The 121,896-nt window shown below is 39.7% G+C and overlaps 1 protein-coding gene and 1 pseudogene across 1 annotated transcript; one reads left to right on the forward strand and one right to left on the reverse strand.

Annotated features, from left to right (window-relative positions):
- Positions 1–12,428: 12,428 nt before the first annotated feature.
- Positions 12,429–13,074, reverse strand: LOC133092032 (peroxiredoxin-1-like; annotated as a pseudogene).
- A 16,529-nt stretch (positions 13,075–29,603) lies between these two features.
- C1QTNF7 (C1q and TNF related 7) lies at positions 29,604–119,771 on the forward strand. The gene is made up of 3 exons (XM_061191252.1): positions 29,604–29,629; positions 113,044–113,289; positions 118,929–119,771. The coding sequence occupies exons 2-3, from the start codon at positions 113,052–113,054 to the stop codon at positions 119,558–119,560; spliced, it is 870 nt and encodes a 289-aa protein (XP_061047235.1). The 5' UTR covers positions 29,604–29,629; positions 113,044–113,051; the 3' UTR covers positions 119,561–119,771.
- Positions 119,772–121,896: the final 2,125 nt, after the last annotated feature.

The following is a 121,896-nucleotide window of genomic DNA, read 5'->3' on the forward strand; positions in this document are numbered from 1 at the left end:
TTGTAGTATAATCTGAATTCAGGGACTCTGATTCCTCCTGCTCCATTTTTCTTTCTCAAGATTGCTTTGGCTATTCGGGGTCTTTTGTGTTTCCATACAAATTGTAAAATTTTTTGTTCTAGTGCTGTGAAAGATGCCACTGGTGGCTTGATAGAGATTAAAGTGAATCTGTAGATTGCTTTGGGTAGTATAGTCATTTTCGCAATGTTGATTCTTCCAATCCAAGAACATGATATATCCCTCCATCTGTTTGTATCATCTATAATTTCTTTCATCAGTGTCTTATAGTTTTCTGCATACAGGTCTTTTGTCTCTTTAGGTAGGTTTATTCCTAGGTATTTTATTCTTTTTGTTGCAATGGTAAAAGGGAGTGTTTCCTTAATTTCTCTTTCATATATTTCATCGTTTGTGTATAGGAATGCAAGAGATTTCTGAGCATTAATTTTGTATCCTGCTACTTTACCAAATTCATTGATTAGCTCTAGTAGTTTTCTGGTAGCATCTTTAGGATTCTTTATGTGTATATCATGTCATCTGCAAACAGTGACAGTTTTACTTCTTTTCCAATTTGGATTCTTTTTATTTCTTTTTCTTCTCTGAATGTTGTGGCTAAAACTGACAAAACTATGTTGAATAATAGTGGTGAGAGTGGGCACCCTTGTCTTGTTCCTGATCTTAGTGGAAATGGTTTCAGTTTTTCACCATTGAGAATGATGTAGGCTGTGGGTTTGTCATATATGGCCTTTATTACATTGAGGTAACTTCCCTCTATGCGTACATTCTGGAGGGTTTTTATCATAAATTGGTGTTGAATTTTGTCAAAAGCTTTTTCTGCATCTATTGAGATGATCATATGTTTTTTCTCCTTCAGTTTGTTAATATGGTGTATCGCATTGATTGCTTTGTGTATATTGACGAATCCTTGTATTCCTGGGATAAACTCCACTTGATCATGGTGTATGATCCTTTCAGTGTGCTGTTGGATTCTCTTTGCTAGTATTTTGTTGAGGATTTTTGCATCTATGTGCATCAGTGATATTGGCCTGTAGTTTTCTTTCTTTGTGACATCTTTGTCTGGTTTTGGTATCAGGGTGATGGTGGTCTCATAGAATGAGTTTGGGAGTGTTCCTCTCTCTGCTATATTTTTGAAGATTTTGAGAAGGATAGGTGTTAGCTCTTCTTTAAATGTTTGATAGACTTCACCTGTGAAGCCATCTGGTCCTGGACTTTTGTTTGTTGGAAGATTTTTAATCACTGTCTCAATTTCAGTGTTTGTGAATGGACTGTTTATATTTTCTATTTCTTCCTGGTTCAGTCCCAGAAGGTTGTGTTTTCTAAGAATTTGTCCATTTCTTCCAGGTTGTCCATTTTATTGGCATACAGTTGCTTGTAGTAATCTCTCATGATCCTTTGTAGTTCTGCAGTGTCGGTTGTTACTTCTCCTTTTTCATTTCTCATTCTATTGATTTGAGTCTTCTCCCTTTTTTCTTGATGAGTCTGGCTAATGGTTTATCAAGTTTGTTTATCTTCTCAAAGAACCAGCTTTTAGTTTTATTGATCTTTGCTATTGTTTCCTTCATTTCTTTTTCATTTATTTCTGATCTGATCTTTATGATTTCTTTTCTTCTGCTAATTTTGGGGTTTTTTTGTTCTTCTTTCTCTAATTGCTTAAGGTGTAAGGTTAGGTTGTTTATTTGAGATGTTTCTTGTTTCCTGAGGTAGCATTGTATTGCTATAAAGTTCCCTCTTACAACTGCTTTTGCCGCATCCCATAGGTTTTGGATCATCGTGTTTTCATTGTCATATGTTTCTAGGTATTTTTTGATTTCCTCTTTGATTTCTTCAGTGATCTCTTGGTTATTAAGTAGTGTATTCTTTAGCCTCCATGTGTTTGTATTTTTTACAGTTTTTTTTTCCTGTAATTGATATCTAGTCTCAGAGCTTTGTGGTCAGAAAAAATACTTGATACGATTTCAATTTTCTTAAATTTACCAAGGCTTCATTTGTATCCCAAAATATGATCTATCCTGGAGATGTTCCATGAGCACTTGTGAAGAAGGTGTATTCTGTTGTGTTTGGATGGAATGTCCTATAAATATCAATTAAGTTCATCTTGTTTAATGTATCATTTAAAGCTTCTGTTTCCTTATTTATTTTCATTTTGGATGATCTGTCCATTGGTGTAAGTGAGGTGTTAAAGTCCCCTACTATGATTGTGTTACTGTCGATTTCCCCTTTTATGGCTGTTAGCATTTGTCTTATGTATTGAGGTGCTCCTATGTTGGGTGCATAAATATTTACAATTGTTATATCTTCCTCTTGGTTTGATCCCTTGATCATTAGGTAATGTCCTTCTTTGTCTCTTGTAATAGTCTTTATTTTAAGGTCTATTTTGTCTGATATGAGAATTGCTACTCCAGCTTTCTTTTGATTTCCATTTGCATGGAATATCTTTTTCCATCCCCTCACTTTCAGTCTGTATGTGTCCCTAGGTCTGAAGAGGGTCTCTCGTAGACAGCATATGTACAGGTCTTGTTTTTGTGTCCATTAAGTCAGTCTATGTCTTTTGGTTGGATCATTTAATCCATTTACTTTTAAGGTAATTATCGATATGTATGTTCCTATTACCATTTTCTTAATTGTTATGGGTTTGTTTTTGTAGGTCCTTTTCTTCTCTTGTGTTTCCCACTTAGAGAAGTTCCTTTAGCATTCGTTGTAGAGCTGGTTTGGTAGTGCTGACTTCTCTTAGTTTTTGCTTGTCTGTAAAGGTTTTAATTTCTCTGTTGAATCTGAATGGATCTTTCCTGGGTAGAGTAATCTTGGTTGTAGGTTTTCCCTTTCATAACTTTAAATATGTCCTACCACTCCCTTCTGGCTTGCAGAGTTTCTGCTGAAAGATCAGCTCTTAACCTTATGGGGATTCCCTTTTATGTTATTTGTTTTTTTTCCCTTGCTGCTTTTAATATTTTTTCTTTGTATTTAATTTTGATAGTTTGATTAATATGTGTCTTGCCATTTTTCTCCTTGGATTTATCCTGTATGGGACTCTCTGTGCTTCCTGGACTTGATTAACTATTTCCTTTCTCATATTAGGGAAGTTTTCAACTATAATCTCTTCAAATATTTTCTCAATCCCTTTCTTTTTCTCTTCTTCTGGGACCCCTATAATTCGAATGTTGGTGCATTTAATGTTGTCCCAGAAGTCTCTGAGACTGTTCTCCATTCTTTTCATTCTTTTTTCTTTATTCTCCTCTGCAGTAGTTATTTCCACTATTTTGTTTTCCAGGTCACTTATCCGTTCTTCTCCCTCAGTTATTCTGCTATTGGTTCCCTCTAGAGAATTTTTAATTTCATTTATTGTATTGTTCGTTGTTGTTTGTTTGCTCTTTAGTTCTTCTAGGTCCTTGTTAAACATTTCTTGTATTTTCTCCTTTTTATTTCCAAGATTTTGAATCATCTTTACTATCATTACTCTGAATTCTTTTTCAGGTAGACTGCCTATTTCCTCTTCATTTGTTTAGTCTGGTGGGTTTTCACCTTGCTCCTTCATCTGCTGTGTGTTTCTCTGTCTTCTCATTTTGCTTAACTTACTGTGTTTGGGGTCTCCTTTTTGCAGGCTGCAGGTTCATAATTCCCATTGTTTTTTGTGTCTGCCCCCAGTGGTATGGTTGGTTCAGTGGGTTGTTTAGGCTTCCTGGTGGAGGGGACTGGTGCCTGTGTTCTGGTGGATGAGGCTGGATCTTGTCTTTCTGGTGGGCAGGACAGCATCCAGTGGTGTGTTTTGTGGTGTCTGTGACCTTATTATGATTTTAGACAGCCTCTCTGCTAATGGGTGGGTTTGTGTTTCTTTCTAGCAGGACAGGAGTACAATCTCTTCCTCTTCTTATAAGGACACACGTCCTGTTGGATCAGGGCCCCACCCTCATGACCTCATTTAACCTTAATTACCTCCTGAAAGGTCCTACCTCCAAATATAGTCACATTGAGGATTGGGGCTTTGACCTCTGCATTTGGGGGGTGGGGATACAATTAAGTCCTTCTCACCCAACCTCTTCTACAGATAATCAGCCTCTCCTGCTCTTTTCTCTTTTCCACCCTTACCCTTAGACTTCTTCCCACCCAGCCCACGCCATTCAGCCATTTCCCTCTTTCTACCCTATTCTTTGTGTCCTTCAGTTCATTATTCTACACAGCTTCTCTTTTCTCACTTTCTGTAACCTCCTCTTCATGCATTCTCATCCTATTTCTCTCTTCCTCTACTTTCTCAGCCTTTCTCTTTCATCCCAATCATCACCTTCTCCAAAGTCCTCTCCCCTCTCTTCATTTTCCTCTTGTCCTCTTCTCCACAACAACCCCTGAAGTCTAAATTCTATATTTTGTTTGTTCGTCTTTACACTTCATACCCTGTAGGATGTACACCCCCATAACTGGAGTGCCCCAAGCAGTGCCTGATACATGGTAGAAACCTCATAAGTGTCAGAATGCCCCTTTTACACAGGATTTGAGGCAAGTTAAAAGAAATGTGCAAAATGAAGCAATTTACGTGGAAATTAAAAAGTCAAAGCCCTGAGGCAAAAGGGAAACAAAATATGTGAACCACAAGACCCAATTTGGTTACTGTGATTGAGCGTGAAATTTCACTTCCTGGCAGCCAAATGCAGAGTCCTTTCAGACTTAAAGTGACCCATGTATTCTCTGGTGTGCTGGGGTAAAGTACTGGAGGAGAAGAAATGAATTCCTTTCCTCTTGCCCTGACCCGGGCAACTGTTTTCTCCATATCTCAGCTTTCTTTTCAACAGTTCATTAATCTCTCACTGGCTATCCAGTGTTGTATTGTGTTTAAAGCTCACTCAAATCCTGTTTAGAATATTGTTTTGTGTAGTAAAGAATGCAAATCTTATAATGAAGGCAATTTGTAGTTGAAGGTATTTCTAGGAAATCCGCAGTATTGTCAGTGTCATGTCAAATCCAGAACTCACAAAGCAGAGCCTGCAATATTTTATTTGTAGACAATCAACTAGAATGTATAAATTATTACTGGCAGATGATTATAATTCCGAATCCCTAACACTAATAAAAGGAAACCCAGAGCATCTTGATAAGAATTTTTTGTTTTTTTTTGTTCCTGGAAGTCAGTAGAACAGCAGTTGTATGTGGTTATATTAGTCTCAAGATACTTAATTTGCTGACCTTAGTATTTCAGAAAAAAATTTGTATGTATTATATTTGTGGGAAGCAAAAATAATGGTTTGAGATTTTTATCAAATATGGAGAGTAGTTATGTATGAAAAAAAAAGTTTACTGAATGTGGGTTCAAGCAACAGCTGTGAAGTTCATGGGAGAAAAATATCAGATAAAGGAAAGAAGGAATGGAGGAAGGGAGGGGAGAAGGAAGGAGGAAGGAAATGTTTCTCTGAATCTTTTTCTACTTTCCCCTACAGATACTCAGTTTCCTCATCTTCCCTTACATTGTACTCTTTCCTCTTTTCTGTCACTGTCACCTTCCCTCTGAAGCCTGCAGAGAAACCTGTGTCTCCATCTCAGACTACTCCCTCTCCATGAAAACCTAGTCCTTTATTTTCAATACTTTCTCCTGAACATAGAAATGTAACCATCATCACAGATTTTCTGTATTGTTACTGACTCAGCCATTATCCCAAAATATGCCTAAGGCTATCACTGTTATACTAGACTCTGGACACCACATGCCAATAGGGCCATTATCAAGCTGAAGTAGAGGTAGCTTGTGCGACCAGAGGATGAGAAATATTAAAACCAAAGTACACAAACAAGGATTGCAAGGTCCTACCCTGGAGATGGGAATACTAATGGGAGATGTGAGTATGATTTCAGGTATTTGAATGTCTCCCTCAAGTAGGACTGTGGAAGCAATTCTCCAAGATTTGGCATCAATTACTTAGGATTCTAATCCAGAGAGGATTTGACCCGAGTTAAAGATCACAGTTTTGTCATTTTTCTAGGCTTGTGTCCTTGGGGAACTAACTCTGCCCATCTCCATTTCTTTGATGTAAAAAATGAGGATAATAGTATCCATCTCATTGAGGTTGCTATGAGGATATACCATGGTGCTCAATCAGTCATAGCTAAGATTAATATTCCTGGTACTTCTGTTGAAATGCAATAGAAGAGAAAGCATTAGATACACAGGGTTATTGTTTGGATCATAAAGCATAAGATTTTCTTTCCTTCCTTCCTTCCTTCCTTTCCTCATTCTTTCCCCATCGTATCCAGCCATATCTTGAACCTGCATTCAGTAAGCTTTCTGATTAACCACAAGTGGCAGATTTCCATTAGCAACACCATAACAAAAACTCTAACTATAAATTGCCTTAACTCCAACACTTGCATCCTTTATTACAGAAAAACACACTGTAAGAACAGGATTTGAGGAAGACCCCAAAAGAAATTCAGAAGATGTGAAACAGAGCTTTGCAATAGTATATAAATAAAAGAGAAAGAGAGTCTTAGCTGTGGTTCTCAACCCTAGCTGCACCTTAATCATCAACAAGGGAGCTTTGAAAAAACCTAAAGCCCAGTTTGCACCCCAGACCATTACATCAGAATCCCTGATGCTGGGATCCAGGCGTAAATAATTTTTAAAGCCCCCCAGGTGATTCTAATGTACAGCCAAGGTTGAGAACTGCTGTTTTAGAGAAAGTTACTAGCCAATGGTGTGGAAAGCTGCAGAGTTGACGAGGCTGGATGTGTACACACTGGTGTGAGCATATCGATAATTTTCTAAACTCTAGAGAGACTTTTCAGGAGAGCTGTGGGAACAGAAATCAGACTTGAAAGGAAGGAGTGAGTGGCTAGGAAGAGTCTACAGCAGGCGTAGCTTAATCCTTCAACAAATATTGTGGCACCCAGAAGGGAAGAGTGAGGAAGACAGCATGAGGAGTTAGTAAAAGCAAAACAAGTTATTTCTAGAATATGGGAGACCTAAACATATTTGAACCAAAGCTGAGTCTACCACATCTTATACACTTCCAAATTAAATTTGGGGAAATAGTGAAAAAATGTTTGCACTGATCAAATAGATTTCATCTTGACGATTTCAGATACATCACAGGCTCTTGACCAATTATGCCCTCTGCTTTATGTCTCACCACTCCTTTCATTTTAACTGCCATTTGTTCCATTTTCTTCTGTGTGTCAAATACGTCACTTGATGGCCGCTCTTAATCCTCACAAAATCCTGTAAAGTGGCTGCCTCCTATTTTACAGATGAGGAAACTTTTCAGATGAGGAAATGAGATTCAGAGAGGCCCCGTGGTTTGTCCAGAGTCAATAAATGACAAAACCAAGATTCGAACTTGAGTCTCTATGACCCCAAAGCCCACAGTCTTTTTACCCTGCCCCCATGCCTCCAGACAAAGTACAAATTCAATCCTTGGAGAGTTGCGTGCTTCCTTCGAAATCTGCCAAATGACAAAAACTATGCCGTGAAAGGTGGTGTCCTGGCTCCAGGACCTCTAGATGAAATGAATGAAAAAGTGAAAATGTATCAGAGGCTGCAGAAGGGCTTGAGCAAGGTACAAAGCATTTCAGAGAGAGGTGGGCATGAGGTCTGTCATCATTGACAAAGATGCCCAGGAAGATAGTGGAGGGGCAGCCAGAATTGAGGCTGCCCACAGCAGACACTAACCTGAAAACGCTCTATGCGCAAGTGCAGCGGGATTTGGACAGCAATGGTCATTCTCAACATCGTTCCTCTCCGCCATCTGCCCATGCCTTCCTCCTTCCCTGGATTTATCATCCTTGCTGACTTCTACCTGCCAAATTAACCAACTTATGCCAGCTCATTTGGCCATCTTCTCTTGCTCAAACTGAATCTCCACATCCCTTGATTACCCCTGAAAACTGATTAGTATCCATTTGCAAGCAATATTTTCCTCCTACTATGTCCAGGTATATAGGGTCCAGAGGGCTGTTTGATTTCTGGGATATTAGCTTAGAGGAGAATGAAATTTAATAAAAAAGTATGAGTTCCAAATAGCTGCATCATCTGTGTCAAAGAGATGATTTCCATTTGGGCTGCCACCTGTAGATATTATTATCAGTTATCCCTTATACTCAGATGGGGGAGTGAGCAAAACATTATTTTTCCTTCCAATCAAAAGGCCTGGAAATTGCTGATGCAATGTCCACATGAAAGAGCCAGAGACATTTTGTGTTGCCTTTTTAAAACACATTTTAATATAATATTTTAAAAGAAACTGGCCAGCAAGTTCATTCCAGGACAAGTTTTAGACTCTTTGAGAATCAAGTTGGGTAAGAACATAACAGAGACTGTTTAGTTTGAACAGAAAAATTGCCAAAATACCCATAAAAGGAAGGATTGGCTGAACATTTTCTTTTGGCTCTTATTTTCAGATTTTCTTCAAAAATTAGTCTAATAAAAATTCAAGAGAAGCCATGCAATACACCTATGAAATACAAATACTTCAGGTAGAGCTTGTATCTCAGACCAAAATCAGTCCAGGGAATTTGTGGTAATTTGGACAAGCTTCCTGTCTGTGATGTCCCGGATTGATTACAAAATTCATCAAAAGGAAAGCTGGGGCATTTGCTAAGTGCCAATTTTGTGTCTGGCATGTGCCTTACACATGCCAGACACAATAATGGATGAACATTATCTCATTCAGTCCCCCCAGTTACCCCTTCAGAATGGTATTAGTCCCATTTACCAAGAAAGAAAAAGAAATAGAAAATGTGGCAAGTGTATGGATAAGATATGAGTTGAAGTATAGATTGAGACTACTATTTATCCAAATTGTGTTTGGATCAGTGAATGAATGAACCTTAGAAGGTAACAAAAAAGAAATATATTATATAGTGAGTTGATAAGCCTTGTATTCATTTCAACACTTGGAAACTGGAAGCTGATGTTTTGTGTGAGTCTAAAGCTTCAGTCAAGGGACATCCCAATATTCGTGGATCTCCATGAAGAAGCACCACCATCTCCTCCTCCTCCACAGCAGTTTCTGTGGTCAGCTAGTTAAGTGAACTTAATCCTCATCACAACGCACTTTCCAACTAGGGAAAATGAGAATCAGAAGTCTTAAACATCAAAAGAGAGAAGGTTGGACTGGGTCTTGAAAGGATACAGACCCACACACCCACTGGAGAACAAAAAAAAAAAAAAAAAAAGAGAGATTTGCAGATGGAGTCCTTGGTGAAGGCCAAGTATCCCTGTTTGATCAGAGAAGAATGTTCCGGAAGGAAAGTAGTGAGATGAAAGTTAGATAAGGGTTGGAAAAGGTTCAAGCCGTGAAGGACACAGAATACAGGAGAGGTTAATTTTGACTTTATTTTCAAGGAACTGGGAACACATCAAAGGCTTTTGAGTGAGGGAGACAAGAAGGAAACAGAATTTTAGAAGGATTAAGCTGGCCATGGTTTGGAAGAGAGACTGGAAGTGGGGAGACCAGCTGGGGGACTTTCCTCAGAAGAATTCCATGACACTCAAGGCCATGGCTGTCGGGAGGCTCTGCATGCCATTTTGGCTGCGCTGTGGGCTGTTTGGATGAGGCAGGCATCTTTAGGCTGTTTGTGGTCTGTCCAATGGGCTCCCATGGAATGGCTTAATTCCTGTGGCCTTTGATGTGGAAATGTCATCCTGACAGTGAGCGAATTCCAGGAACACTTCCAGCAGAGAACACCTACTAAAGAAGAGGGCCCCCACTACCAGCATGTTGACCTTAGGAAGCAAGGAGATGGTGATGAGAAGCAAGCTGCTTGGGGGAAAAAATGTGCTTGCCTCTTAGAGAATTGTTCCCAATGCCCTAGAACACAAATTTAAACTACAGCCCCAAAGCAGGAATGGCAGAACGTGAAGGGCTCACTTGAACTTCACACTTAAAGAACAATTTTCCATAGAGACATTGTTGCCTCACCCCACCCCTGCTCTGCGCCGCTGGATCCTCGCTTTTATCAGAGCAATCTCCAGAGTCAATTGCATTAGGAACATCCTAACCAGACCTTGCTTTTCGCGGGCAGTGGGTCTGTGCATCATTCAAGAAGACGGTGTGGGAGAAGAGGCTGGAAAAATAAGATTGCATCTCAGCTCACTTAGACATCTGATCTTGGGCAAATTCCTTCGGCTGCAGAATAATCATAAAAGCATGAGGATGAGATGGAGAAATAAGATTGCATCTCAGCTCACTTAGACATCTAATCTTGGGCAAATTCCTTCAGCTGCAGAATAGTCACAAAAGCATGAGGATGAGATGAAATAATAGAGATGACAGCATTATACTCAAAGTAAGTGGCTGACTACAGAGGTCAGCATGATCATAAATCAATGCCTCCAGAGCCAGGCAGGAAATGCAAATGAATGCAGTGGGCTGAGTGAAGACCTGAAAACCAGAGCTTCCATTCTCTGGTACCAGTTTCTCGGCCACCCTCAATTTACTTCCCAATGTTTAAATAATAGCAACTAATTCAGATCACCTGTAAAACCCCAAACAAAGTAGTGGATCAAATTCGGCTGCCAGTTTGCAGACATGGACTGGCTGCTTGCAAACTGTTAGGCTCAAACCCCAGTGCTGCCACTTTCTAGTTGTGTGTGTTAGACACGTCTCACACCTTCTCTAAAGCTTACTTTTCTCATCAAAGAAATGTGGATAAGAAGGGCAATGTAGAGGGCGGTGCTGGAGATTAACTGAGATCATGTGCCCAGGGCTCAGCAATCTGGAGGTTGGAGCTGGGGGATGGAAGCCCCCCTCCCCACACCCCGCCCCCACCCCCGGCTCTGCCAGACATTAACCCTTTAGTTACTGGTCTGCAGAGAAATCTTCTGGGTGGGAGATTGGCACAACATCTTTCACCAAAGTCCTTCATACATTTTTCAGTCTTCTTAATGCTCAGTAAGTGTCAACAGTTATTTTTATTAACTGAAGTATAGCTGATTTACAATGTTGTGTTAGTTTCTGGTGTATAGCAGTTATACATATATATATATATTTTTCAGATTCTTTTCCATCATAGGTTATCACAAGATATTGAATAGAGTCCCCTGTACTATACAGTAGGTTCTTCTTGTTTATCTATTTTATATATAGTAGTGTGTATATGTTAATCCCAAACTCCTAATTATCCATCCCCCACTTTCCTCTTTATTTTGGCTAGACAAGACTTTTATTGGGTACAAGATGATCATTTTTGATAAAGAATTATAGTAGAGATCTTAAATGAAGATAACAAGGCTCAAAGAAGTTTGGTCAAAAGACCAAAGCAGATCCAGACTTGCCACCTGCCTTGGAATATGGGATTATTACCTGTTACCATTTCTCTGCAGTGCTTCAAGATGCTACTTGTTACAGGGCTTAAGAAGCAACTATCCCCTAAATAACGGTACCTGCCTCAGAGGGTTATTATGGAGACTGAATAAATACGAATAGTGCCTGGCATATAATAAGCTATTATTGAAGGCCCCGGGAATCCTACATTGCTGTTCATAGCTCTTGCTTGTCTGAATATTGGAGGGGTAGGTAGGCTGGGGTAGCCGTGTCTGGAAGGTGTCTAGAAGGGGACCACATGATACACAGAAGGATTCTCAGTCCTGCATCTGCCTTAGCTTCAAGAGCCCAGGAGGAATCCACCTTTGCCCCACTGACAACCCTCCCTCAGGACAATGATGTGAGGACAAGAAAGAACTACCCGTAAATCAAGGATAGAAACCCTGGGAAGCCACGAGGTGCTCATCACTATGCTTTTGACACAGAAAGCCCTACCCTATGAACACCAGTGCTTGTGTTTGTGTCCCCCTCTCCCTTTTAGTTCCAAAGGTACTGAAGCCTCTAACTCTGATCTTTTACAGAACCAGTACCAGGCATTTATCAGAAGAGGCCAAGCTTCAGGTTTTCATACAGCCCTCCCAGTAGAATAAAAGTAAATGTCCGTAATCTCATTGGGCTCTTAAGCTGCAACCCAGCCTATAGCATAAATTGCAGTGCCTTGGCCAATACTGTAGTAGGTCTTGCTCTTCTCCAGATATGGTGAAATGAAACACCTTGCTTCAGGTCCATTCCCTGTTATCTACTTGCATTTCCCCTCAATATAATTTCCTGATTCTGAGGCAGCTCTCACACCTCATTTTCCCCTAAAGAGGGAAAGCAAAAAGTAAATTCCTCTTACACTCAAAGGCTAATGCCCCCCGAAAATGAAGAATCAACAAGGTCTCAGCTCAAGTTTAATAAAACTACAAAAGACCAAAAGTGATACCCTACTACTATACACATCAGTTTGCCTGCCCCATAATACAGCTCAGGCCATTCCCTCCAGAGGAAGAAAGGCTGGCCTCCCCAAACCCTGCAGGAAAGGCCTATCCTGTACCACACCACATCTGGGCTGACTGTAAGGTCTGTGTTTTAAGCATGACAATAGTACAAAAGACAATAGTTTTGTTCTCATGGCCACCTACTGCAGCCTGGCCCTAAAATGGCCCAGCGCTCACTTCTGCTTAGAGAAATATTCTTTGCTCTTCTGGACATCAGGCTTGATGGTATCACTGCCAGGCTTCCAGCCAGCTGGGCATATTTCCCCATGTTTGTCAGTAAACTAGAAGGCCTGAACTAGTCTCAGTGTCTCATCCACAGAACGGCCAACAGGAAGGTCATTTATGGTAATCTGTCAAAGGATACCTTTTATCATCAATAATAAAAAGGCCCCTGAATGAGATGCCTTCATTGGCCTTTAAGACCCCATAGTCCTGAGCAATGGTGCGCTTGGGGTCTGATATCAAGGGAATGTTCACAGGTCTCAGTCCTCCTTGTTTCTTGGGTGTGTTGATCCATGCCAGGTGACAGAAGTGAGAATCCACAGAAGCACCAATCACTTGGCAGTTGAGTTTCTTAAATTCTTCTGCCCTATCACTGAAAGCAATGATCTCCATGGGGCACACAAAGGTGGAGTCAAGAGGATAAAAGAAGAACACAACATATTTTCCTTTGTAGTCAGATAGGCTGATATCTTTGAACTGACCATCTGGCATTACAGCAGTTGCTTTAAACGGGGGGCACGGTGCCTAATTTTGGCATTTCCTGAAGACATATTGCTATCAGCAGTTCTCACAGACAAACCACAGAGGACAGTCAGGAAGGAGACATGTCCCCTTTCCTCTTTGGTAACCATAAATTTGTTTTCTGTGTCTGTGAGTCTGTTTCTGTTTTGTAAATAAGTTCATTTGTATCCGTTTTTTAGATTCCACATATAAGTGATATCACATGATATTTGTCTTTCTCTGCCAGACTTACCTCACTTAGTATGATAATCTCTAGTTCCATCCATGTTGCTGCAAATGGTATTATTTCATTCTTTTTTACGGCTGAGGAATATTCCGTTGTATATATATATATATATATATATATTATATATATATATATTATATATATTAATATATATATTATATATATTATATATATTATATATATATATATATTATATATATATAATATATATAATATATATATAATATATATATATATATATATATATATATACAACATATATATATATGCCACATCTTCCTTATCCATACATCTGTTGATGGACACTTAGGTTGCTTTCATGTCTTGGCTATTGTAAATAGTGCTGCAATGAACATTGGGGTACATGTATCTTTTCAAATTAGAGTTTTGGTCTTTTCACAGCAGTTATTTTTAAGGCTCGTTAAGGTTCACTGCTACTCCCCATCCAGAAAGATTTTCATGTCACTTGAAACTGTGCTCTATGTTAAGGGAGATTAAATAGGAGGAAAACACAGGCCCTAACTATTAGAAGACAGACTATATTTAAATAACTCATCCCAGAAAAAGGCAATGTCACTAGACTTGGGCTGTCCCTGATCCCTGACTTGGTTGGGTTTGGCCTCCTCCATCAAGGCCTGGCAGGTGTAATAGCATGGTCTGGCTCACTGAAAAGCCTCAAGTACTCCACTTGGACAGCCAGCTATCCTCTGAGTAATCAGGGCTTTGGGATTGGGGTGGGTGACTAGGCATTTGAGAGTTGGGTTCTGTAAGCAAAAGGACTCCATCAGTCTTTTAAGAACACATTTAGTCAATTCTTGCTGTTCACAGTAGCTATGTTCTATTTAAGGTCACTCCAAAGGCTGAATTAGCAAATTCATTTCTCCTAGGGGAAATACAAAGTTAGGTTCCTGGAAGTCTCTGGTCACAGCATTTTCAGCAATTGACCTACACATACCCTTGTGTTACATGTGTTTCTGTTTAAAGACACTTTAATACATATTGTTGATTCATTAGCATTGAATGCAGGCAACAGAAATGTAACTCATGCCTGAATGATGCTTATCTAACACGCATATTTTCTCCATAAGGGACATCACAGCCTTCTTGTGCACTTAGGAACACTAGACAGCACTTCTCTGCTTGGGGACCAATTTAAACAGCAAAATCACCAACAAAAACCAAAAAGTGCAAAAAACATGACAGTACATAGACTATGAAACGGATACTTGTTTATAGTACGAAAGCTGAAAGAAGAAAGTAAACCATAGCCTTGGTTGACCTCAGCTGGGAACATGCACGTCAGGTGACTCAAATTTTTGCAGTTCTGTGCATATCCGCAAACGACCAGGAAAGCACTATGAGTATTGATTTGGGGGTTGCAAATAAATTTCAGCAAGTAGGCAAATTTGCAAATACAGAATTCACAAATAATGAGTATTGACTGTATCTAAAATTTATTCACACACTTAACATTTGCATTTAAACTCAGCCTGGCAGGACTCCGGTCAATTTCTATCAACTCAATTTATTTTTAAGATGTGTAAATATTAACTAGCCCAGAGGACATCATGGATGTTGAAAAAGATAAAATGTTGCATTGTAGAATTGGTTTTTTTCCCTTGAAAGGACACAGAAAACAACTGGAATTATCCCTGAGACATCTTACCAAGATACTACCTCAGCCATTTGCATATTTCAGCATGAAATTGATTAAAAAAAAAAAATCTTCCTCCTATTAAGGCAGACTCTCTTCCTGGGACTCCTACTAATTGATCCTAGCTCTGTCCTTGAGAATTACCCAGAACAGAGTCAAGCCTCCTTCCACACTGTGGTCTCTCAAATATCTGAAGATGCTACCAGTTCCCTCTTTCAAGTTGGCAATTTCCCACATTGGAAATCCCCATTCCTCGTAATTACTCTTATTTCACCATCTTTGTTGCTTTCTTGGAACATTGTTTCTAATCTATCAGAAATTAACTGCCATGTCCTGCTTAGGCTCTAGAATGAAATGAGTAGCCTCAAATTCTGCTGGTTAAGGTATCAATACACAATTTTACTGAGGAGTACCTTGGCAATATATGTGAAACTCTTTAAAATAAGCACATCCTTCCATGTCTTAAAGTTTATACTAAGGAAATTATTATGGACATGTGCTATAATTTAGTTACAGGGAATTCCCTGGCAGTCCAGTGGTTAGGACTCCATGCTTTCATTGCCAAGGGCTCAGGTTCAATCCCTAGTTGGGGAAGTAAGATCCCTCAAGCCCCGTGGCACGGCCAAAATTAAAAACCCACAAAAAAATAAAATAAAATAAAATTTAGTTTAGATGTTCATTACAGGGATCTTTATTATCCCAACATGTGGAAACACCCAAGGATAGAACAATATTAAAGAAATTATGGCACATCAATACAGCTATTAAAATGACAATGTGAACAAATCTACATTGATTTACATAGGTATTTATAAAATTGTAATAGAAAAGAAGATTATAAAACAGTGGTTACAATCTGATTACATTTTATTAAAACATCCATCTGTAAGAAAGGAAAACATTCCCAAGAGGTTAACAAAACTCTCGAAGTTTAGTTCAAAGTGTTTCCCTTCTTCTTTATCTATTTTTTTCTACAATAAGCTATTACATTCATTATTTTAAAAACACAGTTCTGTTCAGTGTTTTAAAAGATTACAATTAAAACAACCCTTTGTTAGTTCCCTATTGCTTTCAGGAAAGAGTCCAAACACCTGGCTTGGGACAAGGCTTCTTATGATCTTACCTCTTAGGTTCCATCACCTAACTGGCCTCACAAGTAATTTCCACTTTGGTCATAATGAGCCATCTGAAATATCCCCAGTTTTTATCCCTGCTTTCCACCTCACACCTTCTGCGTGAGATATCCTCTAGGTTTAGAAACTGGTTTGGGGAGATTATCCAGAAATTACACAACTGGAAAAACCAGTCTTGGCTGCCTGTCTCCGAAACCCATGCTGCTTCCCCAGGATCAGAATGAAAAACGGACACAGTCAACCTGATACTTTTCTAATTATCTTGGTGCCATATTTAATCTTAGCATGGGCAAGTGAATCACTTGAGCATTTACAAAGTTATCTGGAAGAGAAAGAAAACCCTGAAATACAGCCTATTCCATTGACATATATACAGAAGGTCAAAATGATTTCAAAAATGTGTTTTTTCTTTTGGAGAGGAATGGTCCAGGGTATTTGGAGCAATATTTTAGCCAGAGAGTAAAGCCAAGTTCGCCAATCTATGTCCTGTGTGTCAGATTTCGCTAATCTGACCCACTCTGACTTCTTCTCTTTCAGTATAAGAAGTTAATATTGAATTTCAAAACCCAAATGGCATAAATAAATTCCAGATGTCTTCCCAAATTCCTAAATCTCACATTAGAATAAGGAGAATCTTTGCTGTATATGAGTAGAGGGTTACATTTTAATTCACTGAAACGCCAAAAGGATCTCTCGGCAATTCTTCAGCCTTTATCTCACCAAGAAAACACACGAACTCTTTGGACTTTCTTAAGGAAATGAGTCCTCAAGATTCACGGCCCAGCTGTCTGACATATGTTCTGCTTTATTTCCCCCTTAAGAGGTAAAATAACATCATCATGAAATGCAGGGCCCTGGAGCCAGGCTACCTCAATCCCAATCCAACTGGGTGATTTGGGGCAAGTCACTTAAACTCTCTATTTCTCAGTTTTCTCATCTGGAAAATAGAGGAATAGAGAGGGATAATCATAATACCTACCTCACAGGGTTGTTGTGGAGATAAGTGACTTAATAATTTAAAGTATTCAGCACAGTACCAGCCACACAGCAAAATGTTTGCACTCATTATTACCTAAGAGGTGTAAGTATGGAGAGCTGATGGAGCCCATCTTAATGGTTAGAAATTATTTTCCCTTCTTCTCCTCCAGATAAAAGGGCTTAATCCAAGGTTAAGGAGGCTCTCATCCTTCTGTGAGTGATTAATAATCTAACTTCAGATCCCAGACCTTTCCCCTCAGCCTGGTCCAGACCCAGACTTACCTACCTGAGTCATCGTTCTTCAACCTTCTGCCTTAGCCATGCCATCCAACCAACTTTGCATCCAGGATAGCTCCACTTATGTAAATGTAAAAGCTCTGTCCTTGGAGGATTTGTGGATGCAGCTTCACACCTCCAATTAATTATAGGAGATCATATATGTAAAACACCAAAGTGCCATAAGTGCTCAAAAAAATTACCGTTTTCTTCCTTTTTTCCCCACCGCCATTAATGACTGATGCCTACGTTTGCAGAAACATTTAATTATAACCATGCAAGGCCTTCATTGCTCATCTTCAACAGAGAACTTACAGTCCATATATCCTTTAGCAACTCAGTTTCACACCTCTAGACCATGCATCCGTGCTAGAAAGCAACTAGACAAACAAGTGCTATTTCATACTTGACGTGTATTTTCACCTCTCAGTAACAATGAAAGCTTGTGTAATATTTTAGTACGTACAGATCCCTTTCACATACATCACCTTACTTTTATATCAACTCTTTAGGTAGGTACTGATGTTGTTGTTGTTGTTATCATTATCATCATAATTTTGCAGTATGGAAAACTAAAGCTTAGACCAATGAAAAGGCTTGCCCCAAATCCTGCAGCTGGTAAGTGATTCAGTGGGGATTTGAACCTGGATTTTCTGCCCTGAAATTCTTTGCTTTTCTTCTAGCAAATTTCACTGCTGAAGTTATAGGATTAAAGAGTTCAAGCCTTAAAAGAAGCCTTGTGAATTCCTTGCTTGCATCACTTTCCATTGGATGTCCTTTTTTATTTTAAGCTCTGATTTTTGTTTTCTCTTATGTTGCCATGGTTGGCAAAATCAAGCTCAGCACAGTCATTCAGCCAGCTTGGAGCTGTTTCTGTAGGCTATCATGAGTGTGTATTGGATGACTGGTTTAAAAAAAAAAGACATGTTTAATTGGTGTTTTCTTTCAAGCAGAATTTTGTTATATTGCAGCCAAATAATGCCTCATTTAGAAAGAAAAATGAACTATTCCAGAATGTTTGTTCAAAGAGAGGCCAAATCTTTTGCAACCATGAAGTATTATACACAAATCTGAAAATAGTCCATATTGAGAACAGGGTGGGAAGGTGAAGTAGAGCTGTGCCAATCAAGAATGTGTGACTTCATGTATTATAACAGAAACTCAACTTCAGTGCCCTGGTTAAATAGGGGCTTGTGGTTCTCACCTAAAAAGAAGTGAGTTTGGAGGTTTGCAGTTAAGGGTTGGTACAATGGCTCCACAAGTTCATCAGAGACCCAGGTCCCTTCTACCTTTCTGCTTTTCCATCTTGGTATATGGCTCTCTTTATCAGGATCACAAGATGTCGAGTCTACATCAGTGTCATAACTGCCTTCTGCGTGAAGGCAAAATACAAAGAACAGAATCTGAACAGGTGACACCAGCTGTCTTTCCTCTTTTGGAAGTTTCCCAGCAACATCTTCCATCAACCTCTGCTTACATATTATTGTCCCTACTGGGTGGGTCACATGACCTTCACTGACCACAGGGAGTCTGGGAAGATGGGTGTTTACCAGGTGCCATTGCTGCCCCCAAACAGATGAGACCTCTGTTAGTGAGAAAGAATATCAAAATCGGCATTGAGAAGCAACTAACAGAGTCTGCCAAGAAGACTACCATTCACTGGGGTCTTGCAATGTGCTAGACACAAACTAAAACAATGCTAAAAAAGAAAGAACACTATCCTTGCATTAGAAAATCATTTCCTAAAGAAAATGATATCCAGAGAGATGTGAAATGTGAAATGCATTTTTCTCAGAAGATCTCCATGTGGATTTTTCTCATGTGACAACGCCTGGCACAGAATAGACACTCAAAAATGGTTTTAAATATTTCCCTTTTCTTTGTCCTCTCTCGCAAAGGAAATTAGAAATGCAGTACCAGCTTCCCCTTGGAGTGCCTTTATATCTGCATTGTCTAATTGACTATAGCTACTGGTCTGGCCAGTGTGTCCATATCCCCAACCTCTGGCAAACACAGCACTGCTGACTTTGTTAGATCATGTCAAATTTTTCCTGCTTGATATATTCTCTATTTTTGATTTCCTCTCCAGAGCTGTAATGATATTGTTTTTACTTGCAATGTCATCAGCTAAGAAATAAATAGCCTTTCGTTTGGTTTTTATCAGCATCTTCTTTTGCTTGGCACTTAATAGGAGCTCAATGATATCCATTGAACAAATGAATCTCAGCTTCATCATTTACCAAGTGTGTGATCTTAGACAAGTTTCAGACCTACCATGATGAGAGAAAGGAAATGCTTGTTTTAGAGATTTTTTTATCATGCTGCAGCATTATAGCTGCAATAGCTGATGACTATAGCCTGCCACCAGTTAGTGAGGGAGGGAAATTCATGCAAAAGAGATGCTCAGCAGATAGTGCCAAAGATATTTACTATAGAATAACATCCATGCTGTAACAAGACTCTTTTCTCTACCATTTGTTAAAATTAATAGACAATCCTGAATTATAATAGCCTCACATATAAAAAATGCTTAAAAAATGACACAGGAACTTCACCAAATCCTACTCTGAGGTTTTTAGAGCATGTAAAGCACCACCATGGAAGGAAATGTTTTCTGAGCAAGCATCATTCTGTTACATCAGTGGGCAAGTGCACGGGATGCCGATGATAAAAGAAAATACCCAGAATGCTTATCTCACTGACACAACTGCATTATAAATGCATTAGGTTTGAGTTATGGGAAACAATTAAACAATCCCTGTACAGAGAGTAGAATGGGTAAAGAACCTCTCCTTTGTCAAAAATTGAATCTCTTGATTGTCAGTGAAAACCAAAGCTGGAGTAAATTTGGAAATCTGATATGTGGTCGCCTGGAGGTTTATCCCTACCAAAATGTAAATTCACAACAGTGTTGAATGAGGTTTCCATCTTGCTTGACACACTTATGTATCAGACCTCTCTTCATAAAACATCCAGTGAAACTGGAATTTTGGAAGCAATAAGTAGGTGTTTGGCACCATATACAACTTCATACATAGGGTATGAGTCATAACCTAGTGTCTTTTCAAGGCATTTGTTAGATAGCAAAAGGTAGCTCTCAAGAGATTTCTTTTTGTCAGGCAGCATAAACAACTGGAAATGTATTTGTGTACTTAAAAATCAAACAGACCTGGATTTGATTCCAGGTGTGCTATCTAATAAATGTGCAACACTAGGCATACTACTTATCACCACTGAGTTTTTTCCTCACCTGTAAAATGGAAATAATACTTAAGTTGAGCCAAGTGAAATTGCCATATTTGAAGTCAAGAGAAGTCAAATATTGGTGATTTCATATGGTTCGGCCTGTACCTGTTTCACAGGACTGAGTCCAAATTAGAAGACTAAGTCCATGTATGCCTATGAGTCACAACTCTACTGTTGCACGTGACAGGCACCCGACTCAAAGTAGCTTTAGAAAAAGGGAATATATATCAAATCACCACAATGTACACTTCAAATATCTTTCCATTTTATTTGTCAGTTATACATCGATAAAGCTAGAATGTTTTTAAAAGGGGAGAGAATGCATTAACTCATGTAATTGGGCAATCTAGGAATGGTGCCACCTTCATGCATGGCAGGATCCAGGGGCTCAAATAATGCACTGTATCCTCACTCTCTCTCTCTCTGCTGCCCTACCTCCTTCTGTGTCTGTTGACTTTGTCAGGTATGGTGGACAGGATGACCAATGATAGTCTTCACCGGAAGCAAAAGGGACTGCTCTCTCCCAAAGGCTGTTTTTCTTGTGTTACATGTTCAGCTAATCACTGTTTCCATTGTGTCAGGTGCCAACTACTAGGCTTGGTCCAGCCTGGTTGATTTTCTCACCTCCAAGGAGATGGCGGGAGCGAAGGGCACTATACATGAGAGCCTGATTAGAGCCACAAAAGATAGTGAAGCAGTACCCAAAGAATACTGGGGTATTAGACAGGAAGGGGAAAAGAAGTCCACTACAGTATGTACAACACTTATTACAGATCCTGGCACACAGGAGATGTGCTAAAATTAGCTGAACAGTTTCCTACACTATAGTCAAAGGACATAAGACAAAGTGACCAACTTTTCTCAGTTTGCCCAGGATTTTCTTGGTGTTAGCAATGTATAAGTCTCACACCCTGGAAAATTCCTCAGTCCCATGCAAACCTTCCTGGTTTATCTAACCTATCCCTGTTTTAAAACTGGAAGTCCCATGTTGGGGAATCCCCTCATTCCCAGGCAAACCAGGACAGCTGGTCACCCTGCTCAAAGACAGCACTTGTAAGTGTAAATCTTAACTGCAGTTGAGGTCTTGTTAGGTCAGTTTATTAGTTTGTTGCATCAATAGAAGATTGACATGCTATGGTACACCCAAAACCATCGAAATAGTAGGGAAATACTATTTCTATAGATAGTCCCATGGAAAAATGCATAGACCATGTGTTTTATTTAGAGTTACATGATCTGCTCCTTTGCTTTGCCTTCCCCCTCTGTTTTCTTTGTTTTTATTTCAGTGTTTTTCTTTCTCCCTTTTCCTCTTTCCTTTCATTCTTTCCTTCCTTCCCATCTTCCTTCTCTCTCTTATTTTCTTCTTTTTCTTTTCCTTTTTTGTTTGGTAACATATTCACCTTTCAAATAACATGTGATTTAGATTTGTTTGTGGTCTTCAAAGGAGCTGTTATGTGTTGTTTGACTAAAACACACCAGCCTCACTAAATACATTTATAGTGGTTAATCCACCAAGTAAGTGGAAACTTCACTGTTGATTAGGACAAGAAGTGTATGTGCAACTACTGTGGGCTTGCTGAGCCAGCATGGTCATGATGCTGAGCATGAAGAATGAAAAAATTGGGGGGAAAAAAAGCAAAGCAAAGAAGATGGTGATGATTGTGAAATGAATAGACTGGAGACTGGAAGAACTTTAGATTGAATTCTTTCAAGGGACATTTTGGTTTAACTGTTTACATAGGGGTTGCACCTACTACTAATGGAAATTGCTGAGATTTGGGAACTCCTTCTTCTTTTAAATCAATATTATCATTAATTAAGCAATGTAAACCAGGAACTCCTTCTTGGTTACAAACTATGCTTTGAAGCCAGGCCTGCATTTGAATGTTTTCAATCAAAATCTTAAAATAAAATTAGAAAGAAAGCAATGTCTAGTCTTTGAAGGAGAGTTATCTTGAGGAAAACAGAGCCTTCTGAATTAAACTTTGGTGAGGGATGAGAATTTTGCTGCCCTTATTAAAGTGCTGAATTTCTAAGGAAGTAACTCCACTTTGGAGGCAAATTCAAATACTCCCTCATGATAGGGGTTCCATCCACAAGTCAGGGTCACATACTTGGGACTTCCACTACCTTTGGGTTTTCCAAATAACAGCATTCACATCAATTTCACAATTTTTGTCAATACATAGTACCACTTGTACCATTTATGCACAAATTTACTTTTTTAGACTAAGATGATGTAGCCAATGCAGTTCATTAGGGCTCATGCATAGCAGTGTCCTGAGAGCCCAGGCTGACTCTCAGACTCTAATGATTTTTAAACTTTTGTGGGAAGAAAAGTATTGTCACCCACAAGAAAAGCAGTATACTCTGGTGGCATTGAAAAGGATTGGAGCCTCACTACCTGATTCTTATCTTGGTTTTACATTTCGGTAGCCTCGAGATTTTGGATAAGTGACTTTAATTTTCTATCCATATGAGTGTGAGGATTAATTAAGACAACTCCTAGAAATAATCAATGAACAGTGCCAGCACTTAACAAATGTTAGTAAGGATTTCTTCTTAGTTCATTAGTAGAGAGAATGAAGGCTTGCATAGTCCTGTAGGGCAGACAGTTCATTTATTCTGGGAAAGCCAATTAAATGTGGAATGTAATGCAAAGATTAAGTTCTGAAATAAGTGGTTTCAAGTCATTATGGGAAACAATTTTTTTAAAAATTTAATTTGAAACCAGAGGGCATCTCTGCAGAGGAGGGCACTTTGGGAGGAAATGTATCTAGCTCCTTAGGGACAAACAGTGTTATAGTGTTTGTTGCTAAACTGGCTTCCCCAAGACCAGATTTGTATCACTTGTAGATATTGAGTCAGAGGTAAGAATCCTAAGGGAAAAAAATATATTTTACCAAGATTTTGTGAGTCTCTTTGCACAAGTTAAGCTGATTAAGTGCCCAAGTGAGAAAACACAGCCCAGAGTTAGGGAGAGTCTGATCTCCCCTTCCTCTGCAGAGAAGCCAGCCTCATTTTGCTATCACAAGGATTTTTGATAATTTTTTAAACATTTTATTCTATATATGATTATTTTGGGAATATAGGAAAGCTATTTTTAGTGTATTCTTTTTTTAATCTGGCAGCCATATTGAAGATATATAATTTCTAATAGCCTTTTAAAATGTGCTTGCATTGTTTAGGTGCACAATTGTGTTATCTTTCAATAATAATAACTTTGCTTCCTCCAATCCAATTCCTATACCTCTAATTTTTTGTTTCCTGTGTCATCACATGTAAATTATTTTACCATTATTTAGGAATGATTAAAATAGTATTGTATTTTTGATCCATTATGATAAGGATGACTTTGAGAATATAGCAATTAAAAGCCCAAGAAATAGCTAAAAATCTGTTGCAGTAAATGATGTAATGTGACAATGCCCTGGGCAAAGACAATGGGTAAAAAAAAACAGATGGAAAAAAGTACCAATGAGCAATAATTTTTTTCATTTTTTTATTGAAGTATAGTTGATTTACAATGTTGTGTTAATTTCTGCTGTACAGCAAAGTGATTCAGTTATACATATATATACATATATTCTTTTTTTATATTCTTTTCCATTATGGTTTATCATAGGATATTGAATATAGTTCTCTGTGCTATATAGTAGGACCTTGTTGTTTATCCATTCTATATATAAAAGTTTACATCTGCTAACCCCAACCTTCCATTCCATTCCTCCCCCAACCCCCTCCCCCTTGACAACACCAGTCTGTTCTCTATGTCCATGATTCTGTTTCTCTTTCATAGGTAGATTCATTTGTATCATGTTTTAGATTCCACATATAAGTGATATCATATGGCATTTGTCTTTCTCTTTCTGACTTACTTCATTTAGTATGGTAATCTCTAGTTGGCATCTGTGTGGCTGCAAATGGCATTATTTCATTCTTTTTTATAGCTGAGTAGTATTCCATTGTATATATGTACCACATCTTCTTTATCCATTCATCTATTGATAGACATTTAGGTTGTTTCCATGTCTTGGCTATTGTGAATAGTGCTTCTATGAACATAGAGGTGCATGTATCATTTTGAATTATAGCTCTGTCTGGATATATGCCCAGGAGTGGTATTGCTGGATCATATGGTAATTCTATTTTTAGTTTTCTGAGGAATCTCCATACTGTTTTCCACAGTGGCTGCACCAACTTACTTTCCCACCAACAGTGTAGGAGAGTTCCCTTTTCTCCACACCCTCTCCAGCATTTGTTATTTGTAGACATTTTAATGATGGCCATTCTGACCTGTATGAGGTGGTACCCCAATGAGCAATATGTTAATTGAGTAAGTAAATGTAAGAAACAAAACTTAACTACAGGCTTTAAATATGAGATAACACCAGGAAATTTTCCATCATACCAGTCAGGATTCAGTTAGGTAAAATCACTCTAGGTATGGATTCAAGATGAGAATCAAAGCCTTAAACAATCATTGAAAGAACTATAGAGAATCTATACGTAGGATCAAATTTCATTGACCTATACAACATGCAAAGGAATCCATGCAAAAACTGCTAAAATCTGAATAAGTCCTGTAGTCTAGTTAATACTATTGCACTGATGCCAATTTCCAGTTTTGATCTCCTATTACAGTGATGTAAGATGTCACCCTTGAGGGAGGCTAGTTTTTTTTTTCATTTGGTTTTTATACAATTTTTCAACTTCCTCTGAATTAAAATTATAATTATAAATTATTATTACATATTAATTAAGTATAATAATATTATTATATATTAGTATATTATATACACTAGTTGATTCATGTATAATTATTTCTAAATAAAAAGTTTTTTTTAAAAGGGGGCTGTAGAACCAACAACTGAAGAAAGAACATACTGTTCTGCTGGAAACCCAGAAGTGCAGGATTGCTAGGAAGCCACACTAATGTGTGATTACAGGATCTCACATAGAAACCCCTGTAAACCTTGCATCAGTTGACTGTCTTCTCGCTGCCTGCAACTGCCACCAAAGAATGTCCTCTTAGTCCTTTCTGCCTTTCACATCTCTGTGAGTGCCCTTCTTGGCTGGCTCTGATCAGGGACCCTGACTGCAAGGGATTCTGGGAAATGTCATTCCAGGCTCCCACTCCCTGGTCTGTAAGAGAGAGAGTAGAAAGGTCCAGGGATGGATGATGCCAAGCTGAAAACATATACCCCAGCTCACTGATATTTAACATATACTATAAATTTATAATCTAGTCTTTGAAAAGGGGATTAGAGGAAGGAAATTAGAAAAAATTTTCAGTTTATATATAAAAGACATTCTTAAATAATTCGGTTTCCCAGCATAATTCCTTGGTATCTCTTCCAAGCTATCTTCATCTAAAATAATTTATAATAAGCAAGTTTTCATAGGATTTTTCCAGTTTTTAAAACAATTCCACATGAACTCTCTCACTGACCCACCAAACAATGCTGAGAAATAGATAATAATGAAAACACAAAATATTTATCTAACTCTTTTACTTATAGTATCACATTTCCTTGCAACCCACCAACAAAAGTGTGCTCCTTGTAGTTCTCTGAAGAAAAAACACCATCTTTTCATGTCTTCGTGCATGTGGTTTCTTTAGCTGAGAATGTCTATCCCTGGTAACAAATTCCTCCTGGCAGGCCCTATACCTCTTCATACCCTGTCCCACCAAGGTCTGGCTTCCTCTCTTTCCTGAAGGAGACTGAGTCTGACGGGATATGAACAGGCATCCCCATCGTGCAGAGAACCAGGCTGTGCTGCCCTTGCAGGAGTCCAGAGGTGGACAAGCAGGCCAGCAGGTGTGACACGAGATCTGTTCCTCAGCTACCCCTCCTTAGTCTAAGAACTCCATCCTTGATCAGCCAAATCTAGAACCCCCATGCAAAATAACAAGGAGAAGAATAAAGTTGGTGGTATGCAGAGGACTTAATAAAGGTTCCAATTAGATGGAGCTCTCTCTCAGGCATATATGTGCCAGTCACATGACTGTAAAGGAATCTGTTAGCCTCTTTCTACTATTTATTTTCCTTGGTTCACCTTTTCCTACCCCGCCCTTCCTTCCCTGTAGGTCTTCTTGTTAGTGGTCTAATTGCTGCAGATACTTCAGTGGGAAAAACATCCCTGCCCTCAGGGAGTCTACAAACCAGTAGAAAGACAAACATTATGCAAATTATCTTAGAAGTATTATAGCTATTGTAACAACTACTACAACTGTGAAGAAACATTTATGAAGTTTTACAAAAGGAAAAAAATTATGAAGGGGGAGTATAGGATAATATATAAGAGAGAGCAAGGGAGAGCTAAGGTAGGTGAGGAGCAGGTCAAAGAAAGCTTCCCTGAGGAAGGAACACAAGCTGAGTTTGAAATGATGAGAAAAATTTATCAACATAAAGGAGGCTGAGAAGAAAGCAGGGAGAGAACATTCTGGGCAGGCTCTCCACAGCTGTCAGCCTAAATTCAGTGGGGACCCCAAGGGAAACCACAGAGCTCCCTCTACCCCCTTTGCCTTCTCAAAGTGCTGTGGGTAACAATGTCCTGCCTCAAGGCAACTGAACTGGGAATTAGCAGAAAAGATAAATGGAGGTTCCTGGCTCAGAATCACGGAGAGAAAAAGAGGTGGAGGCAGAATGTGTCATGGAAAGAGCAGAGCTTTGGTTACCACAGTTTACATTTGGACACAGCCCCTTATTGGCTTTGTGACCTTGGAAAAGGAAATACCGACTATCATAGTTGTTGCGAAGATTGACTGAGAAAAGAAACAAGTAGGACCTTATGCCCAGTAAGGGCTCAATAAATGTTAGTTCTCTTCTCTCACTTTCTCCAGGTTCGATATGGACCGAATTTGTGTCCCCCGCAAAATTCATATGTTGAGACCCTGACCCCCAATGTGAATGTACCTAGAGATAGGATTTTTAGGAGGTAATTAAGGTTAAATGAGGTCATAAGGGTGGGGCCCTGATCCAAAAGGACTGTGGCCTTATAAAAAGAGGAAGAGAGAAAGAGATCTCTCCTTCTCTTGTGAGCAGACACAACAAGAGGCAGTCTACAAACCAGGGAAAAGGCTCTCCTCAGAACCCGATCATGTTGGTTCCTTGATCTCAGGTTTCCAGCCTCCAGAACTGTGAGAAGATAAATTTCTGTTGTTGAAGCCGCCAGTCTATGATATTTTGTTATGGCAGCCTAATCAGACTAAAATGAGGCTCACTTAGAAAATTGCTCTTATAGATGATCAAGTGCAAATCTTAATTGCAATGACACTTAAAGAATAGATTTATGAAAGGGCAAAGGAAGTGAGTGGAATAACTAAACATGAGCTGGTTTGGGGCTTGAGCATTTTCAAAAATGAGGCTGACCTCGATTCATTTGGTGTTTGGTTGTGATGACTTCCAAAACAAAGATCCAGTCTGTGTCAAGACTTCAGATGTTTTCCATGTGATTGAGCAAATGTTTTCTCCTTGTTTTTATTCTTACTGTTGCATGAGAAGTGGAAGGACACTTAAACTCTAAGAAAACCAGTAGTGGCCAGCATGGGGAGACAAGTGCCAAGAGATGGGATGACAGGGAAGAAAGGTGAAATATACTCCTTAAAAGGAGAAGAACAAAAGGCCAAGGACCCAGGATCTCAGGCACTAAGGGTTGTGAGCCAATGCCACAGATGAAATGGGAAGTGATAGTTGCACCACCCCATCAACAATGTGTTCTGTGTGAAGTGCTGTGCTGAGTGCTGGCAAACACTGCTTTCCAATTTCAAAGCCTGCACAAGCTGATAAGCACCATCTCAATGAAGACCTCATTTGAATTTCACCACAGCAAAAGGAGGTGAGCACAGCAGGACAGGGATCATGTCTCCAGGGATGACACTGTGGTTTGGAATATTTAAATGGTGCTCCCTTGGCTGGTAAGTGTTAGAGGCAGAGTGGCCAAGCCTTGATTTTCTGATTCCAGACCCGGTGTCCTTTCCATAGCAAATGTCAAGCCTTGCTCTACCTAGTCATCTGATCTTGACCTGGTTTTCCAAGGTCGAAAGTTTTCTCCATGCCCCATACCATCTTCCAACCAATATTTTCCTTTTCCCCCAAGGTCACTTGATGGCTTCTTCTAGCACAGAAAATAATGTTGGTGGAACATGAGAATGGAAAGGAGAAGAGAAGCGTGTAATTTGGGCCAGGTTGATAAAAGTCCATCATATAGTGTAATTGCTTTCATCCTTGATGACGCTTATTCATAGAGATCACCATATTGTATGACCAAGCAAGGAGAGCTATTATTAGAATTCCCATTTTGTAGCTGGGTAAACTGAGACACAGAAGAATTAAGGACAGAAGTATCCAGTGACATGTGTCCTAAAGATCAAGAGCCAGACCTCAAAATTTTGTGTCTGTCTCCACCTACCTGTAGGGGACAGAGTTCTGGTTTGACTGCCAGGAGGTCTTTTGGTTCCAATCCTTCCCCTCATGGCCTGTGTGATCCTGGTCAAGGCCTGTCACCCCTCATCTTGATCTTCTTCCTCTGTAAACTGAAGGGGCTGGATGGCCTGGTCTCTAAGAACATTCTCTGAAGTGGCTCATGAGAAAACAATCACGACCTGCCGTGAAGACCCATCAAAGGTGCCCCCGATTTCCCCCAGCAAGAAATATAAGATACCGTTCAACTTGAATTTTACACTTTTAGATCAAATATTGTCTAGACTCTTTGTGCTATTTCTCAAGTGTGATTCGGGGAGTGAGTCAACAGATAGAGGAGGAGATTTATTTTTGTTTGTGAGGTTCACAAACCTTTCTTTCAGGCTCGATCAAACCATTGGGAGGTCTGTGTAGGCCGTGGCATCTCCGCACAGCGTGGGCCTGGCTGGTTCCTCTCCCCCTGCCTCTGCTTGGAGCCTGGGAGGATGCTTTTGAAATGAATCAGGAAATTACTTATCAATCTGAAGCCCCAAAGAGCTATGAGTCCTCCTCACTGCCAAAGGGAGGGAGATTTCAAGTGAAAGCTCCACATCTGTGTGCAGTAGAGTTCAAAGACTCAAGCTGTTGGAAGGTCTTGCAAGCGATGTAAGTAAAGATCCCTCTCTCCCGATTGAAATGAAACCTCTTCAGTCTATTTTTCCTCCCAGAGATGAGTCGTTTGGCTCACGCTCGTGTTACTCTTTCTCTGTTCTTCTCTGAGGTTTGGGGGTGTTTACTGACCTGGACTTTCTCAATGAAACATCTCCTCTGGGGGCAGCTCATGTGGAACAGAAGAGAGAAAGCAAAAGTGAAAATCTGCTTTGCTTGGGTTAGTTTTGAAAACAGCCCTTGACTTGGCAGATACGCTCTCTCATGGCTATAGATCCATAAACAAGAGGAGTGAGAGGCTGATGTGCACACTTGTGGGAGCAAACAAAAGGGGGTCCGTCGCCTCCCCTGAAAAAAAGAATGATCATTGAGTCAGTGGCTACATAATTCAAGTTGAAGGTTTTTCCTTTGTTTTGTAGGCTTTAAATAGAGGAAAAAGAAAACATTAAAGCTCTTACTGTCTTGTGGAGATTTCCTTGTAGCAGTATAAACCGTGCGCTCAATTTACTTTTGGTTAAGGGTGCTGATTTATTTACTGTTTATTTTATTAAATAAATGTGCCATAACTGCACATAGCTTTGGAAAACACAATGCATTCATTGCAATATATGTATGTAAATATCTAGACTGCATTGGTAAAACTACGAGTTTGTATTAATAGTAATTCTATGAATGGATTGCATAGTTTCATAAATAATGCATTGTTCTAGAACATGTGTCTTTTATGAGTATTGTTTTTTAACATCTTTATTAGAGTATAATTGCTGTACAATGGTGTGTTAGTTTTTGCTTTATAACAAAGTGAATCAGCTATATAAATACATATATCCCCATATCTCCTCTCTCTTGAGTCTCCCTCCCACCCTCCTTATCCCACCCCTCTAGGTGGTCACAAGGCACCGAGCTGATCTCCCTGTGCTATGCGGCTGCTTCCCATTAGCTATCTGTTTTACATTTGGTAGTGTATATATGTCCATGCCACTCTCTCACTTCGTCCCAGCTTACCCTTCCCCTCCCCGTGTCCTCAAGTCCATTCTCTACGTCTGCATCTTTGTTCCTGTCCTGCCCCTAGGTTCTTCAGAACCATTTTTTCTTTTTTTTTTTTGGATTCCATATATATGTGTTAGCATATGGTATTTGTTTTTCTCTTTCTGACTTACTTCACTCTGTATGACAGACTCTAGGTCCATCTACCTCACCAAAAATAACTCAATTTCGTTTCTTTTTATGGCTGAGTAATAGTCCATTGTGTATATGTGCCACATCTTCTCTATCCATTCATCTATTGATGGACACCTAGGTTGCTTCCAGGTCCTGGCTATTGTAAATAGAGCTGCAATGAACATTGCAGTCATGCGGTACATGACTCTTTTTTTTTTTTTTTTTATAAATTTATTTATTTATTTAGTTTTGGCTGTGTTGGGTCTTCGTTTCTGTGCGAGGGCTTCCTCCAGTTGTGGCAAGCGAGGGCCACTCCTCATCACGGTGCGCAGGCCTCTCACCATCACGGCCTCTCCCATTGCGGAGCACAGGCTCCAGACGCGCAGGCTCAGCAATTGTGGCTCACGGGCTCAGCCGCTCCACGGCATGTGGGATCCTCCCAGACCAGGGCTCGAACCCGTGTCCCCTGCATTGGCAGGCAGACTCTCAACCACTGTGTCACCAGGGAAGCCCCTGACTCTTTTTGAATTATGGTTTTCTCAGGGTATATGCCCAGTAGTAGGATTGCTGGGTTGTATGGTAGTTCTATTTTTAGTTTTTTAAGGAACCTCCATACTGTTCTCCAAAGTGGCTGTATCAATTTACATTCCCACCAACAGTGCAAGAGGGTTCCCTTTTCTCCACACCCTCTCCAGCAATTATTGTTTGTAGATTTTTTGATGATGGCCATTCTGACTGATGTGTGGTGATACTTCATTGTGCTTTTCATTTGCATTTCTCTAATGATTAGTGATGTTGAGCATTCTTTCATGTGTTTGTTGGCAATCCGTATATATTCTTTGGAGAAATGTTTATTTAGGCCTTCAGCTCATTTTTGGATTGGGTTGTTTGTTTTTTTGATACTGAGTTGCATGAGCTGCTTGTAAATTTTTGAGATTAATCCTTTGTCAGTTGCTTCATTTGCAAATATTTTCTTCCATTGTGGGGGTTTTCTTTTCATCTTGTTTATGTTTTCCTTTGCTGTGCAAAAGATTTTAAGTTTCATTAGGTCCCATTTCTTTATTTTTTTTCTTATTTCCATTTCTCTAGGAAGTGGGTTAAAAAGGATCTTGCTGTAATTTATGTCATAGAGTGTTCTGTCTATGTTTTCCTCCAAGAGTTTTAGAGTGTCTGGCCTTACATTTATGTCTTTAATCCATTTTGAGTTTATTATTGTGTATAGTGTTAGGGAGTGTTGTAATTTCATTCTTTTACATGTAGCTGTCCAGTTTTCCCAGCACCACTTATTGAAGAGGATGTCTTTTCTCCATTGTATATTCTTACCTCCTTTATCAAAAATAAGGTGACCATATGTGCGTGGGTTTATCTTTGGGCTTTCTATCCTGTTCCACTGATCTATATTTCTGCTTTTGTGCCAGTACCATACTGTCTTGATTACTGTAGCTTTGTAATATAGTCTGAAGTCAGGGAGCCTGAAACCTCCAGCTCCATTTTTCTTTCTCAAGATTGTTTTGGCTATTCGGCGTCTTTTGTGTTTCTATACAAATTGTGAGATTTTTTGTTCTAGTTCTGTGAAAAATGACTGGTAGTTTGATGGAGATTGCACTGATTCTGTAGATTGCTTTGGGTAGTATAGTAATTTTCACAGTGTTGATTCTTCCAATCCAAGAACATCGTATATTCCTTCATCTGTTTGTATCCTCTTTCATTTCTTTCATCAGTGTCTTACAGTTTCCTCCATACAGTTCTTTTCTCTCCTTAGGTAGGTTTATTCCTAGGTATTTTATTCTTTTTTTGCAATGGTAAATGGGAGTGTTTCCTTAATTTCTCTTTTAGATTTTTCATCATTAGTGTATAGGAATGCAAGAGATTTCTGTGCATTAATTTTGTATCCTGCTACTTTACCAAATTCATTGATTGGCTCTAGTAGTTTTCTAGTAGCATCTTTAGGATTCTCTATGTATACTACCATGTCATCTGCAAATAGTGACAGTTTTACTTCTTCTTTTCTGATTTGGATTCTTTTATTTCTTTTTCTTCTCTGATTGCTGTGGCTAAAACTTCCAAAATTATGTAAAATAATGGTGGTGAGAGTGGACAACCCTGTCTTATTCCTGATCTTACAGGAAATGTTTTCAATTTTTCACCATTGAGAATGATGTTGGCTGTGGGTTTGATATGTACGGCCTTTATTATGTTGAGGTAAATTCTCTCTATGCTTACTTTCTGGAAGGTTTTTATCGTAAATGGGTATTGAATTTTTTCAAAAGCTTTTTCTGCATCTATTGAGATTATCATATGGTTTTTCTCCTTCAATTTGTTAATATGGTTTATCACATTTATTGATTTGCGTGTATTGAAGAATCCTTGCAATTTCTGGGATAAACCCCACTTGATCATGCTGTATGATCCTTTCAATGTGCTGCTGGACTCTGTTTGCTAGTATTTTGTTGAGGATTTTTGCATCTATGTTCATCAGTGATATTGGCCTGTAGTTTTCTTTCTTTGTGACATCTTTGTCTGGTTTTGGTATCAGGGTGATGGTGGCCTCGTAGAATGAGTTTGGGAGTGCTCCTCCCTCTGCTATATTCTGGAAGAGTTTGAGAAAGATAGGTGTTATCTCTTCTCTAAATGTTCGATAAAATTCACCTGTGAAGCCATCTGGTCCTGGGTTCTTGTTTGTTGGAAGATTTTTAATCACAGTTTCAATTTCAGTGCTTGTGATTGGTCTGTTTATATTTTCTATTTCTTCCTGGTTCAGTCTCGGAAGGTTGTGCTTTTCTAAGAAACTATCCGTTTCTTCCAGGTTGTCCATTTTATTGGAATACAGTTGCTGGTAGTAATCTCTCATGATCCTTTTTAATTCTGCAGGTTCAGTTGTTACTTCTCCTTTTTCGTTTCTAATTCTGTTGATTTGAGTCTTCTCCCTTTTTTTCTTGATGAGTCTGGCTACAGGTTTATCAGTTTTGCTTATCTTCTCAAAGAACCAGCTTTTAGTTTTATTGATCTTTACTGTTGTTTCCTTCATTTCTTTTTCATTTATTTCTGATCTGATCTTTATGATTTCTTTCCTTCTGCTAACTTTGGGGGTTTTTTGTTCTTCTTTCTCTAATTGCTTCAGCTGTAAGTTTAGGTTTTTTATTTGAGGTGCTACTTGTTTCTTGAGGTAGGATTGTATTGTTATAAAGTTCCCACTTAGGACTGCTTTTGCCACATCCCATAGGTTTTGGGTCGTCGTGTTTTCATTGTCATTTGTCTCTAGGTATTTTTTAATTTCCTCTTTGATTTCTTTAGTGATCTCTTGGTTATTAAGTATTGTATTGTTTAGCCTCCATGTGTTTGTATTTTTTACAGATTTTTTTCCTGTAATTGATATCTAGTCTCATAGCATTGTGGTCAGAAAAAATACTTGATACGATTTCAATTTTCTTAAATTTCCCGAGGCTTGATTTGTGACCCAAGGTATGATCTATCCTGGAGAATGTTCCATAAGCACTTGAGAAGAAAGTGTAATCTGCTGTTTTTGGATGGAATGTCCTATAAATATCAATTAAGTTCATCTTGTTTAATGTATCATTCAAAGCTTGTGTTTCCTTATTTATTTTCATTTTGGATGACCTGTCCATTGGTGAAAGTGGGGTGTTAAATTCCCCTACTATGATTGTGTTACTGTCAATGTCCACATTTATGGCTGTTAGCATTTGCCTTATGTATTGAGGTGCTCCCATGTTGGGAGCATACATATTTGCAATTGTTATATCTTCTTCTTGGATTGATCCCTGGATCATTATGTAGTGTCCTTCTTTGTCTCTTGTAATAGTCTTTATTTTAAAGTCTATTTTGTCTGATATGAGAATTACTACTTCAGCTCTCTTTTGTTTTCCATTTGCATGGGATATCTTCTTCCATCCCCTCACTTTCAGTCTGGATGTGTCCCTAGGTCTGAAGTGGGTCTCTTGTAGACAGCATATGTACAGGTCTTGTTTCTGTATCCACTCAGCCAGTCTATGTCTTTTCGTTGGAGCATTTAATCCATTTACATTTAAGGTAATTATCGATATGTATGTTCCTATTACCATTTTCTTAATTATTTTGGTTTTCTTATTGTAGGTCTTTTCCTTCTCTTGTGTTTTCTACCAGAGAAGTTCCTTTACCATTTGTTGTAAAGCTGGTTTGGTGGTGCTGAATTCTCTTGGTTTTCATTTGCCTGTAAAGGTTTTAATCTCTCCATCGAATCTGAATGAGATCCTTGCTGGGTAGAGTAATCTTGGTTGTAGGTTTTTCCCTTTCATCACTTTAAATATGTCTTGCCATTCCCTTCTGGCTTGCAGAGTTTCTGTGAAAGATCAGCTGTTAACCTTATCGGGATTCCCTTGTATGGTATTTGTTGTTTTTCCCTTGCTGCTTTTAATATATTTTTTTTTTGTATTTAGTTTTTGATAGTTTGATTAATATGTGTCTTGGCATGTTTCTCCTCGTTCTTATCCTGTATGGGACTCTCTTTGCTTCCTGGGCTTGATTGACTATTTCCTTTCCCATATTAGGAAATTTTCAACTATAATCTCTTCAAATATTTTCTCAGTCCCTTTCTTTTTCTCTTCTTCTTCTGGGACCCCTATAATTCAAATGTTCATGTGTTTAATGTTGTCCCAGAGGTCTCTGAGACTGTCTTCAATTCTTTTCATTCTTTTTTCTTTATTCTGCTCTGTGGTAGTTACTTCCAATATTTTTGCTTCCAGGTCACTTATCCGTTCTTCTCCCTCAGTTATTCTGCTATTGATTCCTTCTAGAGAATTTTTAATTTCATTTATTTTATTGTTCATCATTGTTTGTTTGCTCTTTAGTTCTTCTAGGTCCTTGTTAAGTGTTTGTTGTATTTTCTCCATTCTATTTCCAAGATTTTGGATCATCTTTTCTATCATCACTCTGAATTCTTTTTCAGGTAGACTGCCTATTTCCTCTTGGTGTAGTGGGTTTTCACCTTGCCCTTTCATCTGCTGTGTGTTTCTCTGTCATCTCATTTTGCTTAACTTACTGTGTTTTGGGGTCTCCTTTTTGCAGGCGACAGGTTTGTAGTTCCTGGTTTTTTTGGTGTCTGCTCCTAGTGGGTACGTTTGGTTCTGTGGGTTGTGTAGGCTTCCTGGTAGAGGGGACTGGTGCCTGTGTTCTGGTGGATGAGGCTGGATCTTTTCTTTCTGGTGGTCAGGACCACGTCCGGTGGTGTGTTTTGGTGTGTCTGTGTCGTTATTATGATTTTAAGCAGTCTCTCTGCTAATGTGTGGGGTTGTGTTCCTGTCTTGCTACTTGTTTGGCATAGGGTGTCCAGCACTGTAGCTTGTTGGTCGTTGAGTGGAGCTGGGTCTTAGCGTTGAGGTAGAGATCTCTGAGAGAGCTTTCGCTGTTTGATATTACATGGAGCCAGGAGGTCTCTGGTTGACCGATATCCTGAACTCGGCTCTCCCACCTCAGAGGCACAGGGCTGACATCCAGCCGGAGCACCAAGACCCTGTCAGCCACACAGCTCAGAAGAAAAGGGAGAAAAAAAGAAAGAAAGAAAGAAAAAAATAACATAAAATAAAGTTATTAAAAAATAAAAAATTTTAAAAGTTATTAAAAATAAAAAAAATTAAAGGTAATTAAAAAAAAAAGAAAGAAAGAAGAGAGCAACCAAACCAAAAAACAGATCCACCAATGATAACAAGTGCTAAAAACTAAACTAAGATAAACATAAATCAGAAACTAGTCAGTTGCATACATTAAACCCCAAGTCAATAGTTGCTCCCAAAGTCCACCACCTCAATTTTGAGTTGATTCTTTGTCTATTCAGGTATTCCACAGATGCAGGTACATCAAGTTGATTTTGGGGGTTTAATCCACTGCTCCTGAGGCTGCATGGAGAGATTTCCCTTTCTCTTCTTTGTTCACACAGCTCCTGGTGTTCATCTTTGTATTTGTCCCCACCTCTGTGTGTAGGTCACCGGAGGGCTTCTGTTCCCCACCCAGACAGGACTGGATTAAAGGAGCAGCTGATTTGGGGTCTCTGGCTCACTCAGGCTGGGGGGAAGGAGGGGTACGGAATGCGAGGCGAGCCTGAGGCGGCAAAGGCCAGAGTAACATTACAACAGCCTGAGGCACGCCGTGTGTTCTCTGGGGAAGTTGTCCCTGGATCACAGGACCCTGGCAGTGGTGAGCTGCACAAGCTCCCAGGAGGGGAGGTGTGCATAGTGACCTGTGCTTGCACACAGGCTTCTTGGTGGCTGTAGCAGCAGCCTTAGTGTTTCATACCCGTCTCTGAGATCCACACTGATACCTGCAACTCGCGCCCATCTCTGGAGCTCGTTTAGGCGGTGCTCTGAATCCTGTCTCCTTGTGCACCCTGAAACAATGGTCTCTTGCCTCCTAGGCAGGTCCATAGTTTTTCCTGGACTCACTCCTGGCTAGCTGTGGCACACTAGCCCCCTTCAGGCTGTGTTCACGCAGTCAACTCCAGTCCTCTCCCTGGGATCCAACCTCCAAAGCCCAAGTCTCAGCTCCCAGCCCCCACCCGTCCCGCAGGTGAGCAGATAAGCCTCTCAGGCTGGTGAGTGCTGGTCGGCACAGATCCTCTGTGCGGAAACCTCTCTGCTTTGCCCTCTGCACCCCTGTTTCTGTGCTCTCCTCTGTGGCTCCAAAGCTTCCACCCTGCCATCCCCTGTCTCCATCAGTGAAGGGGCTTCCTAGTGTGTGGAAGCTTCTCCTCCTTCACAGCTCCCTCCCAGAGGTACAGGTCCTGTCCCTATTCTTTTGTCTCTGTTTTTTCTTTTTTCTTTTGCCCTACCCAGGTACGTGGGGAGTTTCTTGCCTTTTGGGAAGTCTGATGTCTTCTGCCAGCATTCAGTAGGTGTTCTGTAGGAGTTGTTCCACGTGTAGATGTATTTCTGATGTATTTGTGGAGAGGAAGGTGATCTCCACGTCTTACTCCTCCGCCATCTTGAAAGTCTCCCTTTTACGTGTATTTTAAATTAGATTGTGGTTAAGGGCTTAGAAGTAATTGCAGGAATGTAGCTCACTTAAAAGAAATAGTTCTGTTTCGATCGACCTCTGTTCCGTGAGTCCCTACAGCTTCCCCAGGACCTCATGTCCTTTTCCAGGGTCCCTCATCAAGAACCCTATGGCTGCAGGGAACATGTGTGATGCAGTGAATCATAAGGTGGAGGGATGTATGTCTGGAATGTGAACGGAAATTCTTCAAATATTGGGAAACATTTACTGAGCATTTGCCATATGTTTGGCTGTCTACTGGCCGTGTGTCATGTGGTCTTTGGAGCAGGTGGCTCACTGGTAAAGAGTAGTGTCTTGCAACCAGAGCACCTGGAGACACATACTGATTAGCCTCTGTGTGACCCAGGGTTGGTTATTTAACTCCTCTGTGCCTCAGTTTCCTTTCCATAAAATAAAGGTAATAATAGTGGGGTTTGCATGAAGCTTGAGAGTTAATGTAAGTAAAGTATTGTTTTCGTCTCACATACATGAGAAACTGAGGCTAGCAGTAACTAAGTAACTTGCCATGGCCACACAGGTGATGGCTGGCAGGGCTGCATTTGGGAGTAAATGATCCAGCTTTATCATAATGGAGGAAGTCCACGTTTCTAACCACTGCCTCCTTCCCTTGTGTTGTCGGGTTCTTTCACTTGCATCCTTTATCCATCCCTCTTTGTCTCTTGAAATAGTCTTTGTTTTAAATCTATTTTGTCTGAAATGAGAATTGCTACTCCAGCTTTCTTTTGATTTCCATTTGCATGGAATACCTTTTTCCATCCCCTCACTTTCAGTCTGTATGTGTCCCTAGGTCTGAAGTGGGTCTCTTGTAGACAGCATATATACGGGTCTTGTTTTTGTATCCATTCAGCCAGTCTATGTCTTTTGGTTGGAGCATTTAATCCATCTACATTTAAGGTAATTATCAATATGTATGATCCTATTACCATTTTCTTAATTGTTTTGGGCTTGTTATTGTAGGTCTTTTCCTTCTCTTGTGTTTCCTGTCTAGAGAAGTTCCTTTACCATTTGTTGGAAAGCTGGTTTGGTGGTGCTGAATTCTCTAAGCTTTTGCTTGTCTGTAAAGGTTTTAATTTCTCCCTCAAATCTGAATGAGATCCTTGCTGGATAGAGTAATCTTGGTTGTAGGTTTTTCCCCTTCATCACTTTAAATGTGTCCTGCCACCTGTCCTGCTTGCAGAGTTTCTGCTGAAAGATCAGCTGTTAACCTTATGGGGATTCCCTTGTATATTATTTGTTGTTTTTCCCTTGCTTCTTTTAATATTTTTTCTTTGTATTTAATTTTTGATAGTTTGACTAATATGTGTCTTGGTGTGTTTCTCCTTGGATTTATCCTGTAATGGACTCTCTGCGCTTCCTGGACTTGGGTGACTCTTTCCTTACCCATATTAGGGAAGTTTTCAACTATAATCTCTTCAAATATTTTCTCAGTCCCTTTCTTTTTCTCTTCTTCTTCTGGGACCCCTATAATTCGAATGTTGGTGCGTTTAATGTTGTCCCAGAGGTCTCTGAGACTGTCCTCAATTCTTTTCAGTCTTTTTTCTTTATTCTGCTGTGCAGTAGTTATTTCCACTATTTTATCTTCCAGGTCACTTATCTGTTCATGGCCTTCTAGGTAAATGTTGCTGACCATGGACCGTGAGGATTTCAGACAAGGAAACTGAAGCTCAAAGATGTGAAGACATAATCCAAAGTCATACACTTAGAAATTAGCAGGGCTGGGGGTGAAGCACAGATTTTTGAAGTCTTGTGCTCTTTTCACAACCCCATCCTCTGGACTGGGTCAGGCCCATACTGCCCCCTGCAAGGAAGAGTGAGCTAGTGAAAGATGATTATGTTTGTCATTCAGGAGGCCTTTACTCTGCCTCATTAACTAAATAAAGCAGGTCCCTGGGTCCCTGTGTTAATCATTCACCAGAGGATTCAGATCTGCATCAAAGTTTGACAGTCACTCTGCTCAGTATGTTTTGTAATCTGGGGAAAAATGGATTGCGGCATCCCATACGACCTTCACCTGAAGGAGGTGAAAAGTTCTGTTAAGGACAAGAGATGGAGCACTTTCCCCCATTCAAATTTTTGGATTTCCCTGTGGTCAGAATCAACATTATTTCAGAGTGATTTACTGTCTTGTTTCTATCCCAGTGTTTTCCTCATCTTTCAGCACACATGACCTTCTAAGCCCTGTGACCATCTGAACTTCTTGTCATCAACCCCTTTGATTGCATCAGGCTTCAGTGTCAGCCAATGGGTAGATTTCTTTCCCTTTGTAGGCCTTTTATTATAAGTCAGTACAACTCAGTGGAATTCACCACCGTATTAGAAGAGCATGAGCTGTATCTATAATCTGAGAAAATTACTCAATGAACTTTACACAGAGAAACCAGCAACATAGAATATTCACAGTGCTGAATAAAACATAATCAGATTGATTTCTCTGGAGATTTGGGTGGCAGAGACACACAAGCCAACAGGGAGATGTCAAAACACATACTGGGAAGTCCAGATACCTCAAAGAGAGGTCACAGAAGGCGTGGTAGAGCAGGAACCATTGAACACTGGAAATAATTTCCAGTGTTGGCCAGGTTCAGGATTTGAAGTGAAATATCCCTGGATTTGAATCCTGGCTTCACCACTTTCTAACTCCAAGACTCCAAGTATGTCATTTACCTCTCAAGCGTGTGTAACAGACATAAACAATCAGCAAAGCACCCAGAATAGTAGATGCCCAATGAACAGAAGTTCCTTTCCTCCCAGTTCTGGTCCATTCAGGCCACAAATATTTATTGGGCACCTACTATGTACTAAATATTATTCTAGATATAGCAGTGAACAAGAGCCCAGGTCTCTGCCTTCATACCTGTAGAGGAGGAGTCAACAAAATTATAAATCACAATGTAATTTGGAAGACTGATAAGTGCTATGAAGAAAATAAAATGTGGTCATGAGACAGAGTGACTACAAGGGTGGGGAAGGGGATACTTCTTTAGCTAAGGTGGTCCGGGATTGCCTCACTGAGGAAGTGGTAGTTAGCACAGTCACGGATCATAAGAAAAACACCAAAGCCATGGTTAAGCCACTAACTCACCACATGACACTAACCAAATCATTGAAACTCGTTAGGTCTTGGTTTCATCACCTCCAAACTGCAGAGGTGGAGGAAATCTATGGGGCTTCTGTTAGTACTGAAAGTGGGTTTTGTCGGTTCCTTTCCCTGTGTTAGGATCTTATGCCATGAGTGATTGTATAAGAACAAGAAAAACAAAATCCCTGAACCAAACTATACTACAGTTATTTCATTCTTTCATTCCATTTTCTGGGTTTTTTCAAAAGGTTTTTCTTAACAAAGATAAATGAATAAGTCCTAAATGAATGACGATTAATTGGTGATTTCTTTTAAAATGCTCAAATCATCACAATTCCTAGGGATTACATTGCTGGAAAAGACAAGAACCACTGTATGGCAGATTTTTAGAGATGAATTGTGTGAGCTTCCCAATGACTTCATGTGTGGCTTCAAGTCTGAAATTGCACATATGTCAGTGGAGCCAAGACGCAAAGCTGCCAGAAGTTGGCTGATCCAGCACTCTATTAGCCAAGAGTCATGTGCATGGCTTTAAGAAACAATCCATGGTCTGAAATGTTTCCTTTCTTAAAATTGTGCAGCAGACCTCACTTGGGGCTGAGACAGCATCCATCCAAAGTGAAGATCACAGTGCAGATAATTGTACCAGAGGAGTCTTTGTCTCCCAATCCACCAAGTATTTGTGGTCAGAGTATTGTTGGCTGGAACAATCCAGATGATTGTCTAATTACTCCATTTTGCTGTTAGCACCATGGCGTAAACCCCAATTATGGATCGACAACTTAGATCGAGAATTTTGTATGCACGGCAACCTAAAATGTACAGGTCAATGTTTTTGATTCTCAAATACTGATATTTGGTGCTTAACTTATAAAAATGTGATCTCTCCAAATTGCAAACACATTTTTAAAAATTGTTTTGAAAACAAGGTCCAATGTTAGAATCCAAGGACTGAAAAATAAGAGCAAAGAGGATGAGATTAGGACTTTGAATTTAGTTAACTGGCAGTAGAGAGTTGTGGGCAATTCAGGGATGCTCCTTGAAGCTCTAAAGCTATTGTAAGCAGTGAGCTGCTGTCCAGTAGGGAGAGCAAGGTGGGAGAGAACTACTATTGTATACTCACTATTTTTTTTTTTTTTTTTTTTTTTTTTTTTTGGCTGCATTGGGTTTTCGTTGCTGTGTACGGGCTTTTTCTAGTTGCGGCGAGCTGGGGCTACCCTTCGTTGCGGTGCACAGGCTTCTCATTGCGGCGGCTTCTCTTGTTGCAGAGCACGGGCTCTAGGTGCGCAGGCTTCAGTAGTCGTGGCTCATGAGATTGTTGCTCCGCGGCATGTGGAATCTTCCCGGACCAGGGCTCGAACCCATGTCCCCTGCATTGGCAGGCAGATTCTTAACCACTGCGCCACCAGGGAAGTCCTGTGTACTCACTTTCAATGCAAATGATGTTCTAGCATTTTACGTACATTAGCTTCTTGCCACAATGCAAGTATAGTGTGGCTATGTCTCTGCTTATTTTACGGATGAGAAGCTGAGGCTCAGTGTAGTTAAGTAACAATCAAGTTCACCGGCTAGGAAGTGGAAGAACTACAACTTGAATCTAGGGCTGCCTTACTCCACAACCAACCAACTTGCCGCTCCACTACTCTGCTTTAGAAAGAAAAGACAGGGCTAGGCTAGGCCCGTGAGCCACAACTACTGAGCCTGCGCGTCTGGAGCCTGTGCTCCGCAACGGGAGAGGCCGCGACAGTGAGAGGCCCGCGCACCGCGATGAAGAGTGGCCCCCGCTCGCCGCCAACTGGAGAAAGCCCTTGCACAGAAACTAAGACCCAACACATCCAAAAATAAATAAATAAATAAATTTATTAAAAAAAAAAAAAGAAAGAAAGAAAGAAAAGACAAAGGGCTTTTTATTCCCACATGCAATGCACATTCTATTTAAATAAAAAAGGAATTTACTGCAAGTTTTTAAGTGTTGAAATGGCCTCCTGAGGGAAAAGGCAGAGGATTTGTCTTCTTTGGAGAAGAAGAACTACTTTGTATGCTATTTTAATGACATTTTTCTTTATTAATACTAGAACCAGATATATCAACCAATAAGCAGTACAGATTTAAATGATGTTCCTGGTAGTTATGGTGTTGCTGGCAGTTTCTTGGGCTTTATCAGATTCTATTAAAACAAGATTGGTTATCATATATGTCTGGTATAACTCCAGAGGGGTCCTTACCCAAGGTGAAAAGATGGACAAAATGATTCCCCAAGTTCCCTTCTAGTTTTTCCAACCAAAGACTAAGTCTGCATCCATGCAAAGCAAAATGGTGGTGATGGGTTAAGTCCAACCATCTTACTCTCCCTCTCCTGCTCCACGCCGATTGCTTTGGGTGAAGTGATGTCCAGACTTTTTGGAAGAAACATAGTCTCTATGATCACAGGCTTTGCTGGCCATTTTCCCACAATTAGGGTGGGGACTTAACTCTGTTCCAGTTTGTGCCCAACTAAATGAACACCATTCCAATGAATCTAGTATCTAATTTGAATCTGTACTTCCAATGTTTCAGAACTATAAATCAGGACCAAAGTCACATAAAAAATGGAACACTGTTGGAAAGCAGGAATGTCTTTTAAAATTCTGGCTATTGTGTATATCAGTTAGGATTGCACTTGTCTGTGAATATCTGAAAGCCCAGTTCCTTTCACATGGAAGGGGTTTATTTTTCTCACATAAAAAGAAGCTGAGAGGTAGGTGATCAAAAGATGGCATAGCTGTTCAGATGTCACCAAGAAACCAGGCTCCTTCTATATTCCTGCTTCACCAACATTAGCATGTGGTTTACATCCTCATGATGGCAAGACGGTTGCTGCATCTCTAGTCATTGAGTGCATATTCCAGGCAGGAAGGCAAAAAACTTCCTGTCAAACCTTGGCTTTTTATTTGGGAAGGAAAGCCCTCTTCTGGGACCCTCTGTGTGCATCTTATTGACCAAACTGTGTCAAATGGCCACCCCTAGCTGCAAGGGACTCTGGAAGCTTGTGTGTTCTGTTTCCAGTCTTCCATATAGAGAAAGGCAGGGAAGAAGTGAATTGGGATGGGTTGTGAGCCGGTCTACAGTATTTGTCAAAATATGCTATAAATTCCTATTTTTGAAAGCAATAAATTTGGAATTTGATACATAAATAGAACTACATTACATAAACATTTCTTAGCTGCATTTATTTTAATACTTAATTGTGAGCATGAAAATATTTTAAAACAAGTAATAAGAAGTAGGTGGGCACAACCTGCCGAGACTGAACCAGGAAGAAATAGAAAATATGAACAGACCAATCACAAGCACTGAAATTGAAACTGTGATTAAAAATCTTCCAACACACAAAAGCCCAGGACCAGATGGCTTCACAGGCGAATTCTATCAAACATTTAAAGAAGAGCTAACACCTATCCTTCTCAAACTCTTCCAAAATATTGCAGAGGGAGGAACACTCCTAAACTCATTCTACGAGGCCACCATCACCCTGATACCAAAACCAGACAAAGATGTCACAAAGAAAGAAAACTACAGGCCAATATCACTGATGAACATAGATGCAGAAATCCTCAACAAAATACTAGCAAACAGAATCCAACAACACATTAAAAGGATCATACACCATGATCAAGTGGGGTTTATCCCAGGAATGCAAGGATTCTTCAGTATACGCAAATCAATCAACGTGATACACCATATTAACAAATTGAAAGAGAAAAACCATATGATCATCTCAATAGATGCAGAGAAAGCTTTTGACAAAATTCAACACCCATTTATGATAAAAGCCCTGCAGAAAGTAGGCATAGAGAGAACTTTCCTCAACATAATAAAGGCCATATATGACAAACCCACAGCCAATATTGTCCTCAATGGTGAAAAACTGAAACCATTTCCACTAAGATCAGGAACAAGACAAGGTTGCCCACTCTCACCACTACTATTCAACATAGTTTTGGAAGTGTTAGCCACAGCAATCAGAGACGAAAAAGAAATAAAAGGAATCCAAATCGGAAAAGAAGAAGTAAAACTGTCACTGTTTGCAGATGACAGGATACTATACATAGAGAATCCTAAAGATGCTACCAGAAAACTACTAGAGCTAATCAATGAATTTGGTAAAGTAGCAGGATACAAAATTAATGCACAGAAATCTCTTGCATTTCTATACACTAATGACGAAAAATCTGAAAGTGAAATTAAGAAAACACTCCCGTTTACCATTGCAACAAAAAGAATAAAATATCTAGGAATAAACCTACCTAAGGAGACAAAAGACCTGTATGCAGAAAATTATAAGACACTGATGAAAGAAATTAAAGATGGTACAAACTGATGGAGAGATATACCATGTTCTTGGATTGAAAGAATCAACATTGTGAAAATGACTCTACTACACAAAGCAATCTACAGATTCAATGCAATCCCTATCAAACTACCACTGGCATTTTTCGCAGAACTAGAACAAAAAATTTCACAATTTGTATGGAAACACAAAAGACCCCGAATAGCCAAAGCAATCTTGAGAACGAAAAATGGAGCTGGAGGAATCAGGCTCCCTGACTTCAGACTATATTACAAAGCTACAGTAATCAAGACAGTTTGGTACTGGCACAAAAACAGAAATATAGATCAATGGAACAGGATAGAAAGCCCAGAGATAAGCCCACGCACATATGGTCACCTTATCTTTGATAAAGGAGGCAAGCATATACAGTGGAGAAAAGACAGCCTCTTCAATAAGTGGTGCTGGGAAAACTGGACAGATACATGTAAAAGTATGAAATTAGAACACTCCCTGACACCATACACAAAAATAAACTCAAAATGGATTAAAGACCTAAGTGTAAGGCCAGACACTATCAAACTCTTAGAGGAAAACATAGGCAGAACACTGTATGACATAAATCACAGCAAGATTCTTTTTGACCCAGCTCCTAGAGAAATGGAAATAAAAACACAAATAAACAAATGGGACCTAATGAAACTTAAAAGCTTTTGCACAGCAAAGGAAACCATAAACAAGACCAAAAGACAACCCTCAGAATGGGAGAAAATATTTGCAGATGAAGCAACTGACAATGGATTAATCTCCAAGATTTACAAGCAGCTCATGCAGCTCAATAACAAAAAAACAAACAACCCAATCCAAAAATGGGCAGAAGACCTAAATAGACATTTCTCCAAAGAAGATATACAGATGGCCAACAGACACATGAAAGAATGCTCAACATCATTAATCATTAGAGAAATGCAAATCAAAACTACAATGAGATATCATCTCACACCGGTCAGATTGGCCATCATCAAAAAATCTAGAAACAATAAATGCTGGAGAGGCTGTGGAGAAAAGGGAACACTCTTGCACTGTTGGTGGGAATGTAAATTGATACAGCCACTATGGAGAACAGTATGGAGGTTCCTTAAAAAACTACAAATAGAACTACCATATGACCCAGCAATCCCACTACTGGGCATATACCCTGAGAAAACCATAGTTCAAAAAGAGTCATGTACCAAAATGTTCATTGCAGCTCTATTTACAATAGCCAGGACCTGGAAGCAACCTAAGTGTCCATCATCGGATGAATGGATAAAGAAGATGTGGCACATATATACAATAGAATATTACTCAGCCGTAAAAAGAAATGAAATGGAGGTATTTGTAATGAGGTGGATGGAGTTAGAGTCTGTCATACAGAGTGAAGTAAGTCAGAAAGAGAAAAACAAATACAGTATGCTAACACATATATATGGAATCTAAGGGGGAAAAAAAAAAAAAGGCCATGAAGAACCTAGTGGCAAGACGGGAATAAAGACACAGACCTACTAGAGAATGGACTTGAGGATATGGGGAGGAGGAAGGGTGAGATGTGACAGGGTGAGAGAGTGTCATGGACATATATACACTACCAGATGTACAATAGATAGCTAGTGGGAAGCAGCCGCATAGCACAGGGAGATCAGCTCGGTGCTTTGTGACCACCTAGAGGGGTGGGATGGGGAGGGTGGGAGGGAGGGAGATGCAAGAGGGAAGAGATATGGGAACATATGTATATGTATAACTGATTCACTTTGTTATAAAGCAGAAACTAACACACCATTGTAAAGCAATTATACTTCAATAAAGATGTTTAAAAAAAAAAAAAAGAAGTAGGTGGGGACAGGATTCTACCTAAAGTACTACAGAGTAATGGAAAGAAGTGGATTGGACATCAGATCAAGGTGTGGATTCCAGCTCTATACACAACTAGGTGTGGAATGTCTCTGGACCTCAATTTCTTTATATCCAAAATAAGAGTAATAATAGTTACCCATAGAATTGCTTTAGAATTAAATTAAATACCATATAAAGAGTCTGACAGATAATAGACATTCAAGAAATAGTAGTCCTCTTCTCTTTTTGCTTTGCACCTTTTATTTGGCCAGTGCAAAAACCTTCATAAAACCAAATTCAGTCAAGAGCTGACAGTTGAAGAATCAACTCTTTGACTTCAAGAAATTAGAACAAAGCCCCTGAATGGTGTGTAGCCTTTCTTGATCAGCACACACCAAGATTCTTTCATTTTGGGCTTCACCACATTATCTTAGCAAACCAGACAAAAATGTCTAAGTAATTATGTTTTTCAAGCTGCAGCGTATACTTCAAAGTGCCATCTGCTTATGACATGTTACAAAACAGAGTCAATAAAGCCATTTGGTGACATTTTAAAAAGTGACTTCAGTGTTTGTTACCAAGGGATATAATTCTTAGAATTTGTGCAACTTGTTCTGTGCTGTTGAGATGTGAACTGAAACCTTCACGGAGACGTTCAACTGTTTCAATACATTATCTTCATCTTAACCCAGGAAGCCAAGTTTTAAATTGAGTTTCTTTCTATTTTAATTATCTCCTCATGTCACTCTGACCTTTCCAGTCAAAGATGGATGACTAAAGCTTATTACCTCATAATCACCATTGCAAAATTAAAAAGAGGAAACGAAACAAACCAAAAAGAGTTCACAGAATCGAAATCTGGTCATCAGCCAAAACCTCATTTCTGCACTATGGTAAGGTGGGGAAAAAATGATAGAATGTAATTCAAAGCCATGGATTCTTGTTCACGTATGAATTCTGTGACCTTTAGCAAGATATTTAAACTTATTCTCTGGATCCTTACCTGGAAAAAGGAATGAACACAAATGCCCCTCCCCTCTCACCTGGTTGATAGGAAGGTCATTGAGATAATGCAAGACCTGCTAGTCAAAATAATGTATGATCTGCTCAAGCCTATTTTGTATTTCCTACCTATTATGGTACAGTTTGTACCACATTGTAGCACGTAATGAATCCCATAACCTTCTTAGACTTCCATCTGAATTGTCACCTTATTTTTACAGCCAAACTTTCTTAACAAGAGGCCATTATCTTTCTCCACTCTCTTTTTCATACCCTTAGTCTGAACTTAGCCACTTCTTCCTGGGGTGTAGCTCGTCACACTAAATATCCAGCTCTCTGCAGGCTCACCACTTTTTTCTGTCCCCAATGCAACCAAATTCATCTCATGCTCATTGAATATATGTATATTTTTTCATTTTTATTGGAGTATAGTTGATTTATAATGTGTTAGTTTCAGGTGTACAGCAAAGTGAATCAGTTATACATATAACCGCTCTTTTTTCGATTATTTTCCCATATAGGCCATTACAGAGTATTGAGTAGAGTTCCCTGTGCTATACAGTAGGTTCTTATTAGTTATCTATTTTATATATAGTACTATGTATATGTCAATACCAATCTCCCAGTTTATCCCTTCCCCCCCTCCCCTTACCCCCTGGTAACCTTAAGTTTCTTTTCTACATCTGTCTGAATATATATTTATTTATTGAATCAGGAGTGATCCAAACAGACAAAACTCTCTACCCTTTTGGAGATCACATGTCAGTCCTCTGGCCTCCCCAGGCCAGGCATACTGATAAAGACACTGATAATATCAACAATCCAGTGTCATGCCCTCTCCTCTCTCTGAGCAACTTCCCCCAAGTGTCTCTATGCTGTGCCCACATGTGCTCCTGAATTCCTCTACGACAGTCCTTAGGCAAATCATGGACCAAATCACTGTCCTCTATGCAAATCATATACCTTAATGGTGTCATCTTGAGAATGGTAACTTTCATATGAAGAATGCAATCTCTTGTCTTCCCAAAACTGATCATCTCCATGCAGCCAGAGTGTTACTAAGTTCTAGGCAGAGATGGAGAGAAAGCCACCTCTCCATGTTGAGTCACCTGGCTCCAAAGTAGTTGTGCTTGTACCCAAAGACTCAAGTCTTTACTGGAAATGTCTTCCTGAAAAGTTTTCCTAGAAACACTGCTTTCAGCCCCTGACATTAACAACTCTCTCTATAAAGCCTCAAAACCAGAACAGAAACAATCTCTACTCCTCACTGTCTTTATATATCCCCCTCCCTATTCAGATACTTGTGCAGACACATCCCCCAAGACTCTCACCCTTAATGGTCAATCTCTAATGTCTCGTTGGTCTTGGCTAGACCACTCTAGAAACCAAGGAAATCTGGGAAATTTATGGCAAGTTTTGAGCCTTCAAATTGGTATAGTTTTGAAATAGTCATCACCACCTACTCCTAAGCACAGAATGGCCAGGCACATATGGCTGCTTTCAGAAAGTGGCTTCTGAAGAGTTGATATGCTTTCTTCACCCCTTTTTGGTCCTATGAGATGCCATTAACCTACAGGTTTTATTTTCCTTGGAAGAACAGAGACACATGGTGGTTACAGGTGGGTCAAGGGAGCCAAGTCAAGGTTATTTCAAGGATGGAAAGAGACTTGAACATTTGTACAGGCTGAGAGCAAGCAGTCAGTGGTGGAAGTTGAAGATACCCGAGAATGAGAGAAGGTCATCTAGGTGAGGCAAGAGGTGGGTCAAAACAACCACCTGAGGGGAAGGCTTGGTCTTAAAAAATCATGAGTCTTGACTCACACCTGTGTCCGCTGAGACAGGCAGGAAGCGAGTGAGGATGGTTGGGAATGTGAATAAATTAAGGATAGGAGGGAAATTGAGGGAATCATGATGATCCTTCTTTGTTTTTCTCTAGGAGGTTGGAACTGGGGTCATTGCTTAAGGCAAGGACAGTGAGCTGGTTAAGTGTGTGCTGCAAGCACCCAGACTAGTTCTTGTCATAGAGTAAGCAAGCACTAGAAAAAAACATTATATTCCCTTCTTTTCCCTTGACAGATTGAAATTTATAGCAAATGTTTATCTCCAAAAGGCCTCATATAAAAATAGCCAGCATGACATCACCCATATATTTTGCATTTTAAGTGAAACACATGAGCCTTCCTGAAACTTTTATTTTAAATCCTGAACTATAATGACCTCTCTAAACTCATCTCAGTTTTGAAAATAACTTGGCCCAAGTGCAGACTCTCAGAGAGGCCCCCTGACCACACACAGGCTCTCTTTGTGACCCACAAGTCTGGAGAATGTTCTGGAACTTCTCCAGCAAAGAGGTGTGTGTAGGAGGAAAAGTGAACTCTTGGAGCTTTTGATTTTAGTGTTGTGACAATTGTTGCAGACATGACAAATGAGGGAGATAATCTAGAACATGGGCCGTTTGCATGTTTGGCCTTTGAAGATTTTAATAAGCATCAGCTTTCCTGGGCCAAATCAGGTTCTTAGCTCCCAAATGTTTCAGATTTAGACTGTCTTCCTTTGATTATTTAAAATCATAAGGGTCAGTTCAGGGAAGTTTCGTGCTCAGACTTGAGGGCAGCTGGCAGGTGAACCAGAGCAGGTAGTGACCTCTGGGGGGAGCTCCGACTTCTCCTTCCCTGGTCCTACCTTCTCTCGCCCACATCACAGTGGGAGGAGCACAGATATGGGTGGACTGGGTCTAGATTCAGCCAGTGTTTCAGGAATCCCCATACAAGGATTCTCCTGTGAGAACAAGAGTAAAACTTGGGGGTTTCCTGAACAGTGGTTTTCTCAATCTCTGTCTCTGTCTCTCTGTCTCTGTCTCTCTGTGCCCCTCTCTCTCTCTCTCTCTCTCTCCCCTCTCTCTTTTCCCCTTTCTCTCTTTCCCTCTCTCTCATCTCTTCTCTTGCAAATAAGTAAGTACTGGTCTCTTTGGCTTGCCTTTTACTACTTCTGGTCATTCACAAAACCAGTACAGTCACAGGGAGGCAGGATTAAGTATCCACAAAGTGCCTGGCACTATTCTAGGCACTTGAAACAGAGCTGTGATCAAAACAAATTCCCTCCTGCCAGAGTCCATTTGAGGGATAGACAGACAAAGAAAACACAAAGATGTGTGTGTGTGTGTGTGTGTGTGTGTGTGTGTGTGTGTCAGAGGTGATGAGGACCACAAAGAAGGAAGTGGGGTAAGAGAGGGCAGGTGTGCTGCTTTAGACAGGTGGGTCAGAGAAGGCTGGGGGCAAGGAAAGCCAACATTTGAGCAGAGACTTGAAGGCGGAGAGGAATGAGCCACACCAGCATCTGGGAGGAGAGTGCTTTGGGCTGGGGCGTTAACAAGCAGCAGAGAAAGCAGGATTGATGACTCTTGGCTTGTTGCAGGAACAGGAGGATGCCAGGTGGCTGGAAGGAAGCACATGAGGTGGACACGTGAGGTCAGAAGGGAGTGGGGATCCAGAGCCTCTAAGGCCTTTGCAAGGGCCTTTGAGCTTTATCCTGAGGGATGCGCGAATCTCTTCCTGGGTTTTGAGCAGGAGAGTGACTGACAGGTTCAGACTTAAATTCTGTAAGACCACTCCGACTGCTGTTCGGAAAATGGACTGTAGGGGCGGCAAGGCTGTGTAAATCACAACATCCCCGCTCTAGCACTCAGTAGACTTTCCAGGACTATTGTGGTTTCAACACCAATAGCAGGCTCCCTTGATAAAGAATTCACAACAAAATGGACATACGTTAAAAGTTTGACAATCTTCACCTTATGGATTACATTTTACATTATGCTGCTCTGCCTAAGGACAGACAAAGCCCATCATAGCACAGTAATAAAATGTAATTAAGTTGACTAAGGACATTCTATTTGTGGCATTTTATTTTGCCAGCCAAAAGCTTAAATACCAAACTGTTATTTCAAAACCAGACCTAGAAGCCAAAGGAAAAAGCTGTCTGTTTGTCTTTGTTTTCCCTGGACTTGCCTTTCCTGGCAATCAGAGTGATATCCACAGAGAACACGCACGATATCTGTGTCCCAGCTCAGCCCACCAGGGTTCTGGGATCCTTCTCAGGCATTTGTGACCAAAGCACCAGCTGTAACAAGATGTTCCTTTGCCTGGTCTGTGTGTGCATGAGACCCATCAGGTGGCCATGTGGAGGGAGGCTTACTACAGAAACTAGCTAAATGAAGACTTAGATGTGAGCGGTCATGGGTCCCAATTAAATATTGTTTATCAACATTGCTAGCTTTGATTTAATTATTTCATCAACACATACATGTCCCTGATACTCACCAGACACTATTCTAGATGCTCAACACTCGGCAACCAGAAGCACAAATGAAAATACCTGACCTCATGCATCTCACCTCATGCATCATGGGGAAAAAACGTGGTAGAAAAATAAATAAGTAAAACACACAATGTTGACAAAAAAACAAAAAACAAACAAACAAACAAAAACACACAACCTAAGAGTTATAAAATATGTTTTATTCAGGGAACTTACTGAGGACTATAGCCCAGGATACAGCCTCTCAGATTGCTCTGAGGAACTGTTCCAAAGAGGTGAGGGAGGAGCCAGGATAGAGAGGAGTTTCTGCTGAAAAAAAAAAAAAATGTAATCAAACATTAAAAGAGTACTGCTAATCACAGAAAAAACAGACATCTCAAGTTCATGATTTACATGTTTTTTTATGTATGGGAAGGTGCGAGAGTCTGGCCTCTTTGAAGTCATTCCTTAGATACGCATCTTAACTATCTAGAGCCAGTGTTCTGTTTTTCTTCATCCTGAATCCCTTCAAGGTGCACTGCCTGGGGGGCTGCAGTGGCTGAGGGCTTGATGGCAGCAATGTCCTTTGTTTACTGGAATGGCAGGCAACCTTCTTTCTCTACTGAAGTGACAGGAAACATTTTTTTGTTCACAATAGTATGTTAGATAATGATACATGTAATGGAGAAAATGAAGTTTAAAAGGGTGCAGAATGGTTAGGTTTGCAATTTTAAGAAGAGTGGTCAGGGGAGGCCTCATTGGCCAAGTGAAATTTGAATGCAAACCTAAAAAAAAGTGATAGAGCAAAATGATGATCCAGGTACAGATATAGATGTAGATGTCAGTGTAGGTGTAGGTATTGGTGTGAGTGTAGATAGAGGTAGGTATGGATGATAGAGATGAACAAATGTAAAAAATTAATAAACAGAAACCTCAATTAAATAAAATTAGGAGGTCAGAAGGGGGAGTTCTCATGCCCTGTGATCAAAGACTCCTGTTCCTTCCTGGCAAGGACTCGCCAATAAGAAGCCACGAACTCTTTGTTTACCAGAGCCCTCTCAACTTCCTTTTCCCCTTTATAAAAGCGTTCTCCTTCCCCTGCCATGTGGGGACTTGCACGCAGCTCGTCATGGTTTTGTAGATGACAAATTGCAATTCTCTGATGATTCCGAATAAACCTTTTTTTTTTCTGGAGAAATAACTGGAAGACTATTTGATTTAGGTCAAAAGGAGATGATAAAGGTAGAGAGAGATAGAGGTTTAGATGTAGATTACGTAGATGTACATGTAGGTGTAGGTATAGGCAGGTGATATAGATATAGGTATAGATGATTACAATTCTAACTCCAATTGCCATGTGTGAAGATTTTTCCCCGCAATAAGAAATTCTCTGTGACACCAACTATGATTCTGCTCCTGTGCCAGCTGGGCGTCCTACAATTCAACTCAACTCTGACTCTACCCAAAGATAACATCAGATCCTACATGTTAAGTGTTGTCTTACAAGGCTGCCCCACTTTAGATGCCAATCGCAAGTCCAGGTTGGGGCCTATGCTCCTCACAAACAAGCTGTAGATTAGAGGTTCCAACAACCACCTCCTTGGGTTTGATTAGTTTGCTAGAGAGGCTTACAGAACTCAGAGAAATATTTTACTTACTAGATTATGGTTTACTATGAAAGGATATAACTCAGGAAAGGCCAGATGGAAGAACTGCACAGGGCAAGATACGTGGGAAGGGCACCAAGCTTCCATACTCTCTGAGGGCACTACTCTCCCCAAATCGCCACGTGTTCCCCAACTCGAAAGATCTCTGAACCTTGTCCTTTTAGGTTTCTATGGAGGCTTCATTACAAAGGTATGATTGACTAAATTATTAGCCATTGGACTGAACTCAATCTCTAGCCCCTGTCCCCTCCCCTGAGGTGGGGATGAGGGCTGGAGGCAGAGGGTGGGGCATGGGAACAGAAATTCCAACCCTCTAATGCTAGTGGTTGGTTCCACTGGCAACCAGCCCCCATCTTAGGAGCTTTCCAAAAAATCACCTTCTTAACATGACAAAAGATACCTTTAACGCTCTCATCACTTAGGAAATTCCAAGAGTTTTAGAAGCGCTGTGCCAGAACCTAGTGGAAGACCAAGTATATACTTCTTGTTATATATATCACAATATCACAATAATATAGACAGAGACAGAGATTGAGATAGAGACACACATCTGAGAGAAAAGCTTTCCAGGCTGGAAGAAAAGTGTATGCAAATATCCTGTGGCAGGAATATGCTTCAGGATCAGCACAGAGACAGTATGATTGGAGCCAAATGAGTGAAGAAGAGAGAAGGAGACTATGAGGTAACATGGTGGGGAAAGGCAGGACTGTGGCTCCTTCTAAGCCTTTAATTTTCACTCTAAGAAGGGTCACATGGGCCTCTTATGAAGGATCAATCAGAGAGTCATAGCATAACATTTCTCTGTTGAGTGCCTTCTCCAAGGGCAGGAGCAAGAAGACCAGATGGATGTCGTCACAATAATTCAGGCAGGAGATACTGTTGAAAGGGAAAAGCGTGGCAGCAGTAGAGATGCTGAGCAATGGTGAGATTCTTGAGATAACATTTAAGATGACTGAGATAACATTTAAGGAGTCAGAAGGATTCGTGGGAAAGAAGAGCATCAAGGGGTTTCCAAGTTATTTGGTCTGAGCATCTGAAAGAATTTTTTACCAATTAGCAAGCTGGGACAGAGCAGGGGCAGCAGTTGGGGAGGGAGACAGGAGTTCCTATGTTGGACACATTAGGGTCATGGTGTCTAGTAGACACACACATGAAGATGTCTAGTGGTGGTTGGATGCGAGTCCAGAGTTCAGGAGGAAGCTCTGAGCTGGAAATAGACATCTCAAGCCATGTGACTGGATGGGATCATCAAGGGAGAAGGTGTTGATAGAGAAGAGAAGGGGTCTGAGGACGAATCCTTCTGACTCCTTAAATGTTATCTCAGTCATCTTAAATGTTATCTCAAGAATCTCACCATTGCTCAGCATCTCTACCGCTGCCACGTTTGTCCCTTCCAACACTTACAGGTTAGGAAGAGAAGCAGGGCCCAGGAAAGGAGGCAATGAAGAAACAAAGGGGCAAGCGGAAAACCAAGAGACAGTGGCTTCTCAGGGATGAATGAAGAAAAAAAGGAAGATCCATAGGTCAAGTACCAGGAGTTTGAGAAGTGACCACTGATTTAGACATGTGGGGTTGCTCATGACCTTGACAAAGGTGATTTCAGTGGAGTGGTGGGACAGAAGCCTGACGGGGTAGGTTTGAGAGAGAATGGGAGGAATGAAATTGTAGATAGTGAGTAGAGATCATTTATTCAAGGAGTTCCCTAAAAAGGGGACCAGCGAAATGGGGCAGCAACTGGAGGGGAAGTGTCTGGAGAAGGTAACATATTAGTAATGTATCTAGTAAAAATAGTAATATGTTTTCCTACAAATATAATTTACTTTATATATTTCTATATATTATTGTATGATTATATATGTATATATTTTACCACATACATAATTTCTATTTCTATATAATGTATATATTGTGTCTATTACACTACCACAGGAACTCTGAAGCCAGGGTATGTGATGGGTTTTCTAAGCAGATACTGAAATCACTGAGAATTATGACAATGATGTTGAAGAGAATGACAAGAGCCAGGAGCAGACACCTCCAAAAATGAGGGGCGTGGTATAGATTAGTAGATGACTGGTGGGTGGTATGGACTAATGACATGAGATTCAGTGCTGGAGGGATATAAGGAGGCAGGAGAATGAATGATCTGGTAACGTCAGGGAGGAGCTAAGAGGTGACCAACTTCACATCCAGGGCCAGTGGAATGAGGAGTGAGGGTAGGAAAGAGCTACCACTTGAGTGGGCTGCAGGGACAGAGATGTCCCCAGGGGAGACCCAGGTTTCAGTCAGAACAAGAAAGTGAAAGAATATCCAGAAAGGAAGATGAGGATACAGAGGACTTTGCTGATATGAGTGGAACTTCAGTTCCAAGAGACACCAGGGAGGGACTTCTGGTCCACCCCTGGAAAGGGTGGGAGCTGGGCTGGGAAAGGGGCCAGCAGAGTGAGAGTCCACAGGATGAGTGATGACCTGGGAGCTTGAAGGACATGCATTGGCATTAAGGGTGTGATGAAGGTCTCAAGGCAGAATGGTGGTAAGTGAGGCTGTAAGTGGGAAGGAGAAGTAAGCTGGGGTCTCCGAGAACCATGACAGGTCCACAGAGGCTTGGAGCTGGGAGAGTGAGAAGCCTTACCTGGAGCACCCAGAAAGCTCTGGGGTGCCTTCCTTGCTCCCAATATAGATTTTAATTAACTATCTAGAGAGGCCCAGGAGCATTGGTAATCCTGTATTATAAAGCATGAGAAGGTTGAGGAGGCAGGAAAGGAGGCTGATGGGGTCAGCAGGGGCAAGTTATGGAGAACTGTGCATCGTGCTGAAAACTTCAGCCTTTATCCCACAGACTTAGTCTTTGTGATGTGACAGGGCCCTTATGAAGATTATGGTCTTACTTCCACTCCACATAACCCTACGCATCCATTCCACCTACAACTTCAGGGAGTTAGGGGTTTACCAGTTGTATATGTCAATGTTCAACCAGAGAAACAGAACCAGGAGGAGATAATATATATTGAGATGTATTGTGAGACATTGGATTATGGAGTTGTGGAGATTGTCTAGAGAGTCTGAAATCTGTCGGGGAGACCTCCAGGAAGGGCAGAGTAGAATTGTCAGGGACGAGCTGATACTGAGGTCCTTATGTGGACTCTCTCCTTTATCTGGGAAGCCTCCGCTCTGCGTTTAAGACCTTTTAACTGATTGAATCATGCCCACCCAGATTATCTAGGAAATCCTCCCTTTCTTAAAGTCAACCAGTTACAGATTTTAATCACATCTATAAAACACCTTCTCTGCAAAATCTAGACGAATGTTTGGTGAAAAACCAGGGACTGAAGTCTAACCAAGTTGATACATCAAACTGAGGATGATGACATCAATGTACTCCCTAAAATCTATAGATCCATGGTAGGAGTTCCTTCTGTGAGCAATGAGGAGTCCACAGAGCATTATAGGGAGAGGAGTAAGATGGTCCACCTTGCACTTCAGAAAACTCAAATCTTTGGGCTTAAGTGGTAAAAATTCTTAGGAAGGAATTTGAGCTAACAGTACTATAAATAATATATGACTTTCTCCAGTGCAAATCCATGTGAATTATAGTTTATCTCAGTGGGAAATAAAGCAAGTTGGAAAGAACCCCAAAGAAAAGTTATTCCAAATTTCCCTGGATATTTCAAGAAAGGAAGTATTTGTCCAGTGTGCAAGAATTTTTAAGTAATAGTTCAAAATTCCCAACAATTACCCCATCTTCCACTAAACTTATGATTAATGAACTGACAAATATTTATGGGCACCTAATCAGTACCCAGCATCCTAATGAAAATAGGAAAAAAATAATTAGCCACTGTTCCTGCCTCTTCCCCAAGAGGCAGTTTCTCTGGGGAGGCTATCAGCTAGCACTCTCTCAATTGAAAGTGAGAGAACATCCAAATCAAGATGCTTCAAAGCAAAAAAAAGGAGAGGAGGAATTCATTCATGCCTATAACTAAAGTCTGGGATAGATCTCCAGCTTCAGGTTCAGTTGGATCCAGGTACTCTAAGAACATAGTCTGAACTCTGTCTTTCCGCATCTCTTTGTTCTGCTTTTCTCTGAGGCGGCTTCATGGTTGGTCAGGTCTCTTCTGGCAGTAGCAGAAAGGGTCACCAAGAGCTCCAGGCCTACATCCTAGAGCAGTTTAATTCCAGCAGAAAAGTCCTGGGGTTGAGTTTCACTGGACTCCTGTAAGTCACTAGCCCTCCCATGAATGAATCATTGTGACCAGAGCAATGGAATAACCTGGAGAGGCTGAGCATGGGTGGAGAGAGAAAAAGCTTCCCAACAGAAAATCAAGAGGTTGTTCCAGAAGTAGGAACAGATATTGGGTAGACAATAAAAGGCAGGGCCCTCTATAGGAACATCACAATTCAAGATCCAGAAACCAGTGCAAGTCAGAACAGAGCTGAGAATCCCATTGGACATCCTGCTCTAACCTCGAGGCTCAATTTCCTCATCTCTAAAGCGGGGCTAATAACAAAACTTACTACGTCTCATAGCTACAAGTATTATTAAAAGTCAAATGCAATATGTGCAAATATTCCTTATAAATAATAAACCATATGCAAATAAGATAATGTGAGAGCTTTAGCCATGGGGTGAGGTTTGAGTTTGTGCTGCAAAGGGGAAGCAGGGAAAAAGAAAACTAGCAGGAAAAAGTATCACTATCTGGACAAAGTTACCCCCAGGAGAAGAGAGATTAGTTCTGTTCTATTAATATAGTTAATACAGGTGATCCTTTGTATCCAGAATTTTCATCTGAGAGAATGAATGGGAATAATAGTAGTGAGAACTATAAATTTGTTCCTTAATAGCTATGTGACTTTGGGCAAGTTTTTTAATCTCTCACTCTTTCAGTCTCCTCATCTGCAAAGTGGGATAATAGCAGTACCTATCTCATAAGATAACTGAGGATTAAAAGTGTTAACATAGGTAAAGCGCTGGGCATATACTAAGTGTTCTATAAATATTAACTATTGCTATTGGTCCTCAAAATCATCTGAGTTAGTAGGTATTCTTATTCCCATTTGTTTTTGGATTTAAAAATTGATGCATAAAGGAATTAAGTAGATAAGGTAAGATTTGAACCCAGATCTGACACACTTCAACTCTCAACTTCAATAAGACCTCATAAACACAGGTAGGCAGGGAGGGAGACATGGGACCAGGGAGGGAAGGAGGGAGGGAAAAAGCATTTATGATATCCAGGTTATTGCCTGGACTTACTTTAAGCAGGAGTAAACCAGGTATTCTAGAATATTCCTTTAGCCTTGGATTGAGTGATAGTAATCTGAATGGCTTTGTTAGAGAAAGTTTTAGCCAGCACCAAAAAAGAAAACTGAAAATTCTGGGAATGTGCCGTAGATACCACATTGCACTTAAGTGTTCTTTTATCAAAATCCCTAAACTCTCCACTCCAGACATGGAGAAACCTAACTCCATTTTCTGCCAGGAGACTGAGATTGCACGTTCATCCCATCGTGGTCCATGCCCATGTGTATCTAGAGGCACGTACCTTGCATCACCTTGTTTTCTCCTCACCGCAATGGCCCCAGCGTGGATACAAACTTCATGTCAGCTCTACCGTACAGATAAGGACAGAGGGGCAGAGGCCATACGTGAACCAAACCTTCTCTCCCAAACCCAGTGCTTCTTCCGCTTATTCACAGGCATCTGTCCAGGAGAGCAGCCCAGCCCAAGGGTGCTAGCCCTACCTTCTACAATCCACAAGCCCTGAGGGACATCCCTGTTCATCTGGCCCCTGCTCAGCCTCTCCAGGGATGCTTAGAGGCAGCCTTCTTTCTAGGAGCATGGAGTTGAGGCCATGAGGCTCCCAGGGAGAGCAAATTAGAGGGTATAATGGGAGAGATGTCTAAGCCAGAAATTCCTTGTGAGTCTGCTTTGTCTCCCTATGAACATATTTCCTTTCTCCATCTCTTAGCAAGAAACTGCAATAATTCTCATTTTCTAAAAAAAGCATCAAGGGTGTTTTCAAGAGGGATTTCAGTGAAAGTGTCAGGGTGAGAGGAACCAGGAAAACAGGTGAATGCCAAAGCCTGGGAGTTTGCTAACCTCCAACAAGGAAGTAATCATAACAATTGCAATAAAAGCCCGGAAATAGACTGTGAGTTTGCCTGGAGACGCTGTCTCCCTAACTGGACACTCCTCCCACAGGGCCACTCTGCAGGACTCTCCCACAGTGCCTGCAAGAGGGCGGGAGGGGTCAGAGCCTCTGGGAAAGCTGACACACGTTCTAGGCCAGTGGGTTCCCAACCCGCACCTTCCCCAGAATCACCTGGGAGCTTGTTAAAAGGCAGACTCCCAGGCCCTACCCCTAAAGATCCTGATTCTGAACATGTAGGGTGGGGCCTGGGCATCTGTGGTTTTAAAAGGGTCCCTTGGATATTCTGAGGACTGGATGAGTTAGAGAACCATCACTCCAGGTAACTCCCATGCTGTGTGACCTGGGGCAACGGAGGTACCTCTCTGAGCTTGTAGCATAGAGAACTTGCAAGAAATCGTTGAGTTGACAAAACTAGACAGCCTGATGCAGAGCAGTAGGGGAATGCCCAGATGACTCAGAGTCCCCTCAGACCACAGAAACTCAGACGCAGGGGCAGAGACAGACACTCACTGAACACTGTGGGGTGAAATAGCATGTTGTAGAAAACAGATATGTATGGATCCCACTTTTTAAAGAAAATTATCTCAATATGTGTACATGTACATGTGTACATGTGTACATGTGTAGAGTTTTAAAAAAGTGTGGAAGGATGTGCACACAGGTCTGTTAATGGGACACTTTGAGGACTAGGATTCAAAGGAGGATATCTGTGGAAAGGGATTCACATTTTTCTTTACATACTTCTATATTGCTTTAATTTTTCTCAACAAAGGTATTTATTTTATAATTTTCAAAAAAATACCCAAAACAGGTGTCTGATCCAAATTGAATTGGAATCCACTCTTCACATTTCAGGGATCACAGGTGAGATGGTGAAGAGTCTCACTGGTCATAAACCATGAGACCTGGCTCTAGCACTTTCTTTCCTAGAGCACCCTAAAGGGCCTTGGTTAAGAAATTTGTACCCAATTAATAATTAGAATCATTAATAACAATTTAAACACTCCATCTGTTTCCCAAAAGTAGGACTATCTCAAAATGGACCCATGGGATTTTAATTTATAGAGGTGCCTGATGATGACATGGAGAGACCACGACACCCAGGGCCACCTGGGGAAGCACCTGGTTGGTCAGGAGGCAGAGGGAGAGAGAGAAAACGCTAGACCAGGACCTTTATTACATTTTCCACTGGGAAGAGGAGGCAGGAACGGGTAGAGGGGATTGGCTAGTTTCAAAAATTTCAGCCAATTTGGGGGCATAGGGACTGTCCCCGGGTGCCTGGCACCTGTCACTGGGATGATTTAGGTCAGGGAGAATGTTGGCTTGGTGTGTGAGACCTGGGTAAAAGAGCTCTTTGGGGGTCTGGGCTCTGGATTGGCTTTGCATAGGAGAGGAACACTCCCAGTCCAGCCCTTTGCTGTCTCCACAAACTGGTGAGCCCTGGGAGGGGCAGTCTCTCCCAGGGCAGTGAGGCCATATATGCTAGAGCATCAAGAATATAGAAAATAAGAAAATATGATGAATACAATTGGCTCTGTGATGAATGAATGTCAAAGAGACAGATTCAGAATTGAAGAAAACAGTTAGAACAATGACCCAATTAAGAGGCCAGTCTCCTGGGTCATAATTCAGACCTTCTCTGCAATAGGCATGATGGGCTGGGAGTTGAGATGGAGAAAGAAGAGGGAGGCAGGGTCAAGACCAAGGGACCACAAGCAGGGCCAACAATCCAAATGAGACTGAAGAGATAGCAGAAAATCATTGGGCCTACTATGTGCTGAGCAAATATACAGCACCCTAAATTTATTATCTCTAGCCCCTTGAAACAGGTATTACTATCACCATTTTACAGATGAGCAAACCAAGGCTCAGGGAGGATTACTATCTTACCCAAATTCATCCTGCCAGTAAATGGTGGCGGTAGGATTTAAACCTCAGTCGGTATGACTCCAAATTTAAAGCCTGATTCCTCATAAATCTGGGCTTGAACCTGGGCAGATGCTACCCTTAGGAGATTGATTCTGGTGAGTCAGGGGGAAGGATGAGCGCTTTCAACAACAGTGGTTCCTGATCAGGGCACAGCCACATGACAATTCCAAGCAGAGCTGCCAAGCAAGTAATTTAGCGCAGCTGAGATTTTCACAAGGATCTCATCAAGGCAGATGTCACTCCAGTCCTGGTGGGCAGCAGGCATGCAGGAGGGCTGCAGCCTGAGGGCAGCCAGGTGTGAACACTTGGCCACTAGAATTGCATCCTGGGCCCCCTAAGTCCAGATCTGCACCGAGGTGGGCCTGAGCCAGCCTCGGGCAAGTTTGAAGATGAGAATGGACCATCTGTGGATGGGAGGGGAGCAGTGTCTCCAAACGGGAGGTGCAGGGGCAGACAGGGACTGATCCAGAGAGGCCCCATCCAGGGGTCAGTGAATTGTGCACTAACTCTTCTGCCAGTGTTAATCGTGGTTTGGGGGTGGGGTGAGGGGATTAAGCAAATCTCATACATTCCAGCAATATTTATTGAGCATCAACTGTATACATAACACAGGGTATCATAGTACTTGCCTGGCAGCTTGGTTTTCCCTAAAGCAAACCCTAAGACAAAGATTTGGCGACATAAAGTAGGAAGTGAGGAAAGTGAGGCAGAAGAGGGATAATAAAACCAAAAACATGGTATATTACTGAGTAGATTAACGCTGTGAGCAGCTGGGTCCCCATCCCCCTGGGGACCCTGAGGACCTGGGTAGAACACACCTCAGAGTGGTCTCATCAAAGATGGGAGGCTGGGGTATTTATCCACCATCCGTGTCCCGCATGGGTTGTGGTTTGCCCCTGGGGCTTCCCATTTCCAGCCCTTCTGGCAGTCCACAGTCTGGCTGAACTGGCTCCAAAGCAGGCCCCTCGGGCAGGGAAGCAGAGGGCCATGGGTAACTCTGGGGGCAGTTGTCAGTGTGGAGGGGGGTTTCCCACCACAGCAAGTGGGTCCGAGGTCGGTCGAGGGCCATGGAGCAGGGCAACCCTAGTGTCTGATCCTCAGAGAGCCCTCGTAGACTCTGTGTTTCCACGCCGAACTGTCTGCAGGTACCTGGCATACCTGCTGTATAACCAGGCCCGCGCTCAGGATTTCTCCATCTGATTGATTGGGGATCTGCTCATCACACTTCAGGGCTGATCTTGGGCATCCATTTCTCCAAAAGGCCTTTGGTGACCATCCACCCTTAGGTGGTAGTCTGCTCCTAGTTCCTATGGGTATCACTAGAGGCTCCATAGATAGTGGTTAAACACACGTGCTCTGAGCCACACTGGGCTTGAGGGCACTAAGTCATGGCCCTTGCCTGCAAGGGGCTCACAGGCATAAGAGCCAGACGATCTCAACCCCCTCCAGGCTGTGAACACTCCCAAGAGTCCTTAAGGCTTCACTCAGAAACATGCTTTCTGAGAAACAAAAACAAGCAACATTCTTTGGAATCAGCTTCCCTCTAGATCCTAAGTTATCATAGGACACCTAACAGCCCACCTCAAAAAGCCCCACCCACAGCCAGGGAGTTGCTTTAACAAACCACATGAAAATCTCCCACCTGAGGCGCGTAACTACGTAGTCCTGCTTCCAAAGATCCCCAGATCATCCAAACCGCTTTTGAAGTTGCCAGAGCACACAGTGGGATAGAGTCCCACCACTCACCTCCCATCCCCCAGCAGAGTCCATCCTCTACCAGACCAGCACTCGAGCATTCCAACAATCTGGTCTGGCTGTTTTCCTCCATCTTGGCTACTATCCTTAATCTACTTAGTCATTCATTTATTCCCTCACTCAGCCAACAATTTCTCGAGTGCTAGTCATGGGTCAGATGCTATATTTGGTTCCAGAAATGCAAACACGATGAGATATGACCCTAGGTAAAAAGGAGCCTATAGACCCTAGAAACAATAGCAATTTTATTCTTCCACACCCAGCTGGGAATTTTAAAACACTTGGAGTTACCAAGAGTTCTAATAACCCTGGCAAGAATCCATTTACCAAACACTAATGGCAAACCAGTCATATTAGACTCATGTTTAACTATCACTGGTCTCATCAGTGTCTGAGCACCTTTGTTTGATGTCTTGATCAGATTCCTGCCTACTACTCAAGCCTTCTCCTCCAACATTGACCTTCAAAAACTCCATGCTTTCAACATTTCTGTTCTGTGACCATCTTTGCCCATGCTCAGGTCTCCTCTGAATGGGCACCGCCTACTCAAACTTCAGGGCTGAGCTCACGCAGCCATTTCTCCAGACGACCTTTCGTGACCATCCATCCTGAGGCAGCAGTTGGCTTCCAGCATCTATGGTATCTCTGCAAGCGCTCTAGATAAGCATATACACTCTGAGTCACACTGCCTGCACCGCCCATCCCAACTCTGTTGCTTTGTGAGCTGCACCAATTCCTTCACACTTCACATTTCTAAGCCTCAGTTACCTTCTGTCTAGAATGGGGATAATGATAGTAATACATGGAGAGTTGTATGGATTGAATGAGACGGCCTATGTAAAGCCTTAGCCTGGTGCTTGAGCACAGAGTAAGCACACAAATTTAGCTGTTGGAATCTCAGGATATGTACAACACTTGACTTTAATTGGTACCTTAATTTGACTATCACGTCTTTATGTTACTATAAATAACTCTATAGGTGTTGAGTACATGAATGAATGAACGGATATGCCATTTGCAAAATTTATAAGATGCTTTCAAGAAATCTGTCCTGAGTGCCCACTTGGGACGAGGCACTGCTCCAGGGGCTTTCCCAGATATCAGCGCATTTGCTGTTCTCAATATTCCTAAGGGATGAAAAAGTCCATTTTTATTATCACATTTTTACAGATGAGAAAAATAAGCCCAGAAAGTTTATGCAATTTTTCCAGGGCTGTGCCATTAAAGAATGGCAAGACAGGGGTTTAAGCCTAGATTGCCTGGTTCCAGGGAAGAGATATTATTGTGGTCTAACATGCATGCTGGATTTTAGGGAAACAAGACTGGAGCTAAGATCACTGTCTCTAGCCTCAATAGTACATCAAAGATGTAATGCTGTATTCTTAGAGAATGTCTAGGATTGCACACGCATTTTTTAATTGTGGAGAGGAGAAATACCTTATTTTTTTAAACAAAATAGAAGAAAGCATTTACAGACCATAAATTGCAGGAAGACCTGAAGACAGCTGTTCCCATGAGCTCCCATGATCACCTTACAGGGTTAGATGATCAGTATAACCCATCAGAAATCAGCCAAGTTTATTCAGAGGTAGTAAATAAAGCTGTCAATGGCACTAAATTTGGTGCACAAGAAGATATATGAAAGGAAGCAGAGAGAAACAGAAAAGTTCTATTGTTTTCTTTCCTGGTGAACACAAGAAATCTGAAACCCTCTGCAACAAGAGACCTTCCTTTGGAGATTCTATGAAATTTCCCCTCCAACACTCAGGGAAACCATGAAGCTGGTCAGCGTCCAGGATGGCTGATGAATGCTCTGCTCTGATGTGCACCTTCCAACCAGCCCTTCCAACCTCCTCTGTGTCTGCACTTCCTACCATTTGATACAGAAATTGTTGGCTTTTCTTTCCCTGTTTTAGTCAAAGAGGCTAGTTTATGCAGGAGTAACAAACAAATCCCAAATCTCAGTGGCTTAAGACAGCAAGGTTTTTATGTTGTTTATTGCTGTTGTTATTATTGCTACACTTTGTTGTTGCTACAATATTGCTATAGCTACATGCTCAACATGGGGCAACAGAGTAGGCACTCAGGGACATGGCCAACTCCACCATCTTCCTGTACCACCATCATAACTTGAGGCTTCATAGCTCACTGTGGAAGGGAATGAAAGCATGTAGGTGATTCATGTCACTTCCACTGACATTTTGCTGGCCAAGCAATCCATCTGGCCATGCTTAGCTTTGAGGATGGAGGAAGGAGATGTTACAGAAGGGGATAGAAAGGGAGATACTGGTGGGCTCCAGTGCTGTGGACCTCACACAGGAGAAGTCAGAACATCCCTGTAAAACTCTGTTTCCACACTGCAGATAGCCGGGGGGAAGGGAGTGGCAAATATATGAAGAGGAACCAAGAAGACTGGCCATGTTTGTTGTTTACAAAGAGTCTCTGATTGGGAGAGCCTGGACGTGAAAATGGGTGAGTAGGGCTTGAGAGAGAGAACCCTGGAGTCATAGCTTTAAGTGTTTCACTATGAGCTACACTGACCCTCTGGAGACAAAAGCCTGAAGGAAACAATTCATCAAGGCTTGTTGGGTGGGAGGGCAGAGACCACAACCAAATTTGGAGCCCAGTTAACAATGCTCCCACCCCCCTCTGCACTACTGTTAGTCAAACAGCTGGATGCACCTACTCATATTTGAGTAATACTGAGAAAGAAACCAGGCGGCAAGGGCCCCAGCATGGGTATTGCAAGAGGAAGAAAAAAAACAAATACAGAAGGCAGATTAAAAATACACACAACTTGAATGATCTATTCCAGACAACAAAGAAATTAGTTCTCTTCAGTCTTAAACGAACTGACAGCATAGTTTTTCATAAAAGAAAGTTCAAAGAAGCAATAGAAGTGATCAAAAGAGAAATAAGAAGAAAACCAGTTGAAAAGTGAACCGGCAGAGCTCAGGAAATAAATGGAAGATAAAAATAAAGCAATTAGAGAGATGAAAGTCAACTTAGAAGCAGCAGAAAATAAATACCGTTGAGAGCACAGGCCAAGTGTAAGAAATCACATGAAACGAAATAGAAAGGAAAAAATGAGATAAAAATGATGACAGACAAGACAGTACGAACTGAGGAACACAAACTGGTATTCTGAACAGAAAAAAAGAGGGGACAGGAAAAAACTTAAAAGGCTCTTGAAGTAAAGAAAGCTAGGTATCTCTAGATTTAAAGGACACACCGTATCCTAGGGGAAAAAAAGCAGAATTGGCAACATCGGCGAATGCACTGTGAAGATACTGAAATTCAAGGGGAAATGGTCCGTCTGCCTCATGCAAAGAACAAGAATCACAAGATTTTTCTCATTCCGAAACAGCACTCAACACGAGTAAACAGAACAACATCTCTCACGTTCTAAGGGGAAAAGGGTGGTGACCCGAAGAGTTTTCTACTCAGTCAAATTCTGCTGTGTCTATAAAAGAAACATGCATTAACATGCAAGAATGTTAAGAAACATTCTTAAACATGCAGGAATTCATAGTAACAAAGCGCTTCCTGAGAAATATCTGATGATGAAATCCAGCGTACAAGGCATGAATCAAAATTAAACACCCAGATGTGGAGAAAAGGACAACAGTAAGCACTGAACTCATTTAATCACAGAACCAAGACGGACGAACAGTGGGAATGAGTTGGCAGAACAGAATATAAACATGATCATTCCAGGCAATCCCAAAATAATAATGTAACTAACAAAAATCAGGAGGTTGGGGGTGGTAGGGAGCAGGAAGTGAATAAAATCCTCCTCTTTCATGGCAGAAAGTAAATATATTAGTGGAAACATACAGAGTTTTTTTAAAGCAAAATAATGTCAAACAACATTTTTTCAAAATTGTCTTTTAACCTTGGAAACATCTTCTAGGAACTAATATCAGTTGTTATGAACAAATATTTATCTGAAGTTCAACCATTCCTTCAGTTTGATTCTGGTTTGTTTTTCTTTGGGTAATATCAAGTAGACTTAGGTTTAACATGGAGATCATGGACCCTAATCCACAAAACTCAGGCTTCCCAAGTTGGTTTCAGTAATCATTTCAATTTAAACACATTGGATTGTTCAGACTTTTAATGATTTGCATATTATTCCGGGGAATTACTAATGAGTCAGCGCTCACTTTTCCTCAGTGATAAATGCATCACTTAGGAATGTTTTGGCTGCAATCAACAGAATATCTGAGTAACAGCAGCTTAAACTAGTAAGGGTTTTTATTTCTTCACACAACAAAAAGTCAAGGGGTCGCTGGCATGGGTTGAGCTGCTCATTAAAGCCCCTGAGACCCAGCCTGCTTCTCTTTTCCCACCATTTCATCCTTAACATGTTATCTTTCATCCTCATGCTTGTCATCAAGATAACTCTGTGCTTGAGACATCACCTCTGTGCTCATCACAGGCAGAGGAGAAGGAGGGGGTGGGTACCAATTGTGTATGGTGCTTTCAGGAAAGCAAATCTTTCCAGAATTCTCCATTCAATTTTTTTTTATATATATATACCTTATTGGCTCTAATCATGTCACATGCCTCCCAAGGCCACCGGCAAATGAGGCTAGGCAGTGGGCATATATTGCCAGCTGACAAAATTGGAATTGTAGTAGCAAAAGTAGATGGGGAACAAATATTGATTTTATAACAGTATCTGCCACAAAAAGAAATTTGGAAAGCTCAGGAGACTAAAACTCAGAAAACCCTGTTCCTTCCTCTAAGTCAGTATCTGCTGAGGAGTTATCATTCTCCCTGCTGAGTGCTTTGTCATCTGGATAATTTTGGCTTAGGATAAATTTTGAGCAGAGTGATCTTTTGAAAATGAAAACCAGATCATGTTCCTCTCCTGTTTCCTTCAAGGCCTTCCCACTGAACTTCAAATACAATTTACACTCCTCCCCATGGCCTCCATGACCTAGCATGATGTAGCCCAGCATAACCTAGCTCATCTTCAACACCCTGGCCCTTGTTCTCTCCCGGCTATCTCATCTCCTTCCTGGGAACAGGCAGAATTATTCCTGCTGCAGGATCCTTACAGGGACCGCTACTCTTCTACAGGGACCGCTCATCCACCCAGATTCATTGGTCACACCTTTGCCTCATTTAGATCTCTAACATTGCCTCCTCAGGGAAACCTCCTCTGATCTCCTTCCCAAGACTTTCCATCCTCCTAAGTGCTTTCTAGTCTTTCCAGCACTTCCCGCTATTTGAGGTTAACACTGCATTTGTTCCCCTTGGTTGTCGTCTGCCTACCACTCTACAGCACCACTCCCTGAGGGCAGGACCATTTTCTGTCTTACTTGCCCTGTTTCCCCAGTGTCTGGATTCCTGCTTTGCACGTCTTAGGTTCTCAACTGATCTCTACTGAATGAGTAAGGGGATGGGCCAGAGTGAAGAACCCAGACATCAATATCCAAGCAGAACCAGCAATGGGGGCACAAGTTCAGGGTGGCAGACACGGTAGGAACACACGGAGAGCTCATAATGGTGCCATGTATCAGAGAGAAGAAGATGAATAACACGTGCTCGCAGCCTTCAAAGGAGCATACCCTTCACCACACGCATAACAAACCACACAGGGGACTCTGCAAAGGGAAGCAAGAGGAAAGGAGGGTGTGGGCCGAGTATGACAGCTGCCAGCTTCAAATTTCCAAATTGGAGAACAGTGCACAAAGATTTCACTAGAGGGATGCATATTGCAATGTTACTGGCAAAAGCAAAATTTAAAAACAACCAAACCATCCCACAATAGGGAATTAGTTAAGACAATTTCCATACAAACTTATAATATCATTTTTAAATTACATTACAGAATTATATTTATTATATGGAAATATGAGTAAATATAGAGTAAATGACAATAGGATTCTCCAAAAAAGTAATGCATAGAATAGTATAATTTAAAAGAGAGAGAGAGAGAGAATATGTATCTTTCCAGATGTAGATGCCAGAATGATAACAGGATTATTTCTGGGTGGTCTGATTAACAGCTGATTTCTATTTTCTTTGTTGTTGTTGTTGTTTATCCATATAGTCTAATTTTTCCATGATTAATATGTATTAATTGTGTAATGTTTTTCTAGTTTCAAATAAATGAATCAGGATGCATGTTTTAAATCCCACCTCAACGGTATGAAGAAACACTGGATATCAGAGGGCATTTCCTTGGAGCAGGAGAGCAACCTGCTGTTAAATATTATTCCAGGCACATGTACATGTTTAAAAGGCTCAGGTGGCATGGGGACAAGAGTGTCAGGAGGACAGCACCAATAGTATAGCCAGGTGGTGGCCTAGGCAGCCCTAAAACTGAGGGTCAGTAGCACCGTATGGACGTGGAAAACAGCCCCCAGAGCCAAAATATCACTTACAGTTGCATCTTGTGCCAAACGCACTTTATCTTCAGAATGTGCAAATTAGGTGTTACTCTCCCATTTTACAAATGAGAATCCTGAAGTTCAGGGAGGCTCAGTGAATTGTCCGATATCTTCCAAGAGTAAAAGCTAGACCAGCTCTGCCTGACTCCAAAGACCTTACTCATTTCCCTGCATCAGTTAATCTTCATACATGTCTGCCTTAAGCCCAAATAAGTGGAAGACACATAGTGAGCAGTTAATCCAGTGGATATCAAGCATTTTGTGTTGTTATTCTGGAACCATTAGTTTGAATAAAATCTAATCAAAGGCAAAATCAAATAAAACACTAACTGCAATGTGGTATCCTGGATTGGGTCCTGGAAAAGACAAAGAGCATTAGTGGGAAAGCTGGTGAAATCTGAGCAGTCTGAAGTTTAACTAATACTAAAACGGTGATAGATGATAGATAGGTAGATAGATAGATGATTGATAGATAGATAGATAGATTAGATAGATAGATGATAGATGATTTGATAGAGAGATAGATGATAGATGATTTGATAGATAGATAGATAATAGATGGATAGATAGATAGGTAGATAGATAAATGCTCTTGCGGAATGATGAGGGTGAGGAAGCGTCTGGTCTATTAAGGTAGACATCTACCTGCCCAATTACCACCTCCTTCCTCCATCTCAGCCCCAGAGAGAGCTCCAGATCCCCCTAGAGATCACTTTGGAAACTCTTGAGCAGGTCCAATCAGCTTACTTTATAGATGAGGAAACTAAAGCCTGACAATCGAAGTAGCCCAAGAACTCTCGGCTGGACATTGGTAGAGTGGACTGGAGCCCAGTGTTCTGGACCGAATGTTTATGTTCCTTCAAAATTCTTATGTTGAAGCCCTAGCCCCCAGTGTGATGGTATTTGGAGGTGCGGTTTTGGGGAGGTAATTAATTTAGATAAAGTCATGAGGGTGGGACCCCCCTTGGTGGGATCAGTGTCCCTATAAGGAAAGGAAGAGAGACCAGAGTGCCCTCTCTCCATCATGTGAGGACACAACCAGAAGACGGCATCTATAAGCCAGGAAGAGGGCTCTCACCAGGAATCAAATTGCCTGGGACCTTGATCTTGGACTTCCTAGCCTTAAGAACTGTGAGAAATAAATGCTGTTGTTTAAGCCACCCAGTATGTGGTATTTTGTTACAGCAGCTTGAGCTGACTGAGACACCCAGTCTCCCCTAGGTCAGTGCTCCTTCCCGGCCACCAGCTGGAGTCTGAGGACACACGGAATCCTGAGATCATTTTCAAATCTACCTCTGCTGAGAAACATTTCCAAATAAAATATACCACTCTCTAAAATTGTTGGATTTTGCAAATCCAAGAAAAGGTGAACTAGTTTTATCAAACACCTATATTCCTGAAAGGCTGTATGAAAGTGAAATATTGTTGACATAGGCAGTGTGAATTTGCTATTTACTATTTTTTTCTTTGGTTAGACACCACTGTATCACTGGAACAATGATCCTCAGCCCCAGGCCCTGCATCCAAACTATCAGGGAAGCCTGTTAAAAAATTCAGGTTCTTGGGCAAACCTAGGTTTTAAGTCATTAAAACTTGAGAATGGGTCCCTGATACCTGTATTTATTTAGTGCTCCCCATTTGCGATGGTTTTCTCAGAAAAGACAAACTGGAGAATGAGAGATGGATGTGGGAAGGAGACTTATTCTCACTATATATACTTCTATTATATGAATTTTTCAAACACCATTGTGTGTTGCCTATTTGAAACTAAACTAAACTTAAAAATTCCCCTTGCACAGCCACGGCAGGGAATTACAGATCTAGCGAGACAGTGTTGCATCTCTTAAAAATAGAGTATTATACAGAATTAACTTAAGGTCTCAGGGCAGCCTAGTTAGGTAAGTTCCTGGTTGAAATAATGAGCTTAGGAGTCCAACTGCTCAGGTCTGAACCTGCCTCTGTCCCAACGAGTGTTCACTCTTCTGAGCACCTTGTCTGTAAAACCCATATAATGGTACCCACCTAACAGACCTGTGAGGATGAGTGAAGACAGTACATGTAAAACACTCAACACAGAGCCTGGTACACAGCCAGCCCTCAGTAAATAATAGCCATTCTTCCTCTTTCTTTTTTCTGTAGCCCCTGTGCTGGAATGGGGATTATTGATATGATCAGAACTGAATTATTTTGGTAGGAAAAATTCTTCTTTGTTTCATGAAACCAAATTGGTTGACTTTAAGCTAGAAAGTGTATGTGCCAGAAAAGTCTCCACATGCCCTGATAAGTGCTAATGACCAAGACTTCTCACCCCTGTTTTCTTGCCATCAGCACTGATCTAAGAAATTAGAACTCTTTAGGCATTTTCGTTTAGATAAAAGTGTGCATTCATAGTTTTCTTGGACATCCTCCATACTGTTTTGAAGCTTTGGCTTATTGCTTTGTTTTTTTAACTAATTTTTTCCCTTAGATATGCAAATATATTGCTAAATATTTGGAAAATAGAAGGGAAAAAAAGCAATTCAAAATTCCACCACCTTAACACAATGGATGACAGTATTTTGGTATATTTCCTGCTAGGCTGTTAATGTGTGAGCTATAATCATAAAAAGCATTATATTTACACTGAACAGATTTCATCTCCTGATTTTTCTTTTAACAGTGGATTGCAAATATCTTCCCTATTATAACCACACTTTGAACCTAACTTCATAATATTCCACTGGGTGACTATCCCACAATATATTTAACAATTCTCCTATTTTGTAACATTATAGTTTATTCTGATTTTTTGGTTGTTTTTAATGCTGCAATGAACATCTTTATATGTAGATATTTTTATTGAATTAAGAACTATTTCCTTAGGTTAAATTCACACAAATGGTGTCTTCTGTTTTTCAAATATAAAACCACATTAGAGAACAGTATGACCTTAACTAGGTAAACTTAGAAAAATCACAACCATTTCATGTGAACGTGCTTTCTCCCTGGTTTTCAGAATTATCGGGGGAATAACTCTGCGCAGAGCAGAAACAAAGCAGCCTGTGATCTACCGGAGACAAATGGAATTGCAAAAAGTTCAAAGGGCAACATTTTATTTGGCTGTTAGAGCTTCGACATGAATTTTGAATTATAACCAAGACAAAACAGAGTTTTGAGAAGCATCTGTCATCCAATTTGCATCCCCTTTCCATATGTGAACAGGAAGGGAAAGACACTACCATTGGCCCCAGCTGAAAGAGACTCTCTAAGGAAATGGACATGTATACTAACTAAAATCATCCTTCATAACATTCAAACAACTGGTGAGTTTCAACCAGCACCTTGGCAACAGTTCATTCATCCTCCGCTATTCCAGGGAGACAGCCATTCATTTCAGTAAGAACTCATTTATGTTAATAATTTTTGTTCATTGAGCACTCACCACGTGCCAATGTCCTAATATATTTTCTAAACGTATGCTTTCATCTTATTTTATAGAAGGCACGCTGAGGTACAGAGAGACTGTCACATTCTCAAAATCACACAGTTAGTAGGTGGTAGAGTTGGGCTTCAAACCATGATTTCGAGCTTCAGAAATCATGTTAAGAAGCCCAGCCCCAGAGACCCGTACTCTGCCTGTTGCCTGGAACTCAGGCAGGGTCTCCCGTTGTTGCCTGTGTTCGTTTTCTGTTGCTGCTATAACAAATTATCACAAACTTAGTGGCTTAAAACAACACGGTTATTAACCTACAGTTCTGGAGGCCAGGAGTCTGAAATGGGTTCACAGGGCTGTGTTCCTTTTGGAGGCTCTAGAGGAGAAGCTGTTTCCTTGCCTTTTCTGTCTTCTCGAGGTCGCCTACACTTCTCCTCTCCTGGTCCCCTCCCCCGCCTTCAAAGCCATTATAGCATCTTCTCCCTCTGATTTTTTTTCCCTCTGCCTCCATCCTCACATCACCTTCTCTCTGTAACTCTGATCCTCCTGCCTCCCTCTTATAAGGACCCTTGCGATGACATCAGTGGTCTACATAGTTAATCCAAGATATTCCTCCCTCTCTCAAGACCCTCAACTTAATCATGTCTGCAAAGCCCCTTTGCTATATTCACAGGTTAGGACATGAACATCCTCGGGTGGCCATTATTCAGATTATGACCAGTAAAGAAAGCCAAATGACAACTGGAAAAGTCACAAGTGTCCTGCAGAGCTACTTTTCTGGAGATGATACAACAGAGAAAAGCTGTTTGATTTAGGATTCCAGCAATCCCAAAAGAACCAGCAATAGGAGATGGAGATAGTGTAAAAAGAGCAGGTATCACACTACTATATATACAATAGATAACCAATAAGAACCTACTGTATAGCATAGGGAACTCTACTCAGTACTCTGTAATGACCTATAAGAGTGGATATATGAATATGTATAACTAATTCACTTTGGTGTACAGCAGAAACTAACACAATATTGTAAATCAACTATACTCCAATAAAAAAGAGCAGGTGTCTCAGTTTTTGAGCACCGAATATGTTCCACGTACTTCACTTAACTTAATGCATTTCATCATCACAACAACCCTGACGGGGAGTATCCTTGTCCCCAAAGCAGAGATGAGAAAAACTGAGGTTCAGAGTGGTTATGTAACTCTCCCGAGGTCACACAGCTAAGAACACTGATGGGCACCAGGCCTGTGATTTGGACCCAGGTGGCTCTGACCCCAAAGTCCAGGTGTTGTCCACCCTGTCCAGACAACTGACACCAAAATTGATCTAAATGAACATCACCAGCAATGGGGATCTAACAAGAGGCAGCCTCTGCACACAACCCTTCCATCACCCATTTCCTTATTTATTTGTTTGTCTATGTGTTTATTATCTATTGCTCCATGAAGGTAAGAATCTTGTTTTTTTCTGCTCGCTGTCCCCTCAGCTCTGAGAAAGGCCAGGAACATAGCAGACACTAAAGAAATATTTCTGTAATAAATTAATAACAGTCCTTTGACTCAGAGATAACCAATGTGAGCAAACTCAACCACTTACAACATGGAAGGGATGCTAAAAACTAACAAACACCACAATAAGACTTCTCAACAGCCAAAATAAACAACTCTCAATCCAAATTAATGCTCTATCTCTTTGGAAAACCCCTGGAGACCTAATGCAGAACCTGTGTTCTCTTTCTGAAAAGTGATTTCTAACCAATTTGTTGAGCTCTTTATCACTCTACTTCCTGCTAAAAAGGATATACTTCTGTTATAGTTAAAATTTTAAAAGAAGGTCATCCATCTGAAACACAGGATCCAAGGGAGCGAGGTAACTGTACATCAATGTTATAATATTCAAGAGATGCGTCAGTAAAGTTATGGCCTCTGTAGATGGAGACAAGATTCAGAGAGACTAACTCATGACATTCCTCAAACTGACAAGTTGCCAAGCCTCAACCCCAGCACATGTGTGTGCCTCACTCAGCTCCCTGCAGAATGGACCACCTCAGTCTTTAGGTCCCATGCTCTCAAACACACATAACTAGACAGAGTGACCCAGACTCAAAGAGATGATATTCTTTCATACATAGAAAACTTTGTCTCATGGTCAAGTCATGTGCATTCATTTATTTTAAAATTTTGACTCTACGCATAAGTATAATGGCCACTGCTTTATTTTTTTTTTTTTAGTTTAAAGCAATATTTTTCTTGAATAGCAGAAAATTAGCTTCCATTCCATACCAAGAGACTATATATATAAACATATATATGTACAACACACACATATATGTATATATACACCATATATGTATATACACACAGATATAGCATATATGTGCAAATACACACAAACATATATACACATAGTATTTAATTAATTTTCAATATGCCAAAGTATTCTTTTGTAGACGTTATTTCATTAATTTCTGATATAGTCAGTTCTTTTTTTTTTCACACACACACACTGTATTTTATTTTTATAAGAGATAAATAAACTGACACCAAGCATTGTACATGGATGAACACAACAAAAGCAACAATGATTGCAATTACCAAACACGAAGCACACTCATACTATGTCATAATATTGACATTCAGTCCAGTAATCCTCCACTGTAACAGCTCCTTTACTTTGCAGTGAAAACTGATTTGTATATTTTTTGCCTCTGAGTCCTTGTGGGATTTTTTTTTTTTTATTCAAACAGAAAGTCACAAAAATTATAATCATCTTCATCAGTTCACTCAGTCCCATGTAATTAATTTTTTTTTCATCTTGATCTTTTGTTAGCACTTTTATGAATTCATCAGTTTTCCATTAGAGTTCTGAAAATGCTTATTCATTCAGTTCAGCAGTATAGTCAGTTACCAGAAACCTGTACTTGTCAGAGTCTTTTCCATGAATTCCTTGAAGATGAAACCCTTTTATAGGAACATTTTTGCAAAAGCATCAGAGTACACCTAGAACTGTCTGTAAATGAGAAAAGACTTAAAAATGACCACGGTTAAAGATTTGATGAAAGTTCATAATAATGTAATTGACAAGGAAATTTAGATATTTCTGAGATATACATTTTAAAGTAATAACTAGAATTATGACATAACATTATACCAGAACATATAAGATTTTTAGAAATTTCATGTAATGTCTGAAACATTTATATGAACATATTTCCATACAAAAAACCCAAAGAAAGTTTAGGATTAGTTGTTTTTTTGTTTGTTTGTTTGTTTGTTTATACTGCAGGTTCTAATTAGTCATCAATTTTATACACATCAGTGTATACATGTCAATCCCAATCGCCCAATTCAGCACACCACCATCCCCACCACACCGCGGTTTTCCCCCCTTGGTGTCCATACGTTTGTTCTCTACATCTGTGTCTCAACTTCTGCCCTGCAAACCGGTTCATCTGTACCATTTTTCTAGGTTCCACATACATGCGTTAATATACGATATTTGTTTTTCTCTTTCTGACTTACTTCACTCTGTATGACAGTCTCTAGATCCATCCACGTCTCAACAAATGACTCAATTTCGTTCCTTTTTATGGCTGAGTAATATTCCATTGTATATATGTACCACAACTTCTTTATCCATTCATCTGTCGATGGGCATTTAGGTTGCTTCCATGACCTGGCTATTGTAAATAATGCTGCAATGAACATTGGGGTGCATGTGTCTTTTTGAATTATGGTTTTCTCTGGGTATATGCCCAGTAGTGGGATTGCTGGATCATATGGTAATTCTGTTTTTAGTTTTTTAAGGAACCTCCATACTGTTCTCCATAGTAGCTGTATCAATTTACATTCCCACCAACAGTGCAAGAGGGTTTCCTTTTCTCCACACCCTCTCCAACATTTGTTGTTTGTAGATTTTCTGATGATGCCCATTCTAACTAGTGTGAGGTGATACCTCATTGTAGTTTTGATTTGCATTCCTCTACTAATTAGTGATGTTGAGCACATTTTCCTGTGCTTCTTAGTCATCTATATGTCTTCTTTGGAGAAATGTCTATTTAGGTCTTCTGCCCATTTTTGGATTGGGTTGATTGTTTCTTTAATATTGAGCTGCATGAGCTGTTTATATATTTTGGAGATTAATCCTTTGCCCATTGATTCATTTGCAAATATTTTCTCCCATTCTGAGGGTTGTCTTTTCGACTTTCTGGTTTCCTTTGCTGTGCAAAAGCTTTGAAATTTCATTAGGTCCCATTTGTTTATTTTTGTTTTTATTTCCATTACTCTAGGAGGTGGATCAAAAAAGATCTTGCTGTGATTTATGTCAAAGAGTGTTCTTCCTATGTTTTCCTCTAAGAGTTTTATTGGTCACAGCTTTTTTGATTCACACTTTGACCTCAAACGTACCTCCCTCGTGGCTACTGTTCACTTCTAATCTATTTGTCTGTTTCCCCTGGGATGCTATAAGCTTCTTCATGGCAGATATGTGGTTTAGTTATCTTTGAATCTCTAACGTTAGTGATTGGCACCTCTCTGTTGGATAAATGAATGAGTCTCTTATTATAAATATGATGCCTGATCATTAAGAATTTCAGAAATAGTGAAAGGTAGAGAGCAACAAACATAGTCCCATGATCATAAAAAAAAAAAGGAAAAACAAGAAACATTTTCTTATAGTTCTCTCTGACCTTTTTTTTTTTTAACATATTTATTGGAGTATAATTGCTTTACAATGGTGTGTTAGTTTCTGCTTTATAACAAAGTGAATCAGTTATACATATACATATGTTCCCATATCTCTTCCCTCTTGCGTCTCCCTCCCTCCCACCCTCCCTATCCCACCCCTCTAGGTGGTCACAAACCACCGAGCTGATCTCCCTGTGCTATGTGGCTGCTTCCCACTAGCTATTTTAAGTTTGGTAGTGTATGTATGTCCATGTCACTCTCTCACTTTGTCACAGCTTACCCTTTCCCCTCCCCATATCCTCAAGTCCATTCTCTAGTAGGTCTGTGTTTTTATTCCTGTCTTACCCCTAGGTTCTTCATGGCCTTTTTTTTTTTTTCTTAGATTCCATATATATGTGTTAGCATACGGTATTTGTTTTTCTCTTTCTGACTTACTTCACTCTGTATGACAGACTCTAGGTCCATCCACCTCACTACAAATAACTCAATTTCGTTTCTTTTTATGGCTGAGTAATATTCCATTGTATATATGTGTCACATCTTCTTTATCCATTCATCTGTTGATGGACACTTAGGTTGCTTCCATGTCCTGGCTATTGTAAATAGAGCTGCAATGAACATTTTGGTACATGACTCTTTTTCAATTATGGTTTTCTCAGGGTATATGCCCAGTAGTGGGATTGCTGGGTCGTATGGTAATTCTATTTTGTTTTTTAAGGAATCTCCATACTGTTCTCCATAGTGGCTGTATCAATTTACATTCCCACCAACAGTGCAAGAGTGTTCCCTTTTCTCCACAGCCTCTCCAGCATTTATTGTTTCTAGATTTTTTGATGATGGCCATTCTGACCGGTGTGAGATGATATCTCACTGTAGTTTTGATTTGCATTTCTCTAATGATTAATGATGTTGAGCATTCTTTCATGTGTCTGTTGGCAATCTGTATGTCTTCTTTGGAGAAATGTCTATTTAGGTCTTCTGCCCATTTTTGGGTTGGGTTGTTTGTTTTTTTGTTATTGAGTTGCATGAGCTGCTTGTAAATTTTAGAGATTAATCCTTTGTCAGTTGCTTCATTTGCAAATATTTTCTCCCATTCTGAGGGTTGTCTTTTGGTCTTGTTTATGACTTCCTTTGCTGTGCAAAAGCTTTTAAGTTTCATTAGGTCCCATTTGTTTATTTTTGTTTTTATTTACATTTCTCTAGGAGGTGGGTCAAAAAGGATCTTGCTGTGATTTATGTCATAGAGTGTTCTGCCTATGTTTTCCTCTTTTTTTAATGTAGAGTGTTTTTTCTTTCTTTTTATTTTCTCCTTACAAAATCCTATGCACACATTTCTGTGTTGGGACCTTCTTACTAAATATTAACATAGCCAGTGCTGCATGCCATCTCATACTTCTGAAGCTTGATGAAGATAAAGAATGTTCTAACATGTGTCTTGAGGACACAAACTAATTTTATGCCATTGGGCACATTATTAACCTCAGTTCTGGTGTGAGCCAAAGAGAATTTCACCTGTGTCCCAACTATTATAAATCAGGCTGCAGTTCCTCAGCTCTGGTGGAAAATCCCTTTGTTTTTCCTCCTTTACCTTTTAGAATCCATGACCAAAATGAAGACACCTCCATGTCTTATTGGTGTGGTAAGCAGAAACAGCCATTCAGATCTATCCCTAAACACTCCAGCAGGAGTTTTTTGGTAAAACATGGTGTTGGGCATTTCTGGTTCTAGTGCTCTTCTATTGGGGTTTTTCCTATTAAAACAAACGTTTTCATGAACTCACAAAATGTGTTAGTCATAACCATCACAAAGTTCCAGTCGATGATTAAAAAACAAACTAAGTTTGGGAAAAAATTCAAGATGCCTTCCATACTCCAAACTCGTTCCTAGTAAACAGAGAACAGGGGCCAATGCCTTGAAACCAAACACCATAAAACATGAGTGAGCATACCCTTACATCACTCAGGCCACTAAGATTAATAGACACGCTGAAAGCATTTGCTTCACACTTGCTCATCTGAACAAATACATCTTTTCACAAAACAAATCCAAAATCACGGCCATTCCCAGATGTCTAAAATTTAAGACTCTTTGCTGTCAAATTCATCAATGAGAAAGTGTAGAAGAAGAGAATTTGGGACTTTAACCAAATGTTTAAATCTGGTACCAGGAAGAGGAGCTAAAATTATACATTAAAGAACCAAAAAAAAAAAAAAAAAAAAGAGGAGGAAGAGAAAATACACTGAGATAAATATCCACAAATAATCTTTTATATTGTCAATGTTTTATTTCTCTTAGAAAAAGGGCATTCTTTTCATCCACACAGGATACTGTCCATTGCATAGGTAGAGTGGGTTAGTGTTTATTGACTTTTTAAAAACAAAAGGAATATGCTTATTGTCCCTCATGGAAAACTTAGAAAACACACTAGAAATTAAAGTACAAATCACCCATAACCTCCTCACAAGGCAATACAGCCACATTAGTATTTTAGAATTGAGGTGTCTCATCTTCTGATAATATATTATTTTGTAAGCCAAAATGAATGTTCCAACTCTAGAGACAGTATTTGGTAGCCTACTTTCTTCCTTTAAGTAACATATTATAAACACTTGTCTTTGTCATTAAATGTTCTTACAGAACATAGATTTTAATGGCTACAAAGTAGTCCTTTTGTTGATGTGTCATTGACTTAATCAATCTATAACTGTAGAACAGATAAGACCAAAATAAAAAGGCATATTATGCTGTGATCATCATCACTGTACATATAGCTTTGCCTACATTTTTAAATTTTTCTTCAAATTAAATCCTAAGAATAGAAGTGTTGAGACAAAGGGCTGCAAAATTTTCAGACTCTTCATATATATTTGTCAATATAAATGTGGTACCACTGAATGATTGTACCGCTTAATATTTGCACAGATAACCTATGAGCACACCTGCCCCTTAGCCGGTTTGAATTCTTTGCATCTTTACCAAACTACTAGGCCATTAAAAATTTGTCTTGTTTTGCTACCATTCATTTATTCATTGAACAAGTGCTGATCCAACACCTTCTATGTGCCAGGGTCTGTTCTCAGCCTGGAAGCACTGCAGTGAACACAGGTTACTGGCACCAGGCTGACAGGGTTGGAATCCTAGCCCTGTCTTATTCCCCTGTGATCTTGAGCATGTTCCTCATTTGAGCCTCCATTTTCTCAGCTGCAAAACAGAGGCAAATGCAACCCACCCAAGAGGTGACTCTGAAAGTAAGCCATGTTGGCACGTGCACAGTGGTGGGGCCCAGGCAGTGTCCACGGACCCCTCAGTAAGTGTTGGTGCCTGAACCCCACTCCCCTACAAACCTGAGCACTACCAGCTCTTTTCATGACATTGGATTTGGCTTCGACTGGGGAGATCCAGCCCTCCACTCTGATGTGCCCTGCTGTCTCGGACAACTCCTCTGCCATTGGAGGGAAGAGAGACTAATTATGGGAAGCTGATCTCTGTGGTTAGGTCTCACTTTGACATTGCATTCATTCTGCGACAGGGACGGTGGCCACAACACACTGTATGAAGTCCCTCCTGTACGTTAAAGTCAGAGGCTTTGGTGGAAAGAGAATTATGCTGAAATCTGGCCAACTCTGCCTCTTGCTTGGCTATTGCACTCTGTTTTGTCTTAGTTCCATTTCTCTATATGAAAGAATTTCCAGCGACAACTCAAGTAATGGCAGATTTTTTTTTTTTTGCTTCAGATCTTTTATAAAGAAATAAAAAATTATAGTTTAGCTAAAGCCCCATTTTTGATCCTTTTCTTGCTCCTCAGTTAACTACTACCCTGAAGCTAGTATCAATACATTTCATTCCCATGTATTATTTTTTTATCAAGGTGAAACTTATATAACATAAAATTTACCATCTTAAACAATTCAGTGGCATCTAGTATAATAACAATGTTGTACAGCCATGACCTCTATCTAGGTACCGAAACATTTTCATCACCCCCAGAGAAATCTCTGGACCCATTAAGCAGTCACTCCTCATTCCTGAATCCCAACTCCAACCCTTGGCAATTCCCAATCTGCTTTCTGTCTCTACGGGTTTACTTATTCTGGATATACCATACAAATAGGCTCATGCAATATGTGGTCTTTTGTGTCTAGCTTCTTTCAATCAGAATACTGTTCTCAAGGTTCATCCGTGTTGTAATACGTATCAGTACTCCATTCCTTTTTATGGCTGAACAATATTCCATTGTATGTCTATACTAAATTTGGTTGAGTTTCATTCACACCTACTTGCTGCCTCCTGCACTGGGCCAGGATGTCTAATGCAGTGACGATCCAAGCAAGAATCCTGCTCTCCTAATAGGCACATCTGGAGGGAGGTGCAGGCAGGGAGCATAGCTAGGTGACCCACACATGGTCTTTGTCACCAGCAGACCTGGATTTCAGCCTCGGCTCTATACTTCATAGTTACATGAGTGTGAAAAAGGAAATTAACCCTTTATGCCTTTGTTTCGTCTGTAAAATGAAGATGAAATAGTAACCACCTCATATGGGATTTCTGAGCATAGCACACAAGATGATGCACATAAAACTTTGCTCAGAGACTGGTACACAGTAAATGACCCATTCAACAAATTGTAAAAGCATTTATCAAACACCTACCAACTGACAGGCACTGTTCTAGAAGTAGGGGTTCAGCAGCAAACAAAACAATGAACAACAGATAGCTCACAGTCCAGAGAGGAAGCAGAGGAGATAAGGTGGAGATCATTGTCCATGTGACAAGAGGCTGAGAAGAGGGTGAGGTCCCACGGGAGCAGAGAGAAGGTGCTGGAGCTAGCTGGTGTTGACAAGTGTGGAAGGAGATTCCCATGGGACACCATCAGGACTTAAACAAAAATATGTTCAAAATCTCTCCATCTCTTTATCTCCTGCCACTATAGTAACCAACCATGATCATCTCTTGCCCGCTTGGCTGCATCAGCCTCCCAACTGGTCAGCAACTTCCCCTGCCCAGCCCTCTCTGACGCATTCCCTACACAGTAGCCAGAGCATCACTTTCAGCATAACAAAGACCATGGTTTCCCCTGACTAATGGCTCCCATTGCTCTTAGGATAAAAGCCAAATTTTTCAAGCTCTGAAATGATGTGACCTTGCCTATTTCTCTGACCTCCTCTCTTACAAGCTGCCTTGTCCTGTGAGCTCCAACCCACTGTCCTTTCATTTCCTAGAGTTCCCAAAGCCCTCTCCTGCCACAGGACCTTTACACATGCTGTTCTCCCTTCCTGGGAGGCTCTTCTCCTATCTTTATCCAGCTATATCACCCTCAAGAATCCTGTTAAATGTCCCTTCCTTAAAGTGGTCTTCCTAGACTCCGTGAAGTAAAGTAGGTCCCCCCTTTTTAATGTCTATCACCAGCCTCTCTTCTTTTTCTTTGTAGCCCTTGCTGTCTTTCGTGTATGTAGTTACTAAAAGAGGCAGTAAAATATAGTGGTTAAGAGTCTAAGACTGTGCGGCCTCAGACAGGAGACTTACCTCTTGTGCCTCAGTTTTGCCATGTATAAAATGAAAATAATGGTCACTGTAACTACCTTCTAAGGTTGTAAGAAGAGGAAGTGACTTAATGTTGGCCAGTGCCTGGGCACAGAGTTGAATATTAATGAAGATATTTTGAATGAGTGTGGGGGTGAACCAGGTAAAGAAGCAGAGAGAAAGATCTTGAAGGTTGAAAGAGAGGAACAACATACAAAGTTGTAGAGCTCTAAGAGAATCAATTGTGTGCGAGGACTAGAACAGGCTTGTCTAACTGCCACCCTGAGCACATGGCCAGGGGCTGGTACCTAGGGGATGCTGGATAAATCTCCATGGAATGAATAAACTACCTGGAGTTAGCAGAGCCAGCTTTCAGCTGGATCTGGAAAAGTGGTGAGTTCTATATAGCCTGAAGGGCAAAGGAAGGCCAGGTTGAAGGACATGACCAGGGCAAATGTCACAGGTAGGTCTGAGTCAGGGTAGTACCTTGAAGGGAGGGCCAGGAGGGCTTGACACCTTGGGTGCAGAAGAGATAGAAATGGATTCTACCTCTCTGGTCACATGATTCCTCCTTGGTCATGTGACTCTTTGAGCAAGGGTCTCTAGGAAGCTTTTTAAGAGTGTCCCACACTTCAAAGACCCTATAGAAGAGGAGTCTTGGGGACTGAGGGTCTCTGGTGCCCTTGAGCTCTGGCCATACCAGGGGCCAACTGTTCTGTCCCAACACAAAGCTGCCTCTGGTGTCCTGCCAGAGCTGTCTACCCAGGGAAACAATGAGAGGGCTTCAATGCAGGCAGTGTGTCTCATCACCTATATCCAATCTGCCAAGCTGGATTGAGCACCCACTATGTGTCCAGCATGCGACAGGGCTGTGAAATTTCTGTGAAATTACAAATGAACAGTCTTAGCCCCTGGATGAGGTTGTGTAGAGAATCTGGGGCCATCCAACCCAGAGAGGGTACAATTATCAACACCACTGTGGAACAAGCTTTGATGTGCTCTCCACAAAACACACCTCTGTGATCAAGCATCAGTAGGGGTCAGCTTCGCTGACCTTTAACGTCACCTCCAAATTGGAGTTTCTTGGCTCTGTCTGTGTTCCAGGGACTAGGAGTGCCTGACTGTTAAGGGGCTTACATTCCCTTGCATTTATTTTCATAAAAGGATGGGGCAATATAAATTCATACAGCCTTTTGGAAAGTAGTTTGGCAGCATGTACCAAGAGAGACATAAAACATACAAGTCTTTTGACCCAGTAATTCCATTTCTGGGAATCTATCCTAAGGAAATAATCCTAAATAAGGATGAAGGCTTATGCACAAAAGTTTTCAATATAATCTCATTTATAATAGGAAAAAATGGAAACAGCTTAATTGTCCAGTAAAGGGGGGGGGGGTAGAGATTAAATAAATTATGGTATAATTTCTTGACAGATATTGTTTGGCAATTACTTCTTCCAAAGAATAACAGAAGAGAAATGCTTATGATATTATATTAGGTTAAAGAAAAAGTAAACAGATGATACAGGATTCCCACTTCTGGGTATATATCCAAAGGAAATGAAAACAGAATCTCAAAGAGATATCTGCACTCCCATGTTCATTGCAACATTATTCATAACAGCCAAAATATGGAAACAACCTAAGTGTCCAACAACAGTTGAATGGATAAAGATGATATCGTATACATAATGAAATATTATTCAGCCATTAGAAAGAAGAAAATCCTGCAATTTGAGATAACAAGGATGGAACTTGAGGGTGTTATGCTAAGTGAAATAAGTCAGAAAAAGAAAAATACTGTGTGATATCACTTATATGTGGAATCTAAAAAAGCTAAACCATAAACACAGAGAGTAAAATGGTGGTTCTCAGGGACTAGGGGTGGTGGAAGAGGAAAGATGTTGTTTAAGTGTATAAACCTGCAACCAGTGGACAAATGCAAGTCCTGAAGATCTAATGCACAGTATAGTGAATACAGACAACAATACTGTAATATAATTATCAAAATTGCTAAGAGACTAGATCTTAATTATTCCCACCACAAAAAAGGAATGAAACTTATGTTACATAATAGAGGTGCTAATTATCACTACAATGGCAATCATATTACAGTATATAAATATATCAAATCAACATGCTGTACACCTTAAATTTACCCAATGTTATATGACAAATATATTTCAATTAAAGAGTGAAATTGAAAGCAAAGAGCAGAAGGTGCCTTCAAGATGACGGAGGAGTAAGATGTGGAGATCACCTTCCTCCCCACAAATACATCAAAACTACATCTACATGTGGAACAACTCCTACAGAACACCTACTGAACGCTGGCAGAAGACCTCAGACTTCCCAAAAGATGCCCTCAGGCGACCTACAAGCAGAGGCGGGGCCGAATCAAAGCTGAACCCCAGGAGATGTGTGAATAAAGATGAGAAAGGGAAATTTCTTCCAGCAGCCTCAGGAGCAGTGGATTAAATCTCCACAATCAACTTGATGTACCCTGCATCTGTGGAATACCTGAATAGATAACAAATCATCCCAAAATTGAGGCAGTGGACTTTGGGAGCAACTGTAGACTTGGGGTTTGCTTTCTGCATCTAATTTGTTTGTTTTTATGTTTAACAAAGATTAGTATATAGAGCTTATTATCATTGGTAGATTTGTTCATTGATTTGGTTGCTCTCTTCCTTTTCTTATTTATATATATATATATATATATATATATATATATATATTTATTTATTTATTTATTTATTTATTTATTTATTTCTTCCTTTTTTTGCCATTTATCCTAGGGTTCTGACTGTCCATTTTGTTGTTGTTGTTGTTGTTGTTGTTGTTGTTTTAGTATAGGATTTAGTGCCTGTTATCATTGGAGGATTTGTTTTTTGGTTTGGTTGCTCTCTTCTTTCTTTCCTTCTTTCTTTTTTTGTATTACTTTTTTATTTTTAATAATTCTTTTCTATTTTAATTAAGTTATTTTATTTATTTATTTCCTTCCTTCTTTCTTTCTTTTTCTCCATTTTCTTCTGAGCTGTGTGGCTGACAGGGTCTTGGTGCTCTGGCTGGGTGTCAGACCTGAGCCTCTGAGGTGGAAGAGCTGAGTTCAGGACATTGGTCCACCACAGACCTCCCGGCCCCATGTAATATCAAATGGAAAAAGCTCTCCCAGAGATATCCAACTCAATGCTAAGACCCAGCTCCACTCAACGACCAGCAAGCTACAGTGCTGGACACCCTATGCGAAACAACTAGCAAGAGAGGAACACAAATCCACCCATTAGCAGAGAGGCTGCCTAAATTCATATAAGTTCACAGAAACCTGAAAATACACCACCAGACATGGTCCTGCCCACCAGACAGACAAGATCCAGCCTCATACACCAGAACACAGGCATCAGTCCCCTCCACCAGGAATCCTACACAACACACTGAACCAAACGTACCCACTGGGAGCAGACACCAAAAACAATGGAAACTACAAACCTGCACCCTGCAAAACAGAGAACCCAAACACAGTAAATTAAGCAAAATGAGATGACAGAGAAACACACAGCAGATGAAGGAGCAAGGTAAAAACCCACCAGACCAAACAAATGAAGAAGAAAATAGGCAGTCTACCTGAAAAAGAATTCAGAGTATTGATAGTAAATATGATCCAAAATCATGGAAATAGAATGGAGAAAATACAAGAAACGTTTAACAAGGACATAGAAGAACTGAAGAGCAAACAAACAATGATGAACAACATAATAAATGAAATTAAATATTCTCTAGAAGGAATCAATAGCAGAATAACTGAGGTATAAGAACAGATAAGTGACCTGGAAGATAAAATAATGGAAATAACTACCATAGAGCAGAATAAAGAAAAAAGAATGAAAAGAATTGAGGAAAATCTCAGAGACCTCTGGGACAACATTAAACACACCAATATTCGAATTATAGGGGTCCCAGAAGAAGAAGAGAAAAAGAAAGGGACTGAGAAAATATTTGAAGAGATTGTAGTTGAAAACTTCCCTAATATGGGTAAGGAAAGAGTTCATTAAATCCAGGAAGTGAAGAGAGTCCCATACAGGATAAATCCAAGGAGAAACAAGCCAAGACACATATTAATTAAACTATCAAAAATTAAATACAAAGAAAAAATATTAAAAGCAGCAAGGAAAAAACAACAAACAACATACAAGGGAATCCCCATAAGGTTAACAGCTGATCTTTCAGCAGAAATGCTAGAAGTCAGAAGGGAGTGGCAGGACATATTTAAAGTGATGAAAGGGAAAAACCTACAACTAAGATAACTCTACACAGCAAGGATCTCATTCAGATTCGATGGAGAAAGTGAAACATTTACAGACAAGCAAAAGTTAAGAGAATTCAGCACCACCATACCAGCTTTACAACAAATGCTAAAGGAACTTCTCTAGGCAAGAAACACAAGAGAAGGAAAAGACCTACAAAAACAAACCCAAAACAATTAAGAAAATGGTAATAGGAACATACATATCGATAATTACCTTAAAAGTAAATGGATTAAATGCTCCAACCAAAAGGCATAGACTGGCTGAATGGATACAAAAACAAGACCTGTATATATGCTGCCTACAAGAGACCCACTTCAGACCTAGGGACACATACAGACTGAAAGTGAGGAGATGGAAAAATTATTCCATGCAAATGGAAATCAAAGGAAAGCTGGAGTAGCTATCCTCATATCGGACAAAATAGACTTTAAAATAAAGACTACTACAAAAGACAAAGAAGGACACTACATAATGATCAAGGGATCAATCCAAGAAGAAGATATAACAATTGTAAATATGTATGCACCCAACATAGGAGCACCTCAATACATAAGGCAAATGCTAACAGCCATAAAGGGGGAAATTGGCAGTAACACAATAATAGTAGAGGACTTTAACACCACACTTTCACCAATGGACAGATCATCCAAAATGAAAATAAATGAGGAAACACAAGCTTTAAATGATACGTTAAATAAGACGGACTTAATTGATATTTAAAGGACATTCCAACCAAAATCAGCAGATTACAATTTCTTCTCAAGTGTTCATGGAATATTCTCCAGGGTAGATAATATCTTGGGTCACAAATGAAGCCTTGGTAAATTTAAGAAAATTGAAATCATATCAAGTATCTTTTCTGACCACAACGTTATGAGATGAGGTATCAATTAGAGGAAAAAAATCTGTAAAAAATACAAACGCATGGAGGCTAAACCATACACTACTAAATAACCAAGAGATCACTGAAGAAATCAAAGAGGAAATCAAAAAATACCTAGAAACAAATGACAAAGAAAACACGACAACCCAAAACCTATGGGATGTGGCAAAAGCAGTTCTAAGAGGGAAGTTTATAGCAATACAATCCTACCTCAAGAAACAAGAAAATTCTCAAATATAAAAACCTAACCTTACACCTAAAGCAATTAGAGAAAGAAGACTTAAAAAAAACCAAAAGTTAGGAGAAGGAAAGAAATCATAAAGATCAGATCAGAAATAAATGAAAAAGAAATGAAGGAAACGATAGCATAGATCAAAAAAACTAAAAGCTGGTTCTTTGAGAACATAAAGAAATTGATAAACCATTAGCCAGACTCATCAAGGAAAAAAGGAGAAGACTCAAATCAACAGAATTAGGAATGAAAAAGGAGAAGTAACAACTGACATTGCAGAAATACAAAGGATCATGAGAGATTATTACAAGCAACTATATGCCAATAAAATGCACAACCTGGAAGAAATACACAAATTCTCAGAAAAGCACAACTTTCCGAGACTGAACCAGGAAGAAATAGAAAATATAAACAGACCAATCACAAGCACTGAAATTGAAACCGTGATTAAAAATCTTCCAACAAACAAAAGCCCAGGACCAGCTGCCTTCACAGGCGAATTCTATCAAACATTTAGAGAAGAGCTAACACCTATCGTTTTCAAACTCTTCCAAAATATAGCAGAGGGAGGAACACTCCTAAACTCATTCTACGAGGCCACCATCACCCTGATACCAAAACCAGACAAAGATGCCACAAAAAAGAAAACTACAAGCCAATATCACTGATGAACTTAGATACAGAAATCCTCAACAAAATACTAGCAAACAGAATCCAACAGCATATTAAAAGGATCATACACCATAATCAAGTGAGGTTTATCCCAGGAATGCAAGGATTCTTCAATATATGCAAATCAATCAATGTGATAAACCATATTAAAAAACTGAAAGAGAAAAACCATATGATTATCTCAATCGATGCAGAAAAAGCTTTTGACAAAATTCAACACCCATTTATGATAAAAACCCTCCAGAAAGTAGGCAGAGAGCGTACTTACCTCAACATAATAAAGGCCATATATGACAAACCCACAGCCAACATCATTCTCAATGGGGAAAAATTGAAACCATTTCCCATAAGATCAGGAACAAGACAAGGTTGCCCACTCTCACCACTATTATTCAACATAGTTTTGGTAGTTTTAGCCACAGCAATCAGAGAAGAAAAAGAAATAAAAGAATCCAAATCGGAAAAGAAGAAGTAAAACTGTCACTGTTTGCAGATGTCATGAAACAATACACAAAAAATCCTAAAGATGCTACCAGAAAACTAGTTGAGCTAATCAATGAATTTGGTGAAGTGTCAGGATACAAAATTAATGCACAGAAATCTCTTGCATTCCTATACACTAATGATGAAAAATCTGAAAGAGAAATTAAGGAAACACTCCCATTTACCATTGTAACAAAAAGAATAAAATCCCTAGGAATAAACCCATGTAAGGAGACAAAAGTCATGTATGCAGAAAACTATAAGACACTGATGAAAGAAATCAAAGATAATACAAACAGATGGAGAGATATACCATGTTCTTGGATTGGAAGAATCAACCATGTGAAAATGACTCTACTACCCAAAGCAATCTACAGAATCAATGCAATCACTATCAAACTACCAATGGCATTTTTTCACAGAACTAGAAAAAAAAAATTTCACAGTTTGTATGGAAACACAAAAGACCCCAAATAGCCAAAGCAATCTTGAGAAAGAAAAACGGAGCTGGAAGAATCAGGTTCCCTGACTTCACACAACACTACAAAGCTACAATAATCAAGACAGTATGGTACTGGCACAAAAACAGAAATATAGATCATGGAACAGAATAGAAAGCCCAGAGATAAACCCATGCACATATGGTCACCTTATCTTTGATAAAGGAAGCAAGAATATACAATGGAGAAAAGACAGACTCTTCAATAAGTGGTGCTGGGAAAATGGGACAGCTACATGTAAAAGAATGAAATTAGAACACTCGTTAACACTATATACAAAAATAAACTCAAAATGGATTAAAGACCTAAAGGTAAGGTCAGACTCTATAAAGCTCTTAGAGGAAAACATAGGTACCACACTCCATGACATCAATCACGGCAAGATCTTTATGACCCACCTCCTAGAAAAATAGAAATAAAAACAAAAATAAACAAATGGGACCTAATGAAACTTAAAAGCTTTTGCACGGCAAAGGAAACCATAAACAAGACGAAAAGACAACCCTCACAATGGGAGAAAATATTTGCAAACGAAGCAACTGACAAAGAATTAATCTCCAAAATGTACAATCAGCTCATGCTGCTCAATATCAAAAAAACAAACAACCGAATCAAAAAATGGGCAGAAAACCTAAACAGACATTTCTCCAAAGAAGATCTACAGGTTGTCAACAAACACATGAAAGGATGCTCAACATCACTAATCATTAGAGAAATGCAAATCAAAACTACAATGAGGTATCACCTCACACCAGTCAGAATGGCCATCATCAAAAAATGTACAAACAATAAATGCTGGAGAGGGTGTGGAGAAAAGGGAACCCTCTTGCACTCTTGGTGGAAATGTAAACTGATACAGCCACTATGGAGAATAGTATGGAGGTTCCTCAAAAATAGAACTACTACCTGACCCAGCAATCCCACTACCGGGCATATACCCTGAGAAAACCATAATTCAGAAAGAGTCATGTACCACAATGTTCATCGCAGCTCTATTTATGATAGCCAGGACATGTAAGCAACCGAAGTGTCCATCAAGAGATGAATGGATAAAGAAGATATGGCACATATATACAATGGAATATTACTCAGCCATGAAAAGAAATGAAATTGAGCTATTTGTAGTGAGGTGGATGGAGCTAGAGACTGTCATACAGAGTGAAGTAAGTCAGAAAGAGAAAAACAAATACCGTATGCTAACACATATATATGGAATCTAAAAAAAAAAAAAAAAACGTTCTGAAGAACCTAGGGGCAGGACAGGAATAAAGACGCATACATTGAGAATGGACTTAAGGACACGGGGAGGGGGAAGGGTAAGCTGGGACGAAGTGAGAGAATGGCATTGACATATATACACTACCAAACGTAAAATAGATAGCTAGTGGGAAGCAGCTGCATAGCACAGGGTGATCAGTTCAGTGCTTTTTGTCCACCTAGAGGGGTAGGATATGGAGGGTAGGAGGGAAATGCAAGAGAGAGGAGATATGGGGATGTATGTATATGTATAGCTGATTCAGTTTGTTATACATGAGAAACTAACACACCAGTGTAAAGCAATTATATGCCAATAAAGATGTTTAAAAAAAAAAGAAAAGAAATGTTAGAATACAAACATGAAAGAAATCTGCTGTAAAATAGAACAATGAGAGGATTAAAAAAAAAAAAGCAAACAGCAACAGTGTATGGGCAATATTACAAATCTTTGAACAAAAGATCTATGAACAGACACACATATAGAACAATAAAAAAATAAACATTTGTAATAAGTAGATAATAATACCTACTTCACTAGGTGGTCAGGATTACTGTGGCTAGCATAGAGTAGGTGCTTAATAAATCGATGCTATTATTTGCTGCCTTCAAGTTAGGAATCCAAATAAATGGTGTTGACTATTAGCCCCTTGAGGATCTTCCTCTGGGCTGCCAGGGGCAACCCTTCAGATAGGTCCCTTGTCCTGGCCACTGGCTAATGTCCTGAGAGGCCAGATATGTACGTCTCAGTGACCACATCTGCCCAGTAGAAAAAGAGTGGCCCCGTGTAACCAGCTGCACAGGACAGCAGGTGTTTTTGGCTTCCAAGTTGCCCCAGAATCCAAGAGCAAGGTGGATCTCACCATTCCAACCAATGGCACTGATGTACTAGCAAATAATCCCACTTTCCATTTGCACCTTCTATGATTTTCCCTGGTATTTGTCACATGGCCAAGTTCTGCATAATGGATGCCTTTGAGCTCATTCTTTATTACTCTTAACAAACTGGAGGATATTGTTAGCTGGCCGCAAATGCTGCCTACTTCTTCTCCAGGCAAGGAGATGAGATCTCAGGTCCCCCTTTCCTTTTAACTCCTCTCTTTCCTGTCTTGTGAGGGTCCCAGGAGAATTGCTCCCAGGGCCAGGGATATAACCCCAATGAGCCACTCTAAAGCCATAGTTGACCAGCTGACCTCAGAGGCACCCTCCTTCCTTTTTGCTTTGCCTCAAATCAGCCTGCTGGGCTCCAGCAGAGTGAAACTCCACACAGGATTTCTTGATTCCTCAAGTTCCATCCGTGGTCTAGCTGGATATCTTAGCAGAAGCAGTTATTGTGGAAACTTGGGACCTAAGAACACTCTGCTTAAAACCAAACACTTCATACCTTGATTCCAACAATTACCAACTGGGTGACTTTGGACAAGTCCCTTACCCACCTAAAGCTGTAGCTTATGTAGATATGCAGTGGGAATAATAATATCCATTCAGCGGTCATTTGTTGAGGGCCTCCTCTGATCCATGCACTTTTCTGGGAAGGAACAAGTCCTTGATTGTTGTCCTCAGGGAACTTAGAATGTGGTATACCGACTTCATGCAACTGTTAGGAAGATAAAATAAACGTTAGGTGCTGAGACAGTCCTGGGCACGTAGTAAGCATGAAATACCAGTTAGCTCTCATCTTTGTTATCAGCATTATTATGATTATCAGCATTGCTGTGAATGCTTTCATTCTTTAACAATCCAGTTCAAGATTCAGACACTCAAAACGTTTTCAAACCAGGCATCTAGCTCTCATCAACACTTTAACATGGGAACTACCAATGAATGCGGTCTGAGTTCAATTAATATTGGTTTGTTTATTTATTTATCCATCCTGGAAAATAGTAGACGTTCAACACATGTTTGTTTACTGTGTATTTCCTGCCTCTGTAGATTTTTACTTTCTTTAGGTCATAAAATCACAGAGTAGTTTGAATTATTGGAATGGTTTTAAATAGGAGAATGCTATTCTTCTTTCATTTAACCAATATTTATTTATCAAATGCTCATTGTTTGAGTTCACTTTAGCAGCAGACTAGAGGTTGGACTTGAAGGCAAAACACCACAAGGGCAGAAAGAGCCGTTAAGAGGCTGTTGCAAGAGGTCAGGTATGAGACATCCAGGCCTAAACCGAGGAAAGTAGGAAAGTAGGAGAGTTATTTACTTGGCTGTTCATACACACCCATTGTGTTTACTTCCAAAACCCAATCCTCATTGTCGACTGCTTTTCTTGCTCTTATTTGGGCATCTAATTAGAATTAGTCATTATATCAACTGGCATATATTGAGCAATTCTAGATTTTAGGCCTTGGCTATAAGTGGGTGATACAAAGATGAATAAGACAGTGTTCTTGCCCCAAAGGAGCACGCTGTAAGGTGCACATTCTTATCCCTGAGTTTATATCAAGCGTAACTCAGGTACAAAAGACTGGCTTCTCCCTACAGACTGCAAACCCCTTAAAAGTGGGAGTTGGCTTTCCCACACTTATTGGGGGCCTCAATAAACAATACCCCTGCTTCCCTGCCAGATTTTATGCAAATTGAGAAATAAAACGAGCAGTTTGCATCCATATTGTGGAAATAAATGAAGACCAACTAAATAAGAACAAGGAAAGGCTATTTATTCAGAGCTGGCTATAGCAAGGGAGTCAGCCACCAACACTTGCATTTTGGCAGAGATTCAAAAACAGGCAGAGGAGTGGGAAAGCTTTATAGTGGAAGACAGAGAAGGTTTCAGGTATGCCCTGACTGGAGGGAATTTTCATAGGAAAGCTGTAGGTGGGATAACCAGACAAGGGACATCCTATGTGATTGATTGGGGTGTATATTTGGCTTTCTTTGGTTAGACTTACATTGGAAGTGGAGACAAAAATTAGGGAAGCTGTCAGTTATTAATCAAGTCCTGGCTATGTGGAGCTGATTGCTGCAGGGGTTATTGTTTGGCTTCCAGGATTGTTACTAGAGACAGTAGTCTGACTTCCTGCACATCTAGCTTACAACAACAAGTTGGCCTCCTTGGCTGTTATGATAGGTAAGAAGGTTGGTTTCCTGGGTAGGTTGCCTAAGGTTGTAGGTCAGAGTCTATTGTAAATACGGTCTAGCCATTGTCTGTATATTCAGTCTCTCAATGGCCGACCCCCCAAAAAAAACTTGACTCTTACTTCACCCCATATAAAAAATTAAAAGATATCATAAACCTAAATATAAAACCTAAAACTATACAATTTCTAGGAGGAAATATTTGTAACCTTGAGTTGGGCAAAGATTTCTTAAATAAGATATAAAAACACTAAATATAAAAGAAAAAATTTAATAAACTACACTTAAAATGAAATGCTTCTCTTCAAAAGACATAGCTAATAAAATAAAAGTCAAATCATAGACTGGAGAAACTATTTGTAAAACACACATCTGATATATATCTAGAATATATAAATTCTTACAACAAATGATAAGCAGATAACCCAAAGTGAACAAAAGATTTGAACTGATTCTTCAACAAGGAAGATATATGGATGGCAAATAAGTACATGAGGAGATACTCAACATCATTAGGGAAATGCAATTAAAACCACAACACAATACCACCACACACCAATTAGAATGGCTAAAATTTGAAAGCAAAATCAGTAATATCAAGTGCTGGCAAGGATTTGGAGCACATAGAACTTTCATCCATTGCTGCTGAAAATACAAAATGGCATACCCTCTTTGGAAAACAGTTTGGCAATTTCCTATGAAGTTAAATATACATGTAACATATTCACCAGCAATCTGTCTCCTAGGTATTCAGCCAAGAGAAATAGAAACATGTTTACACAAAGACCTGTGCATGAATGTTTATTTCAGCTTTAATTCAGAAGAGCCGACCACTGGAAACAAGTCTAATGTCCCTCAGCTTGTACATGGACAAACCAGATGTGGTACGCCCATACAGTGGAATAGTGCTTAGCAGAGAAAGGAACATGTATGACTATGACTATCAAAAACTTATGCTCCATGAAAAAAATAAAAATGATGCTAGTTCTCTCGTGTTTCCTAAACAATCTTAGGATGGTATGACAGGTTATGTTGGTAAAAGCCAAAAATTGCACCTGGCAGCAGTATCACCCATCCTTGACATGTGGCAGGACTAAAGGCCAGCTCTGCACCGTAGTCTTTCCTGGAACCCACGGACCCACAGACAGGCCTTTAATGAGCTCAAAACTTCTTGGAATTTCTGTAACAAGTCACCAGAGAGCTCCCCTGTGGACTCTGAAAACTTCACTGAGAAAGCTTGAGGCTACATAAAATTACATTTTGCAACTTTTAGTGCACAGTGTAGCAGTTCGTGAGTAAAGTGCTTTTAAGACATTTTAAACTACTCTAAAGTAAGCCCATTTTTGGTTAAAAGTCTCAAGGGCTGATGAAGCTGTATGGTGTCAATCACTCTGTTATTTATTACCCAAGATGATAAAAAATTCCTAGGTTTTCCTGAAATAGATGATATGATGTGTGGAATTTGCTTCTAAACATACCAAATGCAGGGGTAAGGGATTAGTTAAGTAGGGGTATCAATGAAATTATATTCTTCTCAATAACTATTGAGCTGGGTGGTGGGTACACAGCACCTCATTTTCCATTTGGTCTCTACTTTTGTGTACGCTCAAAATTTTCTGTGATTTTTAAGAATGTTCTTATGATTTAAAATATAAGAAGTGATATTTGGGGTAGAAAGATGAAAATCAAGTATTATGATCTGGGATAATACTACCATGTTAACTCTCAATTATCCACAGTAATAGGTATTTATGTGTATGAAAAATACTGCAGTGTCTTCTCTGTGTGAAGTCAGGAATCAGGTCCTGGTATCCAGCTATGCTGTACAGAGGAGAGAATCTTACAGGGGACCTGAGTTCTAACTCTGGTCTTATCCATAAATGGGGCCTTTGGAAGAGTCACTTTTCACTGAAGGTATTTTCTTCTCTCTAAAATGGGAAAATCAGACAGATGCCCTCGGAGGCCCCTTCCTTCCCTAATGACTTGAAATTCTCACTGGAGTGAGTTCCAAGGCATTAGAATCCTGTCTTCCTCTTTTAGCTCCTCATCTCCAGGGCCTGTGGTGGCACCTGGCACAAGGTAGAGGTCATGACATTTGTTCATTCAATGACTGTGTGAATTGCCTTTTTTTAGATATGCAAACCACTTTTCTCACAAGAACTTGCATCTTTCTCAACAATGAAAGCAGATTCAGTTCATAAGCCAAATGAAGTCTGTATAGCTTATTGAAGTCACCTCAACGAGAGGCAGGAAAATGAGGTTAGGGAGAGTTGGGGTTGAGGGAGAGTTGGCAGCCTGCCCCATAAAACCCTGCTCACAGCCTTTCAGGATAAAGACCAGAACCTTCCAAGCCCAGCAGAGCCCTGCTAGTTCTAGGCATATCCTCCCTCCGGGCATATGCTCTCCTTTGCTCTTTTCAATGACCTTCTTTCAAAATCATCCTCTTCCACCTCAGAGCCTTTGCACATGGCATTCCCTCAGCCTGGAAGTGTTTTCTAATTTCTCTTCCTGGTTAATGACTGTTCCCCTTTTATATTTCAGGTCACATGTCATTTCTTTAGACAAGCCCTAGGTCTCAACTAGGTTGCCCTGCTTAAACACTCCCATAACTCCCCTTACTTTCCCTTCAGAAAACACTTTCCAGAGTTTCCTGAATTTATCAAATGATCTTCTATGTCTTAAATATGATATAAATAAGAAGCGACTTCATTTTTCTCCCATCACTTTTTCTAGTCAAATCCTGTTGGATCTTCTTCCCTGCCCTTTCATGACAACTCAGGCAAATTCCTTAGCATTCTGGTCACTTTGAATGACATAAATAATCTCGTTGGTCAATTGTGACTCATTTTCAGACATTAAAAAGACAAATCTAAATCAACACCTCAATATCACATCCAATAGAAAGCTTGTCCTTTCCAAGTCTTCAGCTCAGAATATGTTATGCTTTTCACTCTTGTCCCGTCTCCTACCTCTCCTTCTACTTTGGGTATGTCCAGAGTCAGATCAGAAGGGAGGAGAATTAGAAAAATGTGACCAAATTATGTTTACTTAATAGGTACTTGTACGGTTCTTTTCTGACTGCCGATACCTGCTTGGTGCTCCAGGTATTCAAATGTTGGCTCTCTCTGAACATTTCCCATGGCCGTTAGAGGCTTTCTGAGGGACCTCCATGTTGTACAATTTCCTAATACGGGTGATAAACTCCTTGGGTGATACCCTGCTTTGCCCCATACCATCCTCAGCTTCTGCAGTCAGTGGTATGCTAGCTGGCTTCTTACTGGCTTCCTCATCTTAGAAGGACTCCCTCCTGGCTCAAGAGTTCCCAAATAAATGGCCCAATCCCAGTTGCCATCCTCAGTACCATCTGCCTCTTGGGAAATTCATACATCCTTGCCTCTCCAATAGCTGCTTCTATACTGCTCTCTCTTCTCCAGACAGCCTTCTGCCTTCAGAATTCTCTAATTTCTATGATCACATAAGACATCAAACTTTAGGGGTAGGTCAAGCTCTCCCACATTTCTCAGATCTCATGAGAACTGCAAGGCTTTCAGTTTCACAGTTCAGTTAATATCCAACTGGAGAACAAGATGGTTTCTTTCTTGCAGGCACCTCTAATACTATCCGTAATCTCTTGGGGTCCTTGCCACTAGTCTGGGAGTTGGGGAAGGGGGTACTATTCCTCCATCTCCTCCCTCATAGGAAGGGAGAGGAGAGGTCCTTGGCACTCCCTTATCAGCTAATGACTCTCTACCTTGATGGCTCTCTTCAACTATTCATCCCTTTTGAATTTCTAGTTTTCTCTTATGTGGGTAAAAATGGACTATAGCTAGTATCAGATCCAGCTGGTCTTTGGCAAGTCTTAAATGGATGTATGAGAACTGACTGCCCATTATTCTCTGCCTTGAGTGCTCAACTGAAACTCCAAGATGATGGAAAGTCCCAGTTAACATCTGCTAAACATAGTCTTATGCTTATTTGATGAATGTCTGTCTTCCCTACTAGACTTTTTCTCTCTAAGGGTAAGGGCTCCATGTTTGCTCCCCATTGAACGCCAAGATCAAGCACTCAGTCTCTGGCATATAGTAGGAGCTCAATAAGTATGTAATGAGGTGATTAACAAAAGAACAGAATAAAAGAGTGAGAAGACCAGATCAGATTTATATCACTGACACTCCCTGGCTTGGAAGGACTAACAGAGGAGGCATCATTTGAGCAAAAGCAGATAAGGTAAAGATGCCCAATTTCTGACTGCCTATCAGAATTACCCATAGAGCTTTTGAAAAATATCAGTATCTAGAACTAATCCACTGGTGTCCTGATACAGTAGATCTAGTTAAGAATCCATGAGTTAAGGTGCATAAGAGAGATCCAAATAATGTGCTAGGAGCATTCGAGGGAAGGGAAGGCTGTACCTGCTGAGAGTATCAGGGAGACTTTCTGGAGAAAGCAATACATAAGGAGGACAAAAGTGAGCATATGAAGAAAAGGGCATGGGAAGGACATGGCCAGAAGGGACTTGCAAGCAAGAGGAGATGATATAAGCAAGGCACTGAGGCTAGAAAGACAAGGTTAGATTCCCGCCCGAACCCAGTGCTATGGGGAGGAAGAGGAGGAGTCAGGCGTGCAATCCACCCACCTGCAAGCTGTGTGGATGCAGGAACCTGGTCTTGTAAAGTTAGAAACACCCTATGGGGATACATGGTACAGTGGTTAGGTGGGCCAACTGTGGATCAGGCTGCCCAAATTCCTCATCTACAAAAGGAGGATGATAAAATTACTCACCTCAAGAGGTTATGGTGAGGATTAAAGGAGAAAATGATGTAATGTCTTAGCACATAAGCTAGAACCTTCTTTTTAAAATAATTCTAGTACCTAGAATTGGCTTATATATATTCCTACTGCTGTGCTGATTTAGCTTAGACCAGCTAGCAAGGGCCAACTCCACACAACTTTGCATTCAGTGAGTATCAGGTTGGTAGCTTGAAATTGGCCGTGGTGGAAGTATTTATACCAAGGAAACTGACAAAGCTATCAATCTGTACCTGTTTCTTGAGAGCTGGTTCACCAGCACACTGTGAGATGCTCCGTGAACATTGATTGGATTGATCTAGATTGAAATGAATTCAGTTGAAAAGGAAAATAAGCACAAGCTGAGAGGAGAAAAAAATGTCTGCCTAGAAAAGACAGAATAAGACCTTGGCCTCGGCATGAGTGGCAGGTGTAAATGGAGCCCGACTTTTTTACTTTAAGCCAATACTTCCTTCAGCATATTTTTCTACCCATCATTTTTTTTTTTTTTTTTTGCTACTGTCTCTAAAATAAGTGTGAAAATAACTGAGTGAAATAGGCAATAACAAACTTTAGTAACATCTGAGGTCTGAATGCTCTAGGACACAATTTCAAAGGTTTTATTCTCTCTGTGAAGAAGAGTAAATCCAGTAAGATATAGTTTATAATAAGTTAGCTAAGATGAAAAATAATGAAGAAAAAATCAAATATTGCAGAACAGAAAAAATACAGTGATACTTTAATAATATAAGAAACCTTGCCATCAAACACTAAAGGGAATTTAAGAAAGTTATGAATGACAGAGAAAAAGCAAATATGAACACCCATAAATTGTGTCAACACTTGGTCAAGTTAAGACAGAAAAATAAGAACACATCTACCTCTTTTGGAGGTCAAAAAATTTACCCATTTCTAAGCTCTTTGATGGTGATTGTACCAATCCAAAGAAGAGTGAATGAGAAAAGCCCTTTAAGAAGTCATCATTTACATGCACCCCAATATTCATAACAGCATTATTTACAATAGCCAAGAAATGGAAACAACCTAAGTGTCCATTGACAGATTAATAGATAAAGAAGATGTGGTATATATATACAATGGAATAGTATTCAGCCATAAAAAAGAATGAAATAATGCCATTTATAACAACATGGATGGACCTACAGATTATCATACTAAGTGAAGTAAGTCAGAGAAAGATAAACATCATACAATATCACTTATATGTGGAATCTAAAAAAAGATACAAATGAAGTTATTTACAAAACAGAAACAGACTCACAGATATAGAAAATAAACTTATGGTTACCAAAAGGGAAAGGGGGGGGAAGGAATAAATTAGAAGTTTGGGATTAGCAGATACACACTACTATACATAAAATAGATAAACAATAAGGTCCTACTATATAGCACAGGGAACTATATTCAATATCTTGTAATAAACTATAATGGAAAAAAATCTGAAAAAAGAATATATGTATATATATAACTGAATCAATTTGCTGTACACCAGAAACTAACATAACATTGTAAATCAACTATACTTCAGTAAAAATAAAGTCATCCCTTGTATAAAAATAAATGAACATATCCACAGGCTGACATCCCAGAAATTAAGTTTATAAGGACTGCTATTCTAGTCCAGCCTTTTAGAAGACCTCAGAGGGGAGTGTGGGGAGATTACCTTCAAGTCAGATAGTCAGGGCCTTCTTACACAAGACAGTGGGTTGTTCTGTGGTGTTAGGCTAGGAGTGAACTAATGAAAGAATTCAGCCTCTATGACCTATGTGCCAGTTCAAGTTCAAATACAGTCATGCCATTTTTCTTTCTTCCAATTAGTTCTCAGGGTCCCATTTTCTTTTATTAGCAGGTAGACTAGTCAAGATCTAAATCCTCCCCTCCGTGAATGATCTAAGAATTCTAGGGGCATTCTTGGTTCAAATGGGGTCATGTCTACTTCCATCCCAGGCAGAAAGTGAAAATCAAAAGTTTTGTCCACTAGTCCTATTGCTTTAGCTGCCACCAAATTGCCACACGCTAATTGTGCAGAATCTAGTAGATGCTTGTCCATTTGTAGGAGATGCTCTCACTAACCCTGTACTACCACCTTACTAAGCTTTAATATAATGACCCTCTTAATTCACCATTGTGTGTTCAACCACTGTTCCCCAAAGGAGAGCTGCGATGACAGAATCACTGAAGGCAGACGAACTTTCAGCTTCATCCACATACTCCACCAAAACCAGCCACCCCCAAATCCTTTAATGCTTTTGGCCCAGACTCCCAAGTACCTCCCGCTCAATTCCATTCTGTGGTCCACAGTATTCTTTCTTCACAGCAGGCTTTGGACCAAACCAACCCTGTCGTCCATGACTAATTTCTTTAAGTTTACATCATGGAAAGAAGGGGCTGGGTCATTGGTTCCTTCCTTTCCAGAAGGCCCTGGATGGTTTAAGTAAATAGTCTCAACCCCTCTCCAGCCAAGGGTCCCTGAGAGGAAAACCTTCATCAAACCACTACCAAGTGCTTCCCTTTATGCAAAGAGTCACCTGAGTAACCTCTCTCAATAACGAGTATTCCCTTCCAGGTGACTTGTATCTCTACTTGTATGTAAGGTGTAGAGTGGCTGACATTATTTTTTAAGCTCCACCTCATGAGGCACAAGATGAGAGAATATTAAGAATGGTGAGAAAACTTAGAAATAATCAAGGACAACCATTTTATTTTTTTATATCTTTATTGGAGTATAATTGCTTTACAATGTTGTGTTAGTTTCTGCTGTACAACAAAGTGAATCAACTATATGTATACACATATCCCCATATCCCCTCCCTCTTGAGCCTCCCTCCCACCCTCCCTATCCCACCCCTCTAGGTCATCACAAAGCATCGAGCTGATCTCCCTGTGCTATGCAGCTGCTTCCCACTAGCCATCCATTTTACATTCGGTAGTGTATATATATCAGTGCTACTCTCTCACTTTGTCCTAGTTTCCCATTCCCCCCCATGTCCTCAAGTCTGTTCTCTACTTCTGCGTCTTTATTCCTGCCCTGCCACTAGGTTCATCAGTACTGTTTTTTTAGATTCCATATATGTGTGTTAGCATACAGTATTTGTTTTTATCTTTCTGACTTACTTCACTCGCTATGACAGACTCTAGGTCCATTCACCTCTTTACAAATAACTCAATTTCATTCCTTTTTATAGCTGAGTAATATAAGGACAACCATTTTATTTTGAGGATGAGGAAACTCTCTCTGATTAAGACCCTACTCTACTTTAGCAAAAGCTGTGCCTCACTTCTATGCTCAAGGCATTATTTTTATGACTCTATGCTGACGCTCAGATTTTGGACAGCCAATAAATTCAAAAGACTATGTCCTCCAGATGGGAGGGTGGATAGCTAAGGCAAAATAAAGTCCATGAATCTTCTTGGTCAAATTTGTGATTCGTGCTCATTTCCCCAACTGGAAGTATTTCTTTCAATTTGCATTCTTAATAGCTTGAGAAGAATGGTGGGGAAAGCAAGATAAAAACAAAATTTTTCGGTCACTCAGTTTCCATAAACGCCATCATGAATTACATACTGCTGTTGTAAGGATATACATGAAGTTCATATCAAAAGGACAAAAAGAAATTGATAGCACTGAAGATGAGTCGTCATAGGGTCTGGAGAACCATTCTGCCTTTTGAGTTGTGATCCATTCTCTATACAAACAAAGACCTATTAGTCTTCAGAAAATATCCAATCATTTATCCATTCAGAGAACAAAGAAAACAGCAGTACAGTATTCATCACCCTCTTTCATTTTGCAGCACATAGGATGAGGGACCATTTTCCTGCCGTATTTACCCAGAATAGGGACATCTTTCCTTGTTATCTCACGAGACACAATCCCACTTCCAGAATCTGAAGATTCTACGTTGAAAATGCTCAAAAAGGACATAACTTTTTTCTCTAAGTTAACAAATAATTTCCACTCAATGAGTAATTTTTTTCCTGAAACATCCACTCAGTGGAAAACAAATGAAGAGGGGAAAAAATTAAGTAAACAAATCTGAAAACGAGGCCGCAACACACAGAGATGGAGGCGCCTCTACAGTTAACGGTCAAGAAAAGCAGGCACTTTCAGGTTTAACTCAAACAAAATCGAGGTTTTTAACTGGCCCTGATTGAGCCTCACCCAATGAATGACTTCCAGTGCGTCTGGCTCTTTGGGACTAACAGAGAGAATTATTTTTAGCACAACTATTTGGAAACCTCTGAGAACTTGGATCTGTTTTTCTGTCTGGTACCAAAGCAAGATTTTCTCTGAGCTCTCATGAAAGATCCTCAGTCTCTTGTGGATTTAGAATTCTGGAGCAACCCACCATCCCAGAGCAAGGTATGGTGTTTACTCTTTTTTTAGAATTTTGGCAGATGTGGCTGCAATGTCCTATTTCATTACGGTAGCTTTTGAGTGTATTAAACAGATGGCTGTGGAAGAAGAATCCATGAAACTGAAGACCTGGGTTCAAATCTCTGGTCTGACACTAGCTTTGTGACCATAAACAAGTTACCTGACTTCTCTGGACATTGGTTCCCTGTCCGACCTACCACAAAAGGGTCCTTGGGAAGATGATACAGGCTTAACGTTGCTCTGTAGATGACAAAATATTTGACAGATGTTAGAACAGATTACTGTTGTGCCATCATAGCCTTTTACATACAGCAGACAGAGCTTTATAAATTATGAACTGTTTATAAGAATAAATATTGATGAATATTTTCCTTCATTCAACTTTTGTTGAGCCTCTACTGTAGATCAGTCTTTGTCCTAAATGTTCGTGATAGAGTTTGCATTTTGGTGGAGAAAAAGCAATAGTTAGCCATAACACAATGTGGTTGTGTGGCTATGCTGGGTGGAGTAGAGACAGGAGAAGGAAGGGACTTCATGGCCAACAGAAGAAGCTGTTCTGAGGAGGAAAACCAGGGCCCCAAAGGGAGAGCTGAGAAAGAACAAACAGAAGGCACTGGGGTGTAAGCAGCTCAGGTCCGATCCCATCTTGTTCACGGTGCACTCCTAGTGCAGCCAGAGGAGGACAAACCCTGCTGTTGTGAAATCCCTTCCCCTGCAGACCAAGGATATGTCTCGTTTTGGCCTCCATAGTTACCTATCCTCCTCCTAATGATTTCCAGGCAAAACATATTTTCAACTTGAATTAGTAATTGAGCCCTTTGCCATGAAGTAATGTTACAGTTTCCCTCACATGATGTCAGGGAAAACCCAAGTGTTTAGAGACAAAAGAGCTCAGTTCAAATCCTGCCTGGGCCATTTTTAGGGCTGTGTGGACTTGAACCCTCAGACTCTCCATTTTATTATTTGTAAAGTGAAGATAATAGCACCAACTTCATAAACGTGGTGTGGGGATTGAGTAAATGGTGTCTTTAAAGCACAGTAATAAGAATACTAGTAGGTTCCATACATCCTAATTAATCTTTTTTTTTTACTTAGTTTTTTTGTGGTAAAATATACACAACATAAAATTTGCCAGAGTATACAGTTCTACGGCATTAGGTACATTCACAACGCTGTACAACCATCACCACCATCCATCTCCAGAACTTTTCATCTTCCCCAACTGAAACTCTGTCTTCATTAAACACTCGCTCATCATTTCCCCCTCCCTCCAGCCCTTGGCAATCACCATTCTATTTTCTTTCTTTACAATTTTGATTATTCTAGACACATCATATAAGTAGAATCATACAATATTTGTCCTTTTGTGACTGGCTTATTTCACTTGGCATTAAAGTCTTCAAGATTCACCCATGTTGTAATATGTGTCAAAAATTTCTTCCTTTAAAAGCTGAATAATATTCCATTGTATGTATGTGCCACATTTTGTTTAACCATTCTTCTGTTGATGGACACTTGAGTTGTTTCCACCTTTTAGCTATTGTGAATAATGCTGCTGTGAATATGGGTATACAAACATGTTTGAGCCCCTGCTTTCACTTCTTTTGGGTATACCCAGAAATGGAATTGCTGGATTATATGATAATTCTATATTAAATTTTTTGAGTAATCACCATACTGTTTTGTACAGCAGCTGGACAATTTTACATGTCTATCAACTACATTTTAAATTTTTTTCCAGCTTTATTGTGATATAATTAACATATAACATTGTGTAAGTTTAGGGTATATGACATGAAGATTTGGTAAACATATGTATTGCAAAATGATTAACACAATAAAATTAGTTGACACATCCATCACCTCAGGTAATTATTATTTTTGTGTAGTGAGAACATTTAAGATCAACTCTCTCAGCAACTTTCAAGTGTATGATACAGTATTGTTAATTATAGACACCACGTTATACATTAGATCCTCAAAACGTATTCATCTCATAGCTGGAAGATCCTTTGTTTGTACCTTTGGCCAACAACTCCTTGTTTCCTTCACACTTCAGCCCCCGGTAATCACAATTCTACTTTGTTTCTATGAGTTAAGCTTTTTAGATTTCACATATAAGCAAGATAATTTGTCTTTATCTGTCTGATTTATTTCACTTAGCATAATGCCTTCAAGGTTCATCCATGTTGTCACAAATGACAGAATTTCCTTCTTTTTTGTGGCTGAATAATATTCCATTGTATATTTTATATACACACACACACACAGACACACACACACACATATATATATATATATATATATCACATTTTCTTTATCCATTCATCTGTTGATGGAAATTTAGGTTTCTCCAACGTCTTGGCTATTGTGAATAATGCTGCTATGAACATTGGGCTGCATGTACCTTTTCAAATTAGAGTTTTCATGGGAATACAGATATCTCTTCAAGGTAATGATTTTCATTTCCTTCAGATAGATACTACCCAAAAGTGATATTGCTGGATCATATGGTAGTTCTATTTTTAATTTCTTGAGGAATCTCCATATTGTTTTCCCTAGTGGCCATACCAGTTTATATTCTCACCAACAGTGTACAGTATTCCTTTTCTCCATGTTCCCACCAACACTTATTGTCTCTGGTCTTTTTATGATGGCCATTCTAACAGGTGTGAGGTGATAGCTTATTGGGGTTTTGATTTTCAATTTCCTGATAATAAGTGATGTTGAGCATCTTTTCATGTACCTGCTGTCCATTCATATGTCCTCTTTGGAAAAACGTCTATTCAGATTCTTTACCCATTTTTAATTGGATTATTTGGTTTTTAGTATTGAGTTATATGAGTTCTTTATGTATTTTGGATATTAACCTCTTCTCAGATACATGAGTGGCAAATTTTCTCCCCCATAGGTTGCCTATTCATTTTGTTGATCATTTCTTTTGCTATGCAGCTTTTTAGTTTGATGTAGTCCCACTTGTTTATTTTTGCTTTTGTTGCTTATGCTTTTGGTGTCATATTCAAAAAACTGTTGCCAAGACCAGTGTCAAGTGCATTTTCCCTGGGTGTTCTTCCAGAGGTTTTATGATTTTAGGCCTTACATTTAAGTCCTTAACCCATTTTGAGTTATATTTTTGAGTGGTGTGAGATAGGGTTCCAATTTCTTATTTTTTTTTTTTTTTTTTTTGCATGTGAATATCTAGTTTTTTCCAACACCATTATTTATTGAAGAGACTATATTTTGCCTGGTGAGTATTCTTGGCTCCCTTGTCAAGTATTAGTTGACCATGTATGCATGGGCTTATTTTATTTTATAATAAAGAAAAAACATGTTATTTACTGAAAGCTCTCAAACTGTGGACACATTTTCTAGAAGTTGAATCTTCACACTGATTTATTCAGTATTTCTCCAAGTGTTTTCCATAGCTAGTTTAGCAAAAATAAAGGGTTTTATGACTTTAAAATTTTACAAAACACTATATACTACATTCCTGCCTTACAGGTTCAAAATATACATTAACATGAAGGCTTCGAAATCTACAGTACCACAAAGTATTATAATTTTTAAAATAGGGATTTAAAAAAATTAAAGATCTGTTACTTTGTAATCCTTACAGAAAAATAGGATAGAGAGTCATTTACAGCTAACATCCAAGACCGATCTGTTCAAATTAACAATATTTCCAGAGCTTTGATTTTCTAACTCCAAAGGAGCACACTAGTGGAAAAAAATAATACATTTTAGCACATATTCTACATAAATTTACATAATTCAATGCAATCTTTCAAAGTATTTTGTATGAGGAGTGACTGCTAATGTGTATGTTTCTTTTTGTAGTTTTAAAAATGTTCTAAAATTAGATTATGGTGTACATTGAATTGTATACCTTAAATTGGTCAGTTTTATGGTGTGTAAATTAAATCTCAAAAAGCTGTTTAAAAGTATTGTAATGTGTATAGAGCCATGACTCACATAGTTCATTCCCAGCCAGAATAACCAAATCCATCGCAAACCAGTGGGGCAACCAGTGGTTGAAGGATGGATTTTTTAATACAAGGTGTTGAAAATATAAAGTTGGATCCCTACCTCACACTTTTTAATCAGAAAAACTCCAATGGCTCAAATTTTAAAGGTGAAAAAATGAAAATAAAATTGAAAGAAAAGTGGGAGAATTCTTTTTATTATCTTGAAGTGGGGAAGGTCTTCTAAACACAAGAAATTGAACCCCCAAAAATGTCTTCAAGATAAAAAGATTTTTTAAAATACATGAATGAAGTGAAAAAACAAACTGGGAAAAGCTATTTGCTGCTCATGTCATAAACCACATGCAAAGAATATACATATAAATATCTATCGCACTATTGTTTGTAATAGCACAAGAATAAAAATGTCCCAAGTATCCATCAATAGGTGACTCGTTAAATATAATAGATTCTTACGATGGATATTCCATAACGACTAAAAAAAGAATGAGGCAGCTCTATCTGTATACTGATATCTCCAAGCTAAGTGGAAAAGCAAGGTGCAGGAATTTGCATACAGTATGCCTACAGGCGGAAGGACTCACAAGAAACTAGCAACAGTTATTGCCTCTAGAGAGAGAACCTACATGTCTGGGAGACTGAGAGGAAAGAGAAGAGATTTCCTTTTCATTGCACATCTTTTTTTAATTTTATGAACGTGCATGTTTTATCTATACAAAAATAAATATTTTAAATACTTTAGACTATACAAAATTAAAACAACTTAAATCCTTTATCTGTATTTCTCAAACAGATACTGCAAAAGGGACCCATAGACCCCAGGAATATTTCTTTAAATTCTCTCTTTCCTCTTTCTTTTGTAATATTCTCATATTCCATAATTTCTATTTAGTCTTTTTCCCACAAAAATCACACCTTCCCCACCCCCAAAATCTCCTTTGCCCTCAGCCTGAGTTTTTTGTGCTAAGCACTATTCTAGGTGGTTGAAGACATCAATGGCTAAGACAAAGATCCCTGCCCTCATGAAGCTTACATTCTATCAGATAGAGATATTTACAAATTTCAAAGCATAATAAAATTAAGGATAATCTAGTAAATTAGAGGATGATGAGTACAATGGAGAATAGAAAAAAATAGAACAGAAAGAGGGCACGTCATGGGTAGGAGAAGGTCGTTTGCAATGTTAGATGAGGAGGTGAAGGTTGGCTTTAATGAAATGGTAGCATTTGAACAAAGGCCGAAGCAGATGAGGGAGGGAGACATGTAGGCATCTTGGAGAAGAGAGTTCCAGACAGAGGGAAGAGACAGTGTGAAGGCCCTAAGGCAGAGCGTATCTGGCATCTTCGAGAAACATCAAGGAATCCAGTGTGACAGATGATGAGGAAGTGGGAAGAGAGTAGAAGAAGATGAAGACAGGGAGGTAAAAAGGTGGGCAACCAATCAAGTAGGGCCTTGTAGACCATGTACCATGAGGCTTTTGACTTTTAAATGAAATGAAGAACCATTACAAGATAATGCCACTGTAGTTTTCCATTATAACCTACCCCCCTTTTGTCATCCTGACGATTTGAGTCCCAAGCCTCGAACCAAGCCACTCACCATCATGTCATCATCACGGGTCAGGTGCCACAACACCTCGTCCCTCAATTCTGATGAGGATTATTAATGGATGACCATTCTGAGTGCCTTTCAAAGTATTCTAACTGGGAATGCTTTCAGCATTTAAACTACTGTGCAGACAATATTCTAGTGCATTTGTCAAAGAATTGCAAACCATTTGTTCAATGAGTATCTTTGCTTCAGTTGTTTTAATTTATTCTTTCTTTGAGTACCTTTGCCTGGCTCTTGGAAATATTAACATCCTTTCTTCCAAGCACATCTTTAAAACTTTTGCATCCTCTATCCATCATAACCTCAACTCTGACCACACGCTCCTTCATAGACTGATCCCCAACTATTGGCATGTGTGTTCTCAGCATCTCCACCAGTGTCTGAGATGCCACTGCCCAAAGCACCTTCTCACCAGATCGTTTCAAGTCCCTCTTAGGACCAGCTCGTGGCTTCAGCTACAGCATCGCATTCCATGTCTGGTTAAAAGCCTCCTTATAAGTATCTGTTCTCCTCTTTTAAATCCCTTCCCAAAGCTTCCTCTAATCAGTTTTTTGCAAGGTAGAAGATCTAGCAATTTAATCATCCTGTCTTGTTTTAACTGACAAGGGTTTGAATAAAAGATTCTTTCCATTTTCTTTCATCTGAGACACCTTTGGAAGGGCTGGTATGTTTATCAGATCTGCTGGGCTTTTCAGAACGTGCCTTAATCCCAGGTGAGTAATAAGATAAATAATTTTGAGTTTGTGTTCTATAAGCAGACAGGGCATAGAAAAATGTTCTCTTTGATCTTTTTTTGGTGAGGGGTAAGGACAGTGGTAACATGGAGATTTGGTCAAGGGTACAGAGCCTATATTTGGATAAGTTGCTTCAGTTTTTCACTAATAAGATTTCTAGGAATCAGACTTATTTTGAACCACATGTGCACACTATGTTTTTCTCAGTTTGTCATTCCTATCCTCTGGCAAATTTCTGGATCTAATTCCAAGATGTTGCAATTTCCTCATGGGTGCTGTAAAAGTGGTACAGTGTGCTGATTAATTTTCTGATGTGGCTGTCAAAAAAAAAGAAACTTTATCCAACTGCTTGTCCCACATGTTATGATTATTTCCTTTTGACAAGTATACACCAGGCATATACATCAAACATTGTACAGATTTCTTTTTTTTTATTTTATTGATGTATAGTTGATTTACAATGTTGTGTTAATGTCTTCTGTACAGCAAAGTGACATATATATACATTCTTTTTCACATTATTTTCCATAATGGTTTGTCAAAGGACATTGAGTATAGTTCCCTGTGCTATACAGTAGGACCTTGTTATTTATCCATCCTATATATAATAGTTTGCCTCTGTTAATCCCAAACTCCCAATCCTTCCCTCCCCTACACCCTCTCCCTTGGCAGTCGCAAGTCTGTCCTCTATATCTGTGAGTCTGTTTTCGTTCCGTAGATATGTTGATTTGTATCATATTTTAGATTCCACATATAAGTGATATCATATGGTATTTGATATGGTATCATATCTTTCTCTTTCTGACTTACTTTGCATAGTATGATAATCTCTAGGTCCATCCATGTTGCTGCAAATGGCATTATTTCATTCTTTTTTATGGCTAATATTCCACTGTGTTTGTGTGTGTGTGTGTATGCATATATATATACCACATATTCTTTATCCATTCATCTGTCGATAGACTTTCAGGTTGTTTCCACAGATTTCTTATTAAAGTATAGGTCCAACCGTGCAAAAACTGCTCATTTATACCCTCCCAGAATCACATGTATACTCCCACCCAAGATGCTGATAGCTCTAAGACATTAGCCTAGAAAATCAAGTGTCCCAAGCCTACACTATGCACCCCTCAGCCTATATGCCAAATGTGATGCTAATAAAAGATCCATCATCCTCAGCGGCCAGGCTTTGTGGAGGGAAAAACCAAATCCCATTAGATCAGAGCTGAAGAGATCTGTTGCCTGCTTCACTCGGACCATGTGGCAACATGCGTGATTTAATTTCACTCAGCCCTTTAATTGAGTCCCAGTGCTAACAGCTTAATGGGACAGTACGGCATTATATCCTGCAGATTTTATTAAAGTTTGAGACACCTCCACTCAGGACATGCACAGTACTCCAATTAACACTAATTGACATTACACATGATTATCAAATGAAAAACATGATTTTCCTGAAAATGTCACTTCCTTTCTCTTGCTTTAAAAAGCCTATAAATTCTAAGAAAACAACTGTGGAAGCATGCAAAGATTAGATATAAAGATATCTATCTACCATGGTGTTTATACTAGGAGAAAACTGGAAGCAAACGTCTATAATGGGGAATGTTGTACATAAAGGATAGTAGAGGCAAATGCAACAATTTTTTTAATGTTATGAATAATTTTTGACATGGGAAGATGCTCATGACATATTGTTAAGTGAAAAAAAGTTAAAGACTTGCAGGAATGTCATAACATCACTTTTCTTCATAGCATAGAAAGAAAACACCAGAAGGATGTATACGTCAAAATGTAAAGAGTAATTATCTGTGAGTGGTGAGAATAACTTTAATGTTTATCTTATTCATTTGCATCACTAATTTTCTTTTTAAAAATGTGTACTTTTGCAAAAACAAAACATTGTTTTTCAAAGTCCACCATTGATTCCTGCAGAAAAGAAAATGCAACAAAGTGATTTATTCTGGAATTTTTAAAATCTTCACCGACTTCATCTCCACCAACCCGTGTGTGGGGCACTGAGAACTCTGTATCAATAAAGTGCTAATAATTTTCAATGGAATTATGAGGGCAAACAGGGTATTTAGACACACATGGAGAGGTGAGCCCTGGGGTGAATTGTTGCAAATGTCCATTCTCACGTTCAGTTATGCCAAAAACCCCACCTAAGAGGGTGCATTTATGTCCGTGTGTTTCTCTTCCAGAGCCAAAGATGTTTGTCTTGCTCTATGTTACAAGTTTTGCCATTTGTGCGAGTGGACAACCTCGGGGTAATCAGTTCAAAGGAGACAGCTACTCCCCAAGATATATCTGTAGCATTCCTGGCTTACCTGGACCTCCAGGCCCCCCTGGAGCAAATGGCTCCCCTGGGCCCCATGGTCGGATCGGCCTTCCAGGACGAGATGGTAGAGACGGCAGGAAAGGAGAGAAAGGTGAAAAAGGGGCTGCAGGTAATGAATGAAGTTCCATTAAAAAACCCCTCTGTCACCCCCACCTGAAAATCACTCCCTTGTTTTGTTGCTTTTTCTAATGAGAATTGCCCTTTAAATCCTTCTCAACTTCACCTTCATTAATCGTAACAATTTACTGAGTCCTCACTATGCTTCAGATACTGCTCTAAACCCTCTACCTGCATTCTCACTGCATCGTAATGACACCTCTTTCAAGGGGACGTAATCACGTTTTATACATGAGAACACAGAGCGGTAGCATGATTAAATGAATTACTGAAGATGGAAGTGCATGTCTAGTGACTGGCAGAGTTGGAGTCATCTGGAACATCTGATGTCTGTGACCTCTGGGCTGGTACAGCCAGTGGGCAATGGCTGCATGCGAGAGAGCATGGATGGATAGACAGACAGATGGATGGGGAGGAGATGGAGAGATGAAGGAGAGGCAGGAACTAGGAGCCAAAAGCACAGGGGCCATCCTGCTCTGCACTCATATCCTTAACAAAGACACAAAAGACTTACTTGTCACAAAGGAAATTGACAATAATACTGTATAGCCTACCTTTCCTAGTTCAACACTCTCCCACCTGTCCTGTAGCAGCTGAAATATAGATGTATTATTGCTCTTTACAGCAACACAATTGTGTCCTACTCTTTCAGTAATTTTCACTTTTTTCCCCACAAGTTGGCCCATGAAGCTTGCCAGATTCTGCAATCCTTCAAAGTAAACCGAATTGAAATTCTAGTAAGGTTGTGTTAACCCTAAAAGAGGAAGATTTGGATGGAATCAATCTTTGAAAACAAGTTTCTGAGTGTAAAATGTGGAACAAAAGACAGGAAGAAAAAATCAGTAGATCTAAGAAATACATCTCTATCTAGTCATTGCACGTGATTTACTGGTGTTATATGAAACAATATCATAATATATATTCAGAAGATTAGATACCAATTCATTGCTGAATTTATCATGCAGAAAATATTTGGCAAATAAGCAACTACTGAATCTATGACCCTTAATCAACACTAGATAAAGTATCTTCAGGTAAATTTTCAACATCAGATAAAGAACTTTTCATTTGGAGCTTACATCTTTCAAAGGCTCTATTTGGTAGCCTTTATGAACACTCATATGAACACATATGAACACTCTTACTGCTGTACCATGATCATGAATATGTTTGAAATCCTATAATAACACCAGGATCATAGTTAGATATTACTGGTCCTTTTAGTTTACTGTGTCTAGAAGCAATAATGTAGCAGTCACAGAAACATTCACTGGAGTCAGAAAGACATGACATCTTCAATTACTAACTTAGCATCCTTGAGGAAAAAACCTCTTTGAGCCTCGGTTTCCTCATTTGTATGCTGGGGGTAGTAAGTGTCATTGTGAAGATTAAGGAAGATAATACATGTAAAGTACTCAATAGAATAAGTGCCATGTAGTAAGCATTCCGTAAATGTTTGCTGTTATTATTTATTACATTGTGATCTGCCAATATTAGTCTTAGCTAAATTTGTGAATATCCAAAGCCATAGAATAAACTAGAAATGAGCTATCCATTTCATGAGGTAGTTCTAGTGTTATTTAAAGATATGTATATGGATATGTATTCAGAGCAAATTGAATGTTCATAATTGCTACAATTTTAACCATATATGAGATCAGCTATCCCCCATATTCATCAATCCATTCATTCATCCATCCATTCATGCATTTTTCATTCAACAAATTTTTTTGTGCACCTCTTGCTCTCCAGTATTGTTCTAAACCAGTGTTTCTCAACCTCCACACTGATGATATTTGGGTCCAAATAATTATTAACTGTGGGATGGCTATCTGGTGCATTGAATGACATTTAGCAGCATCCCATTTGATGTCAGTAACATCCCCCACCAATTGTGACAACGAAAATGTCTTATGGCATTGCCAACTTTCCCTTGGTGGGCAGTGTTTAATTGCCCCCAGTTGAGAACACTGATCTAGGGAATGCAAACATGAACAAGACGTTGTCCCTGCCTTGATAAACAAACATTTAGGTGGGGGAGGCCAATGTGGAAACACATGATTACAATATGTCGCTATCATCATCATCATCATCACCAACATCACCATTAGTTAAGAACTTACTGGGTGTCAGCAATTTTACATTTAGTACTTAATTTCAGCCATAACCTTATTAGCTAAAATTACAATCAATAATAATAATGTTACAAATGATGAAATTGAGATTCAAAAGTAAAAAAGACTTTCCCAACCTTAGTTATTTAAATCCAATATATATTGATACTTACACACAAGTAAGGATATACGACAGCTAAGAAAGGTAAGAATGCCTTTGTGGTCAATGAAGAGAAGCACACCTCATTGACAAACAATAAGAACAGAGTCCTGTGGCTTTGAGAATTAGCTTTTAATGTGGCTGGAAGTGGACACAACTTGGCTGGAAGCTTCTGCTTCCTGTTTCCCCTTTAATACCATATATGTCTTCTCCAACTTCCTTACTCTAAATTACAAATACAGAGTTTATTATACTGAATTATCAATTTTCTGTAAAAATATCTGTCTCCCTCACTGGTCTATAGCAATTATTGTGGTAGCATATTTTTAAAATTTAATTTAATGTGAATGCACATCCATATAAATATCTTCAGATAACACTAGAACCACCTCATGAACAGATTATTCTATTTCATTATATGACTTCAGATATTCATGAACTTAGCTATGGCCCATATTTGCAGATCACAACATATGTCATAACAGCTAACTTGAGGGTAGGACAGGTGTCATTCATGTCAATGGCATTCAGCCCTCGGAACAGTGCCTGGCATGTAGTGGATGACCAATCAGTATTAGATGGTTTAGATAAATGTATGCATGCACACATACATATATGATGGATGGATGGATGGATGGATGGAAAAAAGAAATGGCACTGAAGAAAAAAATCCTTGTAAGCTTGTTTTGTGGAGAACTAAGAAGAAATTCTTTCTCTCTAAGCTTCAGTATCTAAGCATAGACTAACACTCCATAATTCTCCTCTCTACCCAGCCTATGTCTGACTGAATAGGGAGGGGGAATGATTTATCCCTTCATTCCATTCTTCATTAATTGGCTTTTATCACAAGGGTAAATCCTTCATGCAAACAGAAAGAATTACTGTAAATTATTACCACTAGTCCCTGATTATCTAACTCCCAGCAGTTCAAAATATTAAATAGCTATAGAGATCCAAGTGCTGAGATTATAAAGATCTTTTCACGGCTAGCATTGTAAAATTGCATCTTAGTATTTATGGTTTGGTCTCAAAGAATTTTCAAGAGGATGAAACCTCAAGCAATCTAGTCCAACACCTTCATTTCAAGGACTGGGAAACTAAAGTCAGAGAGGTAAAGCCCCTTCTTCACAGTCACCTAACTAATACATGGCTGAATTAGGGCTTGTCAAGTCTGCTGAGTCACTGTTTACTACTTTCCCAATGGCTTTAGAGTGAACTTAGATCCAATTTCTTCATAGTACAAATGAGGCATTTGAAACTAAGACAATAAGTGACTTGCCCAAAGTTATAGAGGCAAAGAAATTTCAGTACATAATGAAATTTAATGGCAGAAATTGTTACTGATGCCAAAATGTTTTTTTATTGATGCATCAGTCACTGATGAAGACAGCAAAAGTTAGCTCCTATTGAAAATAAAATAACAATGTATAAGTTGTAGTCCTTGATTCGAAAGTTAATTTAACAGTAAAATAGTATTCATATTTCATTTCTACCAAAAAGAAACAAACATTGAAAGATTAGACTACTATGGCCTTATTTCCAGAAATAAATACCAGTTTGTTCTGGCTGGGGCTAGTGGAATTTCGACTTAATAACAAAAGTCATCTAGAGCTGGAGGATGGTCCTATGACCAGTAACAACGCTGATCCTAGTCACCAAAAAAGGGTTACATTCATTATTAGCATTTTCTATGCCTCATAAATTATTACACAACCTCTTTCTAAAATTACTGAAGCAAAATACTTGATGTTTTAAGGGTAAAGCTTTAATTCTCCTGAAACTTGTATTATCCAGAACACTTCATTGCTAAATTTGCCAAATAACTGAATAATGATCAAACTCATACATTGATGTATGTGTAATATTCAAATAAATGATATCAAAGCACTATCAAGATAAAAGGTTTAGCTTAATAAAAGTTCCTGAGAACAAATACATAGTTAAGAGTAAAAGTACACAATATAACAACAATATGCTTTCCCTGACTACAAAAGTGCATTACAAATTACCAATCATTTGGATACTTTTCAAGAAAAAATTTATGGAATGGATTTGGCCATAAAATTGAATGACATTTTTTATACTTTTAAGTCACTGTTATTACATATAAGGTTTAAAAATTAAATAGATTTTGCTTATCACTTTCAACCCATGATCACAATTTCTCTACATTTAGCCTATGGTTGACCTGTAGATATAAATATCTGAACAAACAGAAAATATTCCAGTATGATGATTTTGAATTTGTTGAAATCCTTTCACAGCCCTTATGTATTTTCTACAAATATGGAGACCCAGAGAAAGTAAAGGACTTGCCTAAAATAATACAACCATTTAGCTGCAGAGCCAAAAAGAATTAAAGGTTTTTTATTTCAGCCCCAAAAGTAAGAGGCATTTTGATGAAGGAGAAACCTCATTAGGGTAAGACTTGGATTCCAGTCCTAGTCTTGCTACTGAAGCAAGTTTCTTCACCCCTCTGGAATTCAGTTTTCTCCTCCAAAAAAGAACTCCTGCACAGTGGTGACAGTCACTGTTGTTTGGTTATCGTGACATATTGAAGAGCCCTTACGGTGGTGCACTTTACAAATGACACTCTGGCCGCTGCACCAGATGTTCAGATGCCAGAGCCAGGCAGGCATGAGTTCAGATCACAGCTCCATCACTCCCTAGCTCTGTTTCCTTGAGCAAACTAATTTCTCCATGGTTCAGTTTTCTCATCTACAGCGGAAGTAATAATAATTCTTAGTTCATAAAGTTGTTGCAGGGCTTAAAGAAGATAATGCATGCACCTAAAGCATTGACCCTGATACATTGTAAATGTTCAATAAATATGAGCTAATCTCACTTTGATTAACTTTTTATTGGATTGGCCAAAAAGTTCGTTCGTGTTTTTTTCCAACCCCAAACAAAACTTTTTGGCCACCCCAATATTAATAATCCTGATAGAAGTAGAATGGTGCATAAGACTAAGTAGCCTCTAAGGATTCATCTTGTTCTGTCTGCCCCCATGACCTCACTCTGGGGAATAATATCATCCTCCTTGAATTCCTCCTATAGAGATAAGTATCTATATGTGTCTAATTTAGCAGCAGGTAACCTGTCATCAAAATGATGGTTACTTATTTTAAATTAATCAGGTTTAAAATGATTTCTTACATATTCAGGAAAATGTTCTTGACATTTTGATGAAATTTTTCTATTTCCATTTTAGTGCATCAGTGATTTATTTAAATATTAATTATGTAGTAGTATACTGTTGAAAGTTGACTGAGAAAAAATATTTAGGGTATGTGGGCATGTTGTTTGTGACTCTATATTTACAGAAACTGTTAATTAAACTATAAACTCTTTTTGAAGGTTTGAGAGGTAAGACTGGACCACTGGGCCTTGCTGGAGAGAAAGGGGACCAAGGAGAGACTGGGAAGAAAGGACCCATGGGACCTGAGGGAGAGAAAGGAGAAGTAGGTCCTGTTGGGCCTCCTGGACCAAAGGGAGACAGAGGAGAGCAAGGGGACTCAGGGCTGCCTGGTGTTTGTAGATGTGGAAGCATCGTGCTCAAATCTGCCTTTTCTGTTGGCATCACAACCAGCTACCCAGAAGAAAGGTTACCAATTATATTTAACAAGGTCCTCTTCAATGAGGGAGAGCACTACAACCCTGCAACAGGGAAGTTCATCTGTGCTTTCCCAGGGATCTATTACTTTTCTTATGATATCACATTGGCAAATAAGCATCTGGCAATTGGGCTGGTACACAATGGGCAGTACCGGATAAAGACCTTTGACGCCAACACAGGAAACCATGACGTGGCTTCAGGGTCCACAGTCATCTATCTGCAGCCAGAAGATGAAGTCTGGCTGGAGATCTTCTTCACTGACCAGAATGGCCTCTTCTCAGACCCAGGTTGGGCAGACAGCTTGTTCTCTGGATTTCTCCTATATGTTGACACAGATTATCTAGATTCCATATCAGAAGATGACGAGCTCTGATGAGGACTGCTGGTCTGAATGTCCCAAGATCCTTGTGGCAGACACATTGATTTAATCTGGGGCCCTGGAAGGTGGGACAAGCAGAAATGAGATCCAAAAAGACACCCACTCATATTCCAGAGAATTTACAGACAGTTCTAGCAGAATTTATTAAAACAGGTTGAACCACCAAACCATTGAAACCACACCAAAATGAATTCTATAAAACAATAACCCCAGATATGTTTTCTCAAAAACGATGTTCATAAATATTTAAACAAATTAAAGACAATGTTACAAATTTTCTATTAAATTCCCTGAGTGCTAAAACCAACTGGCAATGATATTATATCATTAAATCTTCATAAAATTACATTTTTGCCTGTTACTTAATAGAGTCATAACATCCCAAAGTCCTTGACAATTCTCAAAAAGTAAAAACCCAAAGGTAAGAGAAGCCAAGTAATTTCAAGCAAGCTAAAGAGAAGTGATTATTTTACTGTATTATTCATTCCTTCATGCTTGTATATATTCACTCAACAACTCTTTAATGAGCCCATATGAGCCAGACACTCTGATGCTGGGTCAGATTTAATAATTTAAAACAATATCTTCACCTTCATACAGGCTAATGTGTGATGAGCACACTCTCACAGTTCAGTGTGATGAGCACCATGGCAAATAAATTGACTGGATGCTGGAGGCATCTGTTCCTGGGGATGGGGGGCAGAGAAGATTTTACACATGGAAGGACATTATGTGTGCTAAGTGTATATTATTAAGTAGGTGGGAGGTATGCAGATAAAACAAGGAATTCAGAAGCTGCATTCTCCCCATCTCATCCTCAAACACCATTGGTATTTGCAATCAGGAATGGGTGAAAAATCTAGAGATACCCTGGGAGGGGTAATGAAAATGAAGAGAAACAAGTTACAGAGACCAGTCAGTAGATCATTCTCCTAAATTCTTTATTGTGATGGTTTCCCAGGACATATATTTGTCCTCTTAGCTTTCTCACAGATAAAGGCACTACTTTACATTATAGCAAGACATTATTTCTCATGGATTTCCCAAGTATTAAATTCAAATAAAGCAAAGCATATGACCATTGATTTATGAATAAGTTGATGGAGGAGTGAACAGGAGGAGAAGAGGGTGTGACCAAATATCTGAGCAAATAGCTGTCTCTTCAAAGTTTCACACATACCTTAGTTCCACTTTCTCTTAGTGTCAACACCTTGTTCGCCACTGAACTGCAATTCCTCAGTTAATCTCACCCATGATACTCTCACCCACACTCCCTTGGCTGATAGTAATGGTGTTCTCTTCCTCCCTCCTTTTTGGCATCATCTGACCCTCCTTCCATGTATTCCTCTCTTTGCTCTTTCATTTAATAAATATCATTTAATGCCTCCTATGTGTGAATCATCACATTGGGTTCTGTGAAGGCAGAGCAACAACACCAAGTTGAATATAGAGCAGCCCCTGCCATCAAATTTCTAAGGACATAAGAAAGGAAATGACATGCACACACACAAAATACCTAGAATTCTGGAAATAAACATGCTGAAATATGCTAAGTGCTAAACTGGAGATAAAGACAAAATATTTTAGAAGGAATGCTGAGGGGAACATGTTAACTCCAAAACTGGGATGTAAGAGAAAACAACTAGGGAAATCTCTGCCCCCTTGGCCTACAGTGACAGATAAGAAGTGGAGGGGCCAAAATGGAGGAAGGGCACTTCCAACAGAGGGAACAATGGGGACAAAGCATGAAAGTGAGAGCAGAGACCAAAAAGAAGAATCCATAGGCCATATTTCAAAAGTCTCAAATATCTACCTGAGGATTGGGGACTTTATTCATGAGAAAGTGTGAAACCCCTGTGTGTTCCAAAGCTGGGTGCTACTATTGTCAAGGGTGAAATTTACAATGATCAAGCAGCTGTACATAAGGCCAATACTTCCTTCTCCCATCTTGCAGATCTATCTTGCTTTCATCATCTTCCTCTGCCTACCATGCATTATCCATTTTTTTCTCTCCTTCTGAGTCAGGACATGTGTCTGGGAGACCAAGGGCAATAAAGATTAGACAAAGAACAGAGAGAAGAGGTGTTTGAGATAGTCATCTACCTCTAAATAGCATCTGAACCTGGAATTCCAAACTATAAAGTATTTTAAAAAACACCCAATGGAAGAAGCTAATGTGGGGAAAAACAAAATATGGGCCCTTTGAAGGCTATGGGATTTGCTGGAGAAACTGAAAATGGAGAAGTCATTACAGACAGTCAAAACCCATAAGAGTATTATGTAATTTAAATTTTCTTCCGATCATGAACCTTGAATGCATTCATTTTTGG

The sequence above is a fragment of the Eubalaena glacialis genome, chromosome 5 (assembly GCF_028564815.1).
Source record: "Eubalaena glacialis isolate mEubGla1 chromosome 5, mEubGla1.1.hap2.+ XY, whole genome shotgun sequence".
Taxonomy (NCBI): domain Eukaryota; kingdom Metazoa; phylum Chordata; class Mammalia; order Artiodactyla; family Balaenidae; genus Eubalaena; species Eubalaena glacialis.

Coding starts and splice junctions, on each gene's coding strand:
- C1QTNF7 (XM_061191252.1), top strand. CDS start 113,052: ATGTTTGTCTTGCTCTATGTTACAAGTTTTGCCATTTGTGCGAGTGGA. Junction 113,290..118,928: donor AGGTGAAAAAGGGGCTGCAG/GTAATGAATGAA, acceptor CTCTTTTTGAAG/GTTTGAGAGGTAAGACTGGA.